At 35.6% G+C, this 126,861-nt stretch overlaps 1 long non-coding RNA gene across 1 annotated transcript; it reads left to right on the top strand.

Moving 5' to 3' along the window:
- Positions 1-24,473: 24,473 nt before the first annotated feature.
- On the top strand, positions 24,474-51,362 carry LOC143646166 (uncharacterized). The gene is made up of 3 exons (XR_013157354.1): positions 24,474-24,525; positions 49,171-49,241; positions 51,260-51,362. It is a non-coding gene; the product is annotated as an uncharacterized LOC143646166 (long non-coding RNA).
- The last annotated feature ends 75,499 nt before the right edge of the window (positions 51,363-126,861 follow it).

Below are 126,861 nucleotides of genomic sequence, written 5' to 3'. Positions count from 1 at the left end.
TTATAGCACACTCTACCCAACAATATCAAAAACTCATTCTTATCAAGAACACATGGATCTTTTTTTCTAAAATAAACCATACCCTGGGAACTTGGACAGAAATAACACATTTAAAATAATTGAAATTACAAAAGTATGATCTCTAACAATAATGGAATTGAACTTGAAATGAAGAGCAAAAGAGTAAGAGGAAGTTTCCAAGTATACAGAGTTTAAACAATACATTTTAATGGACTAAAACATTAAAGAGAAAGCTTGACATGAAATTGAACTGATTTTTTACTAAAATAAAAGTACTACAGTTAAAACTGTACTTATATGACAATTGTAAGTTATAAAATGATATCCCCAAAAATGGAAAAGGTAGGCTGCAAATGAATGATATAATCTGATTCCTTAAGCAAAATATGAAAATGAGAAAAATAACTCAAAAACAAACATAAGGAAGTAAATAACAATTATGAACAGAAATCAGTAAAGTTGAAAATAGAGTAGCTCTAAAAAAAAATCAGTGAAACTGTGTGGTTTCTTTGTAAAATCAATGAATTAATAAGTATTTAGCAGGACTTTCAATAAAAAAGAAAGAAGATAAAAAATACCAATATCAGTTATGAAAGAGAGGACATCACTAATGACATAGAAGACCTAAAAAAAAGAAAAATAGCAAGAGAATACTACACACTGGATAATTTTGAAAATATAGAAGAAACAGAACAGTATCTTGAAATCCACAAAATACTTAAACATATTCAAAATTAAATGGCTAAGCTCTATGATTACATAACTATTAAAAAATTGAGATTTTAATATTGAACATTTTAAAAAGAAAAAATTTCAGGCCCAAAATGTTTTAATGGCAAATTCCTAAAAATGTATCAAAAAGAAATAATAACTCTATATAGTTGCTTACAGAAAATAGAAAAAACAGCATTTCGCAACTCATTTAAAGTGACCCATATGATCCTGATTCCAAAATCAGACAGATATTACAAAAAAGAAAATTGCAGACAAATGTCAATCATGAATAAATTCTAAAAAAGAAGTTAGCAAATTGGATCCAACAATATATAAAAGCAGTAATACACTACCATCTATCAGAGTTTTGTCTGGAAATGAAATGCTGGTTCAAAATTTGAACGTCAATCAATTTAATCCACCAGTCTACAGAATAAAATAGCAAGAACATGTCAATTAACACCAAAAAGGAATTTGACAAAAATACAATATCCATTCAGGATAAACACTCTCATTAAACAAATATTAAACAGAATATGCTCAACAATTAAAGAAATTTATGAAGAAAAAAAAAATACCTTTAACATCATATTTAATAATGAATGATTGAAGGATTTCACCCCAAAATTGAAAATCATGAGAAGATGTCCACATTCACCACTCCTATTTGATATTTTCATGGAAATACTTTTAGTGCAAGCATTAAAAAAGGAAAAACTGAATGCAGATTGGGACGAAAAGAAAAGTAATTTCAAATGCCATTTTTGTTTAAGAATGTAGCATTAGCATTTTTTTTTTTTTTCTAACATGGGCAGGCACCGGGAATCGAACCCGGGTCCTCTGGCATGGCAGGCTGCTGAGCCACCGTGGCCCCCCCAGCATTAGCATTTTAAATGCAACTTTCAAACTGTAAGGAAGCTGTGTACTCAAGTTTGAGTCTCACAGGGGAGCGATAAGTGTAACAAGCACCCAGACATGAACAGACAACAATTAAGCTATATATTAATCACTGCTGTTTGTATTTCCCCTCTAACACCCAAGACTTGCAGGTATGATGCGCCATATAGCTCAGAGGATGTAAATCCTAAAAGTTGTAGTAAAAACTCTTTTTTTTTTTTTTTTTTTTTTTTTATCCTGAGATGAGAACCTAATGAAATTCTCGGACCCCTGCTACATATTATAGAAGATGACCAACTTTCTTTGCTTCTAAGGGTATGAAAGCCACATGAAAAATCACTACAGAGAGGCCAATTTGGGAATTTTCCACTGCCCTCCCACCGGTATAAATAAGCCCTCTTTCCCTCTACAACCCATTCAGTAGGTCTATGCATTAAGCCACACCGAAGAAACAACCCAGATTTGTGGGGGTAAGCCTCATCCTCAAGGATAGCACAATAATTCAGCTCTCAAACTCAAGAAAGAAAATGCAAGAAAAGGCAATTGTGGCTAATCTGTTATACACATAGAATCAAAAATCTTAAGTCACATTTAAGGCATGAATAAAATTATGTCCTATTATTTTTCTTACTCTTACAGGATATGACTGCATAACTAGAAAATACAAAAGAATCTTTTACAGGAAATTATCACTGATAAGGGAGTTGAGCAAATTGCTGGAAAAGCATACAGTATACAAAATCAAATACATTTCTTTTTTTGCATGGGCAGGCACCGAGAATCGAACCGAGTTTCTGCAATGGCAGGGTGGCCTGCCCACAAATCAGTTACATTTTGATATACCAGTAGCAAACATAAAGAGATAGAGATACCATTTTTTTCAGAACCGTTGTTCTACAAATCTCCCAGGAACATTTTTAAGAAAATTGCTAATGGGACTAGTACCTTCTGAAGTTATGGCATTCACATCCTCTGTGACCATATAAGGTCACATATATGGTTTATAAATGTTATAAACCAATAAATAACATTTTGTTTCCTATGAACATGTGAGCTGATAGATTTTTTAATTTAGATACAAGTATTAAGCCCAGAAATATCCAAAACACTGCCTAAGATGAATAACAATCAAAAAAAGTACACCTTCAGAGAGCAAGAAATTATGTCCCCACATCAATTAGAACAACGTAGTGCCCGAAATGGGAGAGCAAAGTAAATATCTTAATGAGAATAATTAATCAAAGCAAGAATCTACACTGTAGGAGCATTATTGTGTGGGATAAATTGCAAATTCACCTGATAAGAATCAACTTTTCATAAATGAGAAGTGTAAGTGAAGCAAAATTTTATGGACAAAATTCTTTCCTGCCTGGAATCTCAAAGGACCAAAAGAAAAGTTTGTGGATAAAGTATTATTATGTATGGAGATTCAAGTTTTCTAAATCCATAATTTTTTTATAAGGAAGGTAAAATTATGCTATTCCATGATAAATTTTGGTAATGAAAGGAAACATCTTAAATATATTCTACAGATATAATAATGGTATTAATATTAAATAAATAAAACTTTCTCCATGGCAACAAAACAAACAAGTAAAAAAGCAATCAACAACCACAACAATTTAAAGAAAATATTTTCTTAAATGTTTAGAGTTTATTTTAGCTCATTTCAATTTGCAATGAACTGGATTGATCATACCTCTTAATTTAGCATACATGTTTTAACCTCGTGTGATAATTCTTCGCTTCACATTTTCCATAATCATAATTCCCCCTTTCTTTACAAAGTTTACGCATATGTTGCAAATACAGTCACACTTTGTTTTTCTGAAAATCTAATCTCTCATTTCTCACTATGTGTAGGCTTTGGAGAAGATCAATTAAAAAAAATTCTAATGAAGTCATCAGACCCATTCAAATGAGAATAAGTGCCACAGAATCCACCAGATTCAATTTACTTCTCTTAAATTCTTTATCTATGTATTTAAAATTTTAAATCATTAAGAAAGGCCTAAAATTAATTCATCATTAATTCATTATTTGATCTCAAAATTTCAAATATCTGCTCATATCAATTTAGTAACAAAAGATTATAAATTCTTTCTTATAATATCTTATTGATTCATTCAATTAATTTAAAACTAGCAATAAAAGTGCTAGTACTATAGGAAAATGGCAAGAAAATGGCACACCTGTTTAACAATCTATATACTCATTGCACTCATTGCAGTGTCTTTTTTTTTCTCTTTCTGCCTCAGAAAAGTCTTCTCAATTTGCTTTCTTCTGTTCATTTTCCCCAGGTATTACACCATCCTCCATTCTCTAAATTTCCAAGACCATCATTCATTCAAATCACACCTATTAATAGCCCACAGAGTTCATGGCACTGATGTAGATACCAGAAAAATACTGGCCAATACAGGAAATGCTTTGCCTTTACAACAAAAATGAAAATAATAAAAAAGAAATACATAAAAAAATAGAAAATTAAGAATGCTCGCCTGCCATGCCAGAGGATCCGGGTTTGATTCCCGGTGCCTGTCCATGTAAAAAAGTAGAAAATTTCAAATTTGGCTACTATGCAACATAAATTAATTAATAACAATTTTGTGATAATGGTTGGAGAAAAATTTGCCCAGGTGGATATTAAGGCTTAGGCATGAGAGGTAAACCAGAAACCTGATTTTGTGTACAACTGGGGAGATTTCCAGAGCAGTAGAGTCAAAAATGTAAACTCTTAGGAGATAGAAACAAGTGTTGGTTTTCAAGGAACATAAAGATGACTGGTGTGAGGGGAGTAATTAATAAAGAATATGATAAGCAGGAGATGAGGTTGTAGGGACAGATCTTGCTGGGCTTTCTAAACCATGAAAAGAAAGGACTTTAGATATATTTTGATAACAATCAAGATCAAGGAAAAGTAAAAGTAAGGAACTAATAAAATATTATATGAAATGATTATATATATTTTTAAAGATGAATAATATAAGCCACACATATTTGCTGGGGAAACAATTTCTGTAAATTAAGAGAACAATGCAGTTGGATTGAAGACAATTGAAGAAATCAAATTCCTAGAGTAGGTGAAAGCAGATGGGATCCATCATTCAAGCAGAAGAATTTGGATGAGAGAAGAGATGCTTCTTCCAATGTGTCAAGGAGGGAATAGAAGCAGAAACACATTTTCCAAAAAGTTAATCAAAATTAAGCTTTAGTACTCCTCTCTTGCATGAATAAAGGAAGGGCACTAATTATGTGTTTACATGGTCATGTAATTTTGTAAATTTTACAAAATAACCTATTTTAACTGCAATTATCTAACATTTCTATTCCTTTCTGAGGGTATTTTTCCAGAACCATATTTTGCTGGTGTCAGGTAGTGTTTGTTTCTAAAGTATTTTTTGCATATTAATAAGGTAAAATTAAGGATGCATAGAATGTGACATTATGGGTATTTTTATAAGGGCATATTTATGTAGTTCACATTCACTTTTGGCTTCTAGGATTATTTCTTCAAACACCTGTATTGACCATCTTGCTTAAAGAAAAGACTTTATTCAATGAATTCATGGTATAATAGTGAAAATAATTGGTGACATTGAATTTTATTCCAGACAAAGTTCTATTAGGAAGACATAATTGATCTGAAACACTTAGAAGAAACACTGAATGTTGACCTATTTGGAAAGACAGAAGCTAAAACATGTATGTGAGAAGGACAACAGCGACAGTGTAAAAGAATACTGTGAAGTTGAATTTTTTTTTTTTTTTCAAAAATTCAGTTTGGATAAAAATATAGGATTATCCCTCCTCGAATGTAGAAACAAAGGAAGCTGGGGACTCTGATTTACTCAATTATATAACTATATGTTTACTTTTCCTTGGCTTCTCAAGCAAATACTTTGAAACGGATCTCTTAAACAATGTCAATTTTATTTGCTCACAGTTTTGAGTCTAACGTAAAGTTTAAATCAAGGCATTATCAAGGTGATGCTTTCTCCTGAAAGACTGGGACTTCTGGAGCTGGCGTCTGGTGATCCTTTTCATGTGGTAAAGCATAAGGCAATGTCTTCTCCTTTTCTTCTGGGTCCCATTTATGTTCAACTTCCGACTGCTCCCTGTGACTTTCTCCCTCCCTGCCTGAACTTCACTACAGTTACAGAGGACTTCAGTAATAAGATTGAAAACCATCCTGATTTAGATGGGCTACATCTTAACTGAAGTAGCCTTATCCAAATCTATTTACAGTGTTCACATGCGCTGGAATGGATTAAATTTGTGAGCATATCATTCTGAGGGTACATACAGCTTCAAACCACCATAGCACTTAAACATGTATCATTCACCAATTATGTCACGCTACATTTATAGATAAAATCTATGACAAATATTATATCAATAGCTAAATTCTTATCAATGGATTTCCAAAAAAGGAATTTAGCACTTCAAAGGTACTTCATTGTTCCTTCTAAAATTCCTTACAAACTCACCAGTCATAATTTTATAGTATAACGTAATGAACTGCCAAGAGATGCAGAATAAAGTGTCCCTTCTCTGCTTCCAATAAATTACAATCATTTGACTTCTCCAGTAATACTCAGAGCAATAAAAGTGAAGGAAAGAAAATAGTAACTATTGATCACTATATATGTAATCCATGAAGCTGTATAGTTCTTTTCTCTTAATGATATATTGCTCCCTAGAGCCAATAAATTAGACAAAGGGTCATAAATATTTTTTCAAAACAGCAAAGACAGAATTATTTTTGTTCCTGGAAAGAAAAGTTGTTATACATTTTGGTAAAACAGAGTGATATAGTGAGTAGAAAACATATTCCAAAATTTATAAGCTCATATTTTCAGTTACTAACTAGATATGTCATCTTGGGCAAAGCATTTCATCTTTCTTAATCTCAATATACCAATCTTTGTAAACATTTGACTTGGTTATCATCTTCTAGTTTTGTAGGTATTGCATAATCAAGAGACTCCTCTCTTCCTGGGTACATGGAAATTCATTACACATATATATATATTTTTTTCCTTTGAAAGCTCCAGGATCATTATATTTTATAAATAAAATTTCAGTAAACTGCATAGGCATGATTTTAGATAGATACATTTTTGGGGATAATAGCTTGAAAATAGAAACAATATGTCAACTCTTACTTACCTTAATAAAAAGATCCAATAACTCAAAATTATTCTCTTCAAATCTAACAAACTAAAATATTATGCCAATATAACCCATATATTTATTAAGAAACATTGTTATCATTGAATTAGTATTATGAACAGTTCCATAAATTTACATTTCCCTTTCACAAACTGAAGAGGAGAGCTAAAAGAGTCAAAAGGTGCCATTTCCTAGCTGAGACACTTATAACCCCTCACTCCTTCTGGTACAGGATTAACAGAGTTCAACATCCTCAAATATTCATCCTAGCAATAAAGAAAAGAGAAAATTTACTTTTATGTGATGTTCTGAAAGTCAACAAATGTCATTCATTCATATGATTGTTTCAATGAGATTCACAACTTCTGGTATGGCAGAAGTTTGAACAAACATAACTGGAAAAATATTTTAAAAAAACAACCATTAGATTCTCTAGAAATTTTCATAAGTTGATTATGTCATTAGTTGTTTTGCTTAATATGTATTGTCTTGGAAAGAATAGTGAGAGTCTTTGGCATTTGAGAAGTGACATGACCTTCCCGTTTTCCGAATTTGGTATGAAGGAGGCTCCACTCTTGTGAGTATAGTCAAGAACACAGGATTCCTATTTCCTCTGCTCCAAGGAAAGGCTATAAGATCTCCCCAAGAGGGGTAGGCAACCAGCATCACTCTGGTTTCATATTGTGAAAACTGTATTCCAGGAAAGAAGAGCTAAGTTATCTGGGGCTTTCTTCCCCCAGCAAACCCCACGTTTAGGGCAGAAGAGCCACCCTCAGCATAGCAGGTGAAGAATATGGGAACACCAATGACCCTTCTTCAAGCTCAATGGTAGGATTAAGTTTATACACATAAAGAAGCAATTTAAAAAGACCAGAGTTACAGTCCTTGCCTGATGCCCCATGCCTCACACCTAGAGCATGGGTGACACACCAAGAGAACTTGGCCGCTAGACTCCCTATGTCTTGAGGAGTGGCTCAAAGGTTTATCTCAGAGAGGTAGGCAGGTATTAGCAACAGACCTCTGAAGCTCTCTCCCAGGGGAACTTAGTTTACACAGCTGCAAATTTGTTGGAAAGAACTGGGAAAGAGATGTGGAGGAGTATCCTCTTGGAGTCAGAACAAATCACAGAGATTGGTCTCAAAGAATACTCATAAAGAGGGGCTTTAAATGTATTGGATCAGATTATGGAGCAATTTATGCCTGAAGGTGTTGTCAGTAAGTATAGAAAAATCAACCAAAGTTAGTGGAGGTTGAGAGCTGGGTGTGATAACAAGAGAAGAAGACAGATTAACAGAGATATCTGAGAGGGGACAGTCAAAGGCAGCCCTATGAAAACCACTGTTATCACAAGGTGACTGTGTGTAAGTCCAAGAGTGCATCTTCTGAAGAGTGACATCATAATATGAACACTGCTGGGGAATATATTTAACTAAAATAATCCACCCAGTCAATAAGCAAAAACAAAACAAGTGGGGAAAAAAAAAGAAAAAATGTATTAAAATCCTGAAGTGTTAAAAAATACCAACTAAAATACTTAACCTTTCATGAAAAAGGTATGAGATAAATAAACAAATAGGAAATTGGTCCCCTTACAAAGGAAATAAAACAAGTAAAAGAAACTGCCTTGGAGAGTGTCCAAACTAGGAATTAGCAGACTTCATAGCAGTTACTGCCTGAGTTGTAACTAAAAGAACCCATGCTTTAGGAAGTAAAGAAGGTGTGATGACAATGTCTCTTCAAAAACAGGATAGCAATACAAATGTAGACATTACAAAAAGAAGCAAATTAAAATTCTGAAGATGAAAAGTAAAATAATTGACTTGAAAATTTCACTGGAGGATCTCAAAAGGTTTGAACTACAGAAAAAAGGATCAGTGAGCTTGAATATAGGTCAAAGGAGATTATTTAATCTGAATAAGAGAGGAAAAAAATTAACAAAGCCTTATGGAAATGTGGGCCACTTAAGTGCACCAAAATATGCATGATGGCAATATGAAGAAGAGAAATCAAAGAGCAGAAAAACATGTGAATAAATAAATAAAAATTTCCAAAAATTAATATTAAAACATTAATTTACAAACTCAAAAAAAGCTCACTGTCTCTCAGTAACATAAATTCAAAGATATATTCACCCAGATACATCACAGTAAATGTAGAAAGATAAAGTCAAGAGAATAGCCTCAAAAAAAAAGACTAGAAAATAATTTCAAAGAAACAAGAGAAAAATAATCATCACATATCCAGAAATCCTAGTGAAAATAACTGCTGATTTCTCATTAGAAGGACGTTGAGGCCAGAAAGTGGTGGTCTCCATGCCAAAGGGTCACAGATTAATTTGACCAACAAACAGACCTAACTTTTGCCTCCATCTTCTTCAAGGTAGGCTTCAAACCCTTGAAATTTCATGACTAATGAGAACATCGTTATTTACCTGGAGGCTTTGAGCCATACTGGTTAAATAAAAATTGGTTTATGGTGGGGGCTTTTGGTCACATGAGATCAGCTTGTGTTTCAACCTCCAGAGAGGCTGGAAACTAAGGCCAATTACTTAGGTGATCACCATGTCTACATGACTGAGCCCCACCAAACTTTCTGTTTGGCAATACTGCATACATATTTTCACACATTATTGATAGCAGAATTTAGCAATGTCCACAATTCCACTAGAAGAGAACAACTGCTATTATGTGATAAAAATGACACTTTACCTCTCTGATTTTACTCCCTAAAATCCATAGCCAATTAAATAATGAGAAAAACCCAAGACAAATGGCAATGGAAGGTGTTCTACAAAATATCTGACCTGCATTCCTTCAACTTGTCAAGGTTATTGGCTTAGTTTGCCAGGCTGCCCTGACACATACCAACTAAGATGTTACATTAACATCAATAGTTTATCAGTTCATGGTTTGAGAGCCCAGATCCAAAATCAAGGTGTCATCAAGTCCATGATTTCTCCTTCAAATTTGCAGTGCTCTGGTGTTGGCTTGTTGCAATTCTTGGGGTCCCTTCTCTTGCCTCTCTGCTTCCTTTCACATGACAATTTATTTCACTTGTGTCTGTTCTTCTGGCTTCTGCTGACAATTTTTCTGGCTTTTCCCTGTGACTTTTCTCTACCTATCTTTATAAAAGCTCCAGTAATACAGATTAAGAGCCAACCTCTTGGGTGGGTCATGGTGGCTCAGCAGACAGAGTTCTCACCTGCCATGCCAGAGACCCAGGTTCGATTCCCGGTGCCTGCCCATGCAAAAAAATGAAAGATCCAACCTTTTCAGTTGACTAACACCTCCATATGTGTCTTATTTACACAGGGTACACACCCACAAAAATGTGGGATAAGATTAAGAATATGCTTTTTGTTGGGGTTCATAATTCAGTCTACCTCACTTATAAGGCAAGAAAAACTGTCACAGCAAAGAGGAACCTAAGGAGAAATACTAATGAAAGTTAATTTGGTGTCCTGGATGGGATCTGAAACAGAAAAAGGACAGTGAGTAAAAATTAAGAGAACCTGGATAAAACGTGACTTTATCTAATACTTATACATCAATACTGATTCCTAAGTTGTAATAAATATACCATTCTAATATAATATGTCAATGATAGGGGAAAATGGGTGCCATTTATCTGGGAACAATCTGTATTATCTTCACAATTTTTCTGTAAATCTTAAGTAGTTCTAGCAGTAAATCTTATTTTAAAATTTAGCATAAATTTACATTTACATGAAAAAAATCAATGAATGTAGAAAATATGACAATATAAGGAAAAATCAGGCATGCAATATACTGGAGAAGATGGTGGGGATGACAAAAAGAGTGCATGTAACTGGACCAAGTTTGGAAAGTATGAGTGTTCTTCAAAACAGTAAAAGAAAAATAATTGAGTCAGAGAAAGAATTTCATAGTGGAACAGATTTTGGAGAAATGTTCAGTCAAGTAGTTTCTTTTATTGTGAGTGAACATTCTATTATATGAGCAAAAACTGTGGAATGGGTGTGGGAAAGGATCAGAGCTTTGAAATAGGTGGAAATGTGGACAGAAAAAAGGACATTATGGATGTAAAATACTATTGAAATACATTTAAAGATTTGATAGCAAGTGAAGTCCATATATTTATAGACACAGTCTTTAAAACCAAGAGAGTAAAATAAAATAATGATGTTAGAGAAGTTGGTATTTGAGAAAACTGGAGAACAGTTAAGATGACTTTCAGGTATATGATTGTCATATTTCTACATTATTAGCAAAATATGGAAGAAAAAAATTTTGGATTGATGTGGTGGAGTTATTTGAAGAATTAAAATTAAGAATGGATGCCAAATATACTAGTGTATATGAATATTCTTTAGGGAGAGGCTATTATAAAAGTTCAAGGTTAATATTTAAAGGATATGAAATTTAAAGGATTGAATTTCCACTCATATGTCCTAAAATATTTTAAAATACAATAAAATAGTGCAATGGACAGTGGTAGGTTGTGTAGAAACAAAGCTGAATAGCAAAACAAAGCATAAAATGATCTTGGTCTTCAAGGACTACAGCGTTTATAGAAGATAACACAAGTAGATATATTAAGGACCTTGTGGCAACTAGGAGCTGTTATACACCCCACAAAAGGCCATGTTTTAATCCATTCTTGTGGGTGCAGAGCTATTGTGGGTTGATTCAATTGGGATATGTCCCATCTAATTCAAGGTGGATCTTAGTCCTTTACTGGAGCCCATTATGAGAGGGTAAATGGTAGAAACAGAAGAGAGAGAGAGAGAGAGATTTGAGAGAAACTCCCCAGGAGAAGCAATCAAGGACTCACAGAAATTGAGAGAGTTATTTGATACCAGAATCCTGGAGAAAAAAACCAGCAGACCTTGCCATGTGCCTGAGGAATCCCGGACGCCAGACACCCTTACTCTGAGAAGGCGTCCCTCTCTTGTACTTATTTTGGACAGTTTCATACCAATACCTAAATAACTATAAACTTAGTTGCATGTTAAAATACCCACTCATTAATTTAATTAGCACCATATTAATGGTGCAAACATGCCATTCATATAGAAATAAAGCTCTGCATCAAACTATGAATATTTATAGGCATTCACAATCTCAGAGTCCTAAGGAAAGCAACTATCAGTTTAAAACAAAAATCAAATATATGTTCTTCTGTATGTTCACCCGAAAGCTTTTCAAAGTAACTTTTGAAAATAAGTGTCTAATAAATTACATCTAAAGTTTTAAGATATTCATGCACAGACTCTGCTGAATACCGGAACTTGCTCTAGAGCACAACAGGCTGATGACTTGCCAAAGTCTTTTAATTAATTAAATCACTATATTTGGTTTTGTCTCTGGTGAGTTTATTGCTTATCCCAAGCAGGTGTTGATGGATTAGGACTTTTCTCTCTGGCTGATTTCTGATTAAATTTGGACAAAGAACTTGACAGCTGTTATGTCTCTGTTTCCCATAACTCTTTCCTCAGATCAGAACACAGACACTTTATGAGAAAAGTGTAGGGAACCATCTCATAGAGATAATCTTAAGTTAACAAAAAAGATATATTATTTTAATCATTTCTGACTCAGTCATAAGGTCCTTTTTAATTAAACAAATAGGAGCAAAAATGATTTAAAAATCTAATTTATTGGCTAAGATTAAATAGAGAATTTGGTTTTAAATGCGTATTATCTGTATTCCTTTATCCTATTCACAGGACAGAATATTTTTACGGTGTCAGAATTCTTACTCTAAAGATAAATATGGCTAGTGATGAGTGTGCATCTAATTTTCACTCATGAATTATGATTTGGTTGTATGTATTCATGATAAGGCCTTTTTGTCCAGAGACCACTGAAGAAGAAAAGTTGACTTTCAGGTCATCATCAAAACAGAAATTTTTATTAACCTCAATCTCCTTATGCATTGAAAAAAATTAAACCCATTTTGGTCTTATGAAGGAAAATTATTTCACAGTAAAATTTCCCATATAATCTTTATTCCCGCTGTTAAGTTGAAAACTGACTCTGAAAACCAAGGTGGAGAATATGTTTATTGACCTCAGTGGCACACATGGGAGCAGGACTAAAAGAGAGTTACTGCTCAAAGCAAAGTGGCAGAGAAAGAATGTATATGCCTTCTTAGAATAAGGAAATGGTGTGGAGGAATGGGGATGGGGAAGCAAGGAGGATGGGAACTATGTGAATTTTCTGGGACAAGACATCCTTGGGTACCATAAATCTGCAGGAACTGCCAGGCAGAATGTTTGTGTAGGAATGGGCCTATCTAGTGAAGATGAGTAGACGTGCTGGTGTCAGCATGACTTGTTTATCAAAGTTTCTCCTTTCCCATAAAGGCAGGGGCCTTAATTAGCACAGCAAGAAATCTTCGGCATTTCAGCCTGCCTAAGTTGCTTTTTGTTTCTTCTTTGAAATTTCCTGAGTAAAATGGGAGTTTAAATATTAGTAGAGTTATTTATCATTCCAACTTCACACATCACAATCTGATCTGTTTCATCTTTTTAATATGAAAGCATAATAGAAGTTATTCATAAATTTACAAATAATGCCTCACATAATAATCTCTTCGGTTTTCTCCAGAAGCTTTCAAAGACCAGGTGATTTAACCCTGGTATATGGGTCATGGTGGTTGTGGCTGAGTTAACACTTCATGAATAAACTTTCACCACAGGGAGGAAAAAGGAAGAGAAGACACAATATTCTCTTTTGCTACTTGCAGTGGACATTTTGGAGACAAGTGTTGTATGGCCTGTCAGAAGACATTCATGGAGTAGAGAGAGCACACTTGCCCAGTAATCAGCTCAAACTTGCAGCTTTGGCAAGTACATTCATTTCCCATCTTTTTGTGACTCAATCTCTTTCTCCCTCACTCTTCTTGACATGCAAGATCTCCACCCCCCCAAAAAAGCATGCACACTTAAGAAAGTCTTGGCTGTCTTTCAAGGAAACTGAATCTAAAACACAAGAGAAAAACATTTCACTTGTTATCTCAGACCGATATTTTAAAAGACTGTGCTATGGAGCAAGTAAGAGAATTACCCATCCTTTTAACAGGGATATAGAGAGTTGTTATAGTGTAGGTTCAAAGAAGGCTTTTCTGCCAAAATCACAGATAGACCAAAATGTATTGCATGATACTCAAATTAGTAACATATTCCTGAGAAATTATAAACTGTCTTTAAAACCAGAAAGCAATGATGACATGCTTATGGTTTATTCCATTAACAATTATGGTGGACTTTGTATTTTTTTCCATCTAAAGTAATGAAGGTAAAACAGTGCATATTCTTGATTAATATTACATTTATTATCTACTATGCAGACTATGAAATCAGAATGACTTTGTGATTATGGAAAATAATATTTGAATAACAGGATATTGCAAGAGCTAAATTGAATTAGAAGTTATGTCCGAATATAGCAAATGGGTAGATGCTGCATGATGCATCATTTTCTGTCCATTCTCTTCCCTGGATATTAGTTGTCTTTTTATGTGATGACTATCCACGATAATTGTTAACCTTTAGTCCTTTTATTTTTGCATGGGAAGTTGTTACGTCTTACTTTTAAAAGGATTTATTCAATCAATTAATTCATTCTACCATTATTTTTGATTAACTGCAATGCACAGGAACAGCAAACCAAACAAATGAAACACTTCTATACTTTGGAGTTTAGGATTTTAGCAGATGGGTATTTTCCTGCTCCTTTAATCTTTTCCAGACCACTAGATTATTTTTCACCAGGCTAAAATGTGTTAATTTACCATCCATAAACAAAACTCTCCATGACCGTTTTCCTCTTTCTTATGGTTTGTTTTAGAACCAAGATTCTGTAGTCTGCAAATATTAAAATCATTTTTATGACCTCTCATTAACTCCACAACCTACCATAATAGAGCTTCTACCCTCTACATTTCTAATAAAACTGTTTTTCCTCAATACAAAAATGACCTCTTAGTTTCAAAATATAATGAAGACTTTCAGTTCTTGTCTCACTTGACCTTTTTGCACTATTCAATCTGTGGGCCATTAATTTCTTCTTGAAAATGCCCTTAGTGTCTGAAACATTATTCTCTGCTATTTTTCTCTCAATTCGCCCTGGGTATTCAAGCTCAATATTGAATTTAAATTTCTTTGGCTTTGTCTATTTTGCTAAAGAGAGTGTTTCTGCCCCAGGCCCTCTTACCTTTTTCAGTGTATTCATTTTGCTTCTGGAACTCTTTCCCACCTCCTGCAACCTGGCATTTCTCTGCTCTGCCTATAGTACTCCGGGCATATCTCTAGTACTTTACTTCAATAGTTTTTGACATTTTTTTTCTTTTGCATATTTAGTACCTCTGAGCTTGAGGTCCTTGTGGGCAGGAGCAAGATTTTCATTGTCATTAACGTCTAACATATTTTAAACACATTGTAAGAACTCAAGATATTTTATTTTAAATATAATACAGAATAAATTGATAAAGGAATGATATTAGCAACTCTTTTGGCATACACTTCCCTCCACTGCTTCTCTTCTGATTACTCTCATATCTGTATTTCCAGTCCATACTACCTTCTTAAAGGAGTCTCATATTATTGGCCACAATGGCCCCAGACTTACCATTATAAAATAAAGTTCAAATCTTGACACTTTTCCTGCCTAAGATTTTCCAGCATCCCCTGATCTTCCACAGGGTAAAATCAAAACCACATAGTAGGGAAACAAACATATGTACTTTCTGACCTCTGCCTGCAAACTCTATGCAATTCTACATTATTACAATGGTCTCCTAGACGTCAACTTGATTAGGCTGCCATTTCTAGTTACTCAATCACTGTGTGTGGCAGTGAAGGTATTTTGTAAATGTAATTAAAATCAGGTGGCTTTAAGTGAGGCTGATCACTCTAGATAATCTGAATAGTCCTAATTATTTTTTAATAGCTTGTAGGAGGAAACTCAGCTGGATTGACTTGAGGAAATCCCTAATTTTCAAACAAGTGGCAATTTTCTAATTACCTAATTTTTTTGTAATTGATTTCTAGCTAAATTCTACTGTGGTCAGAAAACACTCTGAATAATTTAAATCTTCTCAAACCCAAGCCCCAGGGGGCCCTCCACTTCAATTGATCGTCTATAGGCAAACTTCAGAGCCCAGCAGTGTTCAAGTGCCCAGGTTCTTGAACCCAGGGACTGAGACACAGACCTCCACAATGTTGAATAGCTCTAGGCTCTAAGCTATTCTGGTTCTTGTCATAGATCTTGAAGGTCCACTTCAGCTTGTGCTCCAGGGTGCCCTTCAGCTCAAAGTTCAGGTTCACCACATACTCCCAGGAAGTAGACAGAATTGTCCTGCATTGGGAATGCAAAAGCTGCTGAGGTCCTCTGGGGTGCTTTTCTCCCTCTCCTGATAATAGGTGTCAGCCCTATTCAGGGTCACACCATCACTTCGATTGAGGACTTTTGTTCTTCTTGCAATTGGTGTGGCCTCTGCATCTTTGCTCAAGGTCTCCTGCATCCCTGGAATCCTTTCATATGCTCTATGATTACCAATCTTTGGGCATGTCTAATTTAATCAGTTGAATGGCCTGACTTTCTGAAGAAAGAGGCACTTTACTTACAGACAGCAGTTTCAGCTTGTGCCAAAGAGTTCAAACCTGACCTTCTTTTTTTTACTCTTATCTATCTATTTATTTATTTTTTTTTTACATGGGCAGGCACCAGGAATCGAACCCGGGTCCTCTGGCATCGCAGGCAAGCATTCCTGCCTGCTGAGCCACCGTGGCCCACCCAAACCTGACCTTCTTGATAGCTTGGTAGGTTTTGGACATACAGAGCCAGCCTCCACAACCTTAGAAGTGCATTCCTTTCAATATTTCAATATGCATTTTCTTCTTTTTCTACTTCTCTCGTTGAACCTTGACTAATGCAGATTTTGGGTAGTTCAAGAGGGATAGAATCTTAAAGATGAGTTTTCTGAATTTTTTTTTTTGATTTTATGGAATTGGTTCTCTAATATGAATAAAGACTATTTAATTTAGGTAAATGATTACTTCCAGTGGTAAAGAGAGCACGGACAATCCATGGCATGGAGTGGCAATAGCAATATGTAAAATATCTCCATTAGATACTCCTAATCAAGTACTTCTATCAGGTAAAGTTGTTTGTGACAGTTTATTTGTGACATGAGGATATTTTATTTAAAGTAAAATTATAACAGCATTGACTGGTGGTTCATAGTTGTTATGGAGATAGTGGGATAAAGAAATGAGGATCTCAGAGCTTCAAATTCCCTATTCAAATTCCACATTAATGATCCGAAAGCTTTCTGATCTGCTCTGAGGGTAAATCTTATGTTCTGCATGGTTTCTGAAAATCCAACCATAAGTCTCATTCTGTTAATAGTGGAAATAAAATGCAAATTGCATCTTCAATTTCACTGGGTACATACTGCTAAAGTGATGGCTTTGATTAGGAATTAATGTGTTTTGAAATTTGAATTGGGGTCATATGGGTTGATCCCATTGAAGCTAAGTCATGGAAACCCTAAGTACTGACCGTCTTCTTTCCTAGTAGAAGCAGGATTCTATCCCTGCCAGGGGAGGTTTTCTTTTATTGCCTGAAGATGCTGCAATGGCTTCATCTGAGGAATTCTTCTGCAAGCACTCTTGATTCTTCTCAATACCAATCCCTCCAGACTGCTTTGCTTCTAGACCTATAATTAAATACAAATCTTAGAAGGTCCCAAAGAGTAAAGTTCAAAGTTTTATCTATGGGGGTGTGTGTGCACCCCAAGAGGATTGCGTGATTTTTCTAAATTAAACATACAAAAATGTGGGGATTTTATGTGGGAATAGATCTTAGAGGTATGGGATCATGGTGGAAGGAATATAAAGTCAGATAGCTAAAGTTTATCGATATTGACCTACTTAGAGATTCTAAATTAAATGTTTTAGCTTTATCGTTAGAAAGGGCACTAACATTTTGATCGTTTGGCTACAGCATAGATATAAAGGTGGCCTATAGTAAATGAAATTGGAATGTCTGAAATACATTGATATATTATAGAAGAAGGTATCAAAAATATTAAGAGATTGTAATGTTAGAAAAGATTTATTAGGTTAAGACATGCTCCTCTTACACATGTAGGTCCAGAGGACAAACCTTTCAGTACGACTGTAGGAAATATATTTATTAAGGAAGCTCCAGCATCTTTGAAACACTCTGTAGTAATTCATTGGTAGATTGTATATTACATTGAAAATTGCTACCATTAAAATGGGCCACTAAATGCAAAGGGGAAGGTGGAATCTTAGAGTTGAAGGGGCCAAGTAGTGGCCCTTAATTGCCAGAGAAAAAGTGAGTGTGATTATAGTAATGGATGGAAGTATCAGAGAAATAATAAGGATAATCTAACTTACAGATATCTTTAGCTTTGCTTTTATTTATTTATTTATTTATCTATCTATCTATCTATTTATTTATTTATTTTTCACTGGAGCAGGCAATGGGAAGAATCTGGATGTCCAGCATGGTAGGCGAGAACTCTGCCTACTGAGTCACTGTGGCCCACCCTAGCATTGCTTTTGGGTTCAAGTTGTCTCTAAAAAAAAGTGAAATAGATAGACAGTCTATTAAATTCTTACTTAGTCTGCATAAACAGTAGAATTCTAGGTCTAGTGAACAGGATTCTAATTTGAAACACCAGAACAAAACTCAAAGTCCCTCAATCCCAAACTTGAGTAAGTTTATAGACATTGAACACCATGAATGAATGGTTCCTTGAGGAAGGACCTATATACACTGACAAAAATGTATTCTGTTGTTCTTTCTCCAAGCTTTCCCTAGAGGGACCTATAGGTCCCTTTTATCAGGGTGACTGTTTATTGAGGAAAGTGAAATATCAGACTTTTTATGGAATACTGGACACTATTTCTGAACTGCCACAAATTCCTGGAGACCCAAAACATCACTGTAGTAGACCCATCAGATCAGAAACTAATGAAGATTAGGTAGGTGATCAATGCTATTTTAGCTCAAGTGTAACTAACAGTGGGCCCAGTGGGTTCCCACAACCAATACATCATTATTCCCAAAGTTTCATAATGCGTGATCGAAATAAACATACTCAGCAACTGGTAGAATCGACATATTGGTTTCTTGTTTGGTGAGGGCTGTTATCACAGGATATAACATGTGGAAGCCAGTAGGACTTCTTCCACTTCAGAAAATAGTAAATGAGAAGCAACACCATCTTCCTGGAGAAATTTCAGAGATTTTGGTCCCCAAAAGGAATTAAAAGTTGCAGGGGTAGTGATTCCCACCACATCTCCATTCACCTCATCTCTTTGCTCAGTGCAGAAAACAAATTGATCATGGAGAATGACAGGGGGTTATTATAAATGTAATAATAAATCCAATTTCAGCTGCTGCTCCAGATGTGATTTCATCACATGAGCTAATCAACACATCCCCTTGATATCTGGTATGTAGCTTTTGATCTGGTATATGCTTTTTTTTCTCAATATCTATTAATAAAAATCACCAGAAAGAGTTTCCTTTCAGCTGGTATGGCCAGCAATGCATCTTCATTCTCTTGCCTTAAGGGTACATTAATGATCCAAACCTATGTCAGAATTTATTCTGCCGGGAACTTAATTGCCTCTCCCTTCCACAAACATCACATTGGTCCATTACATTGATGACAACATGCTGATTGGAAATAGTGAGCAAGATGTACATATTACTACTGTAGATTTATTGGTAAGACATTTGTGTGTTAGAAGATGGCAAATAAATCCAACAAATATTCAGAGGCTTTCTGCCACAGTGAAATTTGTATACATTCAATGTTGTACAGCATCTGGCTTTTCCTGCAACCAAAAAAGGAATGTGAAACTTGTAGGTCTTTTTGGACTTTGGAAGCAACATATTCATCATTTGGGCCCTTTTACTGAAGAGTTCCAAATCTGTTAGCTTTGATTGGAACCCAGAAAAACAGAAAGCTCTGCAAGATGTCCAGGCTACTGTACGAAATGCTATGTCACATAGGTCATATGTATTTCTTGAAGTTTCAGTGGCAGATGGAATGCTGTTTGGAGCCTTTGGCAGGAGAATCACAGTGAAGACTCAGAATTTTGCAAAGAAGTCCTGTTCTCTTTTCTTTTGATAATGCAATTTTTGTTTGCAACCCGTTCTAAGTAGAGATATAATGGTGAGTAGCCCATCATGAATTGGGTATTGTCCGATGAATAAAGCCATAATTTCTTGGTACTCCATTATCAAATGGAAGTGATGTATATGATATCAGGCATGATCTGGGCTCTGATGACAAAAGTAAGTTGAAAAAAAAAAAGTGACCCAAATACCTATATTACAGCAGGCTTACAGTCTTGCTATAATAACTTATTTCTCCCAGCCCACACTTACGACCTTTTCAAGAATTCACTACAACCAGTTGGCTGAAGAAGAGAAATGCGTGCCTGTCTTACAGACATTTCTGAATGATATGCAGGCACTACCTGAAAGTGGATGACTGTAGCACCTGCAGACCCTCTCTAGGACATCCCTGAAAGACAGAAGTGAAGGGAAACCTACAAGACACAACTTTGCCAAGTATACCTGGTTGTTCATTTTGCCTGGAAGGTTAAATTGTCAGAATTATGAGACTATCAATAATCTACCATGGCAAATGGTTTTCCTGTGTGGTCATGGAGGTGGAAATGACAAATACCCACTATGACCACAAGAGTTGCAGAAATGAGGTCTATAATAGTTGTAAATATTTCTTCCTTTTTCCTTATGAATATGTTTATATATATTCTTTAATTCTTTAATTCCTTCTCTTGGTCCTTTATCATATGATATATGTTAGTAATACCTAAACTTTGTCACAGTATTTAGGTTACAGAATATCAAATCAAAAGAGTGAATTTCATCCAAGTATATCACATCCTCTGGTTGAAAATAATTTAGCTTGCTTTCAGTATTATGCAGAATAGTCATACTATTTTAGGCAAAAGCTATAATTTTACTACTGCCTTTATTTGGAGATTAAGTATTTTCAAAAAAGATATGTATGGGAACATGCATATGTATGGGAACAAGGGAACAGTGAGGTATTTTGATGTGTCAATTTAGTTAGGCAACAGTTCCCAGTTATTTAATCAAACACTAATCTGTGAGTTGCTGTGAAATATGTGAGTAAAGTTAGTAAGAATCAGTTTACTTTAAGTAAAGGAAAGTATCCTACATCATCTGAGTGGCCCTAATTCACAGTTGAAAGCCCTTAAAAGCAGAGTTGCAGTTACCCTAAGAAAAATAAAATTTTCCAGTGGCTGGCACTTCAGCCGTTACCCAACACTTCCATTATCCCTCTTGATGGCCTGCTATATGGATTTCAGACACGCCTAGTCGTACTCCTCAATCTTGTAAGCCCATTTCTTGAAAAAAAATCTTAATATAGATCTACTACTGGTTCTGCCTTCTCTGTTTCAACTCTGAATGTTACAGCAATCATATCCTTTCATTCTTTCACATATTCCTGCTTGGTGTTTTTACTTAAAGCTTCCCTCCCTGTCTAAGTATTTACTTATGCTGTTGTAATGGCACCATTTCTAAGAAATTTTCCAACTTGCCCCAGCTGTCTGGATTATATGCATATGATTTTTTTTATATCTAGCATGTGTTTATCACTAGAACAGAGAAAAGAATAAACAAAATTTAAACTATGACTTTTAAAATTGCTATGATGAAAGAGACTCACAATACTCAGTAAATGTTCTCAAAACTACACAGCAGCTTTCTAATTGGAGAAGCTAAGTTTACAGAAAAATCAGGCATAAAATGCAGAGTCCCCATATACTTCTATATTATTATTACCTTGCATTAGTGTGCTACATTTGCTACAACTGATGAAAGAACATTTTCAGGATAGTAATATTAGCTGTAGTCCATGATTTACTCTAGGGTTCACTGTTTGTATTAAAGTGAGTCTTTTACTATTGGCATAGAGTTTGAATCTCTCTTTTCACCACACTTTGGGAAAATTAGGCCAAGTCGGGGTAGCACAATGTAAAGAAACGGTGTTGCAAGCCAAAATTAGGGCAACAGCCCTGAGGGTAAAAATGTGTTTTGTTTATCATAAGAGTAGCATGCATACATACAGTGAAAATTTTACATGAAACAATTTCCGATACTCTGAAATGTTCCATATTAAGCCAGATCCAAGCATCAGGCAAAAAGTGAATGAGTAGTATGCTTAATTCAATATTAATATCAAATATTAGATGATGAAATGGATTTACTTAAGATACAATACATTTGTAATCACTGATATTCTGAAATCTGAGGTATAGGGAAAAGCAGTGTTCTAAAAGCACGTTACATAAATAATAGAACTTCATTAAAATGAACAATTGAAATTTTGAATAAATTTTAAATTCAAAAAGGTTAGTTTATAAAAAAAAATCTCAGTTAAACAGATTTAAAGATGTTTCTTTACTGAAGCATAGCTTAGGAAAAGTTGCTATGGAGGCCTATTAGAAGACATAAATTGAGCACACTTTTGAAACAGGATAAGCATATGCATAGTAGATAGTATTTGTGAGCATTCATTTTGTGACCAGACAGTGTGTAGGTGTTCTGCGTGCAATAACTTAATGTTTAAAATGGCATTGAGTGATAATTATTGTTATCCAAATTTAATAGGTGTGGTAATAGAAACTTAGGTAAGTAAATTGCTCTATGTCACACAAGCAGCAAATGAAATGCCCATGATTAAAATCAAAATATGTTACTATAGACCTATTCCCTTAATACCTTTAAACACATTAAATAACCCTTCCAATCCTGGGATTGTGTTTTTTTTATGAAGTAAAGTCGAGGTATTGTCTGTTTCTACCAGTGATAAAATATAGCTTTAGAGGTGAACATCAATATACCCCTAGCAATGTTTTTTTTATTTAGATTGTTTTTATACCAAACAATCTTTAGTGTAATTTACCATAATTAGTAGGAATAATATGACATAATGGTAAAGAATTGAAATTGTGGATTCATACTGCTAACTGGGTATTCCAAAATTCATCATTACTTTCTATGATTCTGGAGAAATACATAACACTATCCCACATAAGCTTCCTCAACTGAAAATGCATGAAAATAATGCCTACTGCATAGGTTTTGAGGGACTATTATTTGAGATGGTATATATAAAACTTTAGAAAATGCGTGTTATGTTGCAAGCATATAGTATATTTCTAATAATTATCCGCACTTATTTGATGGTGTTCCTTAATTATTTTTAATACTATCAATATTTGAAGAACTGCTTAGTTATTGATAGAAGGAGTTTATCAATTCTATTGGTAAATTGGTAACTAGAATTGACCACTTAGATTTTCCATCTGGGAACTGCTAGACTAGACAGTTATATAAGGTTTTGTCTTCCATATATGATTTATAAAATTGAATAATATAATTGAATAAACAATACAGTGTTCCATATGTTCACCCAAAATATTTAATATTGAATATTTATAATAATAAAGATTCACCAACTTTTTTCTGGTTTTGATGCCCAAAACATATTATTTATAGCAACATAAAGTGTCTCACTAAAAGAAGAGAAAAACAAATAAAAAAAGAAGAATCTGATGGCTTGAATTAAATCAATAGAGGCTAACTTAAAACTGACATCCTTTTAAAATACCATTATGATACAAAAATTCACAACAGGAGTTAGAAATGTCAACTGCAAAGAATGAATTTTTTTGCTCTTGTCAAGGTAACAAAAGGCCTGAAGTATTGTTTTGAATACAATCAACCTTTTCATATTTAAAAATATCTCAAGGTTTGTAAAATTACTATTATCAAAATTTAAAAGCTTATTACACATATACCTCTTATGCTCTCATTTTAGTGATAACCCACAGGCATTTTGCATACCTCTTTAGATTTTTGACAGACATTGTTAATAGCTGCAATACTATGCTGCAGGATGAAGGATTTCTCAAAGTTTTATTTTCTCTGAAAAGGATATATATGGAAAGAACCTGTTTTCTTATCCTATAGGTTTATATTTTTCAGTGTGAAGATTGAATCAGATTTGCTCTGTCCATCTTATAAACACAAGAAGCCAAATCTAGAAACAAGGAACAGACTTCTGAGGATGATAGAGGGGAATATTTGATATAATAATTTACTTGGTGATATTGTTTAGCTACTTAATCAGCCATAGAATTAATTTAATCATAATTAATTAAAATGACAAATTTACTCCATTTTAAACCATTTCATTTTGTTTGAGTTTTCTTATTATTTGACAATAAGCATCCTAAATAATCCTCTAGGAAGCATCCAAATCTACATTTTCTTCATCATCTCCAAGCTGTTATTGTCCTTCTTACTTAGAGCTCATTGAAGTCCATCAGCTCTACTCCAAGAGCAGAATTATATGATATCTGAGATCAGCACAAAAGGTATTCTAGGTCGTCAGTAATTTTACATGTATGCCCATAATACCAGTATCCATGGAGCTTCGTGGTATCTGGGGGTAGGACTCTCCAGATTTTGATTTCAGAGATATGACCATGGGGACCTATGATACAAAAGCTGATGAAGTTTGATTACTTTTGTATTATGTTGTCATCAGAAAGAACTGCATCTATGAATTGGGCAAGGCAACTCTAGTAGCCTGACCAGACACGTGTTGGTATCCTACTCATAGGTAAAAACATAACAGTAATACATACCTAGCTTCATCCATATGAGGGCTTGCCTGGTATCTATTCTCATATGTTTTCATGTATATTGGTTTTTTGTCAATAGTTTACTCAACTCCAAATTTACTGTCATGATCCCTTTATCAGACGTATTTGATTTTCTGCAAGAATCTAGAAATTCATTTGATTTTTGTATATTAACATGTATTAAGTAAAATTGTTAAGTTCATTTACTATTTCTAACAGTTGTTTGATTAAGGAAAAAAAAAATCTCCTTTTTTACCTGAGACCTAATTCTGCCTAGGAAAACATTGAGTACAGCCTTATTTTCTTTTACTGAATGCTAAAAGGGGTAATTCCTTATATTTGATGTAAAAATAACTTAATAGACAGGAGTAATCATTTCTTAGTGTTCTTTTCCCTGAGAAATTATGATTCAACCTACATTAAAGCATTCCTTTATTTTCTCATCAATTTCTTCATTAATTCTGCCAAACACTTGTACCCATCATCCAAGTGTTGTATCATTTTTAGAATAAGGAAACCAAATAATAGTAGTAGGCCCAATTTAAGGATATAGCATAAACAAATAAAATATCTGTGTCTTCCTTTAATAACAGAGTTTTCATTAAATAAATTATAGAAAGAATCACTTGGAACTAAAATTAATTGATCTACTCAGGCACTATGTTGTATATTTGTTGTGTACACACATGACAAGCTCTAGGATATGTTTCAAGTAGCTAAACAAAAATTTTCTTTTTCTGAAAAAAATAATTAGGTAAAGTTAAAGGATTTAAGGAAATTGTATTTAATTATGCTATTTTCTTTATTATGAGTTCAAAGCAGTTTATTGTGTTTGGGGCAGTCATTCATAATTGGTGGCAGACCATGTGAAATCATTTTGAGATATAGCCCTCTTCCTATATGAAATAAACTACATATTGCATAGATTTGAAAATTTCTGAATATGTTTAAAATAATTGTAGGAAATTTTAAAATAAGTTATAAAATTTTACAGATTTCAGCTATTGTTAATCATTTCAGATTTAGCTGAATTTAAAGTTAACTTGTTGGGGTATTTTTTTCTTTATTTCTTCCAACTTTAATCATTTTATTACAGACAATAAAATTTCAGTATGATATTTTTATACTTCAGACAAGTCACCATATTTCTGCTATAGCATATTTCAAGACAAAGTCAAATCAAACGTGCTTCTGTCAGTTTCTAAATCTGGGACACGACATGAGGCTTCTTTTTCTTCCATAATACTTCTAGTATTTGATTGTTTCCTTGAAAGTATAAAATAATTTTAAAATCTTTGAAAATTACCTGCACAATTCAAAGTATAGGATTCTTCTTTCTGTAGAAAACAACTTTTATTCCATTGCTTGACTGATTATTATTAGCTAGTATACTTCTTTTTTGTGGGCTGATTGACTGTCTTGGCATATTCTCCTTTAAGTAGAGCCAGTGCTATCTGGGTGTACAGTTTGTGAAACACTTACCCATCAGGGCTTTCCTAGGTTCTACACTTTATTTGCTTTGGCAATGTTATATTTCCTAAAATTCAAAATGTATATAATGGGCTAAATTTTATGGGTTTGTATTCTTTTTCAGTTCTGATTTTGTGTCTCATGTGGCAAAACTAGACAATCGGTCCACATGCTTCCAATCAAACTTAAATTAATGAATTGAATGCTACATCATGTTGAATATTTAAAACAATGCATTAGTTAAATTTCCTTATATTGCAAATTTGATCACATTTTATTCTATGTTAAAAATATTCTTCTGTTTATAATATGAGGTTGTTGTTGTCCATAATCTCTATATAGTTGGATATCTATTTCATCTTTGGGAGGGTGTTCAGGAAATGTTTTAATTTTCTCTGGCTTCTCAAGAAACTAACATGCAATGAGTCAGCTTAAAAAATGGGAATTTATTAACTTACCCTTTTAAGGCTAAGAGAAAATAAAAATCAAGGAATCATCAAGGGGATACTTTCTTCCCGAAGAAAGTCATATTCTGGGGCTGGTTGCAGTGATCCTTGGTCCTTAGTTTGGCACATGGAAGGCACATGGTAGCCAATACTGGCCTCTCCCTCCTCTTCCTGGTTCTGATTTCAGCTTATGGCTGCTTCCTCTGTGGCTTTCTCTTTGACTAAGCTTCTTTCTGCTTATAGAGGACTCCAGTAATAGGATTAAGACTGATCTTGTGGTACATCTTAACTGAAGTAACTTTTTCAAAACATCCTACTTACAAAGAGTTCACAAACCACGGAAATGTTCTAAGTTTAAGAACATGTTTTTTCTGGGGTACACAATACTCCACACCACCACAGGAAAAGATGATTAACGAACACATTATTCTCCTATCTTTCCTAAAAAATATGTCTTGATATAACAGATAAATAACTATCTCATTTAAAATGCATTGTGGACTTTTAACTTTTATGGATCCATCCTTAAATGGCCAAAAAGGGAATTTTGTATATATTGTTTTTCATATGCTGTAATTGTATATTAAAACTAGAAAAATATAATTTGTGCTATAACAGTTATGCCATGCATATTTAATGCAACATATTGTACAGAAAAACAGTCTTAGTATCCATTTTCTGGAGTCATGACTTCAACAACATTCAGTATATCAAACATAAAAAGAGCACACTCTTTGTGAAGGCTATTACTTGCTGCAGACTATTTACAGATAACAAATGATCACACAATTTAAATATTTAATTGATGTGAGATCAAGAAGTAATCATTAGTGGGATGAATAATTATACACAGATTTTTTGGTAAGCTAATGTAACTTTTATGAATTTATATTTACATAATAGCATTTGATAGTTATTTAAAAATGTCTAATTCTGTAAATATAAGTACATGGACATCAGAATAAAGATTTAGCAAGACTTAATATAATGCATGATTATCATTTCCAATTGTTCCCATTCAAGGGCTTCAACGATTTGGTTGCATAAAGAGATTAGGAAAAATTATGCATTCTCTGGCCAAATAAATGATGATATTTGTGTTATTTTCTCAGAAACAGAGTGGAGAATGAGAGAAATATTAAAATATAGATTGTTTCAATTAGCTCTCTGTTCTTCCTATACTGCAAAGATACTCTGACAATAAATAATGTCACTTTAAACAACACACATGCACACACACACAAACACACACCCAACTAAGGTACTGACTTTCAAAAATATTTTCCTTCTAAATTCATCAATTTATTCTCAAACATATTTACTTATTTATTTAAACAATCATAAATTATCTAATTTATTTTTATTAAACTCATAGAAATTTCAGTCTAACAAAACTGCCCATTAATGATTAGTAATTTTCTGTCCATTTTAAAGTATATTAAAGGTTTCAATTTCTTCAGGGACTAAGACATATTTTTAGGATTTTAAATGGCTTCCTTAAGGAATAGGTAGGAAATTGTCATTCAATGACTGCAATAATCCTAATTAGTATGTGTGATATTGACCACTTGATTACTATAGATAATGAATTGTGCTTTTTAATTTAAAATTTAGTTTTCCCATTTGTTAGAAGAATATGATGTAGCAAAGAATTTGTTCCTGTAATCTCCTGTTAGACACAAATATTTATAAATGCGTATTTCAATTCATCCTTTTTACACAAGCCAAATGTTTTACTGGAACACCTATTGTACTAAACCAATATAAGTATTTAAATAATTTTGTTCAACAAGTATGCTACAGTATTACCTTCTAAAAAGATTCTTCATGTTTTATTGAAATTAATATGTATATAAGTATGTATTCTTATTATAAGAACTTATTTCCATTTTCCCTGACAAATAGTTTCCAAAATTATAAATTCCATGTATACATGAGATTATTTTATCAACTGAATTTAGGATTTCCCCCCAATATTTTCATTTTCCATTTTGTAACTTTTATTAATTTTTTCCTTCCTCCTATTCCTTCATGCCATAAAAGTTGGGATAATTTTAAAAATCTCTTTCACTTTTACCGTTCATCATAAACTATTCAATTTATTCTCGGTAATATTCTCCTACAGATTTGTTGAAGATATTTGTGATACTAAAGCATGGTACCATTAAAAAGGACAGTCAGACAAAGTAGAAAATTAATCAGAGAAAAATAATCTCTTTTGGAAATTAATTTCTAAGAGCAGAAATAATGACAATAACTTTAAAAACTCATTTGAATGTTTGGAAGATAAAGTTGAAGAAATAACATGGAAACTCAAAAATGTGGAGACTAGAAGATAAAAGAAAAGACCAATTGAACAGATTCAGCATAAATATTTCTATTGTTCTCAAGGAGAAAATAGGGTAGTAAATCTTCAATAAGATAATTGAAATATCTCAAAATCAAAAACTATTTTCCAGATATAAAGAGCTCACTGAGGCCCTAGTACAGTGCATGAATGGAGATTTTTATTAAGTCAGGACTTCCTGAAATCTTAGAAAACTGGAGAGAAAAAAAAAACCCAAAAAGAAATTGAGAAAGAAAAAAGAGAAAAAGAGAATGGGTTAAAAAAAAAAAAAGGACTCAAAGGAATTTCACAGTTCTGAAGAGTAAAATAATAAGCCAGAAGATAAGCAAGAGAATGGATCAAAGATTTCACCATTTTGAAGATAAATTGTTTCCCCTCTAGATTCTATTGTCATCTAAATCATTGATCATATAACAGAGTGAAATTAAAAGTATTTTCAGACATTCAAGTTATTAAATATTTATTTCTCCAATTATCGTTTTTAAAGAAGAGGGAGGAGACTAAGATGATGACATTAGATTAAGGAAATAAAAAACCCAGCAAGCAAGAGCAGCAGACTAAGTCCCCAGAAGGAGAGAAAAGTGATATCCAGGAATATGCATGGATAACAAGAACAGACCGAAGCAGGTCAGAAGACTTTAGAAGAGGCTTCTTCAAAAAGAAGAAAATAGTTAAACAGCTCATAAAAAGGCGCATCTAAAGGGAAGATTTAGCTTATGACAGTGACACTTAGAAAATTAAAAAAATATATTTGTAAAACATATACTAACTCTGAGTAAAATAAAAGTTTGAAGAAAGCGTTAAGTATGTCTTTTTTTTTTTGCAGCTCAATTGTTAATGGATAAAATTTACTTATTTACGATAAACTAAACACTCAATATGGACCTCACAATATAATGATATATTCATTTGTGGAGAATGGCAGATAGGAAATGTGTATCTGTGTGCTGAGACTGGAAGAGTTAAAGTTTCATCAATTTCTCTACTGGAAAGTCAGTAGATAAAGCCTGATGGATGAATTCAAGCATGTTCTATGGAGCTATTGAAGTTAATCACAAAGACTCAGCACTTTAAAATAACACTTTAAAATAAGTTACCTGAGGATGTGAAATAAAACAAGGGAAAATGAAGGGGTCCTGTAGACTGCTTTCTTTCTCTTAACATACCTTATAAACTGGTGCCTGTTTAAATAATTTGGATACATAGCTTAGTTAAATTAAATAATCATGATAAATCAAATAAGAAGGTGCAGAAGATAACATCAGTATTCATATATAAAGGCGTCCATTATTATATCATTTCCCAGAGCAGATTTCCATGGGCAGTGATGAAGATACTAATTAGAATTAAAAACTAATAAAATATTCTAACTTGTACCTAATCTATATGTATAATGAAAAAAAAGATTACTTAATGAGAAATAGAGTTGATAAATTTGAGATCTGAAAATGCTTGTACATTCTTTGATGATACACGGATATTGTATTTAGCCTGTTGTGGTGCTAATAAGACCACTAGAGTGTGATGTGTAAAATTCCCTTTTAAGTATCAAGTGAATCAACATTTAATCTTTTAGATTTAGTTGATTCTCTCCTTTATTCTTTTCACAAAATAAATCAATTTGTCTCAAATAAGACAATGTATTTTTTACAGAGAAAGCTTTGTTTTCTGAATATTTGTTTCTCCTGCTCTGGCTTTTCGATTGGAATAGAGGAAAGTTTTCATTTTACTCTCTTTTTTCTATCAGAAATTGCATACTAAAGCTAGATATTTAGATATATTAGATATTTCTCAGAAATTTAGTAAAATAATATTATATTAAGACAGGATTAAATACAAAACTGCTTAATATCTCATAAGGTAATAGATTTTGAAGGTAGTTATTTTCACCAGGAAGAAATTACTTAAATCTTTACTAGACAGAAATATGCAGACTATTATGCAATTTCACTAGGTTTACATCCTCTTTTCAATCATTCTGCCATCACTGACTTAAGTTTCCATCATGAAGGTTTAGGAAGCTAAGAATATTGATGATTTACTACTTCTCTGATCACTTTTTCAGCCTTTTTTAACAGTTGCTAAGTGGGGTAATACTGGTTTTCATAGCTTCAGAACTCTAACTCTGAGTCTCAGATGTCACCTAAGTATCCCAAATTTCAGGGAATGATGAAGTTATATACAAATAGCTCAGTGTCTTAGAATTTGAAAATATGTGACAGCTGTAAGAGCTTACAATCAAGGAAACTTTACAATAGGCCCCAGCCTGATAGCCAATGTGCTCAACTTCATTCTCCAAGTTTGTATAATATAATTATTCTGTATGAGTGAGGCATTATATTTGACCTTCTATTTCTGACATTTCATTCAACATGCTGCCCTTAAGTTTCATTCAACTAGTTTACATATCTCACACCTTCATTCCTTCTGTCATGGTCAGGTTCATGTGTCAACTTGGTAGGTGGTGGTACCTGTTTGTCTGGTTGGGCAAGTGCTGGCCTGTCTGTTGCTATGAGGACGTATCAGAGAATTAAATCATGATCATGTTGGCTACATCCACAACTGATTCCATTTGTATTCAGCCAAGGAGAGTATCTTCTGCAATGTCTTCTGCTTAATCTAATCACCGGAACCTTTTTAAGGAGGATTCAGAAGAGACAGGTTCTCTTCCTGCCTCAGCTGGTGAGCCTCTCCTGTGGAGTTTGTGCAGACCCTCCATTGGAGTCATCAGCTTCACAGCCTGCCCTGCAGATTTTGGACTCTACAATCCCATGGTTACTTTTATAAATTTTATATTTATGAATATTTCCTGCTGATTCTGTTTCTCTAGAGACCCCTACCTAATACAACTTGTACCAGGAGTGAAGCTGCAGCTACTCTAGGAGAGGAAGCAAGCCAGAAACACCTGAAAGGACAGCTGAGACGGAGGGTTGGGGTTGGAGGGTCTCAGGGCTCTGCTTCTTCTACAGAAACTTGCTTACATAATCTGGTCTGAACCAACCTCTCCAAAATCCCACCACTCCCTTCTTAAAATATAAGCTTCTGCCTAATTGGACAGCTCATAGTTCTCTTTTATGTAAATTTCCTCCAGCATTAAATTCCCAAATGCTTCTTTTGGTAGCCTTGGTAATTTAACAGAAAAAATGTTTAAGTGCTGCAAAAGAAGAGAAGACAATGAAATAATTATTTTTTATAATTCTTTTCATAATTAAGATAGGAATAAATTGATAGAATTTACTAATGAAAATAAGTATCTATTTTTTAAATAAAGAAATATACATGCTATCTTTCAGTATTTTAGCTGTCTATGCATCTACATTTGAAGGTTAGGACTAAGGATTTTAAAATTCAACTAGAAAATCTTTCAATTACCCTTATTTTGCACTTGGAGCTCCTAATATACTTCAACTCAACATGCTTATATGTACCCTAGATGTTTTAATCCTAATCCCATTTTGTAAAGGCAGACCTTTCTTCTAATCCCTATTCACTATTGCATGTTTGAAACTGTAATTAGATCATCTCCCTGGAGATGTGATTTAATCAAGAGTGGTTGTTACGATGGATTAAGTAGAGGCATGTCTCCACCCATTTGGGTGGGTTTTGATTAGTTTCTGAAGTCCTATAAAAGTGGAAACATTTTGAACAGTGAAAAAGATTCAGAGAGAGCAGAGCAGAATGACATTGCCATGAGAAGCAGAGTCCCGCAGCCAGTGACCTTTGGAGATGAAGAAGAAAAATGCCACCTAGTAAGCTTCATCAAACAGGAAGCCAGGAGAGAAAGCCAGCAGATGATGCCATGTTCACCACTTCCAGGTGAGAGAGGAACCATGACTGTGTTCACCATGTGCCTTTCTAGATGAGAGAGAAACCCAGACTGTTTTCACCATGTGCCTTCTCACTTGAGTGAGAAACCCTGAACTTCATCTGCCTTCTTGAATCAAGGTATATTTTTCTGGATGCCTTAGATTGGACATTTTTATAAACTCGTCTTAGTTGGGACATTTTCTCAGACTTAGAACTGTAAACAAGCAACTTATTAAATTTTCCTTTTAAAAAGCCATTCCATTTCTGGTATATTGCATTCCGGCAGCTAGCAAACAAAAACACCTTCTTACAATGGCTCAGTAGTCTGCTGTATGTAAACCTACAAATCCCTCTTCTATTCCTCAGTCGTTGTACCTTTAGGCCACCTCCATCCACTGGGAATCATGAACATTGCAGCCATAAACACCAGTGTGCATGTTCCACCCCTTGCCTACTGTGGGACTACCACAGTCCCCTCTGGAGGAACTGCACCTTTCAGCTTCCCTACCAAAAGTGAACAGGTGCATCTCTTTCTCCACATTTTCTTTAGTACTTGTTTCTCTATGTTCATTTTTAAACAGTTTTATTCACATATCATACAATCTGATCTAAGTAAATACCCATGCCTTTGCTACCATAATGTATATGAAGACATTTCTTTTTCTCCTGCAAAGAATTCATACCCCTCCCCCATATTCCCCACTTGTTGACACTTAGTTTTGCCATAATGCCTTTTGTTACATTCAGTGGAAGCTTATTACAATGTTACTGTTGACTACAAACCTTAGCTTACATTGATTATAATTTTCCCTGTATACCATCCCATTTTCAGCACCTTGCCATGTTCACATTTATTTGTTCTCCTCATGCAAAAATGTTTTTATGTTTGTACATTTAATCACCATCACTGACCACTTTAGATTTTGCAAAGTTATATAGTCAAAATTTTACCTATTTTTCCTTCTAGTGTCATACATGCCCCTAATCTTCCTCTTTCAATTGTATTCACACTCATCTTTGTTCAGTGTACTTACAATATTGTGCTACCACGAGAGAATATTGTGCTACCCATTTCTGGATCTATACAATCAATCTTATTGAATATGCTGTACTCCTTTCGCATCAAATTTCCCATCTCTACCCTTTTTATATCCCTTGATATCCTATGTTCTCAACTTCAAATCTCAAAGTTTGCTCATCAATGTTAGTTCATATCAGTGAGACCACACTATTTTTTCTTTTGTTTCTAGGTAATTTCACTCAATGTAATATCTTTAAGGTCCATTCACATTGTTACATGGTTCATGAGTTTATTCTGCCACAAAGCTGCATAATATCCCATTATATATAATGAATACTTGTTTGTATGTGAGCTTATGGGCTATTTTCATCTCTTGGGAATTATGAATAATGCAGCAATAAATATTGGTGTGCAAATGTCCATTTGTTTCCTTGCCTTCAGTTTCTCTGACTATATACCTGGTAATAGGATTGCTGGATCATATAGAAATTCTATACTTAACTTCCTGAGAAACTAGCAAACTGCCTTCCAGAGTGGTTGTACCATTTTACATTCCTGCTAACAGTGGGCCAATGTGTCTCTTTCTCAATGTCCTCTCCAGTAATTGCTATTTTCTGTTTTTTTTTTTCTTTTTTTATGATGGCTGATCTAGTGGTGTGAGGTGATAGCTCATTGTGGCTCCATTTGCATTTCCCTAATCACCAGTAAAGTTGAACATCTTTTCATGTATTTGTATTTCCTCTTCTGAAAAGTGTCTGTTCATGTTTTTTGCCCATTTTTAAATTAGGTTGTTTGTCTTTTTATGGTTTAGTTGTAGAATCTCTTTATATATTCTGGATATTAAACACTTATCTTTTATGTGGTTTCCAAATACTGTCTCCCATTGACTAGCCTACCTTCTTACTTTCCTGACAAAGTTCTTTGAAGCACAGAAGTGTTTAATTTTGAGGAAATCCAGTTTATCTATTTCATTGCTCATGCTTTGGGTGTAAGCTCTAAGAAATCATCTAGCAAAATATTTATGAGATATTTCCATATACTTTCTTCTAAAAGCTTTATGGCCTCAGCTCTACTGTTTAGGTCTTTGATCCATTTTGAGTTAATTTTTGTATAGTGTGTGAGATATGGATTTTCTCTCTTTTTTTGCAAATGGATATCCATTTATTGAAGAGACTCCTCTGTCCCAGGTGTGTTGGCTTAATCACCTTGTTACAGAACAAATGTCAATAGATGAGAAGTTCTATTTCTGAACATTCTATTTGATTCCATTGGTCAGTATATCTATCTTCATGCCAGTAACATGCTATTTTGACCACTCTAATTTCGTAATTTGCTTTGAGATCAGAAAGTGTGAGGCCTCCACTTCATTTTTCTTTCTCAAGATATTTTTAGCTATTCAGAGCACCCCTCTTCCAAATAAATTTGGCTGATTTTTCTATTTCTGTAAAGTAAATTGTTGGGATTTTACTTGACATTGTATTGAATCTATAAATCAACTTGAGTAGAATTGACATCTTAACAATAATAGTCTTCCAAACCATGAACACAGCATGCCCTTTATTTATTTCTGTCTTCCACGATTTCTTTTAGCAATTTCTTATAGATTTCTGTCTATAATTTTTAGGCATCCTTTGAAAAAATTATTTCTAAATATTTAAATCTTGTGATTGCTATTGCAAATGTAATTTTTTTTTTCTTATTTCCTCCTCAAATTACTCATTGCTTATTTATAGAAACACTACTGATTTTTTGAGTGTTAATCTTGTACCCTGCCACATTGCCATAATCATTTTTTAGCTCTGGTAGCTTTCTGTAGATTTATTATTATTATTTTTTTGAATTATTGACATATAGTAACATTTCATTTGAAAGTTTTACCTCTTCCTTTCCAGCTTGGTTTCCTTTTATTTCTTTTTCCTGTCTAGTTGCTCTGACTAGAATTTTCAGCACAATATTGAATAATGATGATGACAGTTGGTATCTTGTCTTGTTCTTGATCTTAAAGCTTTCAGTTTTTCCCCATTGAGGATGATGTTAGTTGTGGATTTTTCATTTATTCCCTTTATCATGTTGAGGAAGTTCCCTTCTATTCCTGTCATTTGAAGTGTTTTCATCAAAAAAGAATGCAGAATTTTATCAAATGCCTTTTCTGCATCAATCAAGATGATCATGTGCTTTTTCTGCTTTGACTTATTGTAATACAATAATTGATTTTCTAGTGTTAAGCCAGGTTTGCATACCTAGAATAAATCCTACTTGGCTATAGTGTATAATTCTTTCATTGTGCTGTTGGACTGGTTTACAACTATTTTGTTGAGAATCTTTGCATCTACATGGATTAGAGATATTGGTCTGTAATTTTCTTTTCGTGTAGTATCTTTGTCTGGCTTTGGTATTACGGTGGTGGTGGCTTCATAGAATGAATTAGGTAGCTTTCTCTCCTCTTCAAATTTTTTGAAGAGCTTGAGCATGATTGGTACTAATTTTTTCTTGAATGTTTGATAGAATTTACATGTGAAGCCATCTGTTTCTGGACTTTGCTTTTGGAGAGCTTCATGATGATTGACTCAATCCTTTTACTTGTGATTGGTTTGTTGAGGCTGTCTGTTCTTGAATCGATGTTGGTTGTTCATGCTTCTCTAGGAAGTTGTCTATTTCATCTGTATTGTCTAGTTTATTAGCATATAGTTGCTCGTAGTATCCTCTCATTAATTCCTTTATTTCTGTGAGGTCAGTAGTTATGTCTCCCTTTTCATTTCTTACTTTATTTATTTGCATTCCCTGTCTTTTTTTTTCTGTCAGCCTAGCTAAGGGTCCATTGATTTTATTGATCTTCTCAAAGAACAAACTTCTGGTGTTGTTGATTTTCTTGACAACTTTCATATTCTCAATATCATTTATTTCTGCTGTAACCCTCATTATTTTTTCCTTTGTTTTGCTTTGGGATAATTTTTCTATTCTTTCTCTAGTTCTTCAAAGTGAACAGTTAATTCTTCAATTTTTGCTCATTCTTTATTATAATATAGACAAAGGCAATAAACTTCCCTCTCAGCACCACCTTTGCTGCATTCCATACATTTTGATATATTATGTTTTCCTTTTCATTTGTCTGAAGATATTAACGGATTTCTCTTGTAATTTCTTCCTAGAACCATCATCTGCCTGTAATTTATTTCTGACTTCATTCCATTATAACCCAAAAAAGTACTTCGTATAATTTCAATCTTTTCAAATTTATTGGCACTTGCTTTGTGACCCAGCATATGTTCTCTCTTTGAGTATGAACTAAGAGCACTTGAGAAAAAAATGTATCCTGATGTTGTGGGGTATAATTTCTATAAATTTCTCTTACATCTAGTTCATTTATCATATTATTTCAAAATCTCTGTTTCCAAACCGTTCCTTGGCTAGACATGCTATCCATTAATGAGAACAGGGAATTGAAGTCTTCAGCTATTGTGGTAGATGTATCTACTTCTGCCTTCAGTGTTGTCAGTCTTTGCTCAAGTATTTTTGAGCACTCTAGCTTGGTGCATAAATATTTATGACTGTTATGTAATCTTGTTGTATTGTTTATTTTGTTAGCATACAGTGTCCTTCTTTGTCTCTTTTAAATGTTTTATATTTGAAGTCTAATTCATCAGATATTAGTATAGCTTCCCCTGATCTTTTCTGATTGTTGTTTGCATGAAATAGCTTTTTCCAACCTTTCACTTTCAACATATTTGTTGTTAGGTCTAAAGTAAATCTCCTATAGACAGCATATAGATGGATCCTGTTTTTAATCAATTCTCCTAGTCTATGTTTTTGATTGGGGAGTTTAATCCTTTAATATTTAATATTATTACTGTAAAGCAGTACTTTTTCCTGCCATTTTGTTTTTTTGATTTTATATGTTATATCTATTTTTCTTCTCTTTTTTATGTTTACTGACAGTCTTCATTTCTACACTCTTCTCAGACCTCTCTCTCCTGTTTTTTCCTATATGCCTGTAGTGTTCCCTTTAATATTTCTTATACAGCCAGTCTTTTAATCACAAATTCTCTCAGGGACTGTTTGTCTGAAAAATTTTTTAATCTACCCCTCCTTTCTGAAGGACATTTTTGAAGAGTATTTAATTATTGGTTGGCAGTTTTTGTCTTTCAGAATCTTAAATATATCATACTACCTCCGTCTTGCCTCCATGGTTTGTGATGAGAAATTCACACATAGTCTTATTGAGTGTTCCTTGTATGTGATGGATTGCCATTTTATTTATTTATTTATTTTTGCCTGGGTAGGCACCAGAAATAGAACCTGAGTCTCCAGCATGGCAGGTGAGAATTTTGCCACTGAGCCACTGTTGCACTGCCTTGGATTGCTATTTTTTTATTTTTTGATGCCTTCAAAGTTCTCTCCTTGTCTTTGACATTTAGCAATATGATTAGTAAGTGTCTTGGAGTAAGTCTATTTGGATCTATTCTGTTTAAGGTGTGCTACATTTCTTGGATCTGTAATTTTATGTCTCTCATAAGAGATGGGGAATTTTCAGTGATTATTTCATCAATTAGTCTTGTTCCTTCCTTTTCCTTTCTCTTCTCCTTCTGGGACAACCATAACATGTGTATTCATGCACTTCATGCTATCATTCAATTTCCTGAGTCCCTGTTCATATATTTTCCATTCTTTTGTGAGTTAGATTTTAGATGTCCAGTCCTCTAGTACACTAACCCTTTCTTCTGCATCCTCAAAGCTTTTGTTGTAGTTCACCATTGTTTTTTCCATCTCTTCTAATGTGACTTTCATTCCCACAAGTTCTGAATTTTTTTCAAACTTTTGAACTCTTCTTTATTTTCACACAATGTCTTCTTTATCTCCTCCCTCAATTCATTGATTTTAATTTTGATGAGATTTTGCATGTCTGTTAAAATATCTTGAACTAGTTTATTCAACTCCTGTATCTAATTTGAAGTGTTGGTTTGTACCTTTGGCTGGTCTATATCTTCGATTTTCCTAGTGTAGCTCATTACTTTTTTCTGGTGTCTAGGCATTTGATTTCCTTAATTTTCTTTATTCTGGATGTTGTTTTCACTCTTTTACGGAGTTTCCTTGTTGGTTGGCTTTGTTCTCTATCTGTTTTTTGGCTTTCCGTTCAACTTATGCTATGCCTCTAGCCTATATTCTGTGTAACTGTTCTGAATTTTTCAGTTCTTGTTTTTCTGTTTCTTGCCCTAGCTATGTGTAGACTTTTTATTTTTTGAGGAAGGTCTCCTCAGATATTATCAACCCCATTTAGACTTTCCAGACTAGACAAACCCATGTCTCAGGAGATGAGAGTACCCAATATCAAGTTTCCTTGAGGTGAGACCTAGCAAGCTGTCCAACTTTCCTATGAAATCTGTAGTCTCTGTGCTGTTCTGTCCTGCCCAGCATTGGTCTTGTCTGCCTGCAATTTTCTACCTCCATAAAGTGATGTATTGCCTTTAATTTTAGCACCCTCTCACTGCCAGTGTAATGATTGAGACTGAGGCAGAGGTAACAGGTAGATATTGATTCCTTCTGTTTTCCAGCCCCTGGGGCCTGAATTTCCTGAAGGAGAGCTGCCAATTGTAGTAGGCCCTGCCCCTTCTTTCTTGGTGAAGATGTGTTCTTTAAGGAATTGCCCCTTTCACCTGTTTACTTTGTCTTTCAGACATGCTTTAATTCTACTCTTGCCAGGATCAGTGCTGGAGCTTGAGAGTGCTTGCAATTCTTTCTAGTGAGCTGTTAAGAAGTTAAAAGGAAAAAAAGAATCCTATTCAGAGCCAGACACCTGCTCTCCATGTTTACCAATCAAGAGCTCGAGTCGCTACCTAAGCTTATGTGTCCCCAGACTCTATCTGCCCCCTCTTCTTAAGGTCCAACCCTTTTCCGGTATTTTGTGTTATCCAACTCAAAAAGCCTCTTGTTTTTAATTTACTTTTTTCCATCAACTCTACTCCTTTCTGCTGGAGCAAAAATTCCTGGCTCTTTAGTTGCTCTTATAGGTTTATCTGAACTCAGGACCTACTTTCAGTACTCCATATTTTCTCATTAATTCTGCATTTGGAGCTTGGTTGAGCCCTCAGGGAACCAGGCTGCCATACCCACAGAGGAGAGAATTCAGCCACTATGGCTTGGGAAACTTATGGTTCTATGTGGGATCTCAGTTATTCCACCCTTTCCAGATTGGTTTACAATGTGCATCCAGACATTGATGCCACTGCCCCAGCAGTTGTCCCTTGAAGTTCCCGGCTATTTATTAGTTGCTTGGGAAGATGAACTCAATTTCATATCTCACTATGGTGCCATCCTGCTGTGCTCACTCATATGCATTCTTTTATTTATTTTTTTAACTTTTTTTGGTGAAATTTAGCATATATACAAAAAAGCAATAAATTTCCAGGAACATTTAAACAAGTAGTTATAGAACAGATTTTAAAGTTTGGTTTGGGTTACAGTTCCATGGTTTTTTGTTTTTTCTTCCAGCTGCTACTCAACACTGGAGACCAAAATAAATATCAATATAAGGTTCAGCAGTCATACTCATCCTCTCTTTCCTGCTATATCCCTTCTTCTCTTTTTTTTTCTTTTTTGTGAAAAATAACATATATACAGAAAAAAATTTATCAAGTGCATCACAACAATTAGTTATAGAACAGATTTCAGTTTGGTATGGCTATAAATCCACAATTTTGGTTTTTTATTTCTAGCTGCTCTATTATACTGGAGACTAAAAGGAATATCAATATAGTGATTCAGCACTCATGCTCATTTATTAAACCTAAGCTTTTCTATATAACTCCTCCATCCCTTTGATTTTTCTCCCACTTTTAAGAAATATTTGGGCTATGCTCATTTAACTTTCATTTTGTAAGGAACTGTCAATAATTCTAGGATGGGGGATGGAACTACTTGATGTTCTGGGAGTGCTTACCCCTCTGCATTTCACGACTTATCTGGTCCAAGTTACAGGTTTTGGAATGTTATCCTAGTGCATGAATAAGATTCTTTGTCGAATCTTATACAACGTCCTAGATATTCTTTAGGATGGGCAGGAAAGGTTTTGGTTGGAGTTCGGTAAGTTAGGATAAGTAGCAATGTCTAACTGAATCTTGTTTAAGAGTAACCTCCACAGTAGCCTTTCGACTCTATTTGAGATCTCTCAGCTACTGATACCTTATTTGTTATACTTCTTTCCCCCCTTTTGGTCAGGATGGCATTGTTGATCCCACAGTACCAAGTCAAGATTCATTCAGGGATGAAGTTTCCTTGGCAACATGAGAGATGACCCCCAACAATGAACATAGCCCTGGCACCATGGGATCATATGTGTTCTTTTGTTTATTTTTGTTTTGTTTTTGCCTGGACAGGTAGGGGGCATTGAATACGGAATTCCGGCCTGGTAGGTGAGAGAATTCTGCCTGCTGAACCACCATGGCCCGCCACACATGCGCTCTTAATAAACTTTCTACTGCTTACTTGAAATGTGCTGTGCCCTTGAATTCTTTCCCATGACATGTTCAAGAACCTGGAAACTAAATGAAGAGAAAACATGCATAAAAAATTATATACAGTGAAATAAGAAAGTATCTCTCTAATGCAGGTTTTGTGCCATGCTTTTTGTTGTTGTTGACATTGTTGCATGGTCCAGGAATCAAACCTGGGCCCCCCGCATGAAAGGTGAACATTCTACCACTGAACCATCTGTGAGCTCTAGCTCCATGCTTTTAATCCTCGACATCTTTATTGGTTATAAATTATTATTCCCATTTTTATAATGAAGAAGCATGGGATCAGCAAATTGAAATCACTGATCCAAGTCATAATGAAACTAGATGCCCAGCAAGTAATTCAAGGTAGCTCTGACAACAGATCCACTTGTTTTTCCAATATGCTATAATTTTTGAAGGACCTGGTGATTTATGTTGTAAATGTAGCATGTAGGTAGAAGAAGAAATTCCTTGTTTTAATTTATTTTTTTTATGCTGCATGGTGGAGTCACATTGCATTCTTTTTCTATGTGACTATTCCATTATTGCTGCACCATTCGTTGAATTTTTTTAGGGGAAGGGGGAATGCATGGTCTAGGAATCAAACCCAGGTCTCTTGCAAGGCAGGTGAGAATTCTACCAGTGAATTACATCTGCACCCTCTTCTTTTCATTTTTTTTGCCCAGTGTTTTTTAACCTAGGAGAAACAAACAAAAACAACAATAGTATAAAACATAACTGCACAGAAAGTAGGAAGCCTATATAGATATTATAACATATCTCAGGGTTCAATTTTTAGTAATATATACAATAACTATATTCCTACCAAATAGCTTTGCTACACTTTTTACATGAATTAAGTTTAAAATGTAGATATATGGACCCATTATTTTTATTGAGTAAAATCAGCATGTATGAGAGTTTTTAAAAATATTTCGGGCTGTGTGATGGTGACTCAGTGGCAGAATTCTCGCCTGCCAAGCTGGAGACCCAGTTTGATTCCTGGTGCCTGCCCATGCAATAAATAAATAAATAAATAAATAAATAAATAAATAAATAATACGAAAAATAAAATTCTTCATTCAACACTAAAAAATGGCCATTTTTCATTTAAATACTTGATCACTAATTTCAATATCCTTTTAGAATAAATTGCACCATTTCAATTTTTTAAGAAAAACATTTTACTTCATTTATGACAATTTGAGGAATAATCTATTTTATGTTTCAAATCTGTACCCATACAATCTCATTTTAACATACTTTTAATACTATTGTAAAGCAATTAACACCTTTTCGGAGTCTTTGAGGGGACTTCCAATGAATGAAATCCTGCTACCACATCCAGTTTCTAAACAATTGAAAAAGCATATGGAGAATGAAAGGTCATGTATCAATGTTGGAGAATATAACTTTCTGTAAAAAACCAAGGTTCTGTTAAGAGAATGCCAGAATTGGCAGATTCATCCCATTCCTACATCTCTTGAACTTAGACTGTCTTCTCTGGTAGGGAGTCTTGGAGAATGGAGACATAAAGAACTCATGCTAACTACAGCCAACTCCCGCATTTCCACAGACAAGTAATTTATCTTCCTATTCACAATTGCCTGATGGGAGCTTTGGAAATATTTCTTTCAATGGAAATGAAGAGTTGTGAAATGATAGGCATTTCCCTTTAACATATTAATTCTTTATTGATTTGTGTTTTTTTGAAATGTAAGCATCATAAGCTGCATGTCATATACCTGACAAAAACTGTGAGTTGAATCTTCTATAGTAAGAGTTATAAGTAAAGCCAAGGATTAATTAAGAAGTAATCTATAGTAAACCACTGAATGAAACATAATCTCCCCAAACCATATATAATTTCAGAGTTAAGAGTTTGGGTCTTCTTTTACTCTTCCTTACTGTGGATTCTCTTTTTCATGAAATATATATATATATATTTCATTAAAAATTTTTCTCCAAGTAAACTGTGTGTGGAAAACATTTTATTTTGGTTGCATATGTATGGTTAGAACTGTTAAGATGTTCTTAAATGATCTTTGCAAAACTACTCAAATAATTTTTTAATGAAGAGAAGTAGAAGAAGAACCATCACTATTTATTTAATTTTTTTCTGACATATTTTCTCTGGCCTGCTGTTAGTTATTGTATTTCCATGGAGATTCCTTTTCTTTTACTGAATTCAAGAGGTACAGAGTTGATATCACATACATAGTCATGACTTCCAATACTTAGATATTAAGACTTCCAATAATTTTACAGAGTGAATGCAAATTATTTTAAATAATACACTTAAAATAAATGTTATGAATTCTCAGAGGGATAATATTTTAGTCACCACTTACTACCAAAATTGGAGACTAAGAATTTTTCTTACAAATATCTGGGGGTGCAGCAGATTTATATACTAACTGGTTAGAAATTTGGAGTTTCAGTTTTTTTGTGAGTTAACTTCAGTTCGATTTTTCATCTTTGCTAACTGCCTTAGTTCACTTAAGACTAAGAAATTAAAACAATTTTTTTTCTATTTGCAAATGTCTTTTATGAAAAGGCCAGAATTGAGAATTTAAATTTCATTTGGTTTGAATATTTAAATATTCGTTACTCTTTTACTCACCTCATTAATTCATTATTTGCCTTTAAAGGAATTAAAAAAAAACTCTTTAATTTTTGATATTTTTTCATTTGTTTTTTTTTCAATGAGAGGGTCAATTAAAGCACTTTGCTGGAAAATCTTAATTTTTAAAAATTATGATTACACATTTTCTAAATATTAATTTTAGATATCATACCCTTCAGTATGACATTCCCTCCATAAGAGTAGTATTTTAAATGTAATTTGTCAATGCCCACTTTATATTAAAATGAGAGGGAATACTTCATTTCAGGTGATACCTCCAAAAATGAGGGAATTATAGTTATTTGTTTCATACTTTCACACGAAGGCTGTAAATGTAATATTCTGGTTGAGTCTTGTTTTGATTCTCCCAGCGATCCATATTTCCCAGTTTTCACACTCTTGAGTAGTCACACCACACTATGACAGTGGGCATGTCCATGTGACTGGCTTTGGCAAATGGGACAGTAACAAGAATAATGGAAACAGAGGCTCATTAGAGCTCTCACATTGGACTTATCTTGCATTAGTATTATTTCTCACAACCCAATTGCCATGTAATAAAGAAGATGAAGCTATCACAGAGAGAGACACCACTTTTTCAGAAGAACTGAGGTTTGAAGCCAATAGCCACAAATGAGCTCCCAGCTAATAACCGAGACCAACTTGCCAACCAAATAAAAACGCTTTCCTGGAAGTGTATCCCACAGGCTTAGTCAAAATTTGCCAGCTGAGGCTAAGTAAAGCCATGATCTATCCCACCGAGATCAGCCCACTTTGAAAAATCTTGAGTAATCAGCTTTTAGATTGGATTTGTTACATACAAAAGGTCACTTATACTATTAGTGATAAATAGAGGCTATGACAGATGACTTACCAGTATTAAAAAAGAGAGTCAGTACCTTAAGGAACTTTAGATAGTCTTGAGACAACTAGGCATGGCCACTTATGTCAGAAAAGACATAGATACTTTGATAGCATAATTATTGCTAATCTTGATACCCTAGTCCAGTCACAATTTTTCTTAGCTTCATTACCATCATCTGTAAAATAGGAAAATAATACTAGCAATTAACTTACATGGACATTGTGGGGAATAAATGAAACATATATGTAGAAACAAACCAATCTTAAGACTTGGTACACAGCTAATAGTTTATGATGATGATGTAGATGATACTACATTCAGAAAATATAATTTTTGTGTAGTGGATAAATCTATTGCTCTTTATAGATTTTCTTGAGTTCCATATCATAGAACTTTATTACTCAGAATTTGTATTAAGCAACATTTGCTACAACTAAGCAGAGCAGAGATATTCTGCTTCTTTAGGAGAAAATATTATAAATTAAATTTCTTTTTAAAATTGAGTCATCATTTTCCTGTTTTATATGGCTTTCCATCCAAATTTCTATACCATATTTATGCAGAAAATCACAAATAGATTGATATTTTATTAAGAAATAAAATTTGCATTTACTCTGCCTAGCATCACTAAAGTTTTTTCTTTTATCATTGGGTACCATGACAGACCTATTTTTCCCTATTTTTCTACCCATACAAACCACCCAAGAGCTCCCAGTGAAATTGAACATTCTATGCTTATAATTACATACTCTGGATTCCTTAAAATGTAGTTAAGACATAAATTGGGTGCATTACCAAGATAAATATTCTTTCTTCTCTCACATATTTTCATTGCTGAAAGTAATTTATTTTCCTTAGTTTTAAACTTGGTATTCAGTGACGCCTAGCTTCCATGGTACTCTGTACCATGGAAAAGATCATTGGGAACCATGTAAGTTATTTTTGTCAGGCAGCAAAATATGAATTTACAATATCAAAGCTCCCAGGTTTTTGTGGTAAATTGTTGAGGAACAAATATATTTCTTAATTAGAAATGGACAGCTTGGCACTAATTTGAACTAATCATTGCTTACATTTGCACAAATTTCCATTTCTTCCAGCTCCATTATATCATAAAACTACCATGACAATCTTCTCCACAGATATAAAAAGCCAGATCCTTGCCTGTGGCAGACTTAAAATAACAGCTGGGTATTTAAAAATGCAAAGGGGACTTGAAGAGATGTTAGTTTTTACCAAAGTGTCCAAAATGGAAAGAATGCTGAGAGGAATGGTCTGTTTATTGTTATGATACCGAATTTATTACATGGTGATTATTTATCTTGCAGATGTTTGTTACATCTGTACCCACATTTTGATTAAAGAAATTAATGATATATATATATATATATATATGTGTATATATATTTATGTATATATATATATGTGTATATATATATATATGTATATATATATATATATTTTTTTTAAGTTATTTTGAAATAGTTTTAAGCTTAGAGTTTATGGTTTCAGTGAAAACTCCTCCTAAGTAGTAATATTTGTTGAGCCAGGAAGGAGACCAAAGAGCTGCCAGTGGTAAAAGGCATGACTACTAGGAAGTGACACTTCCCAGGGTGAACCCAGGATAGCCTTCAATGTCTATGTGGGGAGGGGTGGCTACCCTCCTAGATGAAGGGTGTCCAGTGCAGGAGTATGAGGAACCCAGGACTGCAAGATAGTTAAGATTTCATAAGGAAAAGCAGAGCCATCAGGCTGCCCTAGCAAACAAATGGTCCCTTGTAGGAGCTGCATGGTTGGCCACAGAAGAAACCCTGGCTGCTAAAGCTGTGGAATGCCACCTAAAAGAACTTAATTTACTAAGGACTTGCATTTCCCAGTCAGTTGCCTTTGGGAAGAATCTTCTCCTGTCCATAAGTCCTTAATTAAACTCATGGTTAGGTTCATGCCAGATGTATTGTTTGGTCTTGGGAATAAGTTGGATTGGAACAAGTGGATTAAAAACTAATGGTTAAATGGGCAGTGTGACTCAGTGGCAGAATTCTCACCTGCCAATGCCAGATCCAGGTTCCATTCCAGGTGCCCGCTCATGAAAAAAAAAAAAAAAAAAGAAAGAGTAATGGTTAACTAAAATGGAAATCTATCCATAAAATTGCAAGAGTTAGGTTCCTGGTATGATAAGGATAGCATGTAGTTTACTTTTGTGAAATCATTTATTAATGCTTTATATGTTTATATTATTGCCATATATCCAGGGTGCTCCTTCATTTTAAATCCAGTGCCACTGAAAAATCACTACTTGATGTTTAGCAATGCTGAGGAAAATGCCAGCTGAACAAAGAACTTCTGATTTGCCATTGAATAATATGATTTAATTATTTTAGGGAAGTTTTGAAAGTCATGAAAGGAAATTCTGAAGTGCCTTTATAGATAGTAGTTAGGACTTTGGTGATGGGGGAGAATTAATTATCCTTCTCCTCAAAAAACCCACCCATATGTCATACATTAAGTACAATGTAATGAAATCTTACATTAAATCATGCAGATAACATCCAAAATGCTAAGACACAGAGAGGATATCCTGAAACTTTTCCAGGAAAGGTAAGGCTGTTAAAGTAGAAACAAAGAAGATTTAAACAGAAAAGATTGGTGTAAACAGAGCTCAGAGAACTCAGAACTGTTATGTCTTGAGTGAAGGGTGCATATCTGAGCAGTAGAGTTGCTAGATTAGAGATATGGAAGGATGATTGTATAAGGGCTCATAGGAAGCTATGAAGGGTCTTTCTCTGGCATCAATTTTGAAGTAATATTAGTAGGATTAAAACTACAATAATAACTTGTCACTTTCAAGCAACTGCTAAATAGGAAGTAAAAAAATTGACATGATGCACATTCTGATTACATTTTATTAAAGAAAGATTTAAAACAGAAAGTTAATTCCATAGAATAAGCAATGTATTTGAAAGAGTGCATGATGTCTACATTTTTTCCCTGAAGTCCTGAATCATTACTTCTTTCATTTTCAGGGTTTAAATATTATTGTTATCATATTGATGATTATTAAGAACTATAGCTTCAAAACCTGTGCAATGAAAGTCATGATTTTTTTTTCTATTCTATCAATGCACCACTCAGTTTTGCAAATGACAATACCTTACATTATTACTGAAAACCTTAGCATCATCTTTTCACATTTTTCCAGGTGTAATTCAACCACAGTAAATGGTTAAAAGCAATAGTAAGAGATACATAATTATAAAAAAAGTGGCAATATAATTATACTCATGAATTTCTTTGTGATATGGTTTGCAATATTGATAGCTACTTAATATTCTACTATCTTAAAAACCACATGAAGTCATTCTTTGTCATTCAATAAACATCTCTGCAAGACATCATGAGCATCAGGTATTGTTTTCAGTTGAAGGGTTTCATTCCATCTTTATAGTTAAATTTATTAATTCTTTAATTCCAATTCTTTCTACTTCTTTAAAGGGGCCAATGGATATATTAAATGTTATGCAAAACAAAAAATCCTTTATTATTTCATGTCATCTTTTTGAGAATTGTCTGTAAGTGTTCACTTTTGAAATATAATTCTATGTCATTCAGCATAGTAAGATTCAGGATTTCTCAAACTTTAAGCAAAAAAAGATGAATTTAATGATAAAGATTTATAGTGTTTCTCAGTGTTTTATTTTACTGATATATTTTTGATGACATATGTTGGAAGCTTTCATATCTTAAAATAATGAAAAAGGAAAAAGACATTGTAATAAAATAAGAACACCTGGATTTCATGTTATCAAATGTTTAATAAATGTTTCTCCTCAAGTCCAGAACATATATGCTCAAAACACAGATTAAATGTGTATAGATGTTTTATATTTAGCAAGAGCAAATATGCCTGAAATTCTTAATGAAAATAGAGATGTTGGAACACAAAGACATACTACATTTCATTTTGTTTCCTTAAGACTACCCAAGTGCAATATATTTACTGGCATGTACACTTTGCTTTTTTTAAATATAATTTGCTTTGATTTTCCTTTTCAGAATGTTCTGTGAGATTATTTTTGACTAATTGTAAAATATATAAAGTAAAATAGAAAATTTATTACCTATTTCAATTTGCCCAAAATATTATTAAACATATGGGTATATGTGATATCATATATATAATATAGCATAACGCATTGCAAAAGTTCTGTCTTATTCAATTAAATTAAAGCCCCAAATAAATCTAGATCTACATACAAACATACTTAAAAGATAAACAAGAAACCTATAACTTTAAAATGATAAGCTTTTACAATTTGCTTTATCACTACTTGAAATCACATAAAAATATTTAAGACTTTTATAATATGTTTTCAAGAGCTATACTTACATAAATCAAATTTCCTATAAAATGATAAATATGTCAGAAATACTCATTTTATTCTTGTACAACGATAACATAGTATAAAGAAAATGGTGCTTGAAATTCAGATTTATTCATGGAATTTATTTTTTCTTCTTTTATATAATAACATTAATTACTTTCACTTCTAGACTTGACATAGGAGAGCAACTTGGGGGCAAAAACTTGGAAAAAACATTGACCTCCAAAACCAAAATTGAAGGTAGTAAATGTTGTCACAACTGTTTTCATGACATTCACTTACTTGGGTTTTTTCTCTTCTTGCTTTATGTTCTCATTCATAAATGATAAAAAGTCTGAATATCTGAGAGTAGAAATCTCTTCAATCTTATAACAACTAAAACCATACATGAAAGTAGGGACCTTTTAATAAATGAGAAAGAGATATGTATATCAGGTACATATTAACAGAATCTGTGATATATACAAGGACATACTTTGAACATTAGTTTTCTCACTTGTTGCGTACCCGGAAACTTATCTGGAATCCTTTAGTTAATATCTCATTACAGGATGCACAATGTCTTTACCTCTTTGAGCTCTTTGATCTCGATGTATAATATTGAAATAGGGAATATGAAGAATCAACTGTCATTCTTAGATTTTGGATACTCATGAAACATTATTATGCTCCTCCTTTCTGTGCATGAGGTTGCTTAATGCTTAGGTCATCTTGTACAGTTTCAGAAGATTTCTACCATGTTTTTAAAATTTGCATGACTGTTTTTTTTTTTTTCCTTCTCCAAAATAAATTGCCTTGATAATGATTAGTGCTGTGTTTGGCAACAAATTACTGAGCAGTTAGCTCTTTTAACTGGCCCATTATGAAATTTAAGTCAGGAGTTTAATTATTTAGTAGATCATTGAACTCACTTGTTTCCTCTTTATTCTGGAATACTCTCCCAAAAATTCATTTTACTTTTCATAAGACAGTTGATGAGAATGAAAGCATGGATCTAATATACCTGTAAAAATAACCGATAAGCTTAAAGCACATGTTCAATTAACTCCAGGTGAACAGTATAATTTTTGGAAATACATTTACACAAACCTTTTGCACATCAAGGAAAATCAGGTCAGTGAAAAAAACACATTCTTTCCAAAGATCTGCCAAATAAATTAAAAATAATATTAAATAGAACCTGAGCTCGAACTCAGTGTATATAATATCAGGAGCAAATTCAACCTGGGGAAAATGTGTGCATGTGTGTGCGTGTGTGTGTGTGTACATGTGTATACCAGTTTAGATTTCCTTCTAAGCCTATAGTCTGTAAGTTAATATTTATATTTTATGATATACTGAGTTATTATTAGACGTGATGTGTTTCCAAGAAGGCAGGGTCTATGTTATTATTCTGAAAACAGGAAACATAGATTCGAAAACCAAAGTACAGGAAAAGGTTATTGAGCTAAAGTAGCAGGTGTGCAAAGCAGAACTGAAAAAGTTTCTGCTTAGAGGGCTAGGTTCAGGGAGGTGGTTTATATGGCTATTTTGGACAGAGAGGAGGATATGAGAGGATGGAAGGGGCAAGGAATACATGAGTTGCCCAGGATTTCCCATTTGTATGCCAATACTATTTATTCTAACATCAGTAAGTATTATTATATATTACTTAATATTTATATCCCTGATTTACCATAATATATGCATACAATATTTCATTTTATACAAACCAATGCCATTTACTATTACTTATCATTTTAATTTTAATGATATTCCTTTACTCCCTTAAGATTTCTGATTTTTTAATTTCATTGCTAAAAATACAATATTCCATTTATGGTAAAACACCAGTATTTTTTTGTTGGAAACATCATTAATACCTGGTCAAAATTCCGATTATCTGTAAATTTTATTCGCTTTTACGTAAATATATGGCTGTATTCTACAAGTGTTGAACTGTGGGATACTTTTATAAGTATCTCTAATTGCCACTCATCTCACATCCTCTCCAACAGAAATCCAAGCAGACTATTCTTTACACAATTCTGATTGATGTCATATCTAGCTTTGCAGGTTTAATATGTTAAAATATGCTAGGAGTTTGAAAACTTCTGATCAAAGTAGCTATCAAAATTCAAAATATTACTGTCATTGTTCTTGAAAGGTAAATAGCAAAATCATTCATGGGCTTTGTACACAGCCCTCCAGTTATCGTAATCCTGATCTGCTCTGTGAACCTGGTTTTCCATTGATTAATGCTCTTATCTCTACTGCAGAGTTAATCTTGTGTGGCATCCGAGTTTTCACTTTATCTTCTTTACACAGTTTCCTTCAGGCTCTACAAAATCTGAGTAAACTTTAAAGGAATCACAAAACAGCAGCCATCCTTTCATTCTCAACAAGTTGTTTTTCATACAACAATCTGTAAGTCACTGAGTTCTCTGTAGACATAGAATTTCTTTTCTTCACGAACTGAAAATAACTTTAAGAGAATAAAATAATCACTCTCCTCTTAATAACTACTGTTTGAATTTAATAATCAGTCAAGACATATGTATGATGAGTCAAGGTCTTCATTTGGAAGCTGTTAGTCGGGAGAGAAGGATTAGAATGAAGGAGTTCAACTGATAACCATGAATTTTTATATTTCTTGATGCATAGCAACCCATTTGGTGAAGAGCATAATAAAATGTGACACATGTTGGATAATTGTAGCATCAGTTCATACTCTACTAATATCAATATATATCATATTATTTATCTAGCTACTGCTTATTTAACAACAGTATACAATATATAATAAATTAAAAGTAAAATACTCACCATGATGATGGCCTTTAAATTTGGAAAAATTGATTGCAACATAAATCTCATAGAAAATATAACATACTTTGATAAACACAAAGTACATAGCCTCAGCTTTGTATATCAGTGAGTGTCTAGCTGGAGAAGTTCAGTGAGCATGACTTCTTGAGTCTACCAAGTTATTAGATAAAGAATATGTGTTTAAGTTGCATCAGTGGCAATTCTCTGTCCTTTCTGAGATCCTGCCAGGTTATGGGAAACTGCAAATAGTGGTTACTGAGATTTTACATCCTTAAAAAATATGCCCTAAATATCCAGTAAGGATTTAGTATTGGTAAAAACAAAAGCAATGAGTACGTCATGACATCTATCTCCAAGTTCAGGATCCCAGAAAAAGATTTTCTTTACATCATTGGTACTCTCCACAGTATGTATTTGAGCCAAGCAGTGAAGAGTAAGAACAATTATTTATCTTCTGCTTAAAAAGAAAAAAAGACTGAGCACACAAATTTGACCAGTTTCTACTGTAATGAGAATACATTAGCTAAATATTAGCTAGACAGATACTATGGGTCAGAAAGATGATAGGTATCACACATGCATGTGTAGTGTCTTCACAATCATATGTATGTACATGTACATATATTGAGCAGTTTATTCACAATAAAACAAGCAGAATGTAATGATTGAGAATTTGGTTACTTCAGATAATACGTATTTTTATTAAATAATGAGTAAATTTCATGGATATCAAACTACAGAAATTGCATAGGCCAAATTGACTTCAATTTAATAACATAAAGAATACAGGTATTAAATAAATAGCTAAAAGAAAACATATAACAAAGGAACTGATCTGATTAACTGTTGAATTAAGGAGGAATTAGAGTTGTAGAACGTTTAGAATATAATGGTGTAGTGGCTTGGAGCCATCTGCCCAGAAAAACCTTAATCTACTTGTGGGTATAAATCCATTGCATATAGGACCATTTGATGATGTTACTTTAGTTAAACTGTTACCCAACTGAATTAAGGTATATATTACACTCTTAGTTAACCTACCTCTGTTGTAAGTCTTAGTGTTAGGTAGATTGCAATGCTAGTGCTCAATAAGAGGGAAGGGTAAGGGATATGGGATGATTGGGTTTTCTTGTGTAATACGTATGTTCTAAAAACGACCATGATCATGAATACACAACTGCATGATATCATTTTGAACCACTGATTGTACACTTTGGATAGATGTGTGATGTGTAAAGGTATCTCAATAAAAATGCCTAAAAATTTAAGCAGTGATAATATTATCCACTGGTGAAGAAGTAGAACTTGGGCGCTCATATATTCTTTGAGGAAATGCAAAATTATATAGCCACTTTACAGACAATTTCCTAACTTTCTATAAAGTAAAACATATGTCTACCATGTGATCTTAGAATCATAGTGCTAAGTTTATAACTAAATGAAATGAAAAGATATGTTCACAAAATAGCATACACAAATGTTTAGAGTAGATTTATTTATAATTTCCCCAAATGGCACCATGGTGCATCCATATAAAGGAATATCACTCAACAATAAGGAGAAATGAACAATTGATACATGTATCATCACAGATGAATTTCAGCTACATCATCCAAAGGGAAAGAAGCCATACTGAAAAGGCTTTATGCTCTTACTTCATTCATAAGACATTCCCGAAAAAGCGAAAATACAGAGCAAAAAATAGATCAGGAGTTGATGGTATTTGTGGACGGGGAGAGAGTGAGTGTATAAAAGGGTTTACAGACAAAAAGAAATGCCTCAAACATTTGAAACATGCATGTATAATGAGTTTGGTATACATATGTATATATGTTCTTGTATGCAGTTCTTAGACTCATTATCAACATAAAAAGTACAAAGCTAATGAAATCCTTTGCATGTATTCTTGAGTCAATTAAATGTAAATGGTAACATCACACAGATAATAAAAAATGATTTTTGCCAAACAGTTTAGTGATTAGTGGTAGGGATAGCTTTAAAAGATAGAGAAAGTAAATTTATCTGCAATTTTTAATTCAAATAATTATTCATGCTTTTAGTTATAAGTAAGGCAAAGTTATCAATTCATCCAAAATTTAATGGCATGTGAGGTAAAAACTCTAGAGCTAAAAAACTGATTAAACATTAATATCCTACAGTTACAGTAATACTTTTAAAGCTTCCTGGAAACCCAATATGTATTTGATTAAAATAAAAGTTACTTTTTTGCCAAAATGCCATTCAAAATTTAATACTTGTACAAGTTAAAGATCAAAATTTGTAAAAGCAAAAAATGGTGGGATAAATAATGACCCATCTGAGAAAACTCAGACTTGTTAACATCTATCTCAAATATTTAAAGAAATCCAAGAATCAAATAGCATATTAAGAGATTCATATACTTAAATGTACAAGATACATAGACACCCTTACCTCAGAAAAAAGATAACTATTGGACATTAGGAAAAATCCTAACTTATTAGTTCATAAATTTCAAAAGATGTTTTACCCATCAGATATGAGAATGCTCTTTGTTTTACAAAAAGGAACAGTAAGTAAACACTAGACAGTTGTTAAAGATTAAAGAGTAAAATGTTGAAATTAATGAAAGAACAATAAGAGGAGGATCTAAAAATTAAGTTATCTCCCAGAATAAAAGCAAAATTGTGAAAAGCTAAAGTATGGAAAATGAAATAAATATAGAAGATTAATGAAGAATATCCTATATACAAAGATATGAGCCTCAGAAAAATAAAATTGGTGATACTAGATAGTAGAAAATTGTCAAGGAGATTAATGAAAAATTTGTCCAAATTAATGAACATGTGACCTCCAATTGAAGGAAATAAGTAGATATCACAAATAAAATGCACAATCTTAACTTATTCAACAATTCTAGAACACAAAAGGTTGATATAAAGAATATTAGGATTCTTTATATGAAGAAAGTGTGTGTGTATGTGTGAGTGTGTGTGTGTGTGTGTATGTGCGAGAGAGAAAGAGAGAGAGAGAGAGAGAGAAATTTCACGAAGAAGATCCCTAAAATTGAGAATCACATCGATTTAGACTTCTCATTAGCAAACTTTGATGCTAGAAATTTGTGAAATAATTTCACCAAAGATCTCTGGGAAACAGAAGTTAACATAAAAGTCTATTCACATAGAAAGTGTTAGTCAAAAGAGAGAGTAGAATAAATTCATATTCAGATATGAGATTGTACATAAAGTAGAGAAATGAGGATAAATGCTGTTTGAAATCAACTATCAGGCTGATTAAAATAAAATCAGCCCATATAGAAATGTTAGGGCAAAACACACTGAAAAGGAGACTAATTGGTTACTTATGAAGAAAAGGGCTGTGATGTTTATGCAGCATGCCTGAACGAGTATAGAATTATAAGATTGTGGTGAAACAAGTTATGCAAGTAAACAAAAATCATGTATGAATATCAGGAAACACAAATCAGTATTAGAAAGTCTAGAAGGCCATGTCCATGAAAAAGCACGCTGATTTTTTACATTAATTTAAACATCTGTTCATCATAAAAGAAATCAAGAGTAGAAGAAAGTGTTTTTTTTTACTTTTATTTTAAGAACATAGTTTGTTGTGCATCCTAAGATTTGTGAATTTGAAACATTATAAGAGGAAATGTGACTCTGACATTACTTGTTATTTCCAAAAAAGAACATTATTAGTCACATTAAATAGATAACCTCTTGTTTTTTCATTAATTTAAAATTTTGAAGTATAGGATGGAAGGCTCCTTTGATTTCAGTAAGTTATGTTTGTATTTAATAGCACTGATGTCTTAAGACAGAAGTAGTCTGCTTAAATGAGCTTCCACTAGTACAAAATTGGCATTATTTGACCTTCAAACATTATAACGATAAATGATAATCATTAATAAAGTGAAATTGGCCACAATTTGTGAAAGTTTGTGAAATCTAATGACATTTGCAAGAGAAAAGTTGATTTAAATATACAAAACAAGTGAATATGAGGTGAATTTAAATTTTATTGATTTTCAAGTTTGGAAATATACGAACATATTTGAATATCTAATATATTCTGTCATGGAAATGCTTATTTGTGAATGTAAATAGTTCTTATTTATAAATGCACAATTAATGAAGTATAAATAGTTTACTATGAGAAAGCAAAATAAGTTCAGAGAAAATAAAGGTAAGAAATGGAACGTAATTAGGTAGGCTTGTTCAGCCCTGGTAGTTACACCCAACTAACAAGCAGAAAGAGCAAGTGAGTATAAGTTTGTAGAGATACGACAAAGGGAAAAATCCTTAATACCATAAACACATTTTAAAATATCCAGCTAATAACATAAATGAAAAAAAGTACTATTTACAACGTGAAAGGAGTAGAACAAGGGACAATTACTGCAAGCTAAAGAATGAAAACTTTGTGTCAGACATTAAGAATGAGCTTTTCTTGCAAAGGGCAATAGGATTCAAATTACATTTCCTAAAAGCTATTGCTAGGGCTATGTTACTTTATGTATTCGAGATCTAAAAACATGCAATATTAAAAGGGATTATGTAAAAAATAGATCATATGGTGGAAAACGTCAGAATGAATGGCTTTCATGGCTCTTGGAGCATGACCCTGTAAGGATATAAAGTTTTTACCTAAGAGTCTACTAGCCATGCTGCGGTATATAATATGCTAAGATATAGTCTGAAATTATGTTCACATTAAGCAGAATAGTCCTTCTATAATAAAAGCATTTATACAGAATTTTGTTTTACAGCATACCATGAGGTTGGTATTTTTAAAATTATCCTTCAAAACTAACATTCTATTAATCATACTTTTGTTCATAAAAGGATGCTAGATAAATTATTTTGATCTTTCATTCATCTATTTGTTCACTGGAGTGAAAACACTGCATAACTAGGAAATAATACAAAAAAAAACTGAATGAAACCCTCTCTCTACCTATCTATCTATTTATCTATCTATATTCATCTATCTTCTACATCTATCTATGTATTCATTTATCTATTTTAGTCATGGATTTTTCCCAATAATTAAAAAAAATGTCTGCTTGACTTAAGGTTCATATTTAGCTTGGTATTTAATTCTGTTTATTTTTTGATGGCAGAATAACTATTTGGCTGGTTGTTTAGTTTTGTTTTCCATATACCTGACTTAGAACATCATTTTATGCTTTTTTCTAAATTATTAGGGCCAACAATGGCTTTGGTTTCGTGTGATTTTCTCTGCTAATCCCCTTGTTTCTCTATATTTCAATGTGAACAGACAGACAAATATATAGGAGTTTCTCCTGTCCTTGCATGTGACATTATATTCACTAACAGTGGGGGATAAGAAGGAATCATAATTCCTTTATACTCGTGACTCCTTTTGTGATTCATTCCATACAAAACAATTGTGGTAATTCTATACTTCCCTGACAAGTCTAGTTCACTTGTCTGAGTTTAAGAAACATCTACCATGCTTATCTCATTCAAGAGTATTATAGGCTACCTTATATAAACTGGTATTATGCATAGAGTCTACCTAAAAAAAAAAAAACATACTTCTGATTAATTTTTTCCTGAGGAAGGAGAGAATGAGAACAACTGTTACATATTTTAGGAGATTTAATATAAATGTGCTCTTTCTTGCGGTTGTTTAGTTTAGTTCTTTATTTTGTTTTTCAGCAGAAGTATTTGTCATTCAGAACTCTGGTGGATTCTGAGTTCTTTTGGTAATATGATAAACCAAATGAAGTTCTGGTTCTGGTGATTAAATCGTCTAAGTCTAAGACGAATCCATGTCTGGGAAGGCTGCGATAATAGAAGAGCTGCATCTGGCCATCAGATCATATTTTCAATGCTCACCAAGATAAGCAAGATAATTCACGTACTCAGTGCAAAATGTATGCAGCATGCCAGCCAACCTATATCTTGTCAACCTGATAAGGGAACAAATAAATAGCACTTTAAATTTTAGCTTCCTTGATTATATATTGTGGCACCCCAGGGATCAGGAATCCCTACCATAAGAAAAAAGAATGAATGAAGTTTTAAGCATGTAGCAGTCTGCGTGATCAGAGATAGACATTAAAAGTCTTTTTCCCTAATCACTGTTGGTAACCAAATCTCATGAGACTCTGCTGAACCAAATCTCATTATAGTCTGCTGAAACTCCATTGTAACCAAATCTCGCGGGACTCTTGAACTTTATAAGCTGTCCCCTTGGCCCCCTCCTTTCTTTTGGTTTTGCACAAAGTGCTGACTTTCATCTCCCAACAGGCCACCATTGGGAAGAATCTTTTTCTATTAGAAAGTCCCCCAATTAAAACTTATGGGTAACCTTCTGCTTGGCTTATTCTTTGGTCTTGGAGTTGTGCTGAGTTGGAACATCCATCATACTACAGTAAGCAATCTTGGGTTTTAAATACAGAGTGAGTATTAATTGTTTCAAACCCCATTCTGAGAGCATGACTGTGAGCAATAGTCATCCTGTTTTCTGACCTTGTCCTTCAACGAAAGTGGAGCTATACTTATCATGTATCACAGAAGGAAAGAGTAATTTTAGATGACCAAGGACAAAACATCACAGGTATCCTAGAGTTTCCAGATATGCTTTCATGAGCCCATTACTCTCTGTGCAAACACTAGGAAAACATTTGCATTTAAGTTTTACTCTGAAGTCTATCTACTGACTATATGTGGCATGATCCTAGGCACCTCAGGGTCAAATTCAACTAGTTTATATGCTGTTTCGTAAGTTATAAAATCCTTGGGCATGTCCCTTAAAATCATCTTCTTTGTTATTATTATATATATGTATGTTGTTTCTCCTGATATATTGTTATCTCCTTGAGATCAAAGGTCATGTGTGATATTTTACTTTAACCCTAAAACATTTAAAGTGTAGAGTCTTCCATTGAAAATACTTAAATCAATGTATTTTTATTTTAATTTTCTCACCAGGAATACCCCTGCTTCTAATTCTTTGAAAGGGCAGTTAGGAAGAAATAGGAAGAAAGCCATATACAAATTGATAAGGTTCAGTCTTAACATAAGTTTTGAAATATAAATTTGTCCTTGAATATACTCAGGATAAGTGAGTTTTCATTCTCTTTTTGGAATGAGTGATGGGATAAGGACCTTATTAAATCATAAACCTTTTCTGTATAATGAGCACATTCAAAAATAGGACATTCTCTACTTCCCTATCCTACTTTGAGAAAAGAGTAATGATACATGGGAGACATAAAAAAATGATTGAGGAAAAAATTAACTTCTAAACGTTGTTTACAAGAAAAGTTAGAGTTAGTTATAGATTCTCTTGCCACCAGTTTAAAAAATGAACACTCAGATGTATTTTAAACTGAAAAATAAAACAATAAATAGATGCACATTTTAGCCTAAAATTATGTTTAGCCTTCAAAGCTAAGAAAGAAGAGAAAATTAAAGTAGGATTGCAACCCCCAGAAAGAAAAATTCAATTCTTAAAATCATCTTTGAAAAACTAAACAAGTACAATAGGCAAAAGATAATAAGTTAAATATGCATTCGTGTATATATATGTATATGTGTGTATAAAATATAAATTTACTTCTCTTTTTAGTAAATCCAACACTTGAAATGATAGTAAAGGATAATGGTGAATAAAATGCTTGTTTCTGTATTATGTATATTATTTACTAATCTGCCTTATAGAATAAAGTGGTCTTGGGAGGGTGATGGTGGCTCAGTGACAGAGTTCTCACCTGCCATGCCGGAGACCTGGGTTTGATTCCAGGTTCCTGCCCATGCAGAAAAAAAAAAAAAAGTGGTGTTAGTTTAAATGCAGTACAATTTGGATTTATATAGTGATTAAAATTAGGCAAACTGTGGGGTGGGAGGGTAGTTCAATTGTAGAATTCTTGCCTGCCATAGAGGAGACCCAGGTTTGAGTTCTAGTCCATGCACTTCCCAAAAAAAGCAAACAGACAAACAAAAATTCAACAAATGGTGCGGCAATAAAGGGATGTCACATGCAAAAAAAAATGAAATGTGAACCCACCATACAGCCAAAAAAATAAAAATAAACATTTAGGCAAGGTTATCCTAAATATTTTCATGTATTTTATAACCTTTTGCAATATAAACATTTTTTATGGTAGAATGATAGAAACTTAATTGGATACTCTTATTGGATTGAAAATTATTAAGGTACTTTTAAAATGTTAACACAAAATATAACATATCAAATTAGAATGACAGAGTTCCTACTGTTTTTGTACTTTCATCTAGACGCACATCTAAAAGACTTGATTAGTAATTTTGCTTCATTTCTTGTGGTCTAGGTGAAATGTAAATTATTGGGGTAAATATTATATTTTTGGAAATTCAGGCAAGTTTACCTTTACCACAGTTTTGCCCTGTATCTAATACATTAAAATTACTTTCCTTGGTAGTTGTTTTTAAAAATATTAATTTCTTGAATATCCAAATCTATGTAAAGCACTATTTACAGAAAATCTGAGGCTCTTCTCTATGAGACTTCTGGACATCCTGACCTAACAGAGTCAATCTTATCTTCTTCTAAATCCAAATTCAGATATTATACTGTTTCTCTGAGAAAGAACTTTCCTGACTCTCATGGAGATTAACCCTGGCCATATATTCTCTAAATTCTGTTCCAACTACTCTCTCAGTTCTTCTTCCTCTGACGTCTTGAACTTGCCTTTTTCTAGTAGCAATTTTTCCTCAACTGTAAAGGACATTCAAAATTCTACTAGTTTTAAATAAATAAAACTGTTCTAAAGGGATTGACTTACACCACCAAAAAAGTATAATTTTTTGTTCACTGTTTTTCCTTACTTACTTACAAATTATTCTTCAATCTTTTGCAGTTACATATATCTGTAACATTATCTGTTCCAATAAATCTGTCCTCTTGAGGATCTTCTCTGACACTAACGTCTACCTAGTTATAAAAGACAGAAACATAAATTATATTAGTCTCCTTCCTCTCCCTGAGGCCTTACATCCAATTATTTATTTATCAAAGTCTGTTGCTCTTTATGATTATCACTGAAATGTCTCTCTCCTTTTTTATGCAGACATTTTCATCCTTAGTTTCAATCTTGATCATCTTTCTTCTGCCTATGTAAAGATTGTATTATTTTGTTTTTCAGTCTCCAAGTTTGTCTCACCTCAGTCTTCAACAAGAAAAATCTTGCTAAAATTGTATTTTATCAAGTTATTCTGCTCAAAACCATTTCAGTGGCTTTCTTTGGATTAAGCAAATCATTACTCCCATGTTTTGACATGTCTTGTCTGATTCACCATTTTGATGCCTATTTTAAGGACATAAACTGTTGTCAGAGCTAGCATAGATCAGTGAAATTAATAGGCAAAGCCTATGTTGTTACAAAGTTTACATTTCAGAGAGAGAAGATAAATATTAAAGAAACAAAAATGAACTCAGGGTAAAGGATGATGGATTTGGAACTGTTTTATTTAGGGCTTCTGGAGGTTATCTTTTTACTGATCAGAGATCTGAAGGCAATTTCAATGTCACCTGCTATATATTACATCATGGAGGGTTTCGATAGAAGAATAACATGATCTGACTTAATTGATTTTTTTTTTTGCATGGGCAGGCACCTGGAATTGAACCTGGGTCTCCAGCATTGCAGGTGAGAACTCTGCCACCGTGCCACCATCACCCACCCCTGACTTAAGTTTTTAACAGTTTCTTTGGCTATTATATTAAGAGAATAGAGGTCAATGGTGGAAGAAGGAAAATGAGCTAAGGAAAGAATGAAAGTGAAAGAGTGTGGTAGGGATTTGGGGGGTGATGTTACATGGATAGGAGGAGATAGTTTAGAGCCCTAGAGGCAATAAAAAGGCAGTGTATTTTCTTCCGAATAAGAGATGAAATCTTTGCAATCTTTAACAGAGAAGTGACATGAATTGATTGGAAAATGTGACTGGAGCAAAAGTAGAAGCAGAGATACCAGTAGAGTTTATTGCAGTATAGGAAAAAAGATAATGGTAGATTCAACTAGAGAAGTACAAGTTGATGAGTATAAATTTTGTGATATTTTTTAAAAGCTTAACCCAGTAAGAGCCCATGTGGACATATGGCTCAAGTCCAAGGGTTGGGGATCATCTGTAAGTAGTCTGGAGCCCTGATTTCGACCTGTCCTGTGTCTTACATGAGTAAGAGTTCACCAAAAACTCATTTTGACACTGTAAGTATAGCCCATTATCCCACAATCCCATGAAAGAAATATCATGCTAGCTGGGAAGGGCAAGCAATCATTTCCAAGGCTGCCCCTCTGTAACTGGGACCCTGCCTGGGAGAACCTCATTGGCATCGTTCCTGGAACTCATTAGGATAACTTTTCAACCCCATGAACCAAGATGCAGGGTCAGAGTGTCCCAAGATAGAAAAATGTGAATTTGGGGTGATGCAGATACACATCTGGGTGCCACTGCTCCACCTGGATGCCTGGGGAATGGCTGGTCACAGTCTTTGGAGATGGACTTAGGAATTTCAAAAAGAACCTCCAAAACCCAGAGACCCAAGATGCCATGGATTGGGACAATATCTTTGCTGACTTAAACCCAGAAGGCTGGGTCTGTCTTGAATTCAGAGTTATATCCATATAGAATCATTTTTGAAGTTCATCTTCATAAGTGAAGTGATTGAATAATAAATCATTATAAATCTCTTAGCCTGAAATAACTTAACACATAATTAAGTGATGTTGAACTACAACCTAAATATATTTGAATCCTAAATAATGCAATATTATATTAGTTTATGGAACAAAATTTTATAGTTACTATAGAAATGCAGTTTATTTAAATAGTTTCCTTCTAAGATAAATGTTATTCTCCAATATTAAATATTTAAATAAGTTTAAAATTTTAAGTTATATGATTTTTAGGTAGTTTACATAAAAACTATATGAAAAGCATTATACTTCCAAATTATCAAAAATGTCTTGAGAAATTCAAGATGTAAATATATACTGTTATACATATTTCCACATATATGTTCCACTTTTATGGAAATACAAGGCACAGCAAAACATAAAATCTTCAAGTGTTTTAAAATCAGGATAATTACAGAAGTTTGTAGGATACTCAATAGCATTTTATTCATTGCTTCCTTTTCCTTCACTAGCCATTTCTAATAGGTTCAATTGGCTTTACCCCCTCAATATTTATCAAATATTTTTTCTTCTCTGCATGTCATTTATAACTTAGTTTGGGCTTCTATTTATCCCATCTTGCTCCTAGCTTGTCCTCTTCATTTGGAGCAGCTTTTTCTCAGTTGTCACAATACTCTTTCTAAAAATACAAATGTATCTCCTAAAATTCTTCAATGAATCCTTATACCCTCAAATGCAAAGCCATATTAAAGGTAGGTCTTTGGTGATCTGTCACATATTTAATTCTTTTGTCTCATTCCATCAAGGTAACATCCATTCATTCATGTTGTTGGAGAACCAATTTTCTTGTGTGCTCTAAATGCTAAGAAACAGTGCAAGTAAGCATCACAGTACTTGCTCTTATGTGAGTGTTATTCTGGGTTGGGGAGGAAGACAATGAAAATTAAAACAGTAAGAAAGATAATTTTGGAAAAGAACACAAGCTTTAAAAATGACTAAATGGGATAATATGATGGTAATGAGGTCTGGAGGATGTTTCATTTGCTAAAGCAAACTGAATGTAATATATAAAAAAGAGGTTGGATTTTTCAGTGGGGATTTATCAGTTTAAAAATTTACAGTTCTAAGTCCATGAAAATGTTTAAATTAAAGCATCAAAAGAAAGATAACTTCTCTGAGGAAAGGCTGCTGGCCTCTGGGGTTCCTCTGTTTCATGGGAAATCATATGGCAACATCTGCTAGTCCTGCTCTCCGTGGTTCTGTTTTCAAATGGCTTATTCAGTTTCTGTGCATCTTTGCTTACTTCTCCCATGATGCATCTCTCTAAACTCTCTCTCTCTCTTGTCTTTTATCCCCTCATGAAGGGCTTCAGTAAAAGATTGAGACCCATCTTGAATGGGCTGGGTCACATCTTGATTGAATAAAAACGTTCTCACTCACAAAAGGTCTGCACCCACAAAAATAGATTAAAAGTACATGGCTTTTCTGGGGTAGATAATAGCTCCAAACTACTGCAGGGATAAGGACAGCATTAGAAAACTTCCCAGAGAGAGGGATACCTGAACCAAGAAATAAACTGTAGAAGTCAATCATGCAAAAATATAGAGCCACACAACAAAAGGAAGATAAAATTCAAAGACCCAGAGGCTAGGACAAGCTTGGTTTGTTCAAGAAGCAGAAAGAATGCCAGTAATTCACAAGTATTATTAAGAGGAGAGTGGAAGAAAGAAAATTTGAAATGAAAAATTAGGCTGGGATCATACAGAGCTTTAATTATATTATCACTAACTAATTATCCTTTATATATTTCTTCATGGACTGCTCCCTTGACCTGGAAATCATCCCATCTACTTCACAACTCTTTCTCCTTCTTGTCTTAGAATAATCAGTTTGATGTCATCTCCTTTCATGACCTGTAATCCTCATTTTGGTTAAATGTCCCAATTAGGTGTCTCTTCTGGTCCTCAAATTTATAGAAGGTGGCAGGCTGCTTCTAAACATACACTTCCATTGTGCTGGTTTAAAACTGTTATATACCTCAGAAAAGCCATGCTCCTTTAATTTTAAGCCAATCTTGTGGGGGCCGGCCTACTGTTTGCTTGATTACATTATTTCCATGGAGATGTGGCCCTTGCTTATTCAAGGTGGGTCTTAAATAGTTTATTGATCTCCTTAAAAGAGTCCATGAATGTTCTAAAGGTCTAGAATAAGATGAACCAAGCATCAATGAAGAGCCTTAACACAAAGCCAATCAACAATAAAAACTCTCTAAGCAAGAGGTAGAAACTGACTTTCAGCATACACAGACATAGGAAGATTTGGCTTAGTAATGGAAACTAATAAAAACCTTAGAGGAGACAGAAGATTTGGAAGAACTAATCAGAGGTATTCAAACAAATTTTCTAAATCAATTCAGAGATAAAGAAATATGTGGCTAAAGAAATAAAGGATATTAAGACACTGTAAGAGCATAAAGAAGAATTTGAAAGTATAAAAATACTTGAATAGACATTTCTCTATAAAGAAAATGAAAATGGTTAAAAAACACCAGAAAAGATGCTCAACATCACTAACTATTAGGGAAATGCAAGTCGAAACTACAATGCATCTCACACCTACTAAATATCCACTATTCAAAAATGGGAAAACACAAGTGTTGGAGAGGATGTGAAGAAATAGAAACACTCATTCATTGTTGGTGGGAATGTAAAATGGTGCAGCCACTGTGGGAGAGTTTGGCAGCTCCTCAGGAAGCTAAATGGAGAATTACCATATGATCTGACAATCCTGTTACTAGGTATTCTCCAGAACAACAGGGATATTTGCACATTGATATTCATAGTGACATTATTCACAATTGCCAAAGGTGGCAGCAACCAAAGTATCTGTGGAGAGCCGCCTCCCGGGTCAGGCCTAGTGGTCGCGCTGCAGCCTGCTCTAGAGTTCCCCCCGCCCATCGAGTGAGTCAAGATGGCGCCCGCATCCTGTTTCCGCGTATGACGTACGCGCCCACCAACCCTATCTTCCAATCACCTCTGTATACGTGGCACTAACCTATTGGGTTTGGGCACAGTATATAAGAGGTTACCCGGACAGGGTGGGTGGAGACGACCCGCAGGGAGCCGTACCTGACGGCCGCATAGAGGTTGTTCCCCCGCGGGGCATCTTGTCCCGCGTGGAACCTGAAACAGAGAATGCAAGCTTAACTCCAGTAAAGGTCTGTGCTCACAACCGCTGCGTGCCTCGAACCCGTGTTTATCACTCGAGTCGGTTTGCCTGCGTCTGTCTCTTTCTCCCCTCCTGTTCCCTTCGCCGGCCGGGGATCAGAAGCCGAACGAGACGGCTGCGGACAAGTGGTGGCCCGTACGGGGACCCTCCTCTCTCGACACCTCTTCTGCAAGGAGAGCCGTACTGTCTCTTCTTGAACTGAGAAGGACGTGCATCCTGAGCTCGCAGCGGACTTCCCGCGCCTGATCACCGCGAGAAGGTGAGTACTTCTTATTACGTGAGAGTTAAGGCCCGCGGGCTTTCAGGTAGCCCCGGGGACTCGGAAGAGCTCTCCGAGTGATTAAAGTACAGTGCCGACTGCAAGCATGGGGCAGTCAGGAAGTTCACCTTTATTACCCCCTTTAAAAACCCTTTTGAAGCAGCGGGGCATCTCGGTTAGGAAGAGTTCCCTCCTGCGGTTCCTTGAAGATGTTGCTACTTTTGCACCTTGGTTCGCCCACTCCAGGAGCCTCAGCCTGCCTTCTTGGCTGAAACTTGGTAATGATATAGAACGGGCGCGCCGGACGGGCCTTTGTATGGATCCGATCCTGGTCCCTATCTGGGAGACCGCCCGTGCTTGCCCTGAGGCAGAGTCTACTTCAGGCCTCAGTCCGTCTTCCGCCCTGCTGCAGGCACGGCACGCGCTCCAAGAAACTCAGTCAGTTTCGTCTGCGGACGGCTCCCGTAAAGGCAAGCCGCTAGAGTCAAGCGCTAGTTCAGATAACTCTGATTCAGAGTCAGATGGTGATGAGACCGAGGGTGCAGACGCGCCTCCGCTGATCGATTGGGGGAGGCCCCCTGTCTCACCCACGCAGCCTTCCGCCCCGCCAGCGCCTGCTGCAGGGGCGCGGCGGCTTCCGGTGAATGGTTTTGGTGATCTCGCCAAAAACCCTCACCACGGGCTCCCTCTGGTGGCCGAATTAGGTAATTACAGTGGCCCTCCTTTGCGAGACCCGGAACCCCCTACAGGCTGGTCTAGGGAGGGGCAGTTACAGCTGTGCCCCCCCGCCTGCGTACGCAGGCCCTCAGGGTCCCACGTCATCAAACAATAGAGGGAGGCATTTCTGGAATTGGATTCCTTTTTCAACTTTTAGACCTTTTGGTATGCTGGGTAGAATTACAAGTCATTATTACAGTCCTGAGAGAATTTGCCGGCCCCCTGAATATTGTTTCTGATTCCTTGTACGTCGTAAATTCTGTAAAAGTTTTAGAGACAGTAGGCATTATAAAGTACTCCTCCTCAGTAAGACCATTTTTTCTCAAACTTCAAGAGACAATACTTGCTAGACATCACCCCTTTTACATAACTCATATTAGGGCCCATACAGGCCTGCCTGGCCCCATGACACAGGGAAATCACATAGTAGATGTAGCCTCTCGAGAGCCACACATTTTCCCTGTGCAGACGCCGTATCAGCAAGCCCAAAAGTTCCATGCCAAATTTCACATCAATGCAGGTACCCTAGCTAGGCGGTTTAATATACCACGTGCGACAGCTAGAGATATAGTCCGAGCGTGCGGAAATTGTGTAGAACAAAGAGCAGTCCCTTCAGTTGGGGTTAACCCTAAAGGTCTCATCCCGGGAGACATTTGGCAAATGGATGTCACCCATCACTCAGAGTATGGTAAAGTTAAATACCTGCATGTGTCAGTGGATACTTGTTCTCAAGTTTTATTTGCCTCTGCCGAATCAGGAGAAAGAGTCCACCAAGTAATTGCACACTGCCTTGCCACTTGGGCAGCTTGGGGTAAGCCGAAAATATTAAAAACAGATAACGGACCTGCTTACACCAGCAAAGCCTTCCAAAGATTTTGTGCAAATATGGAAGTGCAATTAAAGCATGGTATCCCTTACAACCCTCAAGGGCAAGGAATCATTGAAAGAGCACACAGGTCTCTTAAAGACTTGCTCAAAAAACAGAAAGGGGGAATAGGCCACGGCCTGTCCCCGAAGGCTCAACTGTCTGTAGCCTTATTTACATATAATTTTTTAAATGAAAATGCACAAGGAATGACACCTGCCCTACAGCACACCACTCCGAGTCCTCCACATAGAGGTCTAGTCCGTTGGAAGGATGTCCTGTCAGGACAATGGCAAGGCCCTGACCCAGTGCTCAGCTGGGCCAGAGGCTCTGTTTGTGTTTTTCCCCAGGAACCAGGACGTCAACCTGTGTGGGTTCCGGAAAGACTGGTGAGAACCGTGACGTCGCCCGAGGACGCCAAGGAACTGTTGCCCAGAAAATTGATAAGCCTCCAACCAGAGCCACCAGATCCGGTCTCCAACTCTGCTGATGACGGCGGCGACTGACGAGATGGCAACGAAAACGCCAGTCACCCTCCGACTGTTTAGAAGGGGGGACCAGTTTTTTTTTTTTTTTTTTTTTTAAAGACAGAGAGAAGGAAGGAAGGATAGAAGGAAGGAAAGGAAACATCTTTAAACATTTTCTTGTTTTATTGTATTTTGTTTGTTTGTTTGTTTTTTACATGGGCTGGGGCCGGAAATCGAACCGAGGTCCTCCGGCATGGCAGGCAAGCACTTTGCCCGCTGAGCCACCGCGGCCCGCCCGGGACCAGTTTTAATACCCCCCACTCTCCCAACAGGTGGAATCAGACCTTAAAGTGCTTGGGAAGATCAAGTTAACCCCCGTTGCCTTCAACCTTTCCAAACTGGGCGAGACTGTACAAAGTCTGTGGAACCAAGTCACCTCATGGTTCTCTTGGCCCAGGTTGACCACTTGGATTCTTTTAGCAGTGGGACTCTTAGTAACTCTGCTCATTGTTAAATGTTTGTTAGAACGCTTGTTCCAGACGCAGCAACAGCTACGCGTCACCACTATGTTGGCTATGTCACTTGCCCCTGATGCCCCTGGCGACACCCGCACCGTAGCCCTGTCCTCCCCCATTTCACCGTATGACCCATCCCGGCCACTCAGGGCGGGACGCTCGAAAGCAAGGTCAGCAGCAAGGCCCATGGCTGTGTCCCGGGTATAAAAGGCGGCACCAGATGTCATAATTTTGGTCTTAGGATGATCTCTAAGGCAGAGTCACGGTCCTGGCCAGACTAGACTCCGGCCATTGCACAGAGACATCTAGTGACACCCTCGACTCTGGTTGCCGCTCTCCTGAGCCCCGCTTAGCCCAGTTGCGAGGCGAAGCACTGCAGGGAGAGTCACGTGGTTTCCAGTTCACGGGCTCTCCGGTCTCTATATGAGGAGGCATTCTTGTTGGTGCCTAGCAAGCCTAGTCCAGACTCCCCAAAGCACCAAAACATGTAGTGGGCCGCTCAAGCTCACGGGAGCTCACTCATCAATGGAGACACTGGGTCTAAGAAAGGGTCTACGGACCAAAAATAATAAAAAAGGGGGAGATGTGGAGAGCCGCCTCCCGGGTCAGGCCTAGTGGTCGCGCTGCAGCCTGCTCTAGAGTTCCCCCCGCCCATCGAGTGAGTCAAGATGGCGCCCGCATCCTGTTTCCGCGTATGACGTACGCGCCCACCAACCCTATCTTCCAATCACCTCTGTATACGTGGCACTAACCTATTGGGTTTGGGCACAGTATATAAGAGGTTACCCGGACAGGGTGGGTGGAGACGACCCGCAGGGAGCCGTACCTGACGGCCGCATAGAGGTTGTTCCCCCGCGGGGCATCTTGTCCCGCGCGGAACCTGAAACAGAGAATGCAAGCTTAACTCCAGTAAAGGTCTGTGCTTACAACTGCTACATGTCTTGGATCTGTGTTTCTCACCAGCGCGGATTTGTCTGCGTCTCTCTGTCTCTCCTCATTGTCTCACCCGCCGGCCGGGGGCTTGACGCTGAGTGAGAAGTCGCGGACAGTATCCATTAACAGATGAATATATAAGCAAAATGTGGTATATACATGCAATGGGATATTATTCAGTTGTATAAAGGATTGGAGATGTTTGGAGAGCCAGCTTTGAAAGCCACTGGAATCAAAAGACAAAGCAACATAACCTGGAAGCCTAGGTCTAGGAGATGTCAGCCACTTGCCTTCCCAGCTGAGAGTAAAATCCCAGATGTGACCTGCCTTTCTTGAGTAAAGGTATCTTCCTGATGCCTTAATTTAGACATATTCATGCCTTTAGAAATGTAAAGTTGTAACTTAATAAATCCACATTGTAAAAAACAGTCCATTTCTGGTATATTGCTTTCTGGCAGCATTAGCAAACAGAAACATTCATTTTCACCCATTGACTAGAATCTCTAGACACTAGGATAGTGTCTTGCACATCTTGCATTATTTCAGTTATGTAGCCTAAGAATCTAGACTCTTAATACCCACTGAATACAAAAGCCTATTAATTAATATACAAAACAAGAAAGAAAAAAGAAAAACAAAACTGAGTTAGAAACCACAATAAAACCACTGTGTGATACCTGTTTTAGCTAAGCAACTCAAAATCTTTTTTTAATTACAGTCCCCACTTTGAGGTGTAGGTTGTAAATATGTATCATAACACTTTTTATTTTCTTATTTTCACTAAGCACATTTTCAGTCCGAAACACAATGGACTGAATTGTTACCTTGTGAATATAAATATGAAAATGAAAGTACAGCAAAGTATTAGTAAATTATCTTCTTGCCCTACAAATTTTCTAATTGTCATACATATATAAACTTATGAACAATTGGCAGGGATTTTTTCCTTGCAAATCCAAGAATGAATGATGAAATTCATTTTTAAACACAGAGTCTAATAAATATGATGAACATTTACCATATAATGAAAATACTTTGTATAAATGACACTTTTGGGATTTAGTTTTCTAAGGTAATAAAAGATAATTGTGAAAGTCAGCAGAAGTGAGGAGATTATTTGTGTAGTATTTGCTTAATAGTTAAGCCTATTGAGCTGCATCATCTTGCACAGTGATATAAACTACACTGAAGTAATTGGGCAGGTAAGAAAAGATTATTTTTGCATTATAACACAGCTACAGGGAAATTTAAATGTGGCTGCTTAAAAGTCAATAACCCTTAATTCTTGGAATTTATTAGTATTTCAACATGAAGGAGCTATTGCTGCTCCTAATTTTCTTCATGTATGTTAATTTGACTATACTTAAAATTTTGTAGTATTTATTTAATGTGATTAAAAACTGACTAATGATGGCAAATGGCTATTTTTCTTTAAATTACAACAAATTTCATTCAATAATAAAATCTATAAGCCAAGTCCATGTACTTTAGTAAGTTTTCAGACAAATTGATAATTCAATTTAAATTTAAATTCAATTCATTAAAATGGCCAATTCAAAGGTGTTCAGTCTCATAGAGGCATTTGCATACAAAACAATACAAACAACAAGAACAAGCAAGGTTGTAGATTAAATAGATAACTGGTTAATTTTTAGGTCAGCTGGGTAGGGTAATTCTAATTTTCTAGAATGAATTTCTAGTCTCTTTAAAATCTGCCAGGAAAATCACTTGAACACTTTTAAGAGAATATTTATTGCTCTCCAGAGGAGACTATAAATTACATGATGCAAAAATGTTTTGTCCCAGACAGGGATTGAGACATGATTTTTCTCATACATTCTAGAGTACTTTTAATATAAGCACATATTTTACAAGTAGATGACATTTATTCTGAATTTTATGCATACATGCTATTTCTTTACCTCAAATCTACATTTGAAATCCTTACGTGAATAACTGGACCAGATGCAAACCTTAAGGTATTTTAATTCTGGTATTCCCAGATACTGGCTTTGAATTTAGCGCATTTTTTACTAAGATACTATGGATCTTATCTTTTAGGTCTTCTTTGTATGAAGAGGCTTATATTCTAACTACTTCATCTAAATATTTATAAAGGGAAAATAATGAGCAAGAAATTTGTGTAGAAATGAACTCAAAATCTTACACTATTTCTAAAGCAAAACATTTTAAAAAGTGCTAGATTCTACTAAGAAAATAAGCATATATTTACCACTGTTTTATTATAAACAGTTTTGAGATATTAGTCTATCTATCCTTTCCCAACTGAAGGTTTATCAAAAATACTTACGTAATTGTAAAAGTTATATATTACCAAATTCAAGACGCTCATGCCTAAGATTTATTCAGTTAGTGTTTTTAGATCCATTAAATGCTTTTTCTACTGAAATATTACCTCAGCCCAATGGTGAATAAGATAAAATGCAAAGAAATGATTTGAGGAAAATATATCAATAGGAAAAATGCCAAAAAAATAGTATCTGGTGTGGTGTTTCTCAGTAGCAATGGCATTAACACTGGGGAAAGAACAGTTTGTCATTGTTCTGGAGAGTTCATGCATTTCAGGATACTTAGCATCCACGATACTTGGTCACTACTTTTGAATAGCAACTTCCAATCGTTGGGACCACCAGTAATGCCAGAATCCAATTGCAGTAACATATGGTTGGAACAACTTCTGGGATATCACAGGAACTTCTATATCATTTATTCTATAATAGGTAATCTAATAGAGACCATTTCAACATTGGTAACTGTATAAATTTCTACTTGTTCCCTCTTCCCTCTCACAAAAAACAATAATCCGAAGCAAAAGAATTGAGTTTCTTTTTGATGTTTCTCCATTTCTGCTGCTATGCCCTATCCTCAGATGATGAAATTCAGGATGTTATCACATTCTCATGATTTGAGGAAAATTCTTAGTTACATGGACTTCAAATTAATACATTTACAATATCCCAGCTCATTTACCAATACTTCATTTCCTCATTCTTATTTCTCCCTCTTCTTCCCTATTTTCTACCCTCAAATCTTTACACTAAGTTAAGTCTAAAGTGATGGCTGCTCCAAAACTTCTCTGTATCAGTCCAGGAACAGTAAGAAATACAGAAACCATACCAGTTGTTCCAACAAAGATAAGTTCAGTTAAAGAATCAGTGGAACAGGTACCAGTGTTGACAGGGTAAATGAAAAGGAGGTACACTGAAGAATCGAAAAGGCAACAATTATAGGGGACAGCTACAACCTGTAGAGCTAGAAGTAGCCAATGGATGAGGATAAGTCTATTAGCAATTGGAAACTAGTGAAAGGCCCTGAAGAGGTAAGATTAGAACCCAGAGGCAAAGGCACTGACCACCTGTTGCTGATCCTGGTGTCGGGCAGAGAATTAAGATATTTTAATCAAAATTCATCTACGTTACCAGATTGAGGTGGTATGATATTTGTATACTTGGAGTAATATGTTAGACATAATGTGGTATAAATGTTGAACCAATGATCATCATATCTTCCTGAAATTTCAATATCTAAAACATTTGCAGCCACGAGGATTGACAGCTGGTACTAAAACTTTCAATGACCAACTGCAGACTCTGTGTTTCCCATTCCCTCTAGTTTATGATGAATTTGTCATCCTGGTTTCCAGTAGGTGGGGTGAAGGAAATGTCTTTCAGTGAAATAAAGCTATCTTATTTTTCTACCTATAATAATGCCATCATCACATATACAAATAAAATAAAATATCATTTCAAAGTCATTCCACATTTAACAAACTAAAAACTGTCATTTATAATTTCATCTTAGAAATCAGAAAATATTGCAAATGAAAATACTGCAGTAGTTTATTTTATTTTCTTACTCTAAATATTTCTTCCTTCTCCTTGTTTATGGCTTTTTAAAAACCAACGTATTGTTTTGAAAATCTTTAAACATAGAGAAATGTTGAAAGTGTTGTTATGATATGTATTCATATACCCACCAGACGTAATGTATCTTTAATATTTTACTGTATTTCTCTCTTCATTTCATTTCTATTTCTGTCTTTGACAACAACTTAAATTTTGATGCTTTTCAAACTGAATTTCACAAACTAATAAAATATCTCTAAATACTCTAGCATGAATATACTTGACTAGTATTCTATTTTTGTTTCTATATTTTTATTTAAGATTTATATAGAGTGAAGTGCACAGATTTTGCTTGCATTTGCTAAGTTTTAAAATGTGTATTTATCACTGTATTCCAAACCTCTGTCAAGATACAGGACATTATTATCACTTCATATTATACTTGTAAGAAGCAGGAATTATTCTGACATTTTACAACACCAAAAATTAGTTTTTATATATGTACTGTTTTTCCATGTATATAGTGATTTTGTGAGTCTCCTGCCAGTCAGCATACTATTTTTAAGATTTATCCATTTTGCATGTAATAGTTTGTTTCTGAGGAATGTTTTATTGTATACACAAACCACTGTTTGTTTATCAATTCACTTTTTGATAAACACCTGGGCTTTTTCCAGTCCTTTTAATGAATAAAGCTCTTATCACATTGTTGTCCTGGCACTTTTATGAACTTTTTTTTTTTTTTTTATTTCTCTCAGCTGAACAACTGGCAATAGAATAGCTGGCTAGGTTTATACTCATCCATACAAAAATCCACCAGATATAATTTTCCCAATATGATAGCGTGATTGTTTGAAACTGTATGTACCACAGAAAAGATCATGTATTTTTAATACATCCCTTAAGGTACAGACCCATTGTAGATGGGACCTTTTGATTAGGTTATTCCAATTGAGATGTAACCACCACCCCCCTCATTCAAAGTGGGTCTTTCTCCTCTTAATAGTCTTTTCTAAGAGAATAAAAGACAGAAAAAAGCCCCAGTGATGTTTAGAGAAAAGCCCCACAGAAGCTAAAAGAGACAAAAGCTAAAAGAGAGAAATACCTAGAGAAGCAGAGAGAGGAAGTCACTGAAAGCAGAAGTTGAAAGCAATGAAAACTGGGAGAGAAGGACCACCAGACTTTGCCATGTACCTTGCTTCCTGACGTAGGAGCTCAAGCTCACTGGTAGCTGATTTTCAGGGAGAAAACATCAGTATGTTGATACCTTGATTTAGACATTTTCATGGTCTAAAAACTATAAGCTTGTAAGTTAATAAATCCCCATTGAGAAGCCAACTCATCTCTGATATATTGCATTTCATTAACTTTTGCAAATCAAAATAAGTATTACCTGTTTACATTTACACCAATAATGTATGAAAGCTCCACTTCCCCCTCATTCACACCAATATTTGGTGTTATCAGTCCTTTGATAAACTATCAATGCACACAATTCTGGTGGGTGTTCATTGACATTTTATTGTAGTTTTGATTTGCATGGTTCGTATGACTGATGAGCATGCCTTTATAAGCTTACTGGTCATTTTATACATTGTCTTTGAAATGCCTGACCCTTTTTGCTGAGTTGTTTATTTTATTATTGAGTTTTAGACCTCAGAACAATATGCCAATATTTCTAGACTATCCATGGGAAACAAATCTATCAATTAGAGACAATGATGTATAATGATCTTTTTTAATGTTGTTGACTAGTTTTCAGAGAATATACAATTCTAAAAAAAGCAGGTCACTGTTGCATGAACATTTCATAGCAGGTATGGATTCTATCTTCACTGTCAAAATTTGGTTTGAATGTCAAAACTGATGAAGCCATACATATGCCAAGGGGATATTACAAGATTTATTACTCTCATAGTGAGGCTTTTGAAGAAGACAGGCCGTCTCCCAAGCAAGTCCAAAAATGGTTTGAGAGCACAGGGAAAAGACTGATATGTTTTTTGTTTTTGTTTTTTATGGTAGTAAGTGTGTGGATACTGGGTGAATATTCCTGTACTGGATTGTATCTCCCACCAGCATCCAAGAAGCATGTAAACTTTCTACCAGTTTCCTCACAGGTGAGTCAGAGAGGAAGAATTAGGTATAAGAGTTAACAAATAAAGCCCTCACACCTCAAAGCATTAATTTTGGCTGTTCATTACCACTCATCCTCGATGTTTGATTGATGACTGAAACATGTCATGTTGCATTTAATTGAATTTAAACTTTGTTAAATAAGATACTATAGCACTCTAAGGCTGTCGAAGAAGATGAAAGTTCTGTTGAGAAGTTCATTTAATGTCTTTGGAAGTTCATTTAATACTTTGGTTACTATCAATGATGTCTGGAACACTGAAAAAGGTGAGGAGTGCCCTGATGAGGTCTTGAATTATGGTTCTAATATGTATGGGCATATGTTACTTTGAAATATATTTTGGTTTCCAGTGAGACAAGAGATTCTGAGTTCCTTACCTGAAAGAGGGAAAACTTGGATAAGGAATTGTTGCTCTTAGTTGGACTAGAAAGTCGAATTACTAGCAACAGCCCAAGAAGCTGTAAAATCTGCAGTGTTTGGCTAGAACATCTATTGCTAATATGACTGCCCGAAAGTTAGACATTTGTGCTGACCTTCCAATCCCATTCTTTATTCCAATGTCCTGGTTTAGAGGTGGAAAGCAGAAATCTCTCCATTGAGCACCAGACTTTGTGATGAGGATGATGGTATCTGTAATGGATCCATAGTACCTTAGTTATTCACTCAGTTAATCTCAAAGGGATCACCACATAGCCAATGGGTACAGCAGAGAGGTGAACTCCTCCAGCATCTTAACATCCTTCAGAAGACTGAGAAAAGAGAAATTGACTCCCTTCTGATGAAATATGCAAGAGGGCCTAGGCTTGACTTCTTCCTATCAATGTGGCCTCAGTAGCTATTCTACTGCAGGGCTACGTAGGGCTGCTGTTTCCCTGACTTAAGGCTTAATAAGTACCACAGTTTGGAACCAGAGGCTAGCCCCTAGACATCTGTTACCAGAAGAGTTCAGTATTTAGCTAACAATTGCCAATATATTATCATAAAGTACAGAGCTGAGGAGGGAAGTTTCTTGCATCAGAATCAAAAAAGCAACTTATGGCCATGAACTTACGGATCAGAGAATCTAGGAAGCATGAGAGGATGTTTGTGCATCCTCTATGGTAAAGGAACCTCTGGTTCACTGACAAGAGTGCTGGCTTTTTTGCAATTTAGTCAAATTATAGTCTTTACTGAAGGAGGTACCATTAAAAAAATCCTAAAAGGTGTTGTGCCTGGCATTGAGAGGGTCAAAAGCTATTTCTTAACAGTATCAGAGATGGTACCACCTCATTTTACTAAATAATTTTCAGGAATTTAAACAAGGTGGCAGGAACTTGTTTGGTTTGAATTTCCCACCAGTACCAAAGGAGTTTTCACTTAAATTTTCTTAGCTTGCTCAGTTGTGAGGCAGAAAGAAGAGAGAGCATTGTAGATTTTTAAAATGTTAGTACTTAAATATTAAAAATTATAGTCAGAATTTGTATTACAACCGTACATGGACAAAAAATTGTGAGTGATTTTTATTTGATTAGCTATTCTAAACAAGTTAATTTATACAGAAGAGATTATTTAATACAAAGGCAAGGACAGTGAATTCATACATTCTTATGGCATAAGTAAGAAAGCAAATGTACTGCTGCAATTTTCTCACCAAATATATAGCTTGCTTTTACTCAATATTAAGTATCACTGTGTTAATTCCTAGACACATGGCATATAAGTTTACACTTCGTATTAGAATTTTATGCACTCTTTATGCTCATTGAAACTTTAAGGTGAATTTAGCTATATATTTCATTAACATTCTTTCAATTATTTTTCAGTAGCATTTCAGTGCTTTACTTAATGCTACAAAAAAACAGAGGTAGAATAAAAACTTCCTTGCATATGTCTAATTCTGGTCCTGTGATCTGAAGAATTATAATTACATTACCCCAATAGAATTATTGATGTTTTCATTTTTGTGATAATATAATAAGATGTTTTTATTTAATTAGATATTTAATAGAAAAACATTCTGTAGTGATACCTTAAAGAATTCCTCATATTAATATATATATATATTTCATATTTATAGGTGAAAGGTACAGAAATATAGATTCTTATGTTTAGGAGAATTTATACACTTAGACATAAAATTTACTAGCTCATTTTAATCAATGATAATGAACATTTTACCTCATAACACATGTGTTCTTATTCTGAAGTGCTCAATAATAAATCAAGTTATTCATTCACTTCCCCTAAGCATACAAATGATATGTTGATGAACAATATTAGTCATTTCATTTGTTCAATAAAATGTTAAATATTTTAATCTATTCATTTAATAAACATGGCTGCATTCATTCACAAAGGTATATTGAATTTTCCTGTGAATCAAATTTAAGATCTTCAACCATAAAACATAAAAGTAAAATCCAAAGACATACAGTCCATATTCAATATTCATTAAATAAGTCTTTAGCATTCAAAACTGATGATGCAATACACCAAAAAAAAAACTAAACTAAAAGTGTGCTGGTAAAATAATTTTTGTATTTTTGAGCTCAGTATATTTTCACATTTAAAGACAGATTAACTTTCACTTATGTACTTGTAATTCCAATTGTAATATAAAGTTATCATTTGAATATCTTATTTTAAATGTTATTAATACGTGATGTCCAGTATGTTAGAATTAGCCATACTTAAACATCTAAATTTCAATTTCAGTTAGTTAAAACTTTAAAAAGTCACAATAGCAACATGCCAAAAGCACAATGGTCACAAGTGCCTATAAGTACCATATTGAACTGAACAAATGAACTTTCATCATTGCAGAAAGTTCTATTAGACAGCACTCTAATAAGGGATTGTTTGTTTCCTGGGATACTCCAAGATAAAACCATGAAGTGGGTATTTATCAGCTTACAGTTTTGAAGCAGAAAAAATGCCCAAATCAAGGTATCATTAATGTGATGATTGCCTTCTAGAGATCAGTTGCTGGTGATCCTTGCCTCCTCGGCCACATGGCAAGGCACATGGAAGCATTGGCTGGACTCCCCTTCTCTTCCAGGTTTTGGGTTTCATTGCGTTCAGCTTATTGCATCCATGGCTTGCATTATTTCTTTCTGTATTCCTCTTGTTTATAAAGGACTCCAGTAAGAGGATCATGGGTCTCAAGCATTCTGAAACCAGGCAGAGCATACTCCATTAGAGTTCAAGTTCTGAGCATGATCTGTAGAATGATGTCTTGTCCTCAAGCTCTGATAATGCAGCAGCCCTTAATAATGGGCTTGAAAATGCAACCCCCTTTTCAAGTGCCTGTATAGTGGCCATACTGTGCTCAACAACTGGGGTGACAGTTCCACCCTCTAAAGCATTGGCATGGTGGCTAGGCTCTCCACAATCCTTGAGACACTGGATCAATCATCTCAGAACAATGAGGCCGTGGTCAAATTCTCCATAATGACTGAGGAATAAGTACCACTCTCTGAGAACATTGGGTGGCACTATACTTACTGAACAGTGGGATGAAAGGCCTATCCTCTGAAGTACTTGGGCAGATTCACACTTTCCATACAAATGAGTGGTCATGCTCTCTTGGCCTGAGAAAGATGTCATTGGTGGAATTCCCATGGTTCTGCCCATAAATTGATGTTTTCCTTCAATATGTCCCTTTTGTGCCCAAGGTGGCAGTAGTTTCACTCATACAAACCTCACAAAACACTTGTGAGTTTTCATGTACTACACAGGAGTCCAAAACTTCAGACAAAAAACTTTCCACACACCCTTCCTTTATAACTGCGCTTCCACTCATGACGTGCACTGAAATTGCAGACTGTTTCCATGTTAAACTAATTGTGTCCCATATGGGGCACTATTCTCTGGGGATTGAATGTCTAGAAGTTCAGAATTTTTCAAAGCATTAACTTTTGGTTTCTTTGTGCCCAATAATTCAATTATGAGCTTATCCTTTTTCTCTCTTCTCCCCCTGTAAGTTGCATGGAGAAACAAAGCTACATTATTGTATACACTTACCTTGGAAATCTCCTTATCTAAATATCTAAGGTCATCACTCTCAAATTGTGCCTTCCATAACAACATCAGAACTGAGCTTTTTCAAATTCTCTTCCACTTTAAAACAAGGGTGACCTTTCTTCCAGTTTCCAATAATGCATTCATCATTTTCTTCTAAGGCCTCAATGGAAATACCTTTAGTATATTTTATTTATACCAACAATCCCTTTAAATCAATCTAGGCCTTTTCTATCAAACACTTCACTGTTCTTCCAGCCTCCACCAATTAATCAATTCCAAAGCCATTTCCTAATTTTGGTATTTGCAATAGCAGCTCACCACTCTCTTGCTACCAAAATCTGTTTTAGTTTCCTAGACTGCTCCAGTCAAATGCCATAAAATGAGTTGACTTGAACAATGGAAATTTTTAGGGTTACAGTTCTGATGCTGGAAATTTGTCCAAATCAAATCATCACCAAGGTGGAATTTTCTTCCTTAAGACTGGCTGCTGGTGATCCCTGGTTCATCTGTTACATAGTGAGGCACAAGGTTGCAACTGCTGATCTCTTCCAGATAGTGTTGCCTTCATTTTCTTGCTTCTGGGGCTTTCGCTCTGTCTCTCCCTGTGTTCATTTCATTTATAAAGGGCTCCAGTAATAGGATTAAGTTTCTTCCTGAATGACATGTGTCACACCTTAATTGACATAGCCTCATCATAAGATCCTACTTATAGTGGGCTTACAGCTAAAGGAATACCTTAGTTTTAAGAACATGTTTGACAGGGATACATAGAGTTTCAGATCACGATGTGGAAGTCTGAAGCAAAATAGGGGCAAAGTCCAGGGCAGAGTACATCATTTGCTTTAGTTGTAGAAGAGGAAAATAATTGCTGGAGTTTCAGATAATTAGTGTGTAGATTATTGAATAGTACTTGAATTATATCTTTACCCTGAATGTGATAAATCGCATATCACATACTTTTTGAAGTTTATACATATCTGATATATTTTAATAGTATATTGGATATTGCATTGATTAAATGGCCTTCATTGAGAAAATTTAGAAAATATAGAAATCTAATGTCCCAGTAATGTAAACAGTCAAATTGATTTGTTAGAGTAATTCCTTCCAGAATTTTGCTTTCTTTGAGAGAATTTTAAAAGAATTGTCAGCTTTCTCTTAGCAAATGTAAAGTTGGAAATACTTTTTTAATATAAATACCAGATTAAAGAACACCTTTTTGAAAAAAAATTCCACGTATATCCATAATTATGTACATATAAGCTCAATATGGATTTTTAACTTATAATTTTAATATAGTCATTTCCTGTAAAAATTATATCTTCCTGATCAAGCTGTTATTATTTCCCTGATGATAAAATGATGAAATAGGAAACATTAAAATTTACATTGGAAAGTTCATTCATAACCTCCTTTTATCCGTTTATATAGACCTTAGAGGGAAGCTTATTCCAAGTAATGAACTTCTCTGTTTGTGTTTGCTCTGCTTGTGAGAGATTAGTCCCTGGTCTTAGTTTGTGATGTGCCATGCCTCTTTAAGGGTGTACTAAAAAATGAAAGGAAACAATTTTACAATTATGTTCCCAAGGCAGGAGGGATTACTATTTTTATTTGAAAGTATGAAGTATTACAATAAGATTACTTTAACCATGAATGAGGGATAAATCCTGGATGTAGATGAATAGAATTTTGAACACTCTTTGGTCTTTCAGTTATTGTTTTGGGGCTTTTGACATAAGACATTTGAATTGCAGAGAAGAAAGTAAAATCAGTGACTACTATTTTATTTATGAGGACACACACATATACACACACACGTGAAGTTCTAAAATGTGTACCAATATCTTAATGCATGTCTGTAAGACTTTCTAGAGAACCATTGATATGTTGACCTGATTTCTCCAGAAGCATATCTGAACCAAGATGTCATGGTTAGGGACAGGTGTCAACTTGGCCAAGTTGTGGTATCTGTTCATCTGATTGGGCAAGGGCTGGCCTGTCTGTTGCAATGAGGACATTTCATAGGATTAGATCATGATCACATCAGCTACATCCACAGCTGATTCCATTTGTAATCAGTCAAAGGGGAGTGTCTTCTGCAATTAGTGATGCTAAATCCAATCATGGGAAGCCTTTTAAGGAGGACTCAGAGAAGACAGGTTGCATTCCTGCTTTGACTGGTGAGCCTCTCCTGTGGAGTTCGCCCAGGTCATCCATTGGAGTCATCGGCTTCGCAGCCTGCCCTGTGGATTTTGGACTCTGCACTCCTACGGTCACGTGAGACACTTTCATAAATTTTATATTTGCAAGTGTTCCCTGTTGGTTCTGTTTCTCTAGAGAACCCTAACTAATACATCTTGGTACCGGGAGTGGTTCTTAAGGAACAGAATCTTAAAAATGGGTTTTTATGAATGGTTTTCTACTCTGACTGGGCTCAGAGACACTAAGGACTCTGATTCCCATAATCAGAATGACACTCCCAATCCATGGACTGAGTTGGCAAAGGAGATAGTCAAAATATCATCATTCGATTCCCCTAATGCTTCGCTTGTACGAAGCCAGAATCTGGGGGATAATGTTTTTGACACCTTTACAGAGTTTTGTAGGAATAAGAGTTATAGAGATGTTGGTTGGTTGTTGTTAGATACACTGTCTACATTAAAGGGTGAAAGGGATGGGCTTAAGGCTTCAAACAAGAAGCTTAAGTGCCGTCTGAAAGATGTAGAGGTTTCTATGAAGGAAAATTTTATTTCCTGTAGCCGTAGACTTGAGATCTCTGAAAATAAGACTCAGAATCTTATTGTTAGAGTAGCAACTTTACAACGTAAACTGAAATCTCAGTCTTGCATGGTGTCTGCCGTTAAAGTGAGGGCATTGATTGGAAAGGAGTGGGACCCTGAAAAATGGGATGGTGACATATGGATTGATAATGATGTTGGGGGTGAGGTTGAAACCGTAGACCATGCTGAGCCTTCTTTAGATAACCCTGTAATAGTCTGCCCTGAGGACATAGCCGCCCCACCTCCAGCCTGCCTTGAGGAATTGGCCACCCAACCTCCTCCTGAAGAGATTAGCCCTAGAGTTATTAATCCTGTTTCACCAGATGAAACTGCAAATGAAAGCCCTGAAGCAAATGGCTTGGGAGATATTTCTAATTCTTTTCATGACCCACCCCCACCACCCCTCATTTCTTCTAGACCTATAACTAGACTAAAGTCCCAACAGGCCCCTAAAGGTGAGGTACAAAGTATCACACATGAGGAGGTACGTTATACTCCAAAAGAACTGTGTGAGTTTTCCAATTTATATAGACAGAAATCAGGGGAATATGTGTGGCAATGGATTTTAAGAGTGTGGGATAATGGTGGGAGGAATATAAGGCTGGATCAGGCTGAATTTATTGATATGGGCCCACTAAGCAGAGATTCTGCATTCAATGTTATAGCTAGAGCAGTTAGAAAAGGTGTTAACAGCTTGTTTGGGTGGTTGGTTGAAACATGGATCAAAAGGTGGCCAACATTACCTGAGGTTGAAATGCCAGAACTGCCCTGGTATAATGTAGATGAGGGGATCCAGAGGCTTAGAGAGATTGGGATGTTAGAGTGGATTTATCATGCAAAGCCTGCTCTTACACCCCAGGAATGTCCAGAGGATGCACCTTTTACCAGAACAGTGAGAAATAAATTTGTGAGACTAGCACCATCATCCCTCCAGAACTCTGTGGTTGCACTTCTCTGTAGGTCAGATATTACTGTAGGAACTGCTGTCACTGAGCTGGAATCCTTAAACACAATGGGGATGACACGATCCCGAGTTGGCAGAAGCCAGGTGGCAGCACTTAATCACCAAAGACAGGGTAGACGTGGGTATTATAATAGACAACAAACTCAAAGGAGGCATCAAAATTATATGACACGCAGAGATTTGTGGCATTGGCTAGTAAATCATGGGGTGCCTAGAAATACAATAGAAGGGCAGCCTACTAAATTCTTGTTGGAGCTGTATAAACAAAAGAGTTCTAGGTCAAGGGAACAGAAGTCTATCCTGAATTACAAAAACACAGAGTCACGGCCCCTTAACCAATTTCCAGACTTGAAACAGTTTACAGACCCTGAGCCCCTTGAATGAAGGGGAGGCCAGGTCCCTATGGGGAAGAAACCTGTTACACTGCCACGAATTTATACTGTTAACCTTCCTCTAAGTCTTCCCCAAGGAGACCGACGGCCTTTTACCAGGGTAACTGTGCATTGGGGAAAAGGAAATGATCAGATATTTCGGGGATTATTAGACACTGGTTCAGAAGTGACATTAATTCCAGGGGACCCAAAACATCACTCTGGACCACCGGTCAGAGTGGGGGCTTATGGAGGCCAGGTGATCAATGGAGTTTTAGCTCAGATCCGTTTCACAGTGGGTCCAGTGGGCCCCCGGACCCATCCTGTAGTTATTTCCCCAGTTCCGGAATGTATAATTGGCATAGACATACTGAGCAACTGGCAGAATCCCCACGTTGGTTCTCTAACTCGTGCAGTGAGGGCTATTATGGTGGGAAAGGCCAAGTGGAAGCCACTAGAACTGCCCCTACCAAGCAAAATAGTAAATCAAAAGCAATACCATATTCCTGGAGGGATTGCAGAGATTACTGCCACTCTTAAGGACTTGAAAGATGCAGGGGTGGTGATTCCCACCACATCCCCATTCAACTCTCCTATTTGGCCTGTGCAGAAAACAGATGGGTCTTGGAGAATGACAGTGGATTATCGTAAACTCAACCAGGTGGTAACTCCAATTGCAGCTGCTGTTCCAGATGTAGTATCATTGCTTGAGAAAATCAATACATCCCCTGGTACCTGGTATGCAGCTATTGATTTGGCAAATGCTTTTTTCTCAATAGCTATTAGTAAGGACCACCAGAAACAGTTTGCTTTCAGCTGGCAAGGTCAGCAATATACTTTCACTGTCCTACCTCAGGGGTATATCAACTCTCCAGCCCTATGTCATAATCTTGTTCGCAGAGAACTTGATCGTTTCTCCCTCCCACAAGACATCACACTGGTCCATTATATTGATGATATCATGTTGATTGGACCTAGTGAGCAAGAAATAGCAACTACTCCAGATTTACTGGTAAGGCATTTGTGTGTCAGAGGATGGGAGATAAATCCAACAAAAATACAGGGGCCTTCCACCTCAGTAAAATTTCTAGGTGTCCAGTGGTGTGGGGCATGTCGAGATATCCCTTCTAAGGTGAAGGATAAATTGCTGCATCTGGCCCCTCCCACAACCAAAAAAGAGGCACAACGCCTAGTGGGTCTTTTTGGATTTTGGTGACAACATATTTCTCATTTGGGTGTGCTACTCCGGCCCATTTATCGAGTGACCAGAAAAGCTGCTAATTTTGAGTGGGGACCTGAACAAGAGGAGGCTCTGCGACAGGTCCAGGCTGCTGTGCAAGCTGCTCTGCCACTTGGGCCATATGATCCAGCAGATCCAATGGTGCTGGAAGTGTCAGTGGCAAATAGAGATGCTGTCTGGAGCCTTTGGCAGGCCCCTATAGGAGAATCACAACACAGACCCTTAGGATTTTGGAGCAAAGCCTTACCATCTGCTGCAGATAACTACTCTCCTTTTGAGAAACAGCTTTTGGCCTGCTACTGGGCCTTAGTAGAGACTGAACGCTTAACCATGGGCCACCAAGTTACCATGAGACCTGAGTTACCTATCATGAGTTGGGTGTTGTCTGACCCACCAAGCCATAAAGTTGGGCGTGCACAGCAGCACTCTATTGTAAAGTAGAAATGGTATATACGAGATAGATCCAGAGCAGGTCCTGAAGGCACAAGTAAGTTACATGAAGAAGTGGCACAAATGCCCATGGTTTCCACTCCTGCTGCCACATTACCTTCTCTTTCCCAGACCAAAGCTCTCACCTCTTGGGGAGTTCCTTACAGTGAATTGACTGAGGAAGAGAAAACTCGGGCCTGGTTTACAGATGGTTCAGCACGATATGCAGGTACCACCCAAAAGTGGACAGCTGCAGCATTACAACCCCTTTCTGGGGTGTCCTTGAAGGACATTGGTGAGGGGAAATCCTCCCAGTGGGCAGAACTTCGAGCAGTGCACCTGGTTGTTCATTTTGCTTGGAAGGAAAACTGGCCAGAGGTGCATTTGTATATTGACTCATGGGCTGTTGCTAATGGTTTGGCTGGATGGTCAGGGACTTGGAAAGACCATAATTGGAAAATTGGTGACAAAGAGGTCTGGGGAAGAAGTATGTGGATAGACCTTTCTGAGTGGGCTAAAAACATGAAGATATTTGTGTCCCATGTGAATGCACACCAGAGGGTGACTTCAGCAGAGGAAGATTTTAATAATCAAGTGGATAAGATGACCCGTTCTATGGATACTAGTCAGCCTCTTTCCCCAGCAACTCCTGTTATTGCCCAATGGGCTCATGAACAAAGTGGTCATGGTGGTAGGGATGGAGGTTATGCATGGGCTCAGCAACATGGACTTCCACTCACCAAGGCTGACCTGGCTAAGGCACTGCTGAGTGCCCAATCTGCCAGCAGCAGAGACCCACACTCAGCCCCCGATATGGCACCATTCCCCGAGGTGACCAGCCAGCTACATGGTGGCAGGTTGATTACATTGGACCACTCCCTTCATGGAAGGGGCAGCGATTTGTTCTAACTGGAATAGACACATACTCTGGATATGGGTTTGCTTTCCCTGCACGCAATGCTTCTGCCTAAACTACTATCTGTGGGCTTACAGAATGCCTTATCCATCGTCATGGTATTCCACATAGCATTGCTTCGGATCAAGGAACACACTTCACAGCAAATGAAGTGCGGGAATGGGCACATGCTCATGGAATTCTCTGGTCTTACCATGTTCCCCATCATCCAGAAGCAGCTGGATTGATAGAACGGTGGAATGGCCTTTTGAAAACTCAATTACAGTGCCAACTAGGTGGCAAAAACTTGAAAGGCTGGGGTAATGTTCTCCAGGAAGCTGTGTATGCTCTGAATCAGCGTCCGCTGTATGGTGCTGTTTCTCCCATAGCCAGGATCCATGGGTCCAGGAACCAAGGGGTGGAAATGGGTGTGGTACCACTCAGTATTACTCCTAATGATCCACTAGGAAAATTTTTGCTTCCTGTCCCTGCTACCATGAGTTCTGCTGGTCTACAGGTTTTAGTTCCAAAACGGGGTGTGCTTTCTCCAGGAGAAACAGCAGTGATACCACTGAACTGGAAGTTAAGATTGCCACCTGGCCACTTTGGGCTACTTATGCCTCTGGATCAACACACCAAGAAGGGGATTACATTATTGTCTGGGGTAATTGACCCTGACTATCAGAAGGAAGTAGGACTGCAACTACATAATGGAGGTAAAGAAGAGTTTTCTTGGAATATAGGATATCCCCTGGGGCGTCTATTAGTACTACCATGCCCTGTGATTAAAATCAATGGAAAACTGCAACAACACAATCCAGGCAGGACCACTAATGGCTCTGAGACTTCAGGAATGAAGGTTTGGGTCACCCCACCAGGCAAAGAACCATGGCCAGCTGAAGTGCTTGCTGAGGGGAAAGGGAACATGGAATGGGTAGTGGAAGAAGGTAGTGATAAATATGAACTTCGACCACGTGATCAGTTACAGAAACGAGGACTGCAATTCTGTTTTGTTTGTGTTATACTATTTAAGTTGTAAGATATCAAGTTTAAGAATGAATATTGCCCAAGGATTTGCACCCTATTCTGGAGAGATTTAATGTGTTTCCAGTTATATGCTGGACAGTTGAGTATTGTCTGGTAAAAGAAAGAATGTGTGCTTATTTGTTTTCATTTGGAAATTAAGTATGGTCTAAGGTGATATATATATATATGTGTGTGTGTGTGTGTGTGTGTGTGTGTGTGCCAAGTTGACAAGGGGTGGACTGTCATGGTTAGGGACAGGTGTCAAGTTGGCCAAGTTGTGGTATCTGTTCATCTGATTGGGCAAGGGCTGGCCTGTCTGTTGCAATGAGGACATTTCATAGGATAGGTCATGATCACGTCAGCTACATCCACAGCTGATTCCATTTGTAATCAGTCAAAGGGGAGTGTCTTCTGCAATTAGTGATGCTAAATCCAATCATGGGAAGCCTTTTAAGGAGGACTCAGAGAAGACAGGTTGCATTCCTGCTTTGGCTGGTGAGCCTCTCCTGTGGAGTTCGCCCAGGCCATCCATTGGAGTCATCGGCTTTGCAGCCTGCCCTGTGGATTTTGGACTCTGCACTCCTATGGTCACGTGAGACACTTTCATAAATTTTATATTTGCAAGTGTTCCCTGTTGGTTCTGTTTCTCTAGAGAACCCTAACTAATACACAAGGGATATGCTCAACAGGTAGATTTACATGACATGATCCATGAAATACAAGTGAGAGATTGGAAAAACGATAAAGCAAAGAGAGAATATCCAATTAAAGATGATGTAATGAATAACTTTGTAGAATGTATCTCAGAATTGTTCTAAAGAGACATGAGGAGATTGATATTTAGCCAAAGGATCTGGCCCTCCCTAGCTGAGGGTTCACTATAGCAATACAAAATCTCAAGCATTCCAGGGCTAGCTACCTTATTAGAAAACCTACAGGAAGCCCTCAGTTAGAAAAGCAGAAAGACATGTGCTTGAAATGATAAGCCGTGACTGTGCATGGACATGTCTTCTACAGCTTCACTTTAGCTCAAAAGTGGCCAAGGTGATATGAGGCAGCACATCTATAGTGACTTCCTACAGCCCACTCATCATACTATTCAAATCTGCTCATGTCCTGCACTGAGTACACTAAGTTATAGACACTTTAAAGTGATACCTGGCCATAATCTCTAAAATTGATTTAATACTGGAGGCTGAGTACAGAAAACTAGAATCACTCTTGTACCAACAACTCCAAAGGCTATAGTTACTATTCACTCCCTCCTCTATCAACTATTATCCCCACCTTGCCCAGCACTTCAGGTGGTTGGTTTGCTTGATTAGCCCATTAATGAGATGCTCTTCCTTTGGGCTTTTGAGCAATTGGCTACCTAGCTCTTGTCTGGCCATGGTCATTTTAACCGCCAGTTGATTTTTGTTATTGCATATGGATGAAGCCAGAGGAGCATCAGCAAATTTTGAGAGTTCCAGACTTATTCTTCCTTGAATCCTTTATGTAGTAACATCCTTAACACCTCATTATATACCAAACAATACTGTGGTAGAGCAATACCTTACCTTGCTGATATGATCTACAAGAACTGGCAACATTCATAACTTTACTTCTGTGGAATAAATTTTCTGTCCCCATCTTCATTGGATTGGGACTGGGATCCCTAATTCCTATAACCTAGAACAAATATGAATCATAATTCCTGCAAATAAGCACTGAGGATGATCACGTCTGGGAAATGGCTTCTATGTGTGTCCCTGACTTTCCTAGAATAGTGTCTTTCCTCAAATGATAGTGATTCCTCTTGCTCAACTCTGTATCTGAAAATTGTCTCAATCTTAAGATACTAAGCCAAGGATGACGATTTGCAATTTTGCAAGCTGACATTTCCCTTTAGCTCTCCAGTTTTTGATATTTCTTACTACGTAAGTCAGGCAAAATCCATATTGTTTTATCATCTGTTTTACCCATAATAATCCCATGGTCTATTTGCCCTTACCATTGCTTTTTGAGTTTCAAAGCTCCCTTATTTATCTAATGCTCAAGATACTGCATAAGCCAAGGCATCCTCTTTTTTTCTTACTTTACAACAACGCATAAGATGCGAGAGGTTTAGTAACTATCATGTTACAGAATATCTTGGGCTATCATCAAGCCACTTAATACCTGCATAGAGTAGGGTCCTTGTAGATGGAGCTGATTCAATTTTTGAAAGTCATTCTGTAGCTCTGAAATCGAAGTCTACTTGTAGTACCAACTCTATTGGTTTTTATTCCCCTAAGAACAGAACCTGATAAAAGACTTGAGTATGGATAGTTTATTTGAGAAGTAAACTTAAGTTTAAGTGAGGAACAAGAAGAAATTTGATAGGCAAGCAAGTTATTATAAGTACTTATACTTAATAAGATTACTTACAAAGGCATGCAGTGCTAAATCCATGGGTATAAGGGTGTAGGATGGTGGAAGACAGAAGAATCCAGCCAGAACGCACCTTAAGTTTGTTTAAATAATAGATGAGAAAATTGAGATCTGTGTCTAGTACTTTCTATCTACCAGTGTTTTGGAGTTGCTGGCATCTCTGGGATGCCCTGAACATGGGAAGAGCAAAATCAGAGAAATTCAGGCACTAGAGATGGGAGGCGGTCAGCCTCAATCTTAATGGCGACTCTCCATCACAGATAAACTTAGAGAAAGCATGAGGCGATATAGGTAGGCAACATCTGTTATGAGGCATTGTCTACAGCTATTTTAATGAAATCTGATATGCACGATACTCCTGTTTCTTGAATGTTGAAATAGAAACCAACTCTGGCTAATTAATATATAGATATCAGAATTAAATTTTATAAAGGAACTTATATTCTTCTGAACTGGGGTAAAAAAACAAACTTAGGCAATGGAGATGAACATCTTCCAGAACCACTTACAACAATTCTCTCTTCCCTCCACTCTGCATCCCAGGAGGATAAACTTTACCACCTACAACCTCCAGGTTCCCTTTCCAGTCTGGCTTGTTAGATTTGGCCAGTGGATGTCTAACAGGAGAACAGAGGGCAGGTAGAGAAAGTGGCTGAGGTAGTTATTAATCTTGCTCTTGTGGTTGCCATGCCAACATTCTCTACCTCAGACCACAAATTCTCATATACAGCATCCCTTTGACAGACACAATTTTGTAGGGTGAAGGAAAATTCTTTCTGTCCTTGTCCCTTCCATTCTAGGAGTAACAGTGGCTTCATATTCTTGCTAGTTATTGGCTAGTTACTTCACAATACATTAAGTTTGCCTACAAGCTGTAAAACATCATTTCATTAAAATATTTTTAATATTTCCTTAGAGTGTGCTAACTGCTTATTGCTTACTGAAATGGACAGCACTAATGGGAAATAAGAGAATCAATAATTGGCCAAATGAATGATCTGCTGAAGATGTCATAAGTGATGCATTGCCTCTGGGTATTTGCTAGGACACCTTGGGAGTAAGTTCTAAACGACAAGGGTTTTCTTCATTACCTCAAGATTCACATATAAAAATGGGGGCAAGTGGTTAGATATAGTTAGTTTCCATGGCTAAGATCTACCTGGGAGAGTGTCTGTGGAGGTGACAATTTCCTGCTCCTACTATCCATCAATTTCAACAAACAATACCTTCCCCCAAAGGGAAGGAAATAGAACTGGTATTTACTTGTTGGGCAAACAATTGGCAAAATGTTCTTTATATCATCATACTTTGTAATTGGTGCGGAATTTATTTAACCATTCTAATTTGATAGATATTTGAGTCAATTCTATTTTGGGGTATTTATAAATATAGTTGCTATGAATATTCTTGTAGAAGGTGTTTTGTGTAAATGAGCACTTATATAAGTGAACAAAAGGAGTGTCTAATAAATGAATGGTGCTGGCACAATTATTTATTATATCTATTTGCTTTCAATCAGTAGAGTGTAACCACATAATTTAAAGAAAAAAAAAGCAATAGAAGTATTTATTACTATAAGAGGAGATTAGAGTAAGGAGAGATTTATATATTAAAAAGTAAATATGGGATGAGAAAGTTGGAGCTTGGCGCGAAAACGCGGAGCTGTAGAGCCGGCGGAACTGCACGGATGGCAGCCCAGGACTAGAAAGTAAGCCAGGTGTTGTTTCTTGGGCACACTACCCTCACCAGTGCAGCCCCATGGCAGGCAACTCACCCCACACCCCGCACACACAGACCGCATCATCCGTTCCCATTCCCTGCACTCCAGGCACCCCCACCCCACCAGCCCTCAGTGCATATACCTGCCCCACACCCCCACCTAAAGAGCAGTCCAACCCCCTTCTCCTGTACCCCTCCCAAGCACTAACTCCCTGTCCCTGTTAGCTGCAGGATGTTGCCAGTGCATAAAGGCTGCAAGCACTAACCTCTATACCTAGGATACCACCGCCATCCCCAGCCTCACCCCCTGCCTCCTTACCCTGCTTCTCCCCTTCCCCCCTCCCCACCCATGGTATTGCACAGCTTCACTTCTCCCTGCCTGAGCTCTGTGTATCCCTTTACGGCACTCCAAAACCCATGTATGCATCCAGGCCCCCAATCATGTCATCCAACTCTGGAAACCGTACTTTACAGGAGTCCTAGAACCATGCATGCACACAGTCCTCAGTTACACTCCCCAGCTCTGAAAAAGTGCTGACCTGCATAGACAGATCGCATGTGCCTCCAACCCACAAAAACTTTTTGCTGACTTGCCGCCACAGCTCTACACATATGCACGATGGACTCCATGACTTAGACCAGCACACACCAGGGTTATGACCCCAAACCTGTGCACCTGCACAGCTACATCCTTCCTGGCCAATGGCCACCCATATTCACAAGCATCAGTTTAACTTCCCAATCAGCACCTATACCTGCCCTGAGACAAATCACAACACTGAGTGCCCACACTATGCCCTCCTCCCTGCTGTACAACCATCCCACAAACACAAGGCCTGAGAATACTGAAAGAAATCAATCCCCAAGTGAATCAATCAAGATATTTATATTCCACAAAGACAGTAGAAGATCAATAAGCATATCACAATGCAGATAGATAAGCCCTACCTAATGACCAAATTAAAACACCAGAGGAGGTACAGATGTTTGAACAACTAATCAAAGACATACTTATAACTCAGCTTAACAAAATAAGTGAGATAGCAAATGACATAAATGAGATCAAGAAGACAGTAGATGGGTGGGCCACGTTGGCTCAGCAGGCAAGAATGCTTGCTTGCCATGCCACAGGACCCGGGTTCGATTCCCGGTGCCTGCTCATGTAAAAAAGAAAAAGAAAAAAAAAAAGACAGTAGGAGTACACAAAGAGGAATTTGAATGAATAAATTAAAAATACCAGAAATAACAAAGATTAAAGACTCTGTTGACCAAATAAGAAACATACTAGAGGCACACAATACCAGATTTGAGGAGACAGAAGAAAGAATAAGTGATATGGAGGATAGGATAATTGACTTCAAAGACTCAAAACAACAAATTGCAAAAAAGATGGAAAAAATTGAATGGGAATTCAGGGAAATGATAGACAAAACAAAGTGCACAAATGTAAGAATCAATGGTGTCCCAGAAAGAGAAGGGAGGATTAAAGGGCTGAGAAGAGTAGTTCAGAATATAATGGGGGGGGGGAACTTCCCAACCCTCCTAAGGGACATAAATATACAAGTCAAAGAAGCTGAAAGAACTCTAAATAAAATAAATCCAAATAGGCCTTCCCCAAGGCACATACTGATCAGTCTGTTAAATGTTGAAGAGAAGCAGAAAATCCTGAAAACAGCAAGAGAAAAACAATCCACTACATACAAGGGAAGTTAAATAAGTCTGAGCCCAGACTACTCAACTAACACCCTAGAGGTGAGAAGGCAGTGGTATGATATATCCAAGATCCTGAAAGAGAAAGAGTTCCAGCCAAGAATTCTGTACTAAGACAAATTATCCTTCAAAACTGAGGGAGAGATTAAAGCTTTCATAGACAAGGAAGTCCTGGAAGAATTTGTGAACAAGAGATTGGCCCTATAAGAAATACTAAAAGGAGTTCTGCCAGCTGGGAAAAAAAAAGGAGAGGGAAGTTTGGAGGAGGGCACAAAACTGAAGAGTATCACTAAGGGTAATCTAAAGAATAGAAAGAGAAAGGTACAAAAGAATATAAAGATTTGATAATTAAAATAAAAAAGACAAGACAGTGGAATCAAGAAATGCATTTTCAGTAATAACTTTGAATGTTAAAGGACTAAATTTACCAATTAAAAGATACAGATTGGCAGAATGGATTAAGAAACATAATCTAGCTACATGCTGTTTACAAGAGACTGATCTCAGATGCAAGGATACAAATAGATTGAAAGTGAAAGAATGGAAAAAGATTTTCCAAGCAAGTTGCAACAACAACAACAACAACAACAAAAAAGCAGGAGTAGCTAAACAAAGATCAGACAAAATAGACTTTAAATGTAAAGACATCATAAGAGAAAGAGAAGGACATTATATACTAATTAAAGGGTCAGTTCACCAAAAAGATATAACAATCATAAATGTTTATGCTGTCAATCAAGGAGCTCCAAAGTACATGAGACAGACATTGGCAAAATTGTAGAGAGTGATAGATGTTTCAACAATAATACTAGGAGACCTCAATACACCACTCTCCTCTATAGATAGAGCAATATGACAGAAGATCAGCGAAAAAATGGAGAAGTTAAATAACTTGATAAATGAATTAGACCTAACAAACATATATAGGTCATTGCACACCAAAGCAAAGGTTATACATTCTTCTCTAGTGCTCATGGAACATTTTCCAGGATAGATCATATGCAGGCACACAAAAACAGTCTTTATAAATTTAAAAATATTGAAATTATTCAAATCACTTTCTCTGATCACAATGGGATAAAGCTGGACCTCAATAACCACCAAAGAATGAGAACATTCACAAATATATGGATATTAAATAACAACCAGTGGGTCCAAGAAGAAATAGCTAGAGAAATCACATACAGAAATCTGGATATGAATGAAAATGAGAATACAACTTATCAGAACTTCTGGTATGAGGCAAAGACTGTGCTAACAGAAAATTTTTATTGCCCTAAATACCCATATTAAAAAAACAAGAAAGAGAAAAAATTGAGGACTGAATAGCAAACCTGGAGGAACTTGAGAAAGAACAGCAAACTAACCCCAAAGCAAATAGGAGAAAAGATATAACAAAGGTTAAAGCAGAGATAGATGAGTGGGAGAACAAAAGAACAATAGAAAGAACCAAGAAAACCAAAAGTTGGTTCTTTGAGAAAAATCAATGAAACTGATGGGCCACTAGCAAGAATGACAAAGAAAAAAAGAAAGAGGATGCAAATTTTAAAAAAGTCAGAAATGAGAAGGGATGCATTACCACAGACCTTGAAGAAATAAAAGAAATTATAAGAGGATACTATGAACAGCTATACTCCAACAAACTAGGCAACTTAGATGAAATGGACAAATTCCTGGAGATAAACAGCTACATTGACTCAGGAAGAAATAGAGGATCTCAACAAACCAGTCACAAGTAAAGAGATTCAATCAGTCAGCAAAAATCTTCCTATAAATAAAACCCAAGACCAGGTGGCTTCACAGGGGAATTTTACTAAACATTCCATAAAGAAATAACACCGATCCTGCTCAAACTTTTTCAAAACACTGAGGAAATAGGAACTCTACCTAACTCATTTTATGAAGCTAATATCACTTTAATACCAAAACCAGGTAAAGCTGTTATAAGAAAAGAAAACTACAGGCCAATCTCCCTAATGAACATGGATGCAAAAATTCTCAATAATATTAGTAAATTGAATCCAATAGCACATTAAAAAAATTGTACACCATGTCCAAGAGGGGTTTCTACCAGGAATGCAAGGACGGTTCAACACAAGAAGATCAATTAATGTAATATAACATATTAACAAATCAAAAGGGAAAAATCACATGATCATCTTGATTGATGCTAAAAAAAAATGCAACAAAATTCAGCATCCTTTTCTGATAAAAACTCTCCAAAAGGTATGAATCTAAGGTAACTACCTCAATATGATAAAGGGAATATGTGAAAAACTGCTAGCCAGCATTGTACTCAATGGAGAGAGATTGGAAGTTATCCAACTAAGATCAGGAACAAGACAAGGATGCCCACTGTCAATATTATTATTCAACATTGTGCTTGAAGTTCTAGCTAGAGCAATCAGGCAGGACAAAGAAATAAAAGGCATCCAAATTAGAAAGGAAGAAGTAAAACTCATTATTTGTAGATGATATGATACTATACTTGGAAGATCCTGAGAAATCTACAGCAAAATTTGAGCTAACAACAAATTCAGCAAGGTGGAAGGATATAAAATTAATGTGCAAAAATCAGTAATATTTCTATACACAAACAAGAAGCTAGCCGAGGAGTCGGTTAAGGAAAAAAATTCCATTCAAAATAGCAACTAAAAGAATCAAATACTTATGAATGAACTTAACTAGGGACATAAAGGACTTGTACACAGAAAACTGCATAACATTGCTAAAAGAAATCAAAGGAGATTTAAATTGGTGGAAAGACATTCCCTGCTCATGGTTTGGAAGGCTAAATATAGTTAAGATGTCAAGTCTCCCCAAATTGATCTACAGATTCAACACAGTACCAATCAAAATTCCAACAACCTAGTTTGAAGATTTGGAAAAGCTACCTACCAAATTCATCTGGAAGAGAAAGAGACCCCAAATTGCTACAAGCATACTAAAAAAGAAGAACGAAGTTAGAGGATTAGCACTCCCTGACTTTAAAACCTATTATAAAGCTACAGTGGTCAAAACAGCATGGTACTGGCAGAAAGACAGAAGTATTGATCAATGGAATCAAATTGAGAGTTCAGATATAGACCACTAAATCTATGGTCAACTGATTTTTGACAAGGCCCCAAAATCCTCTGAACTGGGACACAATAATCTTTTCAATAATTGAGCATGGAAGAACTGGATATCAATAGCCAAGAGAATGAAAGAGGACCCTTATCTTATGCCTTACACAAAAATTAGCTCAAAGCAGATCAAATATCTAAATATAAGAACTAGCACCAGAAAGCTTCTAGAAGTAAATGTAGGGAAACATCTTCAAGACCTAGTAATAATAGGTAGCTACCTAAACCTTACACCCAATGCATAAGCAACAAAAGAAAAAATAGATAAATGGAAACTCCTCAAAATCAAATGTTCCTGCACCTCAAAAAACTTTGTCAAAAAGGTGAAGAGACAGCCAGCTCAATGGGAGAAAATATTTGGAAATCACATATTGGGCAAAGATTTGATTTCCTGTATATACAAAGAAATCACACAACTCAAAAACAGAAGAACAAACAACCCAATTATAAAATGGGCTGAAGACATGAAAGGGATTTTTCTATAGTGCATAATCTAATTCAACCTATCTGTAAAGCTCATTTGAACCAATGAAACACAGGAAACACAGAATAAAATAGAGGCCCTTTAATCCTGTATAGATTATTGTAATGCCTGGAAACATCCTAGAATATATTAACCAGATAATCAAAAAGTGTTGGCAAAGTCCCCTGAGGGAGGGGAGAAAGACTCTGGAACTATTAAACCTTATCATCAGGGAATCCCCTGATACTGTGTCAAACTTTAGAGACACCTAAATCAATAGACCATGTCTTCAATCAAGAAGTTTACTCTTGTGAAGCTTATCTAGATAGCATAGATGCTTAGACTACCTATAGCATGCCTCAGAGTTATTTCTGGAGGACCTCTGTTGTTTCTTAGATGTGGCCTCAGTTTCTCTAAGCCCAACTCTACGAGTGAAATCGTTGTCCTCCCCCATATATGGGACATGACATCCAGGGGTTAAAGTCTTCCTGGCGATGTGGGAGATGACTCCCAGAGATGAATCCAGACCTGACACCATAGGATCAACAAGCACATGCTGACAAAAAGGGGAACAATAAGTGTAACTAATAAAGTATCAGTGGAAGAGACATTTCAAATAGAGTCCAGAGGTTACTCTGGAGGTTGTTCTTATGTTCTTGTCATAACCTGCCAACTCCCAACCAGGACCATTCCAGCCAGTCCTAAAGAACACCTAGGGCAATATATAAGATTTCACAAGGGTTCCATGCAAAGATTAACTTTCCAGAAATATACAACCTCCAGATGGTCCCTGGTCCAGATAAGTCCTGAAACCTAGACCACCCTCCCCAGAACATCATATATTTCCATCACCCTTCCCCATATCAGTGGCAGATCCTTCAAACATGAAAAATTTAGAATTGCCATAACCCAAACAATTTATTTAATCAACAAAACAACATATGGACATGAGCATTCTTAACATATGAACTTTCCATAATTGGTGTACAATCATTGGCTCAAAACATCATCACATAGTTTTACATTCATCACCATGATAATTTCTTATAACATTTGCATCACTCCAGAAAAAGAAATAAAAAGAAAAGCTCATATATACCATACCCTTTATCCCTTCCTCTCATTGACCACTAGTATTTCCATCTACCCAATATATTTTAACCTTTGTGCCCCTTATTTTTCCCTATGCCCCTTACCATTTTCTTTCATTGATCACTAGTATTTCAATCTACTCAATTGACTTTAACATTATTTCCTCCTATTATTTATTTATTTTAATCCATATGTTTAACTCATCTGTCCATATGATAGATAAAAGGAGCATCTGACACAAGGTTTTCACAATCACACAGTCACATTGCAGAAGATGTATAATTATACAATCATCTTCAAGAAACACGGCTACTGGAATACAACTCTACAGTTTCAGACACTTTCTTCTAGCCTCTCTAATACAACTTAAACTAAAAAAGGGGGTATTTATATAATGCATAAGAGTAACCTCCAGGATAACCTCTTAACTCTGTTTGGAATCTTTCAGCCACTGACACTTTATTTTGACTCATTTCTCTCTTCCCCCTTTTGGTTGAGAAGGTTTTCTCAAATCTCTTGATGATGAGTCCCAGCTCATTCTAGGATTTCTGTCCCATGTTGCCAGGGAGGTTTGTGCACCTGGGAGTCCTATCCCATGTAGAGAGGGGGAGAGCAGTGAGTTTGTTTGCCATGTTGGCTAAGGAGAGATAAGTCACATTTGAGCAACAAAGGAGGTAGTCTAGGGGAGATTCTTAGGCCTAATTTTAAGTAGGCTTAGCCTATCCTTTGTCTGGATAAGTTTCATATGAACAAACTCCAAAATTGAGGGCTCAGCTTATTGATTTGATTCTCCCTACTGCTTGTAAGAATATCAGGAATTCTCCAAATGGGAAGGATGAATTGTCCCTTCTCACCATTCCTCCAAGGGGATTTTGCAAGTACTTATTTATTCACTGTTCAAATCACTCTGGGATTTATTGGGGCATCACACTGGACAAATCTACAAAATTTCATGCCCTATTCAAGATTCCACATACTTATGATGTTCAATTAACCTGCCTATATAAGTTATATTAAGACATGCACTAGTCAAAATAAAAATTTTGTACCAAATAAAGATGTTTTGCTTTAGGCTCACAGAGAGTTGAAGTTTTAAAATATAATGGTCATCTATTTTCAACGCCATGGAACACTGACATTCCTTTCTTCTTCCTCATGCAAAAACATTTTTTAATTTGTACATTTCGTCACTATCATAGTACACTCTAGGCATTCCTAGATTATACCATATCAGTCTTTATCTTCTACCTTTCCTCTTGGTTTCATATGTGCCCCCAGCCCTCCTCCCTCTATTGTTCTCACATTTAGCTTTGTTCAGTATACTTACATTATTGGGCTACAATCAGGTAGTATTGTGCTATCTAATTCTGAATTTTTATAATCAGTCCTGTTGTGCAGTCTGTATCCCTTCAGCTCCAATTACCCAATATCTTCCTGTTTCTATCTCCTGCTGACTTCTGTTCTTAACTGAAAGTCTCCAAGTTCATTCATTAATGTTAATTCATATCAGTGAGAACATATAGTATTTTCCTTTTTTTCTGGCTAGTCTCACTCAGCACAATGTCCTCAAGGTCCATCCACATTGTTATGTGCTTCTTGACTTTATTCTATCTTACAGCTGGGTAATATTCCATTGTATGTATATAACCCCGCTTATTTAGCCACTCCTCTGCTGATGGACATTTGGGCTGTTTCCATCTCTTGGCAATTGAAATAATGCTGCCATAAACATTGATATGCAAATTTCTGTTTATGTCCTTGCCCTCATGTCCTCTGAATAGATACCTAGCAATGGTATTGTTGGATCATTTGGCAATTCTATACTTAGCTTCCTGGAGAACCATGAAACTGTCTTCCACAGCAATAGTTTCATTGTACATTCCCACCAACAGTGGATAAGTTTACCTCTTTCTCCACATCCTCTCCAGCACTTGTCATTTTCTGTTTTCTGTCAAACTCTGCAAGAGGAGTTGAAGACTGCATTATAGTCAAGAATGTAGAATGAAATTACTGCATGCAGCACTGTAGCAACATTTTCTTATTTACCAGAGTCATAAACCATAACTTTATAAATCAATGGAAAGTGGCTTAAGAGAGAACTATCAAATGTGCTTGCTTCTCATCTTATTCATTTTTAAAAGACCCTAATGCTTTAGCATTGCTCTGTTCATATTTATTTATATCTTATTTACAGCTCTGATAGCTTTAATTTTCTAAGCAGTCTATCAAACGTACATACCTACTGTGTTCGGTTGAATGCCTAGTGGGACCCATCAGGAGCGATAGAGTAGTTATGTTTTGATATTTCGATTATGAACTTTAATTTTGAATTGTTTATGCATAATAATTGTGGATTTAATTTGTATTGGGCTGAAAGTTCACAGAATTTCAGTTACCATTTGTGAGTTTTTATTTAGATTCATTGTGAATATTAGAATGTGTTTTAATAAGAGCATGGAAAAATGTCTTGTGATCTCTTGAATGAAGAAAATTTAGCTTTAAAAATATAAAGTTTGGCTAGCATTAATGTGAAATTGACCATTTTTATACTGAAAAATGAAATTTTTAGAAATTTAGATTTGAATAGTAATGACAATGCTTAACTTTTAGTATTATTTGTAGTTTGATTCATTTAAATATAATGAAAATGTTTTATTTTCTAGGTTTAATTCCCTATATATGAAGACCTAAAAAAAAATTATGAGGTGAAACATAGCCAACCATGCAAAATTCCTTTTTGATTTATTACATAAAAGTAATTTGGGGGTACAAGTATAGTTCAGTGGTAGAATTCTGGCCTGCCATGTAGGAGACACAGGTTTGATTCCCAAACGATGTACTTTCCAAAAACAAAGCAAACAAGCAAACAAAGAAAGAAAAACGTCAAACAAAAAATTCAACAATTGGTTCTGCAATAACAGGATACTTACACGGAAAAAGAATGAAATCTGACTCCTGCCATGCAGTATACAAAAATAATAAATAAATAAATATGTAATTTCAGTGCTTAACTAGTTAAGGATAGTGCTGGTTCTCTTTCTGTAACAGAATCTCAACTGAGCATTTTTCAGATTATTAATATGAATTTAATCTGATTTTTTTTTAATTTTAGACTTTCTTACATTTATATTTAAATAATAGTACACGGATTCACTCTTTAGTAGCATTCTTTTTGTCCTGACATTTTAAAGTGGTTTCAATAATGCTTATTAATATTTAAAAAGTAACTTTCTCTACTGTCTTAAAATCTAATCTTTGACTATTTTGGCTTTTTAAACACATGGCAGCTTTATATAGTGAATTGGAAGGTCTTTTATTGTTATAAATTATTTAAAGACAATAACTTGTGACAATAATACCAACTGGATAATAGAGAAATCCCTGTGATCTCATCCTACCACAGTGTGATTCAGAATAAACTGGAGGTTCATGATGTATGAATCTGACTTCTATATAAGTATTTGGAGAATGTTTTCCTTATTTCCTTCAGGAAAATTGTATAAGAAGCCTTACGTAACATGATTTGAAATAGAAAAGCCTAGAAAATCTCTAAATGTTCATTGATAACGAAATGAAAATTCTTTCAGATTTATTCACACCGTGGCTCATTAGACAGCTGCATCAAGCAACAAAGTAGAATAGTAGGCAAAGATGTGGATCAGGCAAACATGTTACAGAATTTTAAAAATCCCATTTATTACATATTAGTTTCATATAATTCAAAAACATCTCAGAAATACGTATAACGAAATAATTTACTATGTGGGTGCAATTCATCTATAACACAAAATGTGATTATTTTAGTTTCCTAAGCTGTTTAAAGCAGATATCATGAAATGGACTGACTTAAACTATGGGAATTTATTATCTTACACTTTTGAGGCTGAGAAAATGCTCAAACAAGTCATCATCAGGATGATGCTTTCTTCTTGAAGACTGGCTACTGGCGATCCTTGGCTCTTCTGACACATGCAAGGCACATGGAAACATCTGCTGGTCCTCCCTTCACTTCTGTGTTTCTTTGCTTTTAATTTCTTGTTTTCATGGATTTCTATCTCTGAATTTCACTCTCTTATCAAGACCTCCAGTAAAAGGACTAAGATCTATTTTGAATGAGATGGTTCACGGCTTAATTGAAGTAACCTTACCAAAAATTCCTACTTAAAATGGCTTTACACTGGTAGGAATGGATTAGATTTATGAACATTTTTTTCTGGAGTATATACACCTTCAAACCTCCAGACTTTACCCAATCAACACTAAAAAGATATGTTCTCTATATATACAAAATGCATTCATTCTATAACAATATCCCAAAAGCCTTAAATCATTTCAGTAGCAATCCTAAATACAACGTTTTATCAAAATCATTCATAGGAGCAGTCTGTTCTGGGGCACAGTTTCCCTCTCTGTGGCCCTCTGAAACCTGGTGAACAAATTATATACTTCCAACACACAATGGAGAGACAAGCAGAGGAAAAAACATTCCCATTTCCATTGGGACAAATTGGAAGGAAAATAGGAGTCAGCTAACAATTCTGAAACCCTGCAAAACATACTTCATTACAAGTTTACAATTCAAAGTCATTTATGGAACAATGTTTTGTCCTCCATGCCTGATGGAGTAGCAGACCCATCTTTTCCAAGTGCTTGTGCAGTATGCATGCTGTCCGTGACACTGAATGATGGCCAGACACCATGGAAACCCTGAAGACCAGTCTCCAAGCCCTGAGAGCACCTGGGAGATAATGCTCTTCCTGAAAAATGGAGTGGATGGTTTTCCCCAGGGAAGACTTAACTTTTCTGCAGATCTCATCTTCCATGCTTCAGCCTTTGAAGTGAGTTTTCCTTCAATTTGTTCTTTTTGTGTTCCTTTTAGTCCAGGTTCTCTTCATAAAAGCCCTCAAAAACAAAAATTCCCAATTTTGCCTGTAGTACACAGGGACAAAACCATCAGATAGTAGGATTTTCCAAAGATCCTTCCTGCATAACTGCATCTCCAACCCTGACTTACACTGTAATGGTTAACTGGATCCACGCTCAGTTGAACCCTCACATGTAGCACTATCTTCAGTGGACTTGCCTTCCAAAAATTCTGAATTTTCCAAACCATCAATTTCTGGTTTCTTTGTGCCCAGGAGTTCAGTTCTCAGCTTATCCCTATTCTCTCACATTTTATTATAAGCTTCAAGGAGAAACTAGGCTGCATTTTATACAGTTAGCTTTGTAATCTCCTCAGGTAAATATCCAAACTCATTGCTCTCAATTTCTGCTTCCATCTGACATTAAAGCTGAATTTTGCCAAGTGCTCTGCCAATTTAAAAGAAAGATAACTGTCTTCCAGTTTCCAATGACACATTAATCATTTCTAAGACCTCATCAGAGGTACCTTTAAAATTCATATTTCTACCAACAGTCTCTTTAAAGCAATCTAGGCTTTTTCTTTAAGTGCTTCACAAATCTTCCAACCTCTACCCATTAATAAACTCCAAAGCCTTCTCCACATTTTTCATATTTGCAATAGCAGCATCCAATTCTCCTGTTTCCAAAATCTGTCTTAGTTTCCTAAACTGCTTAAAGCAGAAACCATGATAACGGTTATCTTAAACCATAACAATTTCTCTGCTTACAGTTTTGAAGTCAAGAGTATGTCCAAATCAAGGCATCATCCAAGTGATTTTTTTTTTTTTTTTTTGCTGAAGACTGCCTAGGCTATTGGGGATTCTTGGCTCCTCTGCCATACGGCAAGGCACAAGGCACCATCTGATGGTTTCTCCCTTCTCTTCTGGGTTACATTGCTTTCTGCTTCTTGCTTCTTGGTTTTCTCTTGTCTGAATTTCATTCACTTATAAAGGCCTCCAGTAACAAGATTAAGACCCATTCTGAATGAGGTGGGTTTTACTTTAACTAAAGTAACCTCATTGAAAAAGTCCTGCCTATGATGGGTTTACACTCAAAGGAATGGATTAGATTTAAGAATATGTTTTTCTGGAGTACATACAGCCTCAAGCCACTATAAGGATTAGCATTGAGGAGAATTGTTGTACCTTTTCAGTAATGCAGGGGGAAGGAATAGGAAAAAAAACAATAGATGCAAGTTATAGGCAATATTCTATTTCTCTGATATATGTGCTGGGTTTTTGTATTCTCATCCTTTAGTATGCTTTTAACATGCAAACACCTTACTTAAATTTTATATGTACTATATATTATATTTTAAAGGATAAAACATTGAAAGAAACAAGACTGGAACCCAAGCTAAGTTTTCCTTCTTCTGTAAGTGCTTCAGATTAAGGTCTTAAATTTTTAGCTTATTGAAACCTGAAAGTCTCCAAATTATCAGATAAATAGGTAAACTAGTAAGGTTGGATGCACAGCTATTTTCTCTTCAAATTCTGCCTGCAGAGATCTCTGGTTCCATCCCAAATCTAACACTCTCATAGTTAAGTGGCAACAGGCAAACACTATATAAGCTTATTAGACATGTAGGTGGTAGTCAATGGATATGTAATATTCTGTTGCTAGAAGGTTTTGTAGAAAATTTTATATAAAATTATATTTTTATTATGGTAGGATGAGATGAGAGGTATATAACATTGTTATATTAATTTTCCATATACTTTTATCTATTTTTTGAAATATTTTATATTAACACATATCTGTAGTAACTAAATAGTCCTTCCTACAGAACAAAAGTTTTTAACCCACTGTAAAAGTAATGACTAATTTGATACATCTGAATTGAGGAAGAAACTTATAAGAAGTGAAATAGAATATCCTTTCCAAATAAGACAATAGTGGTATTCAATTTTAAGATGCATTAATGAATTTCATCTATTCCTACATATGTTAAAATTGAGCAAGTAAAGAAAATTTGTTATACGACTTTAAAAACTATGATAGAAGTTTTGTACTTGAGGAGACTGATATATTTTGACACTCTTCAACAATTTTAAGGCATTTACTAAATGTACAATGGAAAAGAGTACTTTGTCACAAAATTTCCTGAACTAAATAAGGAACACTGAATAGCCTCTTTTCAGATTAGATTCCAAAGGTCACTGAGCCTGATTATTACCAAATCCAGAATATCTGTATGGGCATGGTCACTAACAAATAATGTTTATAAATAATAGAAGGAATTGACAAATGTTTCTATAGGTGGAAAGTATGTTTGTATCTATAAAATGTAATAAGTTAAAGTCAGCATATAGTTATGTTAAGGTTTTTGATAATTTTATAAAATGGTCTAGGTTATTAAAAACATCAGATACTATGATATGCAGTATTATTATATATTGATCAAACATATCCATCCTCTATACCTTCAGAAACTGTAATTCAGGCATTTAAAGTTTCCATTGATACGTAACTCCTGAAATACACATCAGTGTTTCACAAATTTTGACGTTCATAACAGTTTATCAGCCACAGAAGTCTACAGAATGATTTTCAAGTAATGGAAATAAATAGGGAAAAGATATTGGTGTGCATCTCTGTAGGTGTTACACCCTGAATTATGGACATATACATGCTGAAAGAGAAATGGCATGTAATCTAAAACAAGTTTCCTATCAGCTATCCTTGCAGGATAAATTCAACTTTTCACCTCAGCAATGACATCACACTGAAAATACTCTGAATTATACAGAATATTTCTCATATTTTCTAATAAATAAAATAATATCTTGCTATGGTTACAGAGAATATATAACTAGTTGCCTAAATGAGTGATTATTATAATGAATGGAAACATTATTATTAATTTCATCTTGCCATTAAGTCAGAAAAAAGACTGGCCTGATAAAATCACCTTGACTCTCAAACTCTCTTAATATGGACATTATGTTTTTGTTGTTGTTGTTCATTTTGTTTTGCTTTTTTAAATCAACTGTATCATATTTTAGTCTCAAGTAAATTTTGTGGGCAAAGTAAAATTTCTAGGTTGTTTTTATGATTGTGGATTATAGGAAATGTGTCCATTTTGTAAATTTAAGATTTTGGCTCTACTATTACAAAAAAATAAAGTATTATTTTTATTAAAGGATACAAACAGCGTATTTTTTGTCAGTGTGCAACTAAATTAGACACTAAATTTGTATATATCCTGACAAAGAAGAGCAGACACAAATGGTTAATTGAATAATGAGTAATATGCAGATTATTACAAAAGTGTGGGTAAGGCTAAAGGAACCAAAAAGAATGGTTAAACACCCAGCATCTAAAATATTGGAATTTGTTATCATCCTCAGGATTGAGGTGGATTGGGGGGGTGCAAGAAGGACAAATATTTTACACTCTCTCTCTCTCATACTTTCTCATCTCATGCCAATGCCATTATTGACCAACTCCAAATAAAAGCTACTGGGAAATGGAATCCAGATGTGACACTGAAGTGATCTCAGCCTTTTAGGACCCAAGGCAAGCTAGATAAGGGTGGAAATCAGATTTGGGACACTAAAAACAGAGACTGCTTGTTCTCAAAGAGAATACTATTCCAGGTTGAGATTTCTAGCCTAAAATAATCCCCCGAACTAAAACGTCAAGATTGAATCTATTTTCCAGTATTTTTAGGTTGGCACATAGAGGTACCACCACCTGCAGATATTTGCCTAATTAATTTTACCTTATTTCATAATCTATCATAGGTGTTCTGAATTAGTTGCATCAATAAGAAATTTTCCAGGGAAAGATGACACATAAAAATAAGGTAATAGAAGTATAATAAATAGACAATTTGTGAAGTTGTTGATAAGGATAGGGACAACCAACAAAGTTCAGTGGAGTATCCAGTAACAGCAAAACAGGGAGCATGGGGAGATCACAGATACCATCATCATAATCTGAAAAGGTTAGTTGTATGGAAGGGTCATCTGACAGGAGCTGTCACCTCCTGTAGGACAGACAATTCCCCTGCAACTGAAGGGAGATGTCTTGTGTCTAGCCCTTTGGCTTCACTTTCCTCCTGCTTTCTAATCATGTGCTGACTTTTCCAATTGACTGAATCCAAAGAGAGTCAGAGGAAAGAAAATCCAATGGCACATGCATAGAGAGATCAGTGTCCCAGGCACAGGTGGGATGGAGAAAGGTTAAGGGGATCTGGAAGGACAAATAGAAAATATTCAGCAAACCCAGATAAAATGTATCATAATTCCTTATTTTTATTTCAGAATTATTATTAATAAAGAGAAGTTGAAATCTGGTGATTTTCTTTAAAAACGTCTAAATTTACAGTAAAAGAAACCCTCTGGGGAGACTAATAATATTCTCACATTAGACCATGGCAGACCATGTGCTGTCAAAAATAGAAGAGAAACTGATGGAGAAGGATATAAAGCCAGTGGAAGTTGAAGACAAAGAATAAATCTAAAATTAAAGAAGCTATCGAAATTCATTTTAATAAATACCTATTATTATGACAGGTAATTTCAAGCCATGTCTCTCGTGAAAACTTGATGGACATTCGAAGTTATGAGAGTTAGTTTCAACTGCATTTAAGAATGAAATTATAGACTATGATAAAGTTAAATGACCTCTAACTTCAGATCTTAGAAAATTTATTTTAAAAACTATTTTGTTATATGAGGTTTTCCATTATTTTATTCTCTAGATACTGGATTCACTTATCTGAGAAAATATTGTTTAAAGTTTTAATCATTTAATTAATGCTTTTTTACAATTTCTGTATCAATGAGAAACTTAAAATCCAACTTGTTTTAGAAGCAGTATTAATATATATTTCAGATTTCATTTTTATTGAAATATAAATTTGAAGAGAAGGCAGCAGAAAAGCATTTTATATCTAATGTCTAAGCAAAGATATGTATTTTTTTCTGTTGTCTTTTTATTTCTTTTTCTGAATTGATGCAAATGTTCTAAGATATGATTATGATGATGAATATGCAACTATGTGATGATATTGTGAATTACTGATTATATGTGTAGACAGAATTATCATAAGTTAAGAATGTTTGTGTTTCTTTCTTGTCATATTTTTTAAATTAATTTAAAAAGTTAAAAAAATAAGCAAAAATAAATCAAGAAAAAAATAGTAATCTTTTCCACATTGTGTTTTCACTGGGCCTTACTCCCATCAAATATTGTCAGTATTTGGAAACTGTAGTAAAATTTCTGAAATTAGGACAAGACAGCAGATACATTATTTTATTATATTATATACTCTCCACATTTTAATTTCAATTATCTGGATTTATTAATATATATGTAAGCAGAGTTTCTTGGCTACATATTTGTATATTCTATTAAAAATTACCACTTAAAATTAAGGTTCTGGATGCGGTTAGTTATTTCATTAGCACATTTGAACTTCAAAACTTGTTGACACCTTATGAAGAAAAATATTAACAAATTTAAGGATAGGCTAATATCTTGGATTTTTAATTATTTCAAAACCAAAAATATCTATTTTTATTATCTCTGTGTAAATAAAAAGAATAGATTTAGAAATATTCTTATAATAGAGCTCCCCACAAACTGCAATGCTAGATTGAAAAAAGAAAATAATCACAGATTAATTTGAGAAGTCATCCATGTTTGAAACATTCTGACATACATTTTAATATCTCAATAATGTCAGGATTAAATATTTTTAAGCATCAGGATTAAAATTTTCACATTAAAATTGAGGATTATTGAACAAATTTACCTGTTCTTTACTGAAGTCATGTGACTTGCAAGGAATATACTATCTAATAATGAAAGCAGAGATAAAAACAAAAAAATGGAATATATTTGCATTTTTTTTAAAAATGAGGAAAAGTACAAATTAACTTATGTTTTAAAAATGCTTTAGCTCTTCTGGTTTCTAATATTCATCAAGTGCAGGATAAGTATTCATTAAATTGAATGGTCTCATTCCATTAAGTAATTCACTCTTAAAAATGAAGTATTTATAAATTCATAAAAATGCTACCCAGTATAAAATAATGAATGACACACAACTCATTACAAGACAACCAGTAATGAGAAGGAGAAAATGAATCACGATCTCTCTCAAAATTAAAAGTTGACAACTAAATACAATGTTCAAAAGTAGATAAATTGAAGGTGGGCCACAGTGACTCAGCAGGCAGAATTCTCGCCTGCCGTGTCAGAGACCCAGGTTCAATTCCCAGTGTCTGCCCATGCAAAAAAAAAAAAAGTAGATGAATTGAAATTTTATATCTTATATATATATATATGTATAATGTCTTAATCAGTTCTTCCCTGTTACATTCTCTTTAGACTTAGATACTTAAATATACTCTACTTCCTTACTCGAATGTGGAAAAGAAAAAACAAAATTCACATACAGGAATATTCACATTATATCATATATATACTATCTATCCAGGAATTCTTCTTCATATCTGTAATTATTTGATGAGAGAAGGACATACACTTTTGAAGTATTTGAAATATTGCATGATAGTATGCTGTTGTGTTGCAAACTACAATAGCGCTCACACATAACACTTGTAGATAATAACTGCTGTCAAAAATAAAGTTGTAAGACTGGATACAAAAACTCAGAAATGGACAGCACAATACTACCTAATTGTAATGTAATTATGTTAAAACAGTGAATGAAGCTGCATCTGAGGTATAGTTTTTTTTATTTTTTTATTTTTTTTTTATTTTTTTATTTTTTCCCTCTATTATCGTTTTATTTCTTTTTCTGTTGTCTTTCTATTTCTTTTTCTAAATCGATGCAAATGTACTAAGAAATGATGAATATGCATCTATGTGATGATATTAAGAATTACTGATTGTATATGTAGAATGGAATGATTTCTAAATGTTGTTAGTTAATTTTTTTAATTAATAAAAAAAAGAATAGAGTGGACACAGCAGATTTAAATGCTGAACATTGATTTGTAGATGGCAATCTATTTTTTTAGTTGTTAGAAATTATCTATAAATCAGACTTGAAATGAAGTGGCCTTGTTGAAAACAATGCACCTCTTCTTCATTTTTGTCACTGCTTTGGAGAATGTGCTTTTTATTAGGTGATGGAAATATATTTTCAGAAAAGTCCAAAATTAATTTCTTTGATGGAATGTCTGATAATAGATGATAACAGCTTGAAGAATATTATTTCCTTTTCCTTGGAAAAGCTGCCATCTTCTAAGTTGAATCCCTGTGACTCAGAGCCAGACCACTTCCCTTATGGTTTTTATTTTGCTTTTTTATTAGAGAAGTTGTGAGTTTACAGAACAATCATGCATAAGTACAGGATTCCAGTATACCATCCCACCATCAGAATGTTGCATTGCTGTGGAACATTTGTTAGAATTGATGATACCACTTTTTTGTAATTGTACTTCTTTTTTAACAGTAGTTACCTTTGTTAGAATTGATGAAAGATTATTAAAATAGTACTATTAATTATTGTCAAAAAATAAAGTTTTAAGTAAATAAGAACAACTATGCAAATAAAATAGAGCAAATTAATGTCATTTATTATAATACACTACTTTCTGAACCAAAGATAAACTCTATGGTAATTTTATTCCACAACATTTTAAAGGAATGTTTAAACAACATACATTTTTATGATCTTGAAAGGTCAAAAGATATTTTAAATGATGTCCAAATCCCAGAACATTTGCATAGGTGGTTTAACTCATTTGTGAATCTGTTCCCCAGTGTATGATCTCATTTACCTACCATTCTTGCAAAATAAAACTATTATTTCAGGAATCAGATCAACAGCTGCCAGGGGATACATATGGGGGTAGTGGTTGACCACTAAATAGCAAGAGGGAAGTATTGGGAACTATAGTATATGTTGATCGTGTGGTAGTTACATATTGTATACATTTGCAAAACTCACAAGACTATACATTAAAAAAAGGATGAATGTTATTGCAGGTAAATTAAACTTCAATTTGAAAAATGGGGAAAAAGTTATAAATAGCTTTGAAAAATATACTTCATCTGTAATAGTCATAAGGTAGTTATTTATTAACTTCTAAAAATAAAATTCACAACATACTTAAAATCTGAAAGAAGTTCAAACTTTGAACTCTCATATTTCCAACCTTTAGGCTCAGCTATTTCTATTATTTTTTGTATCATTGTTTTAGCTATCTTTCTTTCTTTTTATTTTTTATTTATTTATTTTTTTTTGCATGGGCACGCATGGGAAATTAACCTGGGTCTCTGGAATGGCAGGTGAGAACTCTGCCACTGAGCTACCATGGCCACCCTTATCTTTCTATTTTTGAATGATTTTTAAATAACTTACAGACACAATGGTACTTTACCCCTGAAAACTTCAGCATGTCCTGCCTAAGAATAAGGATATTCTCCAAAATAGGCACAAAAACCATTTCACTCCTTGTTAAATTTTTCTCAATTAAAAAATGCATATGTATATTTAGTATTAGGATGCTAGCAAGATTCACAGATTACATTTTGTTGTCATGTGCCTGGATTTACTTTTATTTTCTACAGTTTATAGTCTTCTTACTTTTTTTTTTTCCACTGGCATAGATTTTTTCTGGAGAGATTGGCTTTGTCATACTTTCAACATTTTGGAGTTCTGCCTAAACTGAAGGTCAGTTCTAAAGTCTTGGTTATATTCAGATTAAACAAGTTTTGCAAGAATACTTTGTAGTCGATGTTGTATATTTCATATTGCATCACTTCAGAAGGCTCTCAATGTCTCATTAGCCAAAACTTAATACTCGGTAACATTGAGTCCTGCCAGATCACTCCATTACAAATATAAGGTTTTGTTTACTTTAGCAGACAATCTGTGTAATGATAGTTTGTCATCTTACAAATATTGTGTTAGCCAACATTTCACCTAATGATTTTAGCGTTTATTGGTGATCACCACTTGAACCAATTGTTTCATTCAGCTACAAAATCACTACTTTCTAAATTATATTATTTTCAACATTCAGTGGATGACTTTCTTTTGTAAGAATGCTTACTTCATTTCTGATTGAATTAGCACTTTTCTAAAAAAGAAAAAGAAAGAAAGAAAACGAAGTGCTGTTGTCTAATTCTATCCTTCAATAAACATTTTTCGGAGTATGTAACTGGCTCAATATTCATCTGTAATGATGAAAATTATGATTTTTATCTCTCTTTCATGAATATGTCTATGGGACTCATGGATTTTATTTATCTAACACTGAAGTTATTGATAGCAATTAATCACTTAGATACCAACATTGCCCCAAAATATAATCCATTGGCACCTCTTCCAGCTAGCTGTATCCTTTTAATATACTTCAAATATTCCTTGCCTATTTACATACCTTCTGACACAATATGTGTCTTGTTCTTTTTACTTAATACTATATCCTGGATGCCATTTCCTATCAACATAGAACCATCCTCCTTATTTTTTAAGGCTGCATACTATTGTATTGAGTGGATGAGCTGTTGTTAATTTAACAAATTTCATATTTGGAGGCATTTTGTTTATTTTTAATGTTTTGCTATTATCAATAGCCCCACAGTGAATAACTTTGGAGTATGAAGTTTCATATATGTGAAAATTGCTTCCACAGTAAATTCCCACTGATATGAATACTGCATCAAAGGCTAAGTGCATATATTGTTTTGCTAGAGTTTGTTAAATATCCTCCAAAAGGCTTGTACCTTTTTAAGCTTCTATGAGCAGAGATGTGTCTATTAATGTGTTGGCTTATGTTCTAGTTTGCTAGCTGCTGGAATGCAATATAGCAGGAATGGAATGGCTTTTAAAAAGAGAAATTTAATAAGTTGCTAGTTTACAGTTCTAAGGCTAAGAAAATGTCCCAATTAAAGCAAGTCTATAGAAATGTCCAATCAAAGACATCCAGAGAAAGATACCTTGGTTCAAGAAGGCCGATGAATTTCAGGGTTCCTCTCTCAATGGTGAACGTGGTCAGAGTTTCTCGCGCATCTGGAAAGGCAAGTGGGGAACATGGTATCATCTGTGCTCTTAGAATCTCCCTTCTTCATCTTCAAAATGTTTCCTCTTTTATAGAAGTCCAGTAAACTAATCAAGACCCACCCGAGTAGGTGGAGACACGTCTCCACCTAATTCAGTTTAACAACCACTCTTGATTGAGTCACATCCCCGGGAGATAATCTAATTACAATTTCAAACATACAATACTGAATAAGGATTAGAAGAAATGGCTGCCTTTACAAAATGGGATTAGGATTAAAACATGGCTTTTCTATGGTACATACATCCTTTCAAACTGGCACAGTTTACTATCTGATAGTTGTGTCTAAATTGTCTATTTCACTTTTAATCTGATAGATAAGAAATGGGAACTCAGTGAAGTTTGAATGTGTAATTATAAAAGGAAGACTAAGAATCAGTTCCATTTGCTTTCCATTTATTGAGAATCAATTTCTGGCTTCTGGCCATTTTTATTTTGAGTTTTTTTGGGGGGCTTGTATTTTATAACACACTATTTCAGAAGGATTAGGACAAGAAGTTGCAATATTTTCTCCAACTTGCTACTTGTCTTTTTATTTTGCTGATGGCATCTTACACTTTAAAAATAGCTATTGTTTCTTTCTCTTTTTGATTTGGTAAATTTTATCAATATTTTCCATTAGCATACCTTAAAATATAAAATGTTGATTAACAGTACAGTCTCCCAGAATGAGGAACCCAAAATGAACAGACAAAATAGTAGAAGGCTTTTTTATCCTCTGGACCAAGTCCCACTCCCACCCTTACCCACCTAACCTAAAGTTCTGAGAACAGGGAAGTGCCATTCCTACTTTTATGCCCTTCTTTCTGAACACACTGATTCTATCAGTTGGCACATGGAACTAATAATTCTGTGTCCCTTGGATTGCTGTAATCTTTCATTAATATCTGTCACTGTATACGAAATTACTTAATAAGTATCATATTGTGAAGATGTAATCCTTCATAATACTAAGGAATGATCATACAGAAGTTAAAATAGTTCTCTTTTTGCCCTTTGATTTAAAGACCTCAAATTAACCAGATGACAATCTCAACTTCCAGGGCTTTAGAACTGCTGGTGTGCATTTTGATGTGTTGACAATCAATTAAATTGGATCTTAAATTTAGGTCCAAGTGGAGCTCAGGTGCAACACAATGGAAAATGAAGGCCATACTGAATGAGAAAAGATCCTTTGTTACCCATAGGATGAAGAGAAAGAGGGGTTCCATGACGGGTAAAAAGGAAGGTTGATTGGCTTGGATTGTTCAACCTGCAAGTGAGAAACTCACAGGCAGGCCAGAAGGAACCATGACTTGAGTCTTTAATATGTTCTAGGGTTGGAGGTCAGTAGATTTCCCGTGGAAGTCAAAGATTGGTTAATTTAAGCAAATGTACATGAAAAGGGAAAGAGACTGGAGGTCTGAGGTGGTGGGGATGTTTCATTTATCATTTAGGATCAGCTATAGGCTGTGAGGGATGTTGGTGGTTGCTGCAATATGAATTTGAGCTGTGGGAGAGTTTATACCTGAGGCTGGAGTTGCTTATTAACTAGGCCAAAGTTGAATGTTGAGGCAAGTGGCTTAGTCAAAGTAAAAGTGACACCAAGTTAGCACACAAAATGTTTTTACAGTTAACCCCAAACAAGTAATCCTTATGCATATCATTGCTATGTTGTTGCAAGGTGTTTCTCTTTAGAACCCAGACCTATTCAAGTAATAGCCATATTATTATTGATCATTGTGATTATTAAGTTCACACATCAACTTGGCTAAGTTATAGTGTCCATTAGCCTGGTCAAGCAAGCACTGGCCTGAGTTTTATTGTGAGAATATTGTATAGACCTAAATCATCAGTAAGTTGGTTGCATCTGTTGCTGATTACACCTACAATCAACTGAAGAGATTGCATTCAACAATGGAGACATCTCCTCCAGTCATTTGAAGGCCTAAAATGGAGAGGCTTTTTCAACCAGCCAGTGTCTCCTAGGGTATTTATCAAAAACCCTCATTGACTCCCAGGTTGTGAGCTGCCTTACAGAATTTGGACTTCTCCATCCACATGATCATGTAAACTAAGTGCTATAAAAATCTCATAATATTTATGCTATTTATGTGTGTGAGTGTATGTGTATATATCCCCCGTTGATTCAGTTTCCCTAGAGAACACTGAATAATACAATGAACAATACTCCACAGTGTGATATGTACTGTCCAAAATTCAAAGGGCCAAGCAGCACTATGCTATTTCTTAATGATAAACATTGCACGATGCAATTTTCCTTTCTTTTGAAAAGATGTCTCTGAATGTACCAGACAACTGAACACCTAAAAATTTTATTGATGAGACAAGCTTCCGAACTTTTGCAAACATTTTATTTTGACTCTGACACATATGTCTTACTAGAGTATCCGTTTTTCTCACCATTTCCTTCTACCAAATATATCTGTCAGATGATCAAGATCATTTTACACTATATTTTGGACTATAGAATTGTTGACACAGCCCTTGGACAAGACTGTGAATATATAATATTATGTGTTCCTTCTTCCTTATGAAGACTGAAGGGAACAACATATTCACCAGAGCAAAGACCATATACCATATTTCAGAGGGTGTGTTCTAGTTAAAAAGCCTACATGCAGCAGAGTTTGGTTGTGAGTGCTTCTGTAGTTGCTATGTTTATAATGGTCAAAAGTCCATTCATCAAATCCATTTGGTTTTTGCAGATAGTGATAATATGATGGGATGATAACCAAAGTATGGGAATTAAATGTTGATACAGTGGAGATATCTTTCCTTGAATGCTTTAAGTGTTTTAGGATCACATAATCTCTTCTATCCCGTGGGATGTATAAAATGATAGTTATAAAATACTTTAGTGACTCAATTCTGTGGAACAATATGAGGATTCTGTTAGCTATCAAATATAACCATACTACTTATGCATTCCAAGACCCATCATAGGATAGGGACACAAACCCAATGAACAGCAGGGACTTGGGCCGAGATTTTCTTTATCATTCTATCTTCATATGTCCAACTTTAACAATATGGTCAAAATGGCCTTTTGGAAACCCTACTATCAATCTCACCTCAGAATCTCTATTCAGACCCTCCATCAGAATCATCAGCTTCACAGTCTGCCTTACGGATTTTGGACTCTAAATTCCCATGGCTATGTGAGACACTTTTATGAATTTTATATTTACAGATATTTCCTGTTGATTTTGTTTCTCCAGAAACCTTGAAAATATCGTTTTACTCTTTTCCCAATGCACAATGAATTCCTTTAGGGCAAAAGTAAGATATTTCTACTGTATATACTTACTGTGGTGTTGCATGGTCATTTCTCAAGAGAACCTAGACTTCTGCTCAAATAATAGGTTTAGTTTGCAGGTTACAAGGTCAAGTTTGAGTGAGACAGGTTATGATCTCTTGTTGTATTGGATAACTTGTGTCTTCTGATAAAATTTCCAGGAGTTCTTAAATAATTAGGTCAAGCCATAGCTTTAATAATATCTTCATATATCAGTCCTCGAAAACTATAGTAGTTTATTCATTGTCAAAATCACTGCAGGATCAGGGTCTTGGTTACATTTATGATTATTTCTTTCTCTAGTTATTGATAATTAAGTTCTGGGACAAGTATTAGCCTTGGCTATGCCAAATATAGATCCTAAACATATCACCCAATGTCATGGTCAGGTCAATGTGTCAACTTGGCCAGGTGGGGGTACCTGTTTGTCTGGTTGGGCAAGTGCTGGCCTGTCTGTTGCTATGAGGACATTTCATAGAATTAAATCATGATCACATTGGCTGCATTCACAGCTGATTCTAATTGTAATCAACCAAAGGGAGTATCTTCTGCAGTGTGTGATGGTTAATCAAATCACTGGAAGCCTTTAAAGGAGGATTCAGAATAGACAGGTTCTCTTCTCTTCCCTCTTCTGCCTGCAAGTCTCTCCTATGGAGTTCATCCAGACCCTCCATCAGAATCATCAGCTTCACAGTCTGCCTTATGGATTTTGGACTCTACATTCCCATGGTTATGTGAGTCACTTTTATGAATTTTATATTTATGGATATTTCCTGTTGATTTTGTTTCTCTAGAGAACCCTATCTAATATAGCTTGGTACCAGGAGTGGTTCTTAAGAAACGGAATCTTAAAAAGGGTTTTATGAATGGTTTCTTTCCCTGATTGTACTCAAAGGCACTAAGGACTATGATTCCCATAATCAGAATGATACTGCCAATCCATGGGGTGAATTGACAAAAGAGATAGTCAAAATGTCACCATTTGATTTCTTCTAGTGCTTCACTTGTATGAAGCCAGGCTCTGGGGAATAGTCTTTTTGCCATCTTTATGGAGTTTTGTGTAATAGGAGGCATAGAGATGTTGGCTGATTGTTATTAGATACACTGTATACATTAATGAGTTAAAGGGATAGGCTTAAGGCTTCAAATAAGAAGCTTAAGTACTGTCTGACAGATGTAAATGTTTCTTTGAGTGTCCTGAAGAAAAATCTTATTTCATGTAGCCGTAGACTTGAGATCTCTGAAAATCAGATTCAGAATCTTATCGTTAGAGTATCAACTTTACAACATAAATTGAAATCTCAATGTTGCATGGGATCTGCCATTAAAGTGAAGGCATTGATTGGAAAGGAGTGGAACCCTGAAAAATGGGATGGCAACATATGGCTTGATAATGATGTTGGTGGCGAAGTTGAAACCCTAGGTCATGCTCGGTCTTCTCTAGATAACCCTGTAATACCCTGTCTTGAGGACATATCCACCCCACCTCCAGCCTGCTTTGAGGAGTTGGTCACCCAACTTCCTCCTGAAGGGATTAACCTTAGTGTGGTTAATCCTGTTTCACCACATGAAACTGCAAATGAACGCCCTGAAGAAAATGGCTTGGAAGATACTTCTAATTCTTTGCATGGTCCACCCATAACACCACCCCTCATTTATTTAAACCTATAACTAGACTAAAGTCCCAATAGACCCTTAAAGGTGAGGTACAAAGTATCACACATGAGGAGGTACGTTACACTCAAAAGAACTGTGAGTTGTCCAATTTATGTAGCAGAACTCAGGGGAATATGTGTGACAATGGGTTTTAAGGGTGTGAGATAATGGTGGGAGGAATATAAGCTGGATCAGGCTGAATGTATTGACATGGGCCCACTAAGCAGAGACTGTTCATTCAATGTTATAGTACGATGGGTTAGAAAAGGTATTAACAGTTTGTTTGGATGGTTGGCTGAAACATGGATCAAAAGATGGCTGACATTACCTGAGGTTCAAATACCAGAACTGCCTTGGTATAATGTAGATGAGGGGGTCCAGAGGCATAGAAAGATTGGAATGTTAGAGTGGATTTATCATGCAAAACCTGCTCTTACTGTCCAGGAATGTCCAGAGGATGCACCTTTTACCAGAACCGTGAGAAATAAATTTGTGAGACTAGCACCATCATCCCTGAAGAGCTCTGTAGTTGCACTTCTCTGCAGGTCAGATATTACTCTAGGAACTGCTGTCACTGAACTGGAATCCTTAAACACAATGGGGACGATGGGATCCTGAGTTGGCAGAAGCCAGGTTGCAACACTTGATCACTAAAGACAGGGTGGATGTGGCTATTATAATAGACACCAAACTCAAAGCAGGTGTCGAAATTATCTGACTCACAGAGATTTGTAGCATTGGCTAATAAATCATGGGATAGCTAGAATACAATAGATGGGAAGTCTACTAAAGTCTTGTTGAGCTGTACAAACAAAAGAATTCTGGGTCAAGTGAATAGAAGTTTAACTTGAATTACAAAAGCACAGAGTCATGGCCCCTTAATCAATTTCCAGACTTGAGACAGTTTACAGACCCAGAGCTCCTTGAAGGAAGGTGGGCCAGATCCCTTTGGGGGAGAACCCTTTTGCACTGCCACAAATTTATACTGTTAATCTTCCCCCAAGCCTTCCCCAAGGAGACCAATAGCCTTTTAGCAGGGTAACTGAACTTTGGGAAAAAGAAATGATCAGGTATTTTGGGGATGGTTAGATGCAGGTTCAGAAGTGACATTAATTCCAGGGGACCCAAAGTGTCACTCTGGTCCACCAGTCAGAGTGGGGCCTTATGAAGGTTAGGTGATTAATGGAGTTTTAATTCAGGTCTGTCTCACAGTGTGTCCAGTGAGAACTTGGACCCATTCAGTTGTTATTTCCCCATTTCCAGAATGCATAATTGGAATAGACATACTGAGCAACTGGCAGAATTCCGACATTGACTCTAATTCATGAAGTGAGGGCTATTATGGTGGGAAACACTAAGTGGAAGCCACTAAAACTGCCCCTACATAGCAAAATAGTAAGTCAGGAACAATACCAGATTCCTGGAGAGATTGCTGAGATTACCGTCACTCTTCATGACTTGAAGGATGCAGTGGTGGTGATTCCCACCACACCCCATTCAAGTCTCCTATTTGGCCTATACAGAAAACAGATGGGTCTTGGAGGATGGCAGTGGATTGTCGTAAGCTCAACCAGGTGGTAACCCCAATTGCAGCTGCTGTTCCAAATGTGATATCATTGCTTGAGCAAACCAATATATCCCCTGTTACCTGCTATGCAGCTATTGACTTGACAAATGATTTTTTCTCAATAGCTCTTAGTAAGTACCACCAGAAACAGTTTGCTTGCAGCTGGCAATGTGAGCAATATACTTGCACTCTCCTATCTCAAGGGTATATCAACTCTCCAGTCCTATGTCATAATCTTTTCAGCAGAGACCTTGATCATTTCTCCCTCTCACAAGACATCACACTGGTCCATTATATTAATGATATCATGTTGATTGGACGTAGTGAGCAAGAAGTAGCAACTCATCTGGACTCACTGGTAAGGCATTTGTGTGTCAGAGAATGTGAGATGAATCCAACAAAAATGCAGGGATCTTCCACCCAGTGAAATCTCTAGGTGTTTAGTGGTGTGAGGCATGTCAAGATTTCCCTTCTAATGTGAAGAATAAATCGCTGCATCTGGCCCATCCAACAACCAAAAGAGAGGCACAACACCTGGTTAATCTTTGAATTTTGACACCAACTTATTCCTCATTTGGGTGTGCTACTCTGGCCCATTTATCAAGTGATCAGAAAAGCTGCCACTCTTGAGTGGGGACCTGAACAAGAGGAGGCTCTGCGACAGGTTCAGGCTGCTGTGCAAGCTGCTCTGCCACTTGGACCATATGATCCAGCAGATCCAGTGGTGCTGGAAGTGTCAGTGGCAAATAGAGATCCTGTCGGGAGCCTTTGGCAGGCCCCTATAGGAGAATCACATTGCAGACCCTCTGGATTTTGGAGCAAATCTTTACCATCTGATGCAGACAACTACTCTCCTTTTGAGAAACAGTTTTTTGCCTGCTACTGGGCCTTAGTAGAAACTGAGTACTTAGCTATGGGCCACCAAGTTACTATGAGAAATGAGTTGCCTGTCATGAGCTGGGTGTTATCTGACCCACCAAGCCATAAAGTTGTGCGTGTACAGCAGCACTCCATCATGAAATGAAAATGGTATATACGAGATAGGGCCAGAGTAGATCCTGATGGCCCAAGTAAGTTACATGAGGAAGTGACCCAAATGCCCATGAGCTCCACTCCTGCCACATTACCTTCTCTTTCCCAACCAAAGCTCTCACCTCTTGGGAAGTTCCTTACAGTGATTTGACTGAGGAAGACAAAACTCAGGCCTGGTTTACAGATGGTTTGGTATGTTATGCAGGTACCACCTGAAAGTGGACAGCTGCCACACTACAACCTCATTCTGGGGTGTCCTTGAAGGACAGAGGTGATGGGAAATCCTCCCAGTGGAAAGAACTTTGAGGAGTGCTCCTGGTTATTCATTTTGCTTGGAAAGAGAACTGGCCAGAAGTGCATTTGTATATTGACTCATGGGCTGTTGCTAATGGTTTGGCTGGATAGACAGGGACTTGGAAAGGTCATAATTGGAAAATTGGTTACAAAGAGGTCTGGGGAAGAGACATGTGGATAGACCTTTCTGAGTGGGCTAAAAGCATGAAGATATTTGTTTCCCATGTGAATACACACCAGAAGGTTACTTCAGCAGAAGAGGGTTTTAATAGTCAAGTGGATAAGATGATCCATTCTGTGGATAACAGTCAGCATCTTTCCCCAACAACTCCTGTCATTGCTCAGTGGGCTCATGGTGGTAGGGATGGAGGTTAAAAATGGGCTCAACAACATGGACTTCCACTCACCAAGGCTAATCTGGTTATAGCCACTGCTGAGTCCCAATCTGCCAGCAGCAGAGACCCATACTCAGCCCCTGATATGGCACTATTCCCTGAGGTGACCAGCCGGCTATATAGTGGCAGGTCGATTACTTGGACCACTCCCTTCATGGAAGGGGCAGTGATCTGTTCTAACTGGAATAGACACATACTCTGGATATGGGTTTACTTTCCTTGCATGCAATGCTGCTGCCAAAACTACCATCCATGGGCTTACAGAACGCCTTATTCATTGTCATGGTATTCCACACAGCACTGCTTCTGATCAAGAGACACAATTCACAGCAAATGAAGTGCAGGAATGGGCACATGCTCATGGAATTCTCTGGTCTTCTCATGTTCCCCATCATCCAGAAGCAGCTTGAAAGATGGTGGAATGGACTTTTGAAAACTCAATGATGGTGCCAACTAGGTGGCAATACCTTGAAGGGCTGGAGTTAATGTTCTCCAGGAAGCTATGTATGCTTTGAAACAACACCCACTTTATAGTGCTTTTTCTCTCATAGCCTGGATCCATGGGTCCAGGAACCATGGGGTGGAAATGGGAGTGGCACCACTCACTATTAGCCCTAGTGATCAACTAGGAAAATTTTTGCTTTCTGTCCCTGCAACCTTGAGCTCTGTTGGTCAACAGGTTTTAGTACCAGAAAAGGGAGAGCTTCCACCAGGAGAAATAATAATGATTCCATTGAACTGGAATCTAAGACTGCCACCTGGTCACTTTGGACTATTCATGCCCCTGGATCAACAAGCCAAGAAGAGGGCGACATTGCTGGATGGGATGATGACCCTGACTATCAGGGGAAAATAGGATTGCAATTGCACAGTGGAGGTAAAGAAGAATTTTCCTGGAATATAGGAGATACCCTAGGATGTCTTTTAGTATTACCATGCCCTGTGATTAAAATCAATGGAAAATTGCAACAACCCGATCCAAATAGGACTACCAATGGCTATGAAACTTCAAGAATGAAAGTTTGGGTCATCCCACCAGGCAAAGAACCACAGCCAGGCGAAATGCTTGCTGAGGGTAAAGGGAACATGGAATGGTTATTGGAAGAAAGTAGTGATAAATATGAACTATGACCACAGGATCAGTTACAGAAATGAGGACCGTCATGCTGCTTTGTTCATGTTATACTATTTAAGTTGTAAGATATCAAGTTTAAGAATGAATATTACCCAAGGACTTGCACCTTATTCTGGGGAGATTTAATGTGTTTCCAGTTATATGCATGACAGTTGAGTATTGTTAGGTGAGGGAAAAATGTGTCTTTTATTGTTTTCTATTTAGAAATTAGGTATGGTTTAAGGTGATGTGTATAGCTGCCAAGTTGACAAGGGGTGGACAGTCATGGTCAGGTTCATGTGTCAACTTGGCCAGGTGGTGATGCCTGTTTGTCTGGTTGAGTAAGTGCTGGCCTGCCTGTTGCTGTGAGTACCTTTCATAGAATCAAATCATGATAACGTCGGCTACATCCACAGATGATTCCATTTGTAATCAGCTGAAGAGACCATCTTCTGCAATGAGTGATGCTTAATATAATCACTGGAAGCCTTTTAAGGAGGATTCAGAAGAGACAGTCTATCTTCTCTTCCTGCTTCAGCTGGCAGGTCTCTCCTGTGGAGTTTATCCAGACCCTCCACTGGAATTGTCAGCTTCACACCTGCCCTACAGATTTTGGACTCTGCATTCCTTTGGTTATGTGGGACACTTTTATGAATTTTATATTTATTTCCTATTGATTCTGTTTCTCTAGAGAACCCTAACTAATGCACCCTATATACACTAATATATACTAATACATATTCACTAAGAAGAAAACATTAATAGTAGTATCTCTAACTGTTCACCTCAGTCCTCAAAAAGTGAAACCATTGAGCTTCTGTAAGATTCTGGTATCTTCTCTAGTGCATTTGTTCTTGATTTAATGAAGTTAAGGTACTTTGGGTCCTCCTGAGAAGAGTTTTGATTATATATGAAAATAATTCAGGCCTTTGAAGCATTAAATTTTTCCACAGTACTTCCAAGAAAGATCAGACATTTTCATCTCATATAATGCATTCACCAATGTCCAAGGATCATATTGGGAAAGAGCTGTGAAAACTGTTCTGTGAATAACTCCTGCTATTTTTGGTAGGTATCATTCTAAAACACCCTAGGGTGTTAGTTTGTCTCGCAGGTTCCAACCCATTGATGTGTGTGCCAGTAAGATTCCCCGCCCCTTAAATTTGAATGGGTCCTGTAAATGTGATCAGATATCACTCCCACGATTACTTTAAATTTTATGAAAGAAGAACTTTTTTGATGTGATTAAGTCTCTTTACCCAATTAAATTAGTCAAAAAGGAGATTTCCTGGGTGGGTACTATTTAGCAGGTGAGGTTTCAAAAGGGATCTAGACGTTAAATATACAAGAATCAAGACTCATGGAATCCTGACCACCTGAAAAGAAGGCATCCTTTGTGACTGCTTATGGAGGCTACATGACAAGGATTTCTAGGAAACTTCTAGTAGCTGAGGGTGATCCCTAGCTAACAGATAGCAAAGAAATGGACATGTCATTCTGAAAGTTGCAAGGGACTGAGTAATGCCAATAACCAGAAAAAAGTGTGGAAAAAGGCCCCAAATTCCAGATGGAAACCCAGCCTAGCCAACAACTTGATTGCAGTTTAATAAAACCCTGAGCAGAGAATACAGATAAACTCTCCCTGGACTTCTGATTGGCAGAAGTGATAAGATAATAAAGGTATGTTGTTTTTAGTGGTGGCAATTTATTATGCAACAAAAGAAAATGAATAAAATCTCATAGAAAGAATGCTTCCTAGTTCGGCCATAACAGTACTTGGCTATAGTTATTGTTTTGGAGACAATGAGGATAGTTTTGAGATTTAGGTAGAGCAATTACCATCTTGTAAGGCACCTGCCTCCCATGAGGCTTCTTCAGCACCACTCAGTAAGTAGATGTGGATCCCCACCAACACATTTTTTCACTTCAAAACCTGTCATGGAGAACTTCTTTCATTTGATGCCCTACACTGATAGAGAGCTGACCTCAGCCTGCTATATTCTGTCTTCACATGTTAGTAGCATGAGATCTCACCAGAAAACTAAGCAGATGGAGTCCATCTCTCAGACATACTATTTTTTATTTTCTTCCTTCTTTTAGTTACTATCCTATCAGTTCTTCTGAGTATTTTTCATCATATCTATTTTCTCCTTGATTATTGGCAATTTTGTCTTCATTTATGAGATAATTTAATATTTTCTTTAATTTCTTTTCTGAGATTAGTCAATACCTGGTGGTAATCAGACTTCAAGGTAGTCCTCAATGACTCCTGCCTCCTGGCTATTCACGCACTTCTGTAGACAGGGTTGGTCTGTGTGACTATATTAGTCAGAGAAACATAACTGACAGAATATTAAATATTAAGAGATTTAGTATAACTATTACATAGTAAATATCAATATTAAATATTAAATCACTTGATCATAGGGATAGGCAAGTCTGAATTGGTTATGGAAGGTTGAAAATTTTTAACTCCAATGATGGTTACATTGACTGGGAGACTGAAGTAGAGATAGAAATTATTCTTTCTGATTACTGACATCCTCAGTTCTGGTTTTAAGCCACCCCACTCTGGATGGGGAAACTCCTGTCATTGGTAAAGGCAAACCCCTTTCTTGACTGTAGGTAATGACTTAATTCCATTTATGAAATAACCTCTCAGTGACAATCTGAACATAATTTGCTTGACCAAGCAACTGGATACCTTAACCCACCCAAGTCAACACAGGAAATTAACCATCACAGTAACCAATATTATGGCAGAAATGATGGTATGTCACTTGTGGAATTAAGATGTAAAAGACTATGCTTTCCATTTTGATGTTCTTTCTCTTTTTTGAGTGACTTGCTCTCAGGACTCAGGAATTCACTTGTCATATTGTGAAGACATTCAGGCATTTTGCAGAGAGGCCCATGTGGCAAGGAAATGAAGTATTTGGCAAACAGCTGTTGAGAAACTGGTCTTAGTGAAAACTATTTGAATGAGCTTGGATCCAGGTTCTATAGCCCCAAATGACTGAAGCAGACAGCTTGATCACAATCTCTTAAGAGATCCTGAGATCCTGAGACAAACCCACTCAGCTAAGCCAATCTCAGATTTTGAGATAATGCATATTTGTTGATTTAAGCTCTGGAGTAATTAGATCTGCATAGTTATTTAACTAACATAACTCCTTTGTCAGATCTTTTCATTGTTTGCCCATTCATGAAATAATTATGGAATTTCTGTTTCATTTTGCTCTTCATATCTATCATTGCCTGTTTAGTTCATTCAATCATGTGTATATGTGTGCTTGTGTGTGCATGATATTTTCTTCCACTGCTTTTTCACCCAGGGTTTCAGGAACGTTTTCATCTGATAAGATTTTCATTCTCATTTTTTGATTTTTAAAAGTACTTTTAATAACTTTGCATGAATATTTTTATTATGAATATGTTCTTTTGTTTTGAGTATTCCTAGATCAATGATATAAAGCAATCTGAGAGGAAGTAGGAGTAGGGTATTTTTGGTTTGCCTACTAGATTTTGTATTCAACATTTATTAGTTCGAGAATGCATCATTCTTCTGAAAGTGAAAATGCATGTTCTTCAATAAATGAATTGGTTCCTTCTTCTTTAACTGTTTGATATGATTTTGTTTCAAAGGTATTTTTATTTTCAGCTGCCACCTACTTTTCCTCTGCCAAAGAGACTAAGAAGGTGTTTCACTTTGAATGTGCCTCTCTGTCATTCAGAACTGATGTGTTTTTTTTTTGCATGGACAGGCAGCAGGAATCGAATCCTCCAGCATGGCAAGTGAGAACTCTGCCTACTGAGCCACTGTGGCTCACCCATAACTGACACTTTTTAATGCCATCTACTTTTCTATTGCGGACCTTCCAAATTTTGACTTTATGCTAGTCTAGTCAGTGTTCTCATTAGGTCTCAGCCTTACTCTTAGTATTTTCATGTAAGATGGAGCTTTCCTTGTTGAGGTTCTTTTTTTTTTTTTCACCATCACTCTATCCATTCTGTGACCAAATTCTCCTCAATCCGCTGCTGACTCTGTTCTGATATCAACTAAGAAGAAGCAGACTCCACTGACTGGGGATGATTATCTTACCAGTCACATGTATTTTAAAATGCATAATCCACTCTACTTCTGGTTATGGTGTAGTTATGGGTTATAGATGAACAATTTGTTTCCCTCATTGTTGGGTTTTTTAGGGGGATATTTGAATTTATACAAATTTATGTGGGCATCATTATCTTGCAATAAAATTAAATCATTTAAATGTATCACTGTATTTGCATGATAAAAGAAGCTTATGCAAGAGACCCTTAATATTTATTGAAGGAGAAAATAAGTAATGAATAAATGAGACAATTTGTTTCCTAAATCATGCATATATATAGGCACAATTTCAAATTTAATAGCAAATCAGATTTAAATGAGAATCAGAAAACTGTTTCCTTTTATCAATACCATGTCTGGATTGCAGATTTGAATTTCACAATCATACAACACCTAAGTTGTAACCCTAGTCAGTTAAAAGCTTGAAAGTCTCACATAAAAATTTTTCTCAGAAGGCATTGATAGAGTTCGATGGTATTTCTACCAATTCATATGATAACTGCCTAATTTTAACTTAATATTTACTTTGTTCTGACATTGGAAGAAAATTAGGTTTATTAAAAGGGAGCTAAGATCATAAATTTATCCTTAGCCTTAGTAATCCATATCATATTTTTTACAAATTAAAATCTCATCCCAAAAAGAGTACATTTTAAAATGTGTGTGTCAAGCAACCAATGGGATTCACCCCTGTAATCAATCGCCCAAGAAAAGGATTACTCATATCTGAATAGTGTCATTTTAAATATATACGTTTAATGTGCACTTATA

This window comes from Tamandua tetradactyla, chromosome 9 (assembly GCF_023851605.1).
Source record: "Tamandua tetradactyla isolate mTamTet1 chromosome 9, mTamTet1.pri, whole genome shotgun sequence".
Taxonomy (NCBI): Eukaryota; Metazoa; Chordata; class Mammalia; order Pilosa; family Myrmecophagidae; genus Tamandua; species Tamandua tetradactyla.
Note: the sequence above shows the minus strand (reverse complement) of the source record. Positions and strands in the feature narration are given on the sequence as shown.